General features: G+C 46.9%; 2 protein-coding genes and 1 long non-coding RNA gene across 4 annotated transcripts; 1 reads left to right on the top strand and 2 right to left on the bottom strand.

Moving 5' to 3' along the window:
- Positions 1-2,236: 2,236 nt before the first annotated feature.
- Positions 2,237-3,890, bottom strand: LOC4812166 (zinc carboxypeptidase). The gene is made up of 5 exons (XM_001352802.4): positions 3,701-3,890; positions 3,132-3,647; positions 2,902-2,995; positions 2,543-2,839; positions 2,237-2,483 (listed from the first exon to the last, which is right to left on the bottom strand). Exons 1-5 carry the CDS (start codon positions 3,848-3,850, stop codon positions 2,290-2,292), a joined length of 1,251 nt encoding a protein of 416 aa, XP_001352838.2. The 5' UTR covers positions 3,851-3,890; the 3' UTR covers positions 2,237-2,289.
- A 2,943-nt stretch (positions 3,891-6,833) lies between these two features.
- Positions 6,834-88,877, bottom strand: LOC26534105 (uncharacterized). 2 transcript variants are annotated; one of them, XR_004469995.1, is made up of 5 exons: positions 88,741-88,877; positions 37,200-37,322; positions 23,486-23,656; positions 23,204-23,398; positions 6,834-7,402 (listed from the first exon to the last, which is right to left on the bottom strand). It is a non-coding gene; the product is annotated as an uncharacterized lncRNA (long non-coding RNA). The 2 variants fall into 2 exon arrangements; XR_004469994.1 differs by having other exon boundaries at positions 23,204-23,656; positions 88,741-88,876.
- On the top strand, positions 23,705-26,348 carry Prat2 (Phosphoribosylamidotransferase 2). The gene is made up of 3 exons (XM_001352803.4): positions 23,705-23,897; positions 23,953-24,116; positions 24,851-26,348. Exons 1-3 carry the CDS (start codon positions 23,852-23,854, stop codon positions 26,276-26,278), a joined length of 1,638 nt encoding a protein of 545 aa, XP_001352839.3. The 5' UTR covers positions 23,705-23,851; the 3' UTR covers positions 26,279-26,348.
- Positions 88,878-121,896: the final 33,019 nt, after the last annotated feature.

Raw genomic sequence — 121,896 nt, 5'->3', positions numbered from 1 at the left:
TTGGAGTTTGGTTTTTCTCAATTAGCCAAAAGCTTCCGTCCAAATGATTTTGTGTAACAATCAGAATTTATCTTCTTACTTTTCTCTATTAAAAAATGTGTTTCGTCTGGCTATAATAATGATCCGATCTGATTCAGACTCTGCAGTCTGGAAGATATGGTTGTTCTCTATGGTTCTGCATTTTTGGTTTGGTTTGGACAGACGGACAGGGAGACATGGCTTTATCGACTCGGCTGTTGATATATGTACTTTTTGGGGTCCTTCTGGGCGTTACACACATCCATTTTTCGCACTAATCGAATATACCCCTATACTCTTTTTGAGTATCGTGTATACATCAGACGACCATTTGAAAAAGTTTCTCAATTTGTGTGTCATTTGATTCGCTCTTAAACACGAATACCGTCAGATCAGAGTGATGTACATATATGTTACGATGTTAAAAGCTTACCCTGAGCGATCGTGGCTGTATTTGATAACCGTGTCTCCGCATCAAGGACCAATCTTCAAATCACTTTTTCCACTCCTCTGAAACGAGTGTTTTTTTAAGTGAATGCAAAATTATGAATGTTGTATCTTACGACAAAAATTCTTCTTGATGTCTTCATGCTAGGTTGAATGTATCTTGGTCGCTCTTATCCCCAAAGATGCCTCTATTGCATGGTTTGTCATATGACAATATTATTATTTTCAATCCCGAACAGTATCCATTTTTTCTGACGATCCTAACGAAATTCGATAAAAACGATTCGATATCGATTCGAATAAAACGCGACCTTAGAAGAAAGAGTCCTAGGCATGATTTTTGGCCAATAAACTTTTAATGTGGTGGTTCGTACAAAAAATAGCCAAGGCCACGGACAAAAAAGGGAGCCCTGGCAGCTTAAGAGATCATAAGAAAGAAGATTTCCCAAAGTTTCTTTAAAGTCACAGAACTATGAGTCAAATTGATTCCATTGTAGGGTTATTTTAGGGACCAGAAAATAATCACAGAAGAATCTAGACATTGCAGATTTTACAGCATGAAAAAGTTCGTAAAAATTATATTACACAAATTAGAAATTTACACTTTGTGTCGCAAAGTCGGGGCTTATTGCAATTTGGCTAAGTAAGTTTTTATTGCCACCGTTTGGGCTTCAGTTTTGGGACTTCTCCTGCCACCCATTGCACCGTTCTGCCCTATAACTCAAAGGGAAAAATTCATCACCGCAATATGCGCAGCATACATATATCTAAAAAAAAAAAACGAAGCAAAGGAAGGAAAAAAGAAGTGGCACTGGCAGTGGCAGGAATATTGTCATAAAGGTGCAACTGACAGCCAGAGAGAAAGAGGAAGCGAGGATAGTAAATTTCAATTTATATGCAGAAAGAACAGTGAGTGAAGAGGCAGACACAGGACACAGGACACACACACACATACACACACATATTGCAGGGGGCAAGGAGCTCCAACGGAAAAAGTGTCAACGTTATATTTTCTCGAATTTCCCAAGATTTTTCGTGGCATTTTATTTCTCCTCATTCTCCTTCCCAGTTTTGTTGGATTGCTGCGACGCAAGTGGAAAACGCAATTTCATTAGACAAATTGAAAAAAATAAGTGCAAGCGTACACAACAATACCAACACTCCCCTCTATGTGCGAGGGGCTCCTATATAAGCACATAGACACCACATACTACATATGTATGTATACATAGATATATACGATGGTCCATGTATTCGAAAGGAGACTGACGCCATGTTGTGGCCAAAAGCAGAAGATTCGTTCGCTGGTCGCTCGCCATTCGTTGCGATTAGTGTTTGCCCACATTTTCCCTGACGCGCGCATACGTGTAGGAGCTGCTGCTGCTGCTGCCTCGTGGCAGGGATACACTTACATATGTATATGGAAGTGCCGTCCAACGGCGGAGCAGCCTTGTCCTTGTCCAACAGGATGCTGCGCGCGCGTTGAAAAGAGGCGGAGACTCTCTGCCCAACCAGCAGCACTTGAGGCAAGCGACGCAAGCGAAGCGCCAAGCGGCACGACAAAAAAAGCAAGGAAAGATGCAACCGTTAGCTGCCTCTTCCTTATCAAACGATTCGGGCCGGCACTCGCACATTCGCATTCCCGGCTTCGCTTTCCCCCAAAAACGATGCGTCGTTGCTGATTGGAAGCTTCGGCGCTTGCCTTTCGTTTTTGGGGCGGAGCAAAAGCTCTCGACTCGACTCGAATCGACTCGACGCAGTGGCGCCGTCAAACGGGGGAGCATTTTCCGCTGAATGGGTGGCGGGTTTGTTTTTATTTCACTCTTACAATACATCCACCTCCCGAGCGGCTGCTATCATGCCCACGAAACCCTCCGTCACCTCTCGGGCAACTGGAATAATGTCCTCGGGTGGCAGGACAAACCCGAGCTCTCCTTTGTCCCTCAGTTCTATGGTGTAGGGAATGGTGATGTTCTTCACAGCATAGGCCCATTCCTTGCCAGATCCAGAGACTTCATCTGAGAAAGAACATAAATATAATGGGGAAATACTAAAGGATTAACAAATGGTAACCCACATAAAGTTGTGGCACTAGAACCGTAGGTGAACACCGTGCCATATCTCCTGTAGAGTGCATCCGAGAAGCCCTTGGCTACATGCATCATCTGGGGATAGTGCTCGGGGAATTCCGCATCGGTGTGGCCCCAGGGGGAGAGCACATACTGTCCGTAGGAGTGCAGGGATATATAGATCTTGATGGTTCCCTCTGGTATTGAGTTATTGATATACGCCGTCAGTTGGCTGATCTCTGGATCGGATTCGGCGGAGGGTCCGGCATAGATCTCGGAGCAGGGATCAGCACTAGCGCCAGTCACTAGTGATTAACATAGAAGCTTTAGTTTCTGGTGGATCGGTAAATGTATAGATGGTACTGACACATCCAAAGAAAATCAAAGTTGCGATTCAGGTCGGTGCCAATACACTCCCCCGTTGGATCCGAGGGCATGCGAGACTTGCGCCACAGTCGTTCCTACCGGCAATCGATCAGAGAGTTATTAATCGCAATTGATTGCCACTTAGAGTAGTTGGCGATAAGATTAGTGGCATCGTAAATGAATCGGCACGTATTTGATCTAATCGCATCGCCGGATACGACTTCCACTCACCACTTCATGTGAGTAAACAAATCCATCCACATTCAGGACGGGTATGATGTACCAGTCCACATTGTAGGCCAAATCCCTGACCCCAGGGTTGCGGGGCACCAGCAGCTCATCGATAAAGTAGGTGATCGTCGCCGAGGTAATCCATTCGCGGGCATGAATATTTGATTCAATAAATACAGCTGGATTTCCCTCCTGATACGAGATCTTCACGCCACGAATGGGCCTTCCCTCGTAGGAGTCGCCAATTGTGAAAGGTTTGACTATATCCGGATAACGCGACTCGATCAGATCCAGCCACGCATAGATCTCGTCCAGGGTGTGGTACTGTGTCCATTCGTGGTAGCCAGTGCGCTGCAAGGACCTTTGGGCATCGATGTGCCGCTGAACATTGTCGATCTTGAGGCTGTAGCTAATGTTGTGCTTCAGCAGGAGACTCTCAAAGGTCTCCTCGTACTGGGGGGCCACCATAATGTCCGAGGATTCTCCCAAATGTCTCACCTCCCGCCAGCTGCTGAGCTAAATGATGGATTGTCAGAGAGATTCCTTATAGAATGCATGTTTTTCCCTACCCTCAAGACTTTCTCCTGGGCATTGAGCAAGTTGAACTGCTGCCGATCATCGATCCGCACATTGTAGACCTTGTAGTTGTCGTAGCGCACTTGCTCTACAGCCGAAGCGATGCCAAATAGGGCCAAAAACAGGAGTCTTTTAACCAACATACCTCTCTATCTGAGAGTCAACTGTGAACTGGGCCCAAAGCCGAGTAATTGCTGGCTGATTAGCCGCTTCTTATCGCTCTGGTGTGACTGCCCATGGAGCTCATTGAATAGCTTGCCTCTGGATTCCGTTTTTATTTGGCTTTTATCAGCCATAGTCGTAAAAACTATTCAAAAGTCTGGGGAACGGGAAGACGACTTCAAGCGGACAGCTTGAACATGTCTGGGCCGAGGGTAAACCACAGCCATAGCTGGAGCTGGAGCTGGAGCTGGAGTTGGTAGCGTAGTCCGTCCGTACTTGTACTTAGGCTGTCTCTCAACTTTGCACATAAATTTTGTGCAACGCCAGCGCCCATTTCATTGTAGGTCATTGCATAATGAAGTTACCGCCCCGAGGCACATAAATTTCCCTCGAACTCGAGGAGATTTCTGTGGCTGTCTGCTGCTCTGGTGCTCTGCTTCTCTGCTGTGTCTTCTGTGACTAGTGTCTTCTGTTTGACTTTTGGCGGTGCGGTGTGCTTAGTGTGAACATTTTGCTTAGGCCTGTTTTATGCCCCCCTCTCTGACAGTCCTGACAGCGTCCTGTGGCGAGCGCTTAAAGGAGCTTTGTGCCTGGGCTTTGGTCATATTTTGCGCGGGTATTAGAGGAACACGCCTTGGTCGTTGTCACCGCATGAGGTGCGTCAATGTGTGCCTTATGGCCAGGACTTCGTCTTCATTCTTTGGGGAGTGTGAGGTTTCTGTAAGTGTTCGGGGTTCTGGACATGAAAGGCGCATCAAAGTGGATTTCGCTCGCCATGAACACGGGCAATGACATGACTGTGGTGGTATTTCGCAAAAATGTTAATGTTCCGGTGAAATATTGGTGGAAAATGCAAAACTACCATACAAAAGCATTCCATCTCTTGGGGAAAAAGGTTTAACAGCCGCATTAAATCAGGGATTTACCACCACTTTACAAGCCACTGAGCTTTGGTTACTTTACAGGTTGTTTTTAGAAGGCTTCTTGGCTGTTTTATTGGTCAATAATTCTGCAAATTGACTGACTTTACTTTTAGTGTACGTTCACTAGAAATCACATAGCCTAGGAGGCTTTGGAGAAACTGAAAAGTAAAGTGGCTTACATCTTAGATCTTCAGAGTAAATTCTGTCATTGCAAACATTTGTTTACTTTCAAATTGTCGAGCAAAAAGCATAAAAATGTTGAAATATTTCTTGGAAATCGTGATCACGTTCTTGGTCCTGCTTGGATTGTGGTGCACACTGCTGTACCCCGCGGTGCATCCGGACACCCAGTGGGACTACCCGACTTTCGAAATTAAGATTGACAATGTGAGGGAGGCCTTCCAAGAGGCCTGCAAATATACGGCGATTTGTTCATTGGTTCTGCGCTACCTTCCCGCGACTGTGCACTTAGTGTTCGACAAGTACCCCTGGACCTACGCTCTGGCTTACATGTTGCACACTGCCTATTTCTATGGCAAAAGTTGCTACAGATTGATGACAATGTGGCCATTGTCAAGCCTGCTGGAATCGGAGTCCTTTAAAGAAGCTTACACATATATGGCACTGCTCTTCTTGCTGCAGCATCTCACCGCCGTCGGGCTGAACTCCATGCTGTGCTTCATCCTCCACTCGCAGCACCGGCCTGGGTTGCGCTGGCGACTTTTCTGCTGAGGACGACGTCGTGGGGAAGATTTTTAGTAGAATGGCTCCAGCAATTTTCAGCGGATTATTTGATTAGCCCGCTAATTGCCTGCTCGTCCTTCCGCACCATATAAATTTGTTCAACACTTATTTCTTATCAGCCGCAATAAAGGACCCAAGCACAGGATTAAAGCTCTCCCTTTCCACTCTCCCACTCCCAGTACATAATTCTCTCTCCACGGATTACACAGCCTGTGGCGAAAACTTCCGCGGAAACTTTCAACACCTTGTCGTGGGTCTCGGGGCGGGGAAATTGCGGTGAAAACTTTTTAACCAGCAAAGAAGGAACGAACCAGAAAGGAAACCACCAGAGCCAACACTTGTCCTGGCGCGTGCGATAAGCCAACGCCGCATTTTTAATTGCCAAAGTCCTTGAAAGCCTTGGAGCCGTGCGGAATCGAGGGAATCGCTTAAAGCAGCCCAGACTGGCCCAGCCCAGCACAGCCCAAGGATGGCTGTCAGCGGTCTTTAAAGTGTCATAAATATCACCAGGCAAACATTTCCGGCCTCACAACTTTTTGTTAGACACTTTTAATTGTGTAGTCGTATATGTAGCAGGTCCTGTGACAAAAAATAACGCTGCCATTACATAAATCTTGGCTCTTGAGGCCGGGAGCACATGTCGTATGCTTAATATTTTCCACTCAACTCAGCGGCTGGAAAAAATGTCAATGCCGGAAAGTGTTTAGCATTCGCTTTTTTCTTGCCCCGCCGTGGATTTAATTAGCCTCAAAATGTCTCGAGGAAAATGGCAACATGGCATGCCACATGGCCTCGCCACCGCTGCCCAGTCGAGAGGGTCAGGATAAGCCAAGGAAGTCACCAAGTCACCAAGTCAAGGAAGGAAGTTGCATGTTTGGCCTCAAGTTCAATTTGCTATTGCTTTCAGCAACATTTTTGGACAGGACAGCCAAAATGGAGAGGGAGCTGCCTATGGGAAGCGATACGAGTAGGCTGCAGAGAAGAGAGGTATTTGCAGAGGTTATTGTAATCTAAAACTTACCCAAGATGATGCATGTTCTTTGGCCATTCCATCCTCTCTGCTGAACCGCTGAATCGCTGATTGTTATCATCATAATTACGACTACGAGCAGTATCCCCTGCCTAGAGTGGGTCTATTGTTAATTTGACTTCATTTCCAGGTGGAACATTCCACGAACAATTGCAGCAAAGTGGTTCGCTCTTCCATGCGTTCGACACGCCCCACTGGATCGGCAATTACTCGTAGAGCAGCAGCAGCAGCAGCAGAAGCAGCAGGAGAAGCAGCAGGAGAAGGAGCAGGAGCAGGAGCAGGCAGGCATAATTAATGTGCCGGAGCAGAGGTGGAAGGCCTTTCAATCTAATTGCCGAACGGGCACACGCACGTGTGATCCGATCCACTCCATTCGATCTTCAACAAGTGCCACTTGTGCACCTTGGGCGTGGCACATGCCAAACATTATTCCGTGTTCAGTAAGCGATTATTTTTTCAGTTGAGCATTTCTTCCATCGATTGTTTTCTCATCGTGTGTTTGCTTTTTTGAAACGTCGTCGCTGGCAGCTATTTATTGTTAAATGAAGCGATTTGTTTGTTGTCGTTATGCGTCGGAGCGTTAAAACATTTTCGCTTTATTTTTTCTACTCTCGAAAAGTTGTTTTTGCACTGCCACAGAACGAACGTAGAACGGTGGCGATACGTACGGGGAGAGCACGGGCACGAGTACAGGTATAGCCTCAGGTTCAAGTGGTTGGGATTTTTTGGCACATCGTTTGGTGGATCAGGTGGCAGGGCGTGTGGGGTGAGGGGTGTGGTGTGGTTGCCTTCTAAACGCTGCCGTCGATGTGTGAATTGCAAACAAGCTGCGGCAGCTGTTGAACATCCAAGAAAGCAAGAGAAAGGGAACTGCGTTAGAGAAATGTACAAAAATGTGTTGGAATATTTTTTCTGAAATTCCTATAAGAACAGCTGGTGGGGAGACTGGTAAAGGAAATTCATGAATTTCCTTCTATAATTAAAGAGTATGCAAGGCGCAGATAAATGTACCAATAATCTCATGAATGTTTCCCAGAAAAGCATTAATCATACGGGCATAAGTCCGCTCCTGCCACAATCCCACATCATTGACTTGATTCCACCTTGACATTCCTTTACCTCGAAAGCATAGAACCCACATCAACGATCTCAGACATGCTAACTAAGCCCTTCACCACTCGCATACTCGCATACTCTCATACTCTTATGGGAGTACGTATGTATGTACGCAAATGCCACCGTGGGCGTTTGTCTCCGCCTAATCCGCTTTTAAAGTAAGTGAACAAAAGTGAAAAAAGTCCAAAAAAATACAACCGAAAACCGGAAATCACAAGTCAAGTTGATGAACTGTCGCTCTGGCTTCGTTGTCCTCGTCTGAAATCGGGCAGACACACATCGTGGAGAGAGGAACACACAAAACACATGGATGGCACCTGCAAAAAAATGCAAAAAAAAGGAGAAAAAAAAACTTTGCAGACACATTTACCAGGCAATCCCCAATCCATGGTCTGTCTCCACCTTTCGCTGTTAGAGATTTACGCATTTATTTTGCATTTTTTATACTATGCCCCACACAAAACATGCGCGCAGATTTAAGGAAATATCACATCACAGTAGAGAGACAGAAACCAAAAGGTTTCACAACGAGTTGAGTTGGTTAGAAACATTTTTCGGTTCGGTTGTCGATTTGCCTTGCGTTGACATGACAAAAGGCGCAGATCTGCATACATTTGCATGTCATTGGACGGCACGGGACGGAAGGGCAGGGCAGGGCGGGCGAGTGGAATGCATCATCAGGCAAGGACACCGAAATCCCCTTAAGACATTGGGGATTGGTCCAAAACATGCCGTTTGCCAAGTTAACAATATGTTAAGTTGCCTTAAGTCAGCCCCCAGCTTCAACTTCAGTTCCCAGTACTCAGTACCCAGTCCCAGTTCCAGCTCCAGCTCCAGCTCCTGCCTCGGACTCAACGAGTTAATCGCTTAATGTCTCCCCAGCCTGTGCCTTTCAGTCATTTGTCAGCTGTCTGTTCGGGTCTGCTGCTGGAGTGGGGTTCTGGGTTGGATGGGAGCCCGGCCATAATTGCAATTTGTTTGAATTAACTGGTGAGATCTACGAGTAACGCAATTGGCAGGCCAGTCCTCCAAAGAGCAATAGTCGCCACACCACTTGAAAATCCCAAATTTATTGCCGTGCTTATTGCTTTCGTTTGGTCAGCACTCGAGGCTAATGTCCTCTCACTATCGAGTGACCCCCGAAAAGGTACGAGTAATAAATATCAAAAGCACCCTAGAGGCAAATATTTACTTTAAAATTGAAACCCCCAACCCCACCACCCTTTCTCCCACTGTTTGTTCAAGCTGCGTAAGTGCGTGAAAGGGTTGCCACGAATGTGGGAAAAAAAGTATCCTTTAATGGCCTCGCTTTTTGATGTTTCCTGAGCCGAACCGAGCAGAGCAGAGCCGTGGGTGTTGGAGGGCTGAGGCACAAGCACCCAAGCAATTGGCCAACTCCCCTCTATCGACACACACACACACATGCACACTTCCGGCCATTCCTCTACGCGTTCGAGTATCTTAGCCTATGGCCTTATCGATAGATAAAAAACGAACGTAGCATGCTTTGCTGAAATTCAATTTGAAGCTATTTTCAGAATTTTTATTGCTTACTAAATTGTTTTTATAGGCTCTTCTAACAACCAGCAAAAGAGCAGACCTCTCCTCTCTACCCCGGGGGGCCCGGCACTTTAATTTCTTTATTTCCACTGTCTGTTATTTTCTTTTCTGTTTGGTTCGGTTCGGTTCGGTCTGTTGTATCTGCCTGCCACGGCTCTGCTCTTCTTGTTGTGGCAATTGCCAGACCATAAAAATTAACAATTAACAGACCGCTGGAAATGAACAATCGCAAATCGCGGCTTACAAAATAGCCGTGGAAATGCCATGATATAGAACTGGTAGAAAAACAAAAAAAAAATAGCGTGTCACAGTGGGGGAAAATGGAGCATAAATGGATAATATGAACTATGGAATACTCTGCCTGCAGAAGGAATTGTGAGTAGAGACTGATGAATGGAAATCGAAGGTTTGAGTGTATGGAAATTGGGGACTTGAAAGTCTAGAAAATACCTGCCTCTGAGGATCATCACCTCTAAGGCTGCTAGGATGTCCTTAGGTTGCTCTACTTTTCCAACCTCGTCATTGAGCTAGTCTACCCTTTCACAGGGCTCTATGTAGAGCATAATTATGAGACGGAAGACTGGCAGCGTTGCCCGACTGTCGACCAGCGGACAGCACACCGACAAAAAGGGTTATGAATGTGAAATTGTCATGCAAGAATTAGCCATGTTCTATGTTCTGCCCACGTTACGAGTATTTCGTTACATTTTATATTTATTTTTTTTTCCATTTTCCATTTTCCCTTTGTCTTTTTTTTGTTCTTATTTGCCTTTTCGTTGGTTTTGTGGCTAACCGTCACGTCAAGGGGTTTTTTATGGCTCCATTCGGAATGGAATGTCGGCAATTATTTCCGAAATGCTGGAAAAACATTGCTAAATGTTGTGCCTGACGCTCAGGAAACGTAAACATTTAGTGTAGTCGAGTCAGTGTAGGTGCTCCTGATTTTCCCTATCCACATCCCCATACCCATTCCCATCCCGATTCCCATCCCCATTCACTATTCCCTATTCTGGAGACCCTCTCCACTCGGGTCTCACTCCTTCGTCTCATATGCATTCATAACTAACACGACGGAAAATGCATTTTAATGTGCGCAAAAATCCAATTTAAATTCAGAGCATTTTCCCTTCTCGCTTGCAGCTTCGCAGACGCAGCATGCAATCACAAAATTAGTTGACGACGAGATAAGAATTTTAGTGCTCACAAATAAAGAGACACACACACATACACTCGCAGACTGGTATGCTGGTATGGCCCAAGTATAAGTATAATGCGTATAAATCAACGAAATATATAGAAGTCTAAGGATGAGAAAGCAGCAAAAGCAGCAAAAGCAGCACCAGCAGCTGCAAACAAATTCCAAATAATTCCTGTGAGCGACGTGGAAAATTCATTTGACAAAATGCACAAAAAAGCAATTTCAAGCTGCAGACAAATTGAAAATATATGTAAGGAGCAGGTGGGTGGGAATGAGCGGCTAGTTGGGCGGTGGTTTGGGGCTGTGGATGGTTCGTAGGGGCGTGGTACTGCAGTGACAGTTGAGTAAATAAATATACATAGCCCAGCACACACACACACACACACAAGCATACAGAGGAGACCGAATCCTCGTCTATATACGAAGATGCAGCCACCACCTAAAAGTATGCTACGAAAATAGTCGATGCTGCTGCTGCGCTGCTTCTTCCGCTGCTGCTCCCACTGCGGCTGCCTCCGTATGTGAGTGGCGCCTACGAATGTGTGTCTGTAGATGTGTGTGTGTGTGTATGATTGCGGGTGTGTGTGTTGCGCTTTGCCATTCGCGCGTTGAAAATAGGAGGAGCTGAGAAAAACTTTCCATGCGCAGTTCAAAGTGCAAAAAAAATAGATAAAAATTGGTGCAAAATATATGCGCAAAATTCCTTTAAATTAGTTTATAATTTAGCTTAAAATTTTTGAATTCTATGAATTAAATTCCTTAAAGAATAAATTATAACATTTTAAGGATATAAAATTTAAGAAAATTCTCATTTAAAATGATTTGCAGCAAAGAGAAGGAAGAATAAGTCGGAAACTCTAGGAACGCAAAACCTTCACCATCTAGCCAGAGGAAAATCCTTGTATCTATCCCTGTAACCACAAAAAGGAGGCTACTCTTCCTTTAATCTTTTAAATTTATTTTGAAATAAACTATCTTGTTTGCAAAAACTGTAAAAACCAATGTTCTTTTAGAGCATTTTGAACAGACCGCTTTCAATACGTGTCAACTTTTTTCCAATATCGAATTTAAAGCAGTTTCATCCAATGTGAAATTCGGCGAACCCTTTCTTTGTTTAGTCAACCTTTTTTCCATTTAATGCGCAAAAGGCGGATCTCTTTGCTTGTCATTTGGTTGGGCTTCCGCTTTCCTCCGCCTCCTCCTCTTTGGGGCACCCCAAGGCATCATAGTCCTCGTCCTCGTAGAACATGTAGCCAAGTTTGGCTGTCGTTTGGCTAGCACTTCCCGCTGTGATATATATCTCCGACTATTAGCACAGCAGTCAGGCGGCTGTGGGCCAGCGGCAGCATTCGAAGGCCCAACAGGCCGTTTAGCGCCATCAAACAATTCCCGCTGGCTCAGCGGCATTCACGCGTGCGCAAACGGGTTCCACAGGAATCGAATCAGAGATGCCAGAGGAGCCAGAGGAGCCTGAGGATCACGATCCGATGCCAGCTGAGAGGAGCGAGCACCCAACAACAATCAGTCGATTGTCACAGATATTTGTCATGTTTCTGCGGCTGAACTGAACTTTCCCTGCTGTTCTCGCTTGGCCCCGAACGAAGCGACGTTCCTTGGCTACAACGTTGTAAAAATGTCAATTGCGTTTTCTACCTTTTTCGTTTATTTTCTCGCATTTTTTTCCATTGGTTTTTCAGTGGGTTTCTGGTTTGTGCCAGTGGCCCCATGTTCATCGATCGGATTTCATGTAATTACATTGTTTTCTGATTCATAATTAATTTGATCTGTTCTCTGGGCTGCCCGGTTGCCCGGCTGCCCGGTTGTCCGGCGAGTATGCTGCTGGCCTCAACTTGCATTTTTCTGAGCACTCGAGCACTGATTTTTACATGAGCTGCGGGACGGAGGGCACCAGGCAGCAGGCAGCAGGCAGCAAAGCATCTGTGGCAGACCCAATCGAACATTGATAGTTACTGAGTGATGATTTAATGAGGCAAACGTGGCATGTTGTGAATGAAATCAATTTTGTGTATGTGCAGAATGGCAAAAACAATGCCACCACATGATGAAAACATCTCCAAGGAGCATGGGCCCAGGAAACGAAGGAGCAGAGTATCTACATTGCTACGAGTATCGTATCGGAGCTGTGCTGTGCTGTGCTGCTGGGTGTTGTAATGAGAGACTTATGAATCAATGCAATGTTGATTGAGGCCCAGACTTGACTCTGCGGCAAGTGCAGCTGCCGATGCGTTTCCCTTATTAGCAGATCTCAATGGATATTACTACAAGCCCCTGAAAGCGCTCCAGTTATGGTTTGAGAAAATATTTTCTACTAATTAAAAGTACACCATGGAGTGCAGTGCCTCCCCAAGATGAAATGGAGGACTCCATAATATATTCATAGTATTTTTGCAAATTTTTAGATTTCCATCTTAGATTCCAGAGCTAACGCACGACCTGTGATTGACAAATTAATGCGGATCACAAATCAACACCTCAACAAGTTTATCATATCAAAAAAAAGGCGCAAACGGAGGAAGACCCTCAAAAGTGAAACCCTCTTTTACAGAGGCAAAAGCCACAACCCCTGGAAAAACAAAAATTAATTAAAAACATCAACAGAACGCGTCGAGATTTACAAATGTCGTTCCTCCGGCGTTCCTCTGGCTCCTGTTGGAATTAGTTGGGATGATTTCCATGCCCATGGATGCGGCTGGGAGTGGGTTCTGGGAATGGGTTCTGGGTTCTGGGTGCGGGCTTAACTCTTGTCTCTCTTGTGGGTGTCACACCTTGCCGCTGATGGCTTGATAAACGATGGCCCACAGCCCACAGCGCACAGCCGCATCAACCGCAAAACGAAGCCATTCATTCATGGTTCACGAAACCGTGAACCAGGGCTCTAATCAGCAACCCTTTTGTGCAAGAGGGCGCCCTGAAATTGGGTTGGTTTGCCAGTTCTTTTTCTTTTTTTTGATATGCAGATTCGGGGCGAGCATCACGGCGATGATGATGTCATTCGGTGGCTGACAAAACGCTTGACTGATTACACTTGTATCTGTTTGTGTCCTGGGCTCAATATGCTGAAGGATTTTAAATTGTTGTGGACTCCCTTGATCCCTGACTGTCGACTGTCGACTGTCGGCAGTCGCCTGTCGCCTGCTCTCTGCCTGCCGCTTAGATTGTGTGATAAATTTGGTTTATTGAAAGGCGTCAGTGCGTGAAATGATGTGTGTCAATTGCATGAATGTGCCCTGCCCCTGCCCCTGCCTCTGCCTCTGCCCCTCAAACCACTGCTCCTCCATCACGTCTGGGTTTCCCCGGGCTTTGTGTTGTGCGGAGTTGACAGCGATTATGCAAATCGTTTGAGCCGGAGATAAAACTGCATTAATTTCTGTGTGGTTTGCCTTTGTCCAGGTCTTAAGCTCTACCTCTCTCATTCTCGTGGGATACTCGGGAACTTAAAGTTTTTCATTCTCGTTCTTGGCCAAAAAAAGACGGAAAACGAGGAAAACTATGTACATGAAAATTTGCATTGTTGCAAAATGCTTTCCTTTGGCTGCAAATTTTCAATTTATATGCTAAGCAAAACGTTCCCAAAAAACCGGCAAAGAACACTTTTTCTCTTTTGCAGTTTTAATAAGCAATGAAGTGCATCCTCCATCCTCCACCCGACATCAGACATCCTCCATCCCCTATCTTAATTGCTCTTTAAATCACCCACATATGGGCCATTCATTACTGCTGTTAACAGCAGTTAATTTATTGTTTTCATTTGTCGTGTGCCCCAGAAAATCAACCGCAAATTGCCCAACAAATTGTTCAAATTGTTTAAAACTGCATCGACTGTCGACTGTCGACGGTCGGCCTGTCGGCTTGTCGACTCTCATCACATCATATATCTAAAGCACCACCTCAACGCCTCATTGCACACCCCGATCGACTGACCCTCCCTCCACTGACCGCTGACTGCCCGAGGGGTGCATTCTAATGTGTGTCCACTGGCCAGTGACCATCGATTCTCGCACTCCCCCCGATACGCAGGTCAATGCGACTCATTAAAATAATTGATACGCTTGTTCGAACAACGCCTTTACACCAATTTAATTGATAGCTGTCCGATGTCCCCTGTCCACTGTCCCCTGTTCCCTGTCCGTTCATTGAGCGTGTGTATGTGCGTGATTTAATTTTATTGGTCCCCCGTTTTGTCCCTCTTAATTAGTTAATAGATTTCGCCTTTCTCTTTTCCATTATGATTTTTCTGACTGGGGTCTCTGTAAAATTCCTTCGAGGGTTGGTTGTGGTTTATGGACGCTCGTAAAATGCTTGCCAAATTTGTTGACAAGTCAGCAATTAATTGCCAGATAAATGGGATAACAGAGAGTTGTCTTGTGTCCGCGGATTGGCGCTAACAAGTGTCGACTTATGGATGCACTTGCAGAAGGGAGATTCAGTTCAGGCAAGTTACAATCTAACATACATGCTACCATCAAACAGGTATATCGTTTAGGTTTATTTCTCTAGATTTCTTGCACTAAAAACATGGTGTCGCACCCCTTCACATTTCCTTTAAACACAAAATGTAAGACTCATCCATAATACCCTTTCGACTTGGGACTGGCTGGATAAATCTTTGATAATTTTTGCTCTCCAGTAAGTAATTTCAGTTTTATGTCGGCTCCACTGAGGCGGAGCCATAAAACTTTTTCCAGCTCTGCTTTTTAATCTCTGGCTCCTGCCGAGAGGAGAGTGCTTTGCTCAGTGCCATTCCTTGCTTTTCCGCTTATCAGTTGCGTGTAATTGTCGTATAGAAATTAACAAGAGCTGAAACAAAATGGCGCTGGAAACGACAGCCAAGGAATCGCAGGGGGACGGCGGATTGGAGAGGCTGAGAAGCTGAGATGCTGAGATGCGCTCAAGTGGCGAGATAAAAGAGCACTCGACTTGAGTTAATGACTTCCATGCGCCGTTGGGGGCGACTTAGGACGCCATCTTTATAACAATTGTCCTTTGCTTTCTGAGCACTTCTTGGCCCTTATCCTGCTTTCCTTTTTGGGGTCCTGGTCCTGGTCCTGCTGTCCATGTTGCCAAGTGAGCGTGGCAAATGTTTTAATGGCGAACGTCGCGACACTCGAGTGCAGTCCTGCCTGCTGCTCGACAAACCAGGGCCTGAGAGCTGAGAGCTGACAGCCATAAGGATATGTATGGGCTGAGGATAACGCAAGGAGCAGACATCCTGCCGTGGAGCACCATTCGGGCTTTGATTTCGTTTGCTAATGAAATCACGTCCAGCTGCCATTCCGGCCACGCCCTGAATATATATTTGTGTTTGATATTACCCCAAATATATTTCAATTTGAATTTTAATTGCATACAAATATGCTTTTGCCCCGATGTCCTTTCATCTCTCGTGTGCGGTGCACGACCCGCACGACACCCATCAATCATGATCGATCAGCGGGGATTTGCCTGATGATGATTGTGCCCACAAATCCTCAGGCATGCGGCATGCCGCATGCTACAAGCCGCATCCTGCATGATAAATGCCTTTTTAAATGCATTCTAATGCGGGACGGGTCCCCAAAAAGCGAGCTATGGAAAGGAGTGAGTCCTGTCCCGTCTCGTCTCGTCTCGTCTCGTCTGAAAGGCATATCAAATGGTCTGCCATGTGTCATGTGTCCTGCATGTCCTGTAAGGGTCTCTGCGAGCACTCAACAGCAACTTGCAAAAATTATTTGCATTTCCAACTTTTGTTGATGACATTTTTCATGAAAATTTTAATGTGTTTTTGTACTTTTTTTCCGCCTGCCGGGCCACGGTTTCTGCTTAGGATTTTCCATACCATACCTGCCATTCCCATTCACATTCACATTCACACTTTGGAATATTAATATATGCAGGGCCTGGCTTTTAACACACTCATGCCCCATCTAAAGAGCGGGGGGAAAAGGTGGGAGGTGTCTGAATGGTGGGAGGCGCCTCAAAACTTTTTCCATATGAGGATGCGTTTTGTAATGAAAGTTGTGCTGCTGCTGGAAACATTTTCAATATTCATGTGCCGCTGTGTGTGTGTGTGTGTGTGTGTGTGTGTGTGGGCGGGAGATGTAAATGTGGCTGTGAAACTTTTAACATTTGTATGAATATAATTTAGAATAAATTTCATAAAAATATTTTCCAGAACTGCGTCCAGTTTGAAGCGAAAAGGCCAGGAAAAAGAACCAAACCAAATACATTAAAATTCCATTAAAAAGGCGACACTCCACTCTTCACATATGAGAGGCAGGATACGAGTGTGTGTGTGTGTTGTGGAAAGTCCTTGGCATTTACTCTTAAAATCCTAAGCAGTGCTTCGCTTTCCCCGTCCCGGTGTCAGTCGCATTTGTGGTCGCTTCTCTTTTTGGTCCTTGTCACGATTATTGTATAAATTAACGTCACAAACAAATGTTACGAAAAGTCGCCAATGAAGTGGAATGATGCGCGTCCAACCCTCCCCGCCATGGTCTATGGGGGTCCCTCACCCTCTTAGCCGCAAATGTGCCTAATTTTTCGTTGTTATCCTTTGTTAGTGCCATCCTTGGTCCTTAGTCCTGTCTCTCGGTCTGTCTGTCTGGCCGTTCGACTGACTGGATGTCTCCTAATAATGCGTAAAATTTAATGCACCATTCCGAAGGTTTTGCTCTCTCCTCAATCGCGACAAGTGATTCCCAGATTTACGACTTCTTTGGACTGTTTTTCGGGGATGGGATGCGATGCGATGCGATGGGATGGTGTCTTTTTTGTTGTGCTAATGTTTGGCGTTTTTATGGCTTGCAGCAAATTTGATTTATTGGCAGAACTTAAGCGTTGAGTTGTCCGCAAAGTTGTAAAAACTTTTGCCATAGGATAGGAGAGGAGTGGAGTAGAGTGGAGTGGAGTTCATCATATAATTGATGCGATTTGCGGTTCATAAAGTGCAATTGCCTGTAAAGTTGACAAAAGTAAAGAAAGACAAATGTTCTCACCCATATGGGTAGATATTTCTTTGCCCCTTCCTTGAGATTCCATCTATTTAACCAACCTCAAAGCTGGCCCCAAAAGATGATCTACTAACAGGAGTTCAATGTACATGTGCCTAAACTAGATCAGATCTCCCTTCTCCAAGTCGAAATGGAACAGTGCAAAATGCTGATACATTTCTGTTCTTTCAAGAGATACCTATTCTCATTTCCCATGCCAGACACAGCCAGAGCCAGAGTCAGAGCCAGAGACGACTCTGACGACGACGAGTCGCCCTCATTAGGTGACCCAAAGTGTCCGAAAACTATGCAATTTACATGCACAGAAGCCCCTCCGCGATAGAACCCACGAAACCCAATAGACCATGGAAGATAACAGCGGAACAGAGGCCGCCAGACAACAGACACCAGAGACACCAGAGACACCACTAGACACTGGCGACCGAAAACGAGTCCCAGGTAAGAAGAGGCAGGGCCAAATGGCGAGCGAATTATGTTGTACGAGTGTGGGGGGGTAAGGTCCGAGAGATCGTTGCGGGGCGATACATAAAATTTGAATGCGTTTTGCATACATTAACCCACTGTGGTGGCCATCGTCGTAGCCCCTAGGGGTGACCATTGGGCCCCCGCCCCCCTCCCCTTCCCGCGCCCCCGTCTCACCGCACGACTAGAGCGGTAACGGTCATCGTTGGACGGCGACCAGAAAATGTGTTTATTAAATTTTATGATTATTGGCCTGCAATTGAGCTGCTCGCCTTGGGAATGTGTCGCTGGTCGCTGGGTCTCAGTCCCAGTCCCATTCCCAGTCCCAGTCCCATTCTCCTGGTTCCGGACTGCGTTTCGATTGTGAAATTGAAATTTTATGCGCACAAGAGCCATTCCATCAAAGAATGGGATAGAAATGTCTAGAAATGGCCTGAAATTCTCACGCGTAACTGGAGCATTTGGTGGCTGTATCTGTATCTGTATCTGTATCTCGCTGTATCTGTATCCCATTGGAGTCTTGGAGTCGGTTACCTACCATTTGTGTTGCTAATTCAATTTACGTTTCTGAAATGTTAATTAACTCAAAAAGTTCTCGTCTCCACCGTGCTGGAGGGATTGGGGCTTCTCCTTTTGGCTGTTATTTTTGGGTGTTTTCTGTGGGGCTTACACATGTTCTGGTCTTGTTTTGTATCTGCCTAAAGTGCCACAAATTGAAAGTCATTAAGATTTTATGGGGGACATACACGGGGGGCACGTTCTCCCACAGAGACAGTGAGAGAGAGAGAGACTTTGACATACATCAATCAGTGGATGGATGGCTGGATGGTTGGAAATCTCTCATTACGAATGCACAAGTTGACTTTAAACAGATTGTGTTGGTCTAGTTCTTAAAGATCCAGCCGAAGAGACATCTGTGGCTCTGTGGGGCCTCGCCTCTCACCTACGTATTGGAAAACTAATTAGAGGCAAACTCAGTGACGGGGCGTGGTGCCGCTGGAGCCGCTGCTGGTGGTGGTGGCGGGTACACATCGGTGGACAATTTCAACGTTCTTCAAATTGGCAACTAAGTAAACTTGAAGGCTGACTGCGGAGCGGGTCCGGTACGGTCCGGGCCAGGTCTACACGCCCACTTTTCGAGGGGGGGAGGCAGGGGGGGCGACTTTGTTGTGGCTGCTTCGTTATGCAAATTTGTGTCAGGGAGAAAAAAAGTAACCGACGACAAAACAAAAGACAGAAATGAAAATTTTGAGCTATATAGTAAATATAGCATATAGAAAATGCAAATTGTATATAAAGAAATGCCCGAAAAAGACAAATAACAGAACAAATTTAAGCGAACGTCGCGGATTTCTTCGTCTTTGTTTTTTTCCCCGTCTTCTTCTCTCTTTTCGGAATGGAATAAATAATAAACGTAAACGAATTAAAAACGTTGCCCAAACGAACTGTGGTCCATCCTCCGATGCCCGTCCCCGATGCCGCATGGAACGGGGGATGGCAGGATGAAGGAGCTCAAGGAGATGTCCCTTCGATATCTCTTGGTAGTTCCTCCCGGATTGGGGCTGTGGCTGTTGCTGCTGCTGCTGCTGTGGTCCTCTCGTCCTCTGGTTTTTGTTTACTTAAACCAAGTTGATGCGGCTTTCAATTAGTTTTAATTGAAATTCCGATTTGCTCAACTAAAAGCAATTTGATTTTTGTCTTTAATTAAAGTTTTTCCAACCATTGAATGGAGGCAGATTGGGAAATTGTGATTAAGTTGATCGGAGAATAAAGTTTTGAGCGGATGAAGAAGTTAAGAAAAAAGCGATTCAGAAATCAGTCCCATTGACCCTATTCAAAGATGATTTTTGCAGAAATTATGAAGAGTTTTTGGGAAGATACATTCGCATTTAGGAGATGTGTGTCTATCTGTGGATGCCCTTCGAAAGGAAGTTTAGAGACAAAACTTTTAAGCGGTGTAAAAAATATCGTTATTTTTAATTCAACAAAAAATGTACACGCTAGGATTGAGCAATTCACTAAAGCTCGGTTCAAAGTAATGGAAAGAGTTGAAATATCCCACATATTAGGGCAGAATATGATCAGATCATAATCATAAGTTGTATGCGAAAAGCATGGTACATATTTTATGTTTTTGCAGCCATGGCCGCTATTTGGAAGACTTAATTATCATGTTTTTCACACTCATCTCCTTTCCGCTGGATGAACTGTCCTCTATCGGATCGGAATCCATTGAACTTCGGCATATGCTGGGAATAGTCAAGCCCCTAGAAAACCCGAGTGAACCGAGAATCGCAGAAAATTGGAGACGAAATTCACGATGAGGTCTACCGTGCCGCTTTCGTCTGTCTTCTAAAGCGCCCAAAGCTATTACAAAACGGGGAAAGATACTCTAAGAAATATATTAAATCTATGCCGATCCACCTTGTACAGTCAGAGATAGTTATAGGATTATATGGAGTTAGAGAAAGCCTGATCAATATGATCACTAAAGGAAGGTAACACTTTTTATAACATTTTGTATGCAGCAGATCATTTAGGGTTAGGACCAAGAGCTTCCTTGGGTCTAATGTTCTTTAGCTTCCAGTGGGAAATTGTGGCAGTCTGCAGTCCTTGTGTATTTTTTCTATAAAAATACCACTTTCTTTTCAGTTTGATTAAGTAATTTCCAAGTTATTGGGAACCCTGCCCGGCAAACCAGTTGCCTGCCATATCTATCAATAGATGGGGGATATTGGAGCCCATCCTTCAGCTGGCATTAAAAGAACATTTTATTCAATTGCGGCCAACCGAGGAAAACAAATAAAATGTATTTTTTCTGTATTTTTTGGACACTTTGCGGATAAAGCATAAAATAAAATGAAATGATGCGTTGAAAGCCGAGGCCCGCAGCTACTTTTCCCCAAAAAAAAGAACCAAAAAAAAGCAGAACGGGGCGGGGTTCGGGCCATGTGTGTGGTTGGCCAAAGGATGGACACTACAGTGGTGCTTCGAGGGTGGTGGTGGGTGCTGCATCAGTGGGTGGGGGATGGGATAACGTTTTTGGTTCAATAGACAACGCACACACACACACACACTCGCAGAGGTCCTGGGTCCAGGGTCCAGGGTCCAGGGCCATTTGATGATTTTTGCGTCACCGTTGGTCAAAATCATTTCGAGCGCAAGCAACTGGAAACTGTATAAAAATAATGAAATGAAGGAAGGAGAGATGTTGGAAAAAGGCAGAAAGAGAGAGGGAGAGAGAAAGGGAAAAAGACAGATAGGGATAGAGAAAGAGAGAGAGAGAGAGCGATACGAAACGAAACCAACTTGAAATAAATGGTCAAAAGAAATAAACAGTCCCATAAAGAATAATCATTCAGAATTCTGCTGAATTATGCATGAAGCAGACGGTCCGTGGTCCGTGGTCCATGGTCCATCGTCCAAGGTCCATGGTCCAGGAGCAGCAGCAGCAGCGGCACCGGCAGCGGCAGCATACTGGACGCCACTCCACAAGGAGGCAGCAGCCGCACCATCAGCGGGGGGTGTGGCACTCACATATGCGAAAAACCTCCTACCATTCCACATCTTCCTCTCAGAAGCATCATTTTCCTCTTTATTATCTGTTTGTTTAGTTGGGTGTACGGGCAGTATGGGTGTGTGCTGGATTTTTATCAGCCTTCTAAGCAGTTAGCAGTTAGAACAGAATTCCACTTTCTATACCCTGGTATTTGTAGGAAAAAACAGGGTTTATTGCTCCCGTGGCAACGTATGCGACGGGCCAAATGAAGCATCTTCTTTGCCTAGATCTGGCAGATATATTACGTGGCTTATACAATTTACGAGATATGAAACGAAGCTTAGCCTTCAACATATATGATGATCCTCTCACAATCATTTTGATCGCATGTTGATTAAGGAACAAATGAAGTAAAAAAGCTATAGAGTGCTGGCGTTCCTAAAAATTCCACAATTCCTTTTAAAATTATAAGGAATTTCTTTGGATACTCTCTCAGTAAAGGGCATCTTTTAGTCCAAGTCGCAACTGAAGCTCGATTGCTGGTTTTTTTTGGGAGGTGGATAAAAGGAGATCGGCGCTGGAGTTGGGGTATCTCTCCCGCGGAGCTGGACCTGGAGCCCCCTGACTGTTTGGTGGCGCTTGCCAAAAGTCAGCCAACATTCGCATAATTTTCGATAAAGCTTTTCGCCAAATGAAATTCAAGTGGTTACACATGTCCCAACCCAACCGCCGCCTCAGGCAGCGATTTTCTCTTTTCGGTTGGTCATTTTTCTTGGACAACCCCCTCGAAATACTCACTCTACTTCCAAGTCTACTCCTAGCCTCATGCCTCAGTCATTCTCATTTCCACATTACGAGTACGGGTGCGAGTGCGAGTATGAATGTGAGGAGTGTATGCCGCATCTGATTATCTCTGTTTTTCGGTTGTTTGTTTGCTTAGTTCCCTTGTTGTTGTTTTCCTGATAATAAAAGGTAATGAAGCCTATATAGAAACCTACATATGCACGTATGTGGGTTATCTACCCAGTCCCAATGAAAGCGAACCCATATTATAGCCCAAATACAAATAATTCCCTAGGAAACGGGAAAACTGGGATACATTTCGCCCTGTAATTGCAAATAATTCGCATGTCTAGTCGTCGGGGCAGTGAAAACTTTCCTAACCATAGGTCTGATCTTATACAATACCATCATACATAAATACGGCGGTGATTTGTCTGGATGCCTCAGTTCGGCTCAACACTTACTCGGGCGCTCTATATAGACTGAGAAATTATCAGATAGATGGACCAGACCGCAACAAACGCTTATGCCTGCGGTCGAGTAAATTGCATCAGATGGGAATCGAAATCTTAATCGAAAATCAGTTGATCCCCACAAAAGTTCTAAGTTATCAACTTTTCCAGGCCTTTAAGCATGTTGTTTATAAATAATGTATAGTCTAGAGTATAGAGCGTGGAACGACTATTATTAGAACATTGATAGAGGTTCAGGCAGGAGTCCAGTTGGTGACTGGAATCGTTCGATCGTGTGATCCAAGATCCATCGATCCATTGGATTGATCAACCCTCGGGCCACTCCATTGGGGGTAGCGATAGCGCAGTTCCATTTAAAATGCAAAAGAAAAACATACATTAATCTGTTATTGTTTACGTGAAATATACTCGTATTCGTATTCGTACTCGTATATGGAAAAACGTTTCTAAAATGCGTCAATGAACGCATTTTCTTCTTGGCCATTGCTGATAACAGCACTCTATATATTAAAGCATAGAAAGATAGATACACTTACATAAGATCTAGTGTGGCGTCGAAGATCCAGACAGAGCTCTGTCTCCAGGGGGGACTTCAACTTTGATCTTGAAATGCATGTACACCGTCCTGATAAGCGCCGCTAGTCGGTCCGATTAAGGCACATGACTCGTGATCAATCCCCGAATAGATGCTAGAAGCCGTACTACGCAAGTAATTTGAGATTCGCCAAAGGCTGGACACAGTCATCAAGCGGTCATTGAATCATCGGAGAAACGTGAGAATTATTTGTGTTTATTTGGCAAATTTCGAGTGTTCTCACAGCGTATCGAATGCGTATCTCCCGATTGCATTACCAGCAGTAGCAGCAGCAACAGCAGCGGCAGGTTTCCCTCTCCCTCCCAGCAATTTCCATCGTTGCGAGTTACGACTGATAAGTGTATCAGCTGACTGGTACACACATCTGTATCTGCATCTGTGTAGGTATATGTATCTGTAAATATGATGATCGGAGGTTTAATTAGGCGCGGCTGTAACATGAACATTCATAATTCCACTGGCAGTCAATCAATGCAGTCGTGAATAAACCCGAGTGATCCCCCATCGATCGATCAAGTGTCTCAATTCTCAGTACAAAAAATACACCCAACAAAAAGCCAAATAAATAATCAAAAGATCAAGTCCAAACATGGCGCAAAGTGATGATAGAAATTGCTGTGCCGATTTGAAGAAAGGTAAACATATGATTTATTTAATTTATCCAAAGGTTTAATATTTTGCGAATTCCAGACGAATTGGACGAAAGCTGCTGTCAACTGGCGAAGAAAATGCCTGCAAAGACGTTCCCCGACAAGATCTACAAGTCTGTGCAGCCGAAGGGTGTGGATGCCACGGGCATGACCTGCGAGTGTGGAGTGTTCGGTGCCATCGCCTGCGGGGATTATCCAACACAGGTGCGGACAAAACCATTCTCGATAGTGATCATTCGAAGATGTTTTTCATAATCTATTACTGCATCAAAGTGCTCTTGAATAGTCTACAGACTATCAGTGATTGCCCCGGTTAGTTATAGAATGATCGTAATACTCGTACTCGTAAGAGCTCAGATTATCAAAGAGATTACATTCAAGACAGTTCAAGATAATGAAAGCAAACGATCAACGATCCCCACCTTAGTTTTCGATTCCACACATGATCTATGGATCACTAAATATCGCCATCTCCGCTGTCATATGCAGATCTCATGTTACAGAAATCGCCAGACGTCTGTCTCTATGCAAATCGCCTGCAAGTAGGTCAATAGTGAACCTCCTCTTGCTCTCCTCCACCATTCACTCCCCATCCATTCTCTGATCTGCCCTGAAATCTGAGTTTCTAACGAGGCTATGGCCAACGCCTAGTGTCTGTAGATGACGTCAATGAAATCGCATCCACACGTTTTTGCGGTTTTAATCAGTTGTCGATGTCGATGTCATCGTTATTGCTGTTGTTGTTGTTGTTGTTGTTGTTGTTTCTGTTGATGGTAAACAAATGGAAAATAACAGGAAAATACTAGAACACTCCAAATCGGGAATCGGGATCACATTATCGGTTATTCTCCCTTCCGATCATCACCGATCATCCATCGATCATCGATCGCTCAAATGTTTGCCAAATTCTCAATTCCGTATTCTTGGTGTATTTTTAGCTGGACATTGCCCAGATGATTTGTTTGGGATTGGTGGCCCTGCAGCATCGTGGCCAGGAGTCGGCGGGCATCGTCACCAGCCAGGGCAAGCTGACGAAGAACTTCACGGTGCACAAGGGCATGGGCATGATCAATAATCTGTTCAACGACGAGGCGATCCGGAAGCTGAAGGGCAACCTGGGCATCGGCCACACCCGCTACTCCACCAGTGCCGCCTCGGAGGTGGTCAACTGTCAGCCCTTTGTGGTGCACACGGCCCACGGCGCCCTGGCCATTGCCCACAACGGGGAGCTTGTCAACTGCGAGTCGCTGCGCAGGGAGGTCCTTGAGCGGGGCGTTGGCCTGTCCACCCACAGCGACAGCGAGCTGATCGCCCAGTCCCTGTGCTGTGCCCCCGAGGATGTGTCCGAGCACGATGGCCCCAACTGGCCGGCGCGCATCCGCCACTTCATGACCCTGGCCCCGCTCTCCTACTCCCTGGTGGTGATGCACAAGGACAAGATCTACGCGGTGCGCGACTCGTACGGCAATCGGCCGCTTTGCCTGGGCAAGATCGTGCCCGTGGACGCGGGACATGCGAACATCGAGGACAAGCTGGCGGAGGGCTGGGTGGTGTCGAGCGAGAGCTGTGGCTTCCTCTCCATCGGAGCGCGCTATGTGCGCGAGGTGGAGCCCGGCGAGATCATCGAGCTCTCGCGGAACGGCTACCGCACTGTGGACATCGTGGAGCGGCCCGACTACAAGCGCATGGCCTTCTGCATCTTCGAGTACGTGTACTTTGCCCGCAGCGACTCCATGTTCGAGGGCCAGATGGTCTACTCCGCCCGCCTGCAGTGCGGCCGCCAGTTGGCGCGCGAGGCACCGGTGGACGCGGATCTGGTCAGCTCTGTGCCCGAGTCGGGCACCGCGGCGGCCCATGGCTATGCCCGGGAGTCGGGTCTGCCCTTTGGCGAGGTGCTCTGCAAGAATCGCTACGTGGGACGCACCTTCATCCAGCCATCGAATCGGTTGCGGCAGCTGGGAGTCGCCAAGAAGTTCGGAGCCCTCGCCCAGAATGTGGAGGGGAAGCGCATAACACTCGTGGATGACTCCATTGTGCGGGGCAACACCATCGGACCCATCATCAAGCTGCTGCGCGATGCGGGGGCCACGGAGGTGCACATTCGTATCGCCAGTCCCCCGCTGCAGTATCCCTGCTACATGGGCATCAACATACCCACAAGGGAGGAGCTCATTGCCAACAAACTGAACGCCGATCAGCTGGCGGATCATGTGGGGGCCGACAGTCTGGCGTACCTCAGCGTCGAGGGTCTCGTGCGGGCCGTTCAGATGAACAAGACCCATGTGAACCCCATCAAGGCGGGCTACTGCACGGCCTGTCTCACGGGCGAGTATCCCGGCGGACTGCCCGAGGAGCTTAGCTGGTAGATGCGACACATAGCCTTAATCGTAGTTCTTAGCTCAAGTGTACATATAATAAATATATATTTTTTTTTAATTTCGGGCCTTCCCTCCACCCACCAACCGCCACCCGCTACCAAAGGACACACACATTCTAAATGCTAATGGCGACCCCGTCATCAACGTCTGATTATTTCCAAAAACTGTCTAATGCCATAACTTCAATTCATTTCAATTTATATTTCCAAGCTCTCTGTTTGCCATTGGGGGAACGTCTCCCGGTCTCCCGGACTCCCGGTTCCGGCCATAGCCAGGCTCTCCACGGATATAGCCCTCATATCATACAATATGGTAATCGTGTTTGCTTTTTTCGCCATGTCTCTCTTTCCGGACTGGGGCTCTGGCACCGGCCCCCCGGCCACCCAGTCCTGTGTCTCTCTGGCTTCTCCATTGGGGCGTTGCAATGTCTAAAGCGGGGCGTTTAGGGCGTTTAATCCTGCGGAAGATGTCCTTGCGGTTATACGGGGGAGTTCCTCTTCCGCTCCTCCTCCTACCTCCCTCCCTCCCTGGTATATAAGACTTTTTCTTTCTGTGCTTTTTTTTATGACTCGCCGGGTACTGGAGTCAACAATGTCATCATTATTCTTGAATATTGTGTTGTATTTTCGCAAACAATTTCGCTAAGCTGCGCGGAAGTATGGCGAAAGTATGGAAAGGGGCCAGAGATGAGGGGTGGCAGCATTAGAGGATGGCACGGCTCGGAAGTGTGGCATGGGGCAGCGTCGAGGACACAAGAGAAGAAAATAATATGCGACGTCATTGTAACTCGCTTGATTAATTCTTTGTGTAGGGTATCCATCGAAGAGGAGTGGTTATATGAGACTTTTGGTATGCATTTCATCATGAAATGCTTATACGAAGAAATGCTTGAAGGGAGCTATTTATTTGGGAAGTAGAATATACAGGTATTCCTCTAGAGTACTCAACTTTCTTCGGTACAAAAGTGGGATCTTCCTAGGGATAGTTCTACCTTCTCCGGCAATCGTTTTCACTACTTTCCCTCCACCCAGCAGCGCATCATCGTTGTCCCCTCGGCCCCAACCGCATGGAAATCTCTCCCATGACAACAATCCCTCGTGGATCCCATTCCATGCCCCATCCCGAAGTGGCTACATAAAAGAAACGACTTCTGGCAACATTGAAAACAGACGCTGGCACTTCTCTAACACACCATCACCGCCTGTCGCCTTGCCGCCTGCCGCCTGCCTCTTGCCACAAGGATATGAAAGAAGGACCAAGAAGGGTCCACGTCCACCCACCTCCCCACCCACACACAACAGCTACAAAAAAAAACAAGAAATAATGCTTATATAAGGAACAGTTTGCTTATGTGCGCCGTCGATCACGAGCACAAACACACAGCCTGGGCACACTGCCACTGCCACTGCCACAGACAGTGACAACTAAGCAGCGCGCCCCTCCTCGTCCACCCCCCCATCCAGGGCTCCATTCCATTCGCTCGACTCTGCTCTCCTCTCCTTCGCTGCGCCGCAAAACATGCTTTAAATTTTTTAATAACGCCAGGCTACAAGAGCGCTGACGCCCACGTCCGGACCCCGGACTCCGGACTACGGACCGGGGATCCGGCTTTCGTGCCCTGGCCCCGCCCTTGCCTATTGCCTCCTGCCTGCCGCCTCCTGCTCTGTTCCGTCGTCATTTGCACAGAAGTTATGTAAATTAATGTTTACTTAAGTTCCCCATGTTATTCCTTCTTGGCATTTTTTTTTGTTGTTTTTCGCCTTGCACTTTCCGAATGTTTCCTACTTCAAAAACAAAAGCAGACAGCGGCGGGTCCATGATGGCGGGCTCTAGAGGTGGGTTCTATCTCTGGTTCTGGTTCTGGTGCTGTGTTGAAGGTTACCGCCCGACAGCGCCAGCCCCCAAATGAGAGTAGAAAAAAAATTGCAATAAATTTGCGAGCCGCTTCTGCAATTTAATAAAAAGCATTCTGCGGGAGGGAGGAGGACAGACGACAGACTAGAAGTAGAAATAGGAAGAAATACGAAAGAAGATGGAGGTATCATCACCATCCGGAGTATCAAGATTATTATTGAGTCAAATGGCTGGGTAAATATATGAGCCAAAATTATGGCAATGGCATGCAAATGAAATGGCCAATGACGATGGGAAGATGGAATGATTATGAAGCCATTATCCCGGGCACTTCATTGAAATTGTCGCCAAAGAAATTTAATTTAAACATCACACAGGAGAGACCCGGTGGCCTCCGTCGAAGACGACACCCTTGACACTTGACACATGCAACAAGTGCGTCGGTGGCAGCCACACGAACAGACAAGAGGCAAACAAAGGGCTCAGACACCTTACACTTTTGCCATCTCCATGTCCTGCCACGTCCTTCTGTTTGACAGGCACGCAAAACGTGCCTGGCATGCAAGACATGCGATGCCCTGGCCCAAAGCGACAACGAATCAGATGTAATTTTCTGGCCAATAGAACACTTTGTGTATGGCTCCCGTCCCACACCAGCCAGGACACAGGACCTGCTGCTGGCATTGGATGAATATCCTTCTTCAGTTCATTAGCAAATCAAACTTCCGTCTTGTACTTCAAGACATTCCCAGGCAGGCAGGCAGGCAGTCAGTCAGTCAGCAGCAAAAAGGGACATGGAATTTGCATTCCTTGGAGCCCTCCGGGCCGACATATTCGTACAAGAAAACTTCTTGTTTGCTGGTAATTTGATTTAAGGGCTTTGGCTTGACCGCAGAGAGCCCGCATAGAACACACCATTTAAGTGGTCAACAGGGACCCCAACATATTGGCTAATAATTCTCTAAAAGAACCCCAACTAAATCAGACCTTAAAGTGCGCTCTCAGCCAGCATTTTCACAGCTAATTTTCCATTCCCAGAAAAGAAATCTAATCAACTGGTGCGTCCGTCCAGTCCACCCATTTTTGGTTAGCTTTGAAACAGAATTTGCATAATATTTTTAGACAGCAGCGAATAAAGTTTGAGGACTAGACGCCACAACATTTCCACAACTTTGCGTTAATTTTCTAAATATTTTCTAAAATTTTCAAATTGCATTTGGAGCACTGAAACGAGGAGACGACGCTCTGACAATGATGCCGCAGGGCGATCCCAGGCAAAAGTTTCCGTGCTCCATGCCACTCAGAAATAATATCGGGAGAAAGGGAGAGAGAGAGAGACGGGACCTCAGCCCCCCCACCCACCTTCTCTTCGGTGAATTTTATAATTTAAAATTATGAACTAAAAATAATTTAATTTTAGTGGTTTGCACGCAGGTCCCGGTCCCGTCACCGTCGCCAAACGAACTAGTGTAGATGGTGGATGTCGGATGGGGTGGGTGTGGGTGTGGGGGTGTGGGGGGATTGCTGGCCAGGAAATTGAGTGTATTATATGTACACACATATATACTCGGATACGAGTAATGTTGGTTATTGTGCACTACAGCAAATACTACAACAACAACAACAACAAAAGCGCGTTGTGCTAATAAATATGCATGAAGTGTTGGAGTGTGTGTTTCGGTGTGTGTGTGTGTGTTAGTGTGTGTGCACAAAAGAATGCAATTTCCCTCGTAGAAAAAAGGCTGGGGGCTAGGGGCTGGCGACTGGGGACTGGGGGCGGGCTCTGGGGGCCGACTGCATTTGACATCGCGTGCTTTGGGGCGATTTTCCCGCTGCATTGGCCAATTCTGAAGAGGCAACAAAGATAATAACGATAATTAAAGCAAGCGGCAAACCAAATCTCTGATTTGAGTGACATGCAACAACCAAATCATTCACAGAGTGTGCGTCGTGCGGCGAGAGATACGAATGCGAGTGCGAGTGTGAGTGTGAGTACGGGTACTCGTAAAAGAATGAATCCGCCATTTTGGGGGCTGTAACACTTCCGGCCATCGTTGTCACAATGTGCGACAATGCATGATGAAAGCTGCACTCAGATTTGGCTGCACTTGAAGAAATTTTTGATCTATTCGGGAAGGTAGTCCGAAGGCACATGGAAATGAAACATGTATAAATAAGCAGAAAGGGAGAAAAGTCGGGCTATGCGTTGTGAAAGAACTCTAAAAGAATAACAGATTCCATCTAGTTGGACAAATAGTAGCAGAAGAAGAACGAAAGAAAGATCCTGGCCAATCCAGTTCGTAAATCTCTATCTCTGAATATTTGTTCACCGCCCTAAAGAAATATGGTAAAAAGATTGTGAGAAGTGCTCTAATCCATTTAGATTCCTTTCATATATGTGTATCTTTTATCGCTCAATGGCCTTTAAATGTTATGTTTTCCAAGCGATTTTCTTTAAGCAAATTGTCATAATTAATCCATTACAGCTAGTAGTTTTTGCCCTGTGCATGGGAGGGCCAATTGGTTGGATGGATGATGGGTTTTTGGCTGATTGTTCGCTTGGCATGTACATAAGTACTATTTTTTTTTTTTTTTTGTGTTCGTTGGGGCAGCACCTGGGCGGCGGCGACGGCGACGACTGCTGGCTGCATCTGTTGTGCTTCCCATTGCGTGTAAGTTCATTATGTTGCCAACATTTGTTGTTGCTGTTGTTCATTGTGTGCCCGATACAGCAACAACAGTAACAACAACTGCAACAACATCCGCAGTCGCAGTCGCAGTCCGCAGTCACCGTCGCCGTCGCAGTTGTCTGGCAACCATTGCAAATTTCTACATGGCCGCTCAACTGAAAATTGTTTGTGCAGCTCTGTGTTTTTTTGTGTTTTTTTTCTTCTTTTTCTTCTTTTTGTTTGTGTATATTTTTTACACATTTTTTATTCACATTGTTGTTGTTGTTGTTGCAAGGCAGCAACAATTTCCCGTTGCTTGAGTTCGTTTGGCTTGCAGGCAGAGCAGATTATTTATTATTTTAATTAACTTATTTTAATCCAGAGAAGAACTGTAATCAATGCAAAGCAGCCCGAGGGCTTATCAAATGATATGCTTAATTTAATTACATCTCATTAAAAACTGTTAACTAATTGCAGAGGCGTGTAATGAGATTAATGCATTCATATGCGGTTTACAGGTCATTCAAATAATGGTAAAAAAAATGTTTTTGAAATATTTTGTATATTTTCGATTGTTCAGTGAATCAAAAACAATTGAAATCGCATTCAGTAGCATCCCCCTCCAACCCCCTGTTTCCAAAGCATCTTCAGCGTCCGCCCCCGGACAGCCCTCGACGCAGACTAGTTTCCGCATTTGGCCAGAAGCTCCATGAAAGTGCTCCACAAGTGCAGCCGTCGATGCTTTTTTATCGGGGCCAACAGCCAGCCCCTTCACGCATGTCCTTGGAGCTCCGTTCATTGGGGGTTTGTGCACCCACTAAGTGCTTGTGGAGGGCGCCCTCTGGCGGCTCTTGTGATGTCGATTATAACCTCAAAAAACTCAAAGGTGAAATCCAAACAAGAACAAACATGCCAAAAAGTGCACAACACAGCGGAGCAGAGGATAGCCATAGCCATAGCCATACCCATAGCCGAGAGTCGCAGAGAAATCACGTAACTGTCAAATATCTCATCATATCTCATTCCGGGTTGATCGACTGTGGGAAAATTCAGGCGAGAGAGCTTTGAATTGTTTCTTTGGATTGTTGTTCGCGGCAAGAGATCTCAAATGTCTGATAGCGACGGCAGATTCACACATGTCGGGTAGATTATAATGGGAACTGTGGGGAACTGTGGGGTGCTGTGGGGACCTGTAAGGCCTTGTGGGTTTCGTTTCTCCGGTTGTGGGTGCGTTTTGGAGCAGGGTTTTCAGGTCTCTGTTTTTGGCAGTCGCTGTCACGTCGTGCAGTCGGGGGCTGCATTGCCGGAGTGACAGATTGTTGGATGGGAAATGAGATGAGTAATGGAATTGGGTGAATAATTCTTAGAAAATGAGACTTTTGCCTGGGAAGCGACCAAATCTACCCAGAAACGATTCTCCAAGTGGAGTTTGCATGTGTGTCTCTCGGGTTTTTGGCACAAATCCCCAGCATTTTAATTGGATTACTTTCCTTAGCTGCCGCCCCCGGCACTCTCCCAGCTCGCCTACAACTCTATCCATTAGCGCACCGACTCCGACCGACCAACCGACGGCTCGGCTTCATTCCTGGCCATTTCGAATGGAATCCATGGCACGCTGCGCTGAGCACTGGCACTGGCTCTGGCTCTGGATCTACTCCACTCGTAGATGGATATGCAGAGGAGCGTATCATAACCGGATCGCTGTTCGGTTCGGTTCGGAGCGGAGCGTGAACCCCAAAATGCAATGTGCAACAGCACCAGCAGCAGCGGCAGCGGCTAAGTTTACTGGAGCGTTCCACCAGGGGAGGGACAGGGCCCTGGGATCAGCAGGCCAGGCCAAGCCAGGCCAGGCCAGGCAGTATTATTAATGGACGAGTCCACGCTTAGAGGGACAGACAGACGGTCGTGGAGAGAGATCTCTTAGCGCTGATAGCCACGGTCAAGTTCACGGCAGCGACTGCAGCAGAGGCCTGTCTCTCGCGACGGTCTCGACGGGCGTTTCATTAGCGTGTAACGTCGGCGGAATTGAAAATGTAACGGATCCCCCTGCTACGTAGGACAGCGGCGATAAGGATCTCCTTCTTCCCCTCCATCCCTTGCACTAAGTAGTTTATTGATATGCCACTGCCAAAGGACACGGCCGCAGAGTGTCTGCACCTGCCTGGGACTCCTTTAGCGCTCTTCTTTGGGCTCTTTGTTCTGCTCCTGTGTCCCCCTTTCCTCTTCTGTGGCTCTGCTGTGGGTTCCGCTCCTGTTTCTGATCATAATTAAAAAACAAAAAAAAAAAAGAATTCATTGCCCTGGCTCCCATGACGCGGCAGTTCGCTGTGTGGCACAGACACAAGATCACCTTGAAAGTAAAAGTTGCTCAATGCATTTTTATGTTAATTCTTTTAATGTCTGCATTTCTTACTCTCTTTCTTTTCTTCCTGAACATGGCGCGCAAAAATGTATTAAATTAAAACAAACAAATAATGAATAATAAGCAGTGCCAGAGAGTGAAGTAATTTGCATAAGAAACGAGAGGCAGACCGAGAGAGAGAGAGAGAGAGGGAGAGCGTACGATCCACAGCAGAGAGAGAGAAAACAGCTGGTCGGGTCGGTAAGATCATGTGGGTCTCTGGAGCTATGCTTTGATAATTTTTCAATGGCATGCAAAGTGCCCATTAAACCAGACACATGCTAATTAGATAAAGATTGTTGCGGCCTTACATTAACCCAATTTGGCTAGAAATCGTAACAAATCCAGCAATTGAAAGAACTACGGCAATGGAAAAACATTTCTAAGAAGTTTTCCCAAATGTGTTTGCCTAATAGAACATTTTCTCTGGTTTTGACTCGATTTTCCAGCGTATTTGAACCATTTTTGATTGAAATATTGTAATTTCCCTCTTATAACACTTTTCAAAAATATCGTTTTGGCGCTTATTTCAAACGGAAAGCCCCAGCACAGCAACAAAACCGCAAAAGCTTTAAAAATGCTGAAAATTCAAACGGGAAACCCGAAACGCGAGAGAGAGCGATGGATAGAGCGAGCCAGCTGCTCATCGATCTTCCAGTCCCTGGAAGCATTCGCTCGCTCTATGGCCGTCTCTTTCGCGCACTTGTCCGTCCTGTGGGCGTTGCCGGTCGCTGAGCGCCGCCGCATACCAATGCGCAGACTCGACTCTCAGAGAGTGGGCGTTGCCAGTGGAGAGCGCAGACGCGCTGAGCAGGTGACTGGAAGGAAAGAGCTAGCGCTATGGCGGTGCCGTTCGCGAGAGTGGGATGGCAATAAACAAAATGGCTGCTATCATTAGCCGACGGCCGATAGATGGCGCCAGTTGACCGGTTGCCGGCTTTTGTCGGGCGCTCGCTGGCTCGCTGGCTCGCTCGCTCGCTCTCTCTCTCCGCTTCGCTCCGCTCCGGCATTCGTGAACCGTAAACTGTTTGGCGCGCTTCCTAAGCGATTTGGGTTAGCAGTGTCGGAAGCGTCCGCAGGACGACGCTTTCCCGCCGTCGGACTCCGGAGCTCCGTCTCCAAGAACCGCTCCTGCTCCCGCCTCCGCACCCACTCCGGCCTTGTAGGCGCATTTCCGTTTGGTAATTTTTCACTCTCGAAGCGCCACAACAATAGCAACAATAGCAACAAAAGCAACAACTAAACGGAACGATGGGCCGCCTTGACGATTTTCACGCTGACTGCGTTCCTTTTCGACCAATAAGTGCATTTATTTGGCAAAAGAAGGGTATCCCCCATGCTTCCCCCCCGTCCGCTTCAAGTCCCCTTTCGATGTTCCGTTTCTTGGTCTAGTTCTTCTTCGGCTGGGGCTTGCTTGTGCTCAATAATTTTAACATTGTTGCCCGTAATGAAAGCTTTGCTCTTCATTTAGGGCTTGGAGAAAAAAGCGGGCACAGGGTCTGAGCGGGGTCTGCCCTCCTCTTGGTCTTGGTCTTGGTCTTGGTCTTGCTACTGATGTCCTGTGTCCTGCGTGCGCCCTGCTGTACGAGCAGTGTCCTGCAATTGCTTATTGCATTTCTGACTCTGCGTGTAAGGTCCTTTTTTGTTCGCTGTCGGAGTTGGACTGTAAGACAGGCTTCCTGCAGGCTCGGATGAGGGGGAATGGACGCAGCAGTTTGCGTAATAAAATTTGCATAATTTTAAATGTGTGTGCGTGCGGGTGCGGGTGTGTGGGTGTCTGTCTCTCGGCTGTCTGTGCAAGTCTCGCATATCCTTTTCGGGCATCCTCCTTACGCATTGTCTACTGCTTTGTTGCACACACAAACACATAAACAGAGAGAGAGAGACACACACACACACACACTGCGAAACAAATGAGTATTTTCGGTGAAGTGCAGCAGCAGAGCCGTAAACCCCGTCGTCCCCCAAATCCCCTACTGCCTCCCAGCAGGAAACGGATGCTTTAAGGATGCTCCCTTAGCCCTTGTGGGCTCAATTGGTTAAATTAGCTTATTTCGGGGATTTCTTTCTCCGCAATTTACATGCCTGCCCCCCTTTGCTGCTCTGTGCTTTAAGGAAAAGGGATTGTTCGCCAGAACTCTTACTTTTTTTTTTTGGCAGTGTACACTGAACCGACATTCTCGGTTTACTGGGTTAAAGTGGGGCTCTTCATTAACCTTAGAAGCAGAAGTAGAGTTTTGTTTTACTTTTGTAAAGCCAAGCAACTATTTGCGTGTTTACGATAGAAACCAGAGCATTCGCAGCGAAACCTAAGCCACATACCAGCGGGGGGTGGGGTGGGGTGGGAGTTGAAGAAAACGTTGAATGTCAAACAATAAATAATAAAAATGTACAACTTGAGTTGGCCAACACGCACTCTACTAACACACACACACTCGAACCAATAGAAAAAAAAACGAAAAGAAAGAGTAAATGTCAATGGGTTTGTATGCATGTGTGTGTGTGTGTGTGTGTGTGTGTGTCCTGTGGTCCCTAATCCTGGCCGACGACTGCCGGCAAGCCACAAGCCACTTGTTATGCTCATTAAGCTTCGGTTATTAGGGCCATCAAAATGAATCAGGACAGAACTATAAAAGTCAACCCTTCCTTTCCCCCCCCGCCGCCGCCGCCGCCAATGAGCTGGAAAGAAAGTTTTCCCCATTCTTTTACCCTGCTTTCTTTTTCTTTTGCGATTTTTTTTCGTCGAGTTTTGGTTAAAGTTTTGGGTTATTTATACATGTATTTGTTTGCTGTTGCTGTTGTTGTTGCTGTTATTGTTATCAACATTAAATCAAATCACAAAGACAACAACAGAACAGAAAAAAAAAACAGGCTCTACCTCGGACGCAGGCAGGAACAAAAAAATAACGAAAAACCGAATAGGAATAACAGAATTTCTATAATGGCCATGGGAGACCAACAGCAACAGCAAGGGTAGGGAGAGGGGAAAATACAGGCTTGTCGCGTAGAATGCTTAGATACCCTTTCGGGTATATCTTTCCCATAATAGCCATATGATATAGTCATCCGATTTGGTTACAATTTCCCTCAAATTCAAAATTTGGTTTATTTATATTTTGAAACAGGAAAAGTTTCCTCTGCAACAACCTCATTTTCGTTATGATATAGTGATCCGAAACATATATATTTCGGATAGAAATATATAATAGAAATTTACAATGTTTGTTTTATTATTTTTGTAGGGGATCGTTATCATATAACAACCCATCGTGTTGCCTTATTACGGCACTACAAAACCCTTTCCAATTAGATAATACCCTCACCATTTAAGGGTATAGAAAAAAGAGTATGGAAGAGCCAGGAAAAAGGCAACAGAAAATTTACAATGTCGCCGGTTTCCGTTGCTTTTCCCATGGCTTGACGGCGAGGGGCGGTGTGGTTCTCTCGTTGAGTGGGGGGTTTGCGTTGCTTTGGTTTTGTTGTGGCAATAAAATACATCATAACGGTATCATAAGCGAAGCGAACAAAGCGATACACACACACTCACACACACACATTCACACAGATAAAGAACTCAGTGAGAAAGAGGCAGGGAGAGTGAAAGAGAAAAAAGGCATCGAAAATCTGTGGAAAAAAATCCATTTGCAGGGAACAAAAAAGAAGAAAAAAAATATTCAAATTTCGTTACGATGCGCAAAAACAACACAAAAAACTTGGGCAAAAACAAAGGCCAAAAAAGAAGCGAAACAACGGACGCAAGAGAGAGATAGCGAGAGATAGCGAGGGAGAGAGAGAGAGGAGAAACTGAAACGGAGGCCCGCTATTATGACAGCAACAGCAACAACAACAGCAGCAACAGAAACGACAATGGCGTCCACCGGAAATAGTCACACACACAAAATACACACACACACACACACACACAAACATGTATTCCGCACTCAAGTATAAATGAACATACGCATGCAAATACTTACACACATACACACACACGTGGAAAAGGGTTGCACATGCCGTTAGTTGGGTGTCCTTCCACTTTCCACCTCCCACATGTCCTGCTGCTGCCTCTGCCTCTTCGTCGGCCTCTTCTGTGTCCTGCGTGTGCGTGCTGCAACAAATAAAATATTAAAATTGGTTCAATGAATTTCAATAACAACAACAAACACGAAATCAAAACTAAATTTCGCTTTATTGATAACGAAATACAAGGTAGCAGGACGTAAGGGCGGACCATCCAGGGGAGAGTGGGAGTGGTAGTGGGGCTGTGGCTGGGCCGGGGGGATAGTCGGTTATGGATTGCGTGTGTGTGTGTCGTAAATGTGTATGTGGTTATGTATACGTATGCCCGGCACTTGAAATATGCGTTTCGAGTGGCAGACATGGACGGGGTAGCCATCCAATGGTAGGGGGCTAAAGCGAACGGAAACCAAATGATAATTTCTAAAGGTTTGAGATGTAAGGCCTAAATATATGAAGCCGTGTCATGCGGCAGTGCCCCTCGATTCACAATACAAGCATCTGAAATATATCTGAGTTTCCCCGAAAACACAACAGAATTGCCATCATTTTCAATACCTTTAAGGTGTCCTGTTATCATTTCTCGATTTGAGTTAATTTAAGACCCGCCTGCTCTCATATTTCATTCCCGTATCGGCAACACTTTTTCTAACGACTCCCCCGTTGGCTGGCTGCCTCTGTGCTGCCTCCCTCTCCCTCCCTCTCTCTCGCTCTCGTGTGTGGCATATGAATATACATATGCAGATAGAAATCTGCACACATTTCAGCCTATCTATCTGTGCGTGTCTGTCCGTCCCGCAGTCTGTCTGTGTTTGCATGTGTCTCTGTCTGTCGGTCTGTCTGCTGCTGCTGCTGTCTGAAAATGCCGTCAATCCTAACCCTTTTGCCATGTCGTGGTCCTGCTCCTGCTGCCCCATCCTCATCTCCCTGGTGGCCTATCTATCGACTGATTTGCATGTTTCGTGATTCATTTTTTGTTGCCCGCTATTCCAGTAAAATACTCGTACAAAATCGATAAAAATGCGTTTCGAAATGCGAACAAAAAAACGTGATTTACAATTGCCAGATTGATGGGACGACACGACACCAGAAATGGCAACAGAACCCGAAAGAAATCAAATACTCTAATCAATGTGCAGACAATTAATAGAAATTGCATACATGGAAATGGGAAATGGGAAATGGGAAGTGGGAAATGGGTGGAAATAAAGATATCTATCCTGCTAAAAAGCTGCACATACAGATTGTTTTCTACGTATTTGTATATCCTTCACACGTATAGGCTTTTTCTATTTGGCGACAATGTCCAAAGGATCCCCAACACACAAAATGGCAACATCCAGAGCCCAGACTCTGGAAGGTATTCCTGCCCGCTGTGTGGAAGGGAGGGGGGTGTGGGGTGTGGGCTCCCAGACGAACGTGCGTTGCCTCCTTGGGGGTTGAAAGGACATCCACACACACACACACACACACATACATATGTACCTATGTATGCACGCACACTGTGGCAGCGACAAATAACAAACAAATACAGTGGAGTCCTGGCGCAAAAAGGCAGCTCCCTGGCGCGTATTTGCATGGTGACTTTGCCCCATGCCCCCCCACACTTTCTATTTAGTTTATTGTATGCGTGAATATTCAAATATTGCGTTGCTCGTCTCTGTGTGTGTGTGAGCGTCTGTGTGTGTGTGCAAGTCCATGTGGGGGTTGCCACAGCAACAGGAAATCGAACGCATGCGTATAGCTCTCCCTCCTGGCCGCAGTTTTTCCTTTCTTTCTGGTTTGATACCCCCTCCCCTTCCCCTTCCGCCGCCACCGCCACTCCAATCTCTATGATGGGGCACGTTCTACGTGTACGTTCGGTCTACGGTGGAAACAAAAGCAACGCCGAAATAATAAATAATTGCTAGTTGGCATTGAGGTGCAAAGAGTGGGTGAGAGAGAGGGAGAGAAATAGCCATCCACCATCCATGCAGCTCTCCCTCTCTCTCTCTGTGCTCTCCGCTGAACCTGAACCACCTTCCTCCCAATTTACTTTCCTTTTGATAATTTGCCTCTTCTTCTATTAGTTAATTAAAGCTTGTGGGTGACTACGAGACTACGAGGCGTATGCTTGATGTGGCTGGCTGCAAAATTTAAATTTGAGACTCTTATCGATTTATGGGCTGGCTTTAAAGCCATCGAACGAAGGACTGACTGTCGCCAGCTCCACTCGTGTGTGTTTTGTCATTTTGGGCGAATGTTGAATGGCGTGCCTGTCTGTCAGGATGTCTCCCTCGGAGAGAGGACCCATAGCCAGGACCGGGGCTGGGGCTGGGGACCGATGTGAGGGCGTTGCAACCTGTCTACATAAATACTGTCTGCGATAAGGCCTTTGTTTTTGTCATAAATCTCATTTTATGATGAATTGATATGGCAGAGAGACACAGCAGGCAGAGGGAGAGGGAGAGGGATAGAGCAATGCAATAGGATAATAGGGAGAAAGGACATTCTGCTGATTTGTGGGCAACTCAGATTGAAATAGCTTCAAATAATTGGAAAGGGTTAATAAATTTCCTTAATATTCTCGTACATAATAATACTAGGGGGCAAGCCAAGTTTCCCTCGTGCGCCAACCCTGGGCTCACTCGCTTTGGTCGTCGACGACGACGAGGCAAAACAATTTCATGTAAAAGGGCGATGGTTGGAGATATCATTCTTGGCGAATTTTTACCATCGTAGTGAAGTGAATCCTTTGGATGATCATAGCGAAAATTCGTATAAAATTGAGAGGCGGAATGCGAATGAGGATACAATATCCAAGTAGATTCCAAGCAAAGGGTAACATATTTAACGATACATCTATGGGGAATGCTTTCTAAATAAGTATATCTTATCTAAAAGGAAGTTTTTACAAATCTTTAGGGCACATTTCGTACCCTATAAGACAAAGGAGAACTCTCCATCTATGGGAAATCCTTCGTATGCGTGTCCAAAACTGATCTATCCACTCCAAATGGTACAAATCACATGGCAAAGAGTTTGCGGGAGACCTTGTCTGCAGTGAAAGTAATGCCAGGCAGGGGCGGAGGCCCAGGATAATGTCTGCCTGTTTGTCTATCTGTCTATGCCGTCGCCACCGCCGCCACCGCCGACTGCCCAAAGGCGTCTATCTCTCTCGCTGTCTCTCCCCCCTCTCTCTTTCAGTCTCTCTGGATAGCTCTGTGCATGCGTTTGCACCTAATTTGCATAAACGTTAGTTCTGGCAGCGGCAAACTTTTGCCCACATTGCACAAAAAGAAGGCGGGCAAGCAGTCCTGCCACCTCCTTCTGTTTCCCCTCGCACTCGTTCCGTTCCCTTTCTCTAGCTTTCTCTGTCTGTGAGATGCGAGTCGAATCGCTGGAAGCTGTAGTTGAAGCGCGCCAGTGCTGCGGGAGTGGCACGGCGAAGCGAGTGAAAAATGCGCAAACTTGGTAACCAAGTTAGCGCGTTATTTTAACATTTTCCGCTTTGCTGCTGCCGCTGCTGCTGCTGCCGCTGCGGCGGCTGTCGCCTTTTTCACGCTTTCTTTTCTCTCTCTCTCTCTCTCTCGCTTACTCTCTGCTGCATCTTCGTTCAAGGACTTGTGGTACAAATCACAGTCAGTGGGAAATTATGATCGATGAGGTCCTTGTGAGCAGTAGTTCTGCCAAAGTTATGCGGCGGTTTGTCAGAAAATTTGTTAAGTTTTGCTGATTGCATTGGGGCTTGGCCTTTTTTTTTGGGAAGGATGAAGCGTGACGCAGGACATGGAGGAGAGTGTACATTACAGTGTTTCTTATGATGGTTTTTACAGTGGATTGGAAATGCTGGATTGTAAGAGACCTCTTAAGCATCTTTGCGATAGATATAGAAGATTTTCTATGGATTCATTACATAGGTAAGACCCTAAGATGAAAAAAGCACTCAAATTGTGTGCCAAGAGTGTAAATATAAAAATTAAAGTGCTTCCTTTACTTGAATGTGCAAATATTCGATCTAAATACATTTAATATTTATGAAGAATATTTGAATTTAATATAATTCCCACAAATTTAATATCAAGTCTTTATTTTCAAGTGCTTTATATTGAGATTAAATATTTTAATATATTTAATTAGAATATTTAATTAAAATAAAGGCATGATTCTATATACCATGCCATTTTATCCCCGTTGCAAGGATCTATCACCTAAGGTAAGTCTCCTTACTTTTCAACGCGCTTGTTATGGGTACTGAAACCTTATGAATCCCTGCTTAAGCAAAACCTTAAGCCTTTCCACCTCTCCGTGCGCTACTCATAAAATCCATATCCTTCGACTCCCGCACCGAGCATCAATTGCAAGACGAGCCCCTTTATACTCTATCGGCTTCTCATGCAAATGTCTAAGGTCAAGAGCAAGGCTGCACGGCCCCTCCTCTCATCCCCATCCGCATCTACCATTTCCATTCTCATTCAGTAAAATGCATAAAAACTTTCAGTATCACTGGGTCACATGCTCGTCTGCATCACTGATGAGCCACCGAGCCCCCAGTTCCAGTCCCGAGTGGGAGCTGGAAGATGGGCGCTGGCAGACGAGCCTCCGTCTCCGTCAATGTTCCAATACGATACGATACTTCCACTCGACGCCGCTCCACTCTCCGTCTCGTATTAACAACAAATTATGGCATCCCTCCCATAAACTTGCACAATAAAGAAAGCCCCAAGAAATCTGCGACTGTGTGCGTAAAGAAAAAGTAACAAATGAGTTCAAAAAAAAAAAACAGAAACAAAAATTGGCTGTAATAAAAACTTTTTCGTGATCTACCTCAACTCTCCTCTCGAGGCGGGAGGCGCGAGGCGCGAGGATGAAGTTCTTCTGGGGGGAGCTCCCCCCAAAGATGATGTGAAATGGAAAGTGGTGGCAACTCTTCTTCTTTTTCCCCCGTGTGTGTGTGTGTGTGTGCCGTACAATACGTTGAGGGGCATAAAAAATCAGCTCTTGTGTAATAATCATAAATTAGTTTATGAGTCCCGCCGCTGCCGCTGCCGCTGCTGTTGGAGCATCGTCATCGTTGTCGCGTGTCGCGTAACCTTGCCCTTCCTCACACACACACACACTAGCAGACACACAGAGGTTGTTGCAACACACACACATACACTGTGGCAAATATCCCATTCATATGTGTGTGTGTGTGTGTGTGCGGGAGGAGTTTGTCTCAGTGGAATTTTTCTTTTTACTTTTATTTTTATTTTTTGTGCACACTGTTGAATTTTTACGGCTGCTGCATAAAAATGGAAATCCAAGCCCGAAACAGATAAACATATCCAGAAAGAAAGAGAGGCAGGGGGCGCTACTGAGAGAGAGAGAGAGAGAGAGAGATGGCGAAATAAACAAATTTGAAATTCTGACAACGCGCCCCCGCCCCGCTCTCGGGAATCCCCCCCAAGCTCCTCTCTATGTCGAAGTGGAAAATCTATTCGAAAACAAATTTTGAATTACAAATCGACATTGACGCCGATGCCAATGCCGACGCCGGTATGACGTCATGTGCCGCAAGGATGCAGCCAAGGACAGTGCCCCCGCCGCAAGAGCGAGTGAGCGAGCGAGCGAGAGTTCGCACGAGTTTTGCATTTGAATGTGAGTTACGACCCGCTTCTTCACACACACATGCATATACATACAGATATATGTATATCGTGCATATATGTATCTGTGTTAATGTGTGTGTGTGTGTGTGTGTGTGTGTGTCCTTCCTGGAGTGCTCTGTGTGTGAGAATCAGCTGATTTTTGTTTTGGTCGGGGGTTTCTTCAGGAGATCTATTTCCAGATAAGGCTCATAAAAATCTCCCCCACAAAGGCACTGCGCAGACGCCGCATCGGAATGGCTTTAAACCAAGGCCCCCGTGCCCCCCCTCCCCCCTCCAAACGGAAGTAGAAATAGAAATAGAAGAAGAGGCCAAAAGAAGCTGAACAAAATGGCCGTCTTGGCCATAAAGTAGCAAAACAAAAGGAACAGAGTGGATAAGATAGAAGGACGAAGGGCGCAATGTCTTTTTGGCTGTCAAAAGCAGAGGCATGCAGAGGCAGCCGAGGAGGCGACTCTTTTGGTTTTTCAAAGAAATATGACGCACATAACTGTTTTCAATTAGCCAGAGGTCCTTTGGGGCACGCTCCTCTCAATCTCTAGCACTGCACCCCCCCCGGCCACCGCTCCCTCGCTTAAAGTTGTTTTCCAGCAGAGACTTTAATTTTTGTATACAAAAAAGCAAAACTTTTCCGAGCATCGTCCTTTATATCCGACCTACACACACAACAAAGCACACACACACACAGACACACACACACAGACACAGACAACGAGAAACAACACCCACTTTCATCATCCAGTATCCAGTGGGGGCTATGGCAGGGCTTCGTTAGCATTCCATGCAACGCTCGCATTGCAACACGCGTCTGGAATACAAATGAGGATCGCTTTCGTCCTCGTTCTCGTTCTCTCGTCCTCGTCCTCGTCATCATCAGCGTGGTGGCGGCAGCGGCAGAGGCAGCATTCGGCAGCCGGCAGTCGGCACTCGCCAGCATCCGCCATTGACAGCCACACAAACACAGAGATACACACATATGGCCGTGTGGCAGGACACAATGTGGGGCTTCGCTTGTTTTTTAGTATTTGTTTTTGCTCGTGGCTGCCTCGTGTTTCGGCTTCTTTTTTTTTTTGTGGGCAGAGGTTTTGCGGCATGACAGTGAGATTTCGATGTCCGGCTTTGCTGTGTGGGTGGCGGGGCTCGAATCGGAGGCAGGCTGGCAACTGGTTCGAGGAGCAGTGGTTCAGGCTTTCATGTGGGAATTGAATCTCTAAATATATAACTTATAGGCTACAAAAGTACTTGGTAACATGAGATTTGAGCTGGGTTTTATAGGGGCCTTCGTTGAAAACATTTGCGCGAGTCCTTCTCGGATATACTCTCCACAAACACATACCCTTGCTGTGTGCCATCTTCAATTGTAACTCTGAGATAAAGGCTACGTTCGCTGTGATCTATATAACACCCTATAGCACCCTGCTAATTCCCGCTCTATTTGTAGAGTGCCACATCCTCTGCCCAATGGTCACGCCAACTCAATGGACAGCTTGGTCAGAGCTTCCTGCTCTTCTTCCTGCTGGTCCCGGCTCCCTGCCCCCTGCTATACGTATAGTAGTGCTTCCCTTGATTTGCAGTTTGACAAGCCTCCAGCTTCTGTTTGTCTTTCTTTCCCGCATCCCCCAGAAGAGATGGACAAGGTGGTGGGCGGTTTTTGCATAGTTCCGAGTGGTCCTCTGTATTGGCCAGGTTTTCTGCTGTGGGCTAATGAGGCCTCATCGCTGACAGTTCTGCTTGATAAGCGTAAAACCGTAACGAATGCCTAACCGGCGGGAATGGCCTGGTGTGCGGACGGAAGGAGAGGGGTAATTAAACCGTCCTGGCGGCGGCGGCAACAGTCGAAGCGTATTAATCATTTAATTTACTCCTTTTTCCACGGCACAGGGAAATTCCACAGCTTCGGGGGCGGCGCGGGCGGGCGAGGGGGGCAGCACTTGTCGGCGAGAGCATTAACACCGTTGTCCGTATACTCCATTCACGGTTTTGCGTTCCGTTCCGGGCAGACAATCCTTTCCACGTGTCCTTGCAACCCTTTCGTGTCTTTGGCGCATTTAATTCGTTCGGGCATGAAATTTCCGCGTGCGTAGCCCCCAATCGCAGCCAAAAAAGGGGAGAAGAGAACTCCCCCCGCCCTCACAGCCCGCCCCCACAGCCCACTTTTGTCTGTTGTTGCTTCATTAAAATAAATTTAAATAAACTACGCTGATTATGGCACAGAAAACTTTTGTGCTGCCACAGCGGAACAGAATCGAGCACCGAGAGCCGAGTGGCGCTCCTTGGCGCACTCCTTGAAGCCCTTCAAGGTCGTGGTGCTGGTCGTCGAAAAAGTTGTTTAAATAATTTCAACATTTGTGCAGAATGATTTGACTTTCGAGTCAATTTATTAATTAGTATAATTTAAACATTTGCGCTCGTTCGCCCTGAACCCTGCCTACCTCCCCTTCCTCCCCCTCCACCCATCCGCGCGAAGAGCGAAAGGAAAACGCCTAGAATGCGGCAATACAAAATCGATGACAAATTGCGGACACGTTACGCGTAGTTGAGCCCAAGACGAGTTGAGCTGCGCGTTCCGGGCTCGGGTTTGGGTACGGGCACGGCTACGGGTACGGCTACGGGTCCGGGGTTTGTGTTGGGCTTTGGCGTGACTGCTAAATACGCTGACAATGCTCACCCTCATCCTCATCCACGGATACAACAAAAAGACAAAGGCAGCAACAACAACAGCAAACAGTGCCACCAGCCAAGCCACCACCCTGACACTGACACAAAGGCAAAGTCAGGCCGAGCAGAGCACCACAACACACCCAGCACCCAGCGCCCAGCGCCCAGGACCCAGCCCCCAGCACCCAGCGAGGATATATCAATGGGCAAATTAAAATAACAACCTAATCATCGTTTTAAGACCGCGAGAAAAAGGCGACACGAGTCTACAAGCACCGGGGGTTGCGTTGCTCGTCCCTTTGGGTGGGTGTGGGTCAGGGGGTGGGGGATGGCTTGCACTGCATTGCTGCTAAATGAAACGCAAAGGCCTTTTTGTCAACGCTACAGAGAGAGAAAAGGGATATATAGGGAGTTTCCTGTGGCATATCCTTTTGGAGAATATATCTTTTGTATCATCAATCCTGGCACATTCTTCAGCTATGAATTCTATCCATCCTTCTGAATCCAAAATCCCCTAGCATTCTTCAGCTGGATGGTGGTTCTTGTTCTTCCCTTCTGAATCCTCAAAGGTCCGATATTTTCTCTCTGTGTATCACTCTCCCACCCCTTCCAGGCATCGCCGTTTCGAGCATCCCTTTTCCTTTGCAGTCATTTTTATGTTCCGGCGTTTGTTCCGCCTTCTGTTCCTGTTTCAGTTCCTGTCCTCGTCGCTGGGCGAAACAATTGCCCAAAAGTGTTGGAAGTCAAACGCAACCGACCCGCCACTAATGCGTCCGCTCCAGCCTCATCACCAGAGCCTCAGAGCCTCAGTGCTCGGTCTTGGCCTGCAGTTCAGCCAGGAGCAGTGCGAGCAGCAGAAGGAGCAGCAGCAGCAGCATCAGCATCAGAGACGTCGAATTGCTCCCTTGTGACAGGCCAATATAATGCGCCACGGGGTGATGGGTGATGGGCGAGGGCTAGAGCGAGGGCGAGGGCGAGGGCCGGGGCACTCGCAGAGATGGGATGGATGGTACTGCTTGCTGGGGTGGAGTGGGAGGTGGTGTGGTGTGGCAGGCCAAGCGATTGCACAACAGATTGCCGCACTCATATCAAGTTGCAACCGTGCCACGGACTCGACTCGACTCGACTTGTCTCTCACTGATACGTATGATGGATCGCCTTAAATACCTTTAAATTAAAACGGCGCTCAAAGCGAAATGAGTTGTGGGAGTTGTGTGCTCGGGCCAATGCCCGCCGCAGGGGTGGCCCACACAGAGGGGGGCGCCCAGGGTTTGGGGTGTTAGTGTCTGAGTCTGGCTCTGGGTCTGGGTCGGGGTCTGTGGGTGTTTCTGTTGGTGGGTGGGTGTCAAAGGTAGAACTTATCCTCGTTTTAAATGCCATTTAATTGAACGCCGCATGAGGTCTTTTATCACTGCAAAAAAGTCTTCATTTTTGAGCGGGATCCACTCGTAAAGTTCCCAGAGAACTAGTTCCAGAAAATGAGGCAGTTTTAAGGAGAATCTTTGACGTACACTTGAGTGGAACATACATTGTAGCCATTAGGGTCACATAAACCCTCTAATAATACACATATTTATATTCAACGAGATCGAAAAACATTCCCCATTCTGTTATCAGGTAAGTCCACAATAATTTTTGCCACCAGTTGTTTGTGTTTTCAGAATGCGATTCGAACTAGTTCCAACAAATTTATGCACTTTTCCTGTGACAGACAGCTCGCAGCTCTCATGCGAGTATCGTAGACGAACTGCAACTCTATCGCTCATAAATATATCTGTGACGACTGGCCCTAAGCCTGTCAATGGTTCCGTCTGCAACATTTCCCTCTCTCTCTCTCTCTCTCTCGGGTCGATATTTTTTTGACACTAATCAGATTAGTATCGCCAACGCCAATGGCATTATGCATACGTATACGTATACGTATAATTCGTGTATTCCGCTCCGCTCCGCTTCTATTATATTCTTCTCTTGTTGCATCAAATTGCAAGCCACCCACACATGCCCATGCCCCTGGACGTGGCAGGGGCAGGGACAGGGACAGAGAGAGAAGCCACAACCCACAGCCAAACTTGACATGAATACTCTTTGTCGTAGTCGTAGTCGTCGTCGTACTCGTACGAGTACCTCGGGCATGTAACGGACCTTGTAGTTTGGGCTTTGAATTCAAGTTTGTCTCTGGTTGAGGGTTCACTGCGATTGGGATTGGGATTGGGTTTGGGTTTGGGTTTGGGATTGGGTATTGAATGACTGCTCTCTGACTGACTGTTTGACAGACACTGATGTTGATGAATATCAAGTGAATCCTTTTGTGACATCAGGCAAAAAGGCCTCCCGCTGGGTTTTGCTCTGGGGTCTGACTCTCTTCTTTCGTCTGTGTTCTGTTCTGTTCTGTTTTCTGTATTTCGTATTCTGTATTCTGTACTCTGTGCTTCCTTTAAAGCCCTGAAAGCCAGCGAAAGTGACAGCGACGCCGAAAAGACATCTAGCAGGGAGACCCATAGACCATCGACCATCAACCATCGACCATCGCGCTGGGACTTACTTAGCCCCAGTAAAAATGCTCAGATTGAAAAACGCAAAAGTTGAGATATGAACGGCCTGGGCCCAGATTGATTGCGACTGATAAAGTCCGAACCAGGCAGGCGCAAGTGTATGAAAAAAAAGGCAGGCGACACTCTGCCTCTGGTTCTGGTGCCAGCGAGGGGTGAGCGCCCAAAGGGGGCTTGAGGTTACCAACAGCGTAAAAAGATGCCAGATAAGACACAGAACAGGACAGGATGAGGATGAGGACCAGGATGAGAGTGCGGACCAAAAGCTAGTCCCGTTCCCGAGTAATAGACAGGAGAATTATGAAAAGTGTTGGCGTAGAACAAATCGAATTAGACATTGCATGAAAGTTGATGTCATGCCAAATAGAGATGGGTGTTGGTCGGCGCGAGAGTGTCAGGAGCTAAACGAAATCGGAAATGGAGGCAGGCTGTTCTCTCAGAGAGATAGAGAGAGAGAGAGGGAGAGATAGTTATCGCGTCACGGGCTTCATGTTGGAGAGAATTAATCTGTTGTTCTTCCTGCTTTCTCGTCTCACGCATCTCGTGTACTCTCTCTCGCGCCCATCTCTAAAAGTAACAACCGAAATATACATATATAAAAAAGCCCGCCATTAACGAGGCAAGATTGGATGGTGATGGGGATGGTGGAGGGGTATGGTGGAGGGGTGTGGAGTGTGGGGCGTGGAACCGCCCAAAACTCTTCCCCCTCCCTTGGGCCGAGCATCTCCGCCATTAGTGCGTGTGATTTCCATTTCATTTCGCTTCGTGACAGTTGGCAACTCCAACAGATTAAAGGCATTTCCCATCCAGCACGCAATTCGCTTGAATTATTGTTGTCAGCGCACCAGCACCAGAGCCAGCGCCAGCGCCACCAGCCAGGGGGCAGCATCATAGCCAGAGAGCCAGGACTGGGGACCGGGGACCGAGGACCAGGGATCAGGGACCAGCGGCAGCATCCAAAACGAGAGGCCAGGACCAAGCAAGGATGGCGTCGCGACATGCGTCGATGATACGCAAATGCAAACAAACAAGGAGGCAACAAGCAGACGGGGAACACAAAGCAGAGGACAACCCGACAACAGAGGCAACAGCGGCGGCAGGGGCAACAGAGGCGACAGACAATAATGCCATGCACATTGAGTGGCCACTCCGTGGAGTGCGGAGTGGGACGGGGTGCAGCGGCGGCAGCGGCAGTGGCAGCGGCAGCGGCAGCGGCATAAGGCATATGCAAAAGCGGGAAACAACCAGTCAGAATCCTCTTGCCATCACCCATACCCCATCCCCCCCATCCCCCATCCACCCATCATCATCCCATCATCCGAAAACCCTCTCTCGGGCTCTGGTGCTCTCGTGCTACCTATCTGTCACTACGCGAAATCAGCTGTGAAAATTTTGAAATTTTTCCACGAGGATTTTCGCGACTTTTTGCGTATTTTGCATCAATTTTTATCAGTTGTGAGGGCTAGGGGGAAGCGTGTGCCCTGTTGGGCGGCGGCAGAGATGAGGCATACGGAGGGGTGCCCCACTGAAGGTGGCCTTAATGGCAGGACAACAACGTAAGTGGCAAACGTCGCTGATGTTTGAAGCTTAACGAAGAAGATCTCTCTCTCTCTCTCTGGAAAGAATATAAATAAAATATATATTTTCTAAACAAATCCGCTACTTGCAGAGATTTCCGCTTGAGATCCATCAAAGACTCTTCCACTCGAACGATCCTACTGATTTTCCAAAAAAAACCTATCAGGAATGATCGAAATCCTACGTCCAACAGCTCTAAATTATCTTCCACCGTCACTCCGGCTGCCATCGCTCATAACATTGCCAATTGTTTCATTTTCAATTGCAGTAATACAATAAAACTAATATCAACACTTGATTAACCCAAATGAGGGCAATCATCGCGCTCTAATGAACCAAACCGGGCGAAACGCACGCACCAGACGACCGCCGACCGCCGACCAACCAGCCAACCACCATCGAAAAACTCTGAAGGGATCCCACCACCCATTCGGCAGCAACCACCCACTGGACCAGAAATATTTTGGGCAACGCCTTTCGACGGTGGCGAGCCCAAGTTAACCCCTTTCTGAAGGCCCAAAGTACATTTGCGTGTGAAAGTGCCGATATTTGTGCTGTGCTGTGTTGACTGCAATGAAAACTGAGGAATGGGAATGGAAATGGAACTGAAGCTGAAGCTGAAGCTAAGGCTCTGATGTCGCCACCAACCATCCGCGTCCTTTGGGCTCTGTGTGTGTGTATCCTTGTACCTCGTTTGCCTTTAATCACGTGGAAAGGCGCGAAAAGCGGCGCTTAGTGTTTGCCAAAAGCTTTAGCGCGTGCGGCCCAGTAGAAGGGTTGCTCTGCCTCCTCTCCTGTGGCTGTTGCTCTCTGTTCGGGCTCTGGGCTCTGGGCTCTGGGTTCTGGGCTCTGGATTCTGGGTGTGCTTATCATTAATCATTAATAATGAAAACGGCGGCGTTAAATCTTGTAGATGTTCCATACCAAATGCTGGTATTTGCCATTCATGGACAAAGCGGCAGCGGCAAAGGGTTTCCTGTGAATCGCCGCTCTGTTTTTTGTGCCGAGCCGAGGGGGTTGCATTATGGTAGGGCAAAGGCTCTCTGAAGTACCTGTTAATGGGCACTCGAGGCAAGTGCTAGTGTGTGTGTACGAGTGTACGAGTGAGTGTGTAATTTGACCCGGGGCTATAAGTTACGCAATTTTGTGTGTGCGGCGGCAGGCACTTCAAAAAAGCACAAATTGCACAACAGACTGTCGAATCGTCATTGTCAGCGGTATGTCAAAGTGAAGTGAAGGACCTCCCCTTCCACCCATACCACAAGCCATCGTTTCTTTTTTTTTTGCTGTGCATTTCCAAATTGAAAATCCTGCGGGATTCCCCCCAACCCCCCCAGCCACTGTACACATTTTGACGCACAAATGAGTCTTAATGTGTTTTTCACACCCAACCAAAAACAAAAAAAAACAAAAAAAGAGAGAAAAACGAACGTCCAATGTGAAAATTTTCACCAAATTTCATATCAAAAAGCTGGACGACAGAACCAAAACCAAAACCAGAATCCATGACCAGAAACAGGATAGGCAGAGGACGTGGACAAGGATGATGCCATGGAGGCCATGGAGGACATGGAGGCGTCGTAGCGGCAAATTCAATTTAGCATTTTTAAGTGCGTCCGCCTTTGATCAGCGACAATCGAATTTCGCTCAACACCCAAATAAAATGTGCGATGCGATGCGATGCGATGTGGTGTGAGGCTGAAGGAAGGCCTACCACTCGCTGCTGCTGCTGCTGGCGCTGACGGCGCTGCTGCTGGCCAATGGAAAAAGTGGAGCTGATTACACTTGCCGTTTGATCAGCAGGAATCGAGCAACAGCTGGAGCCCCGTCCTGGGTTTCTGTGTGTTTCTGTGTGTTCCTGGGTGTTCCTGTGGCCATTCATAAATATTCAATCGAAGGGTCCGCCTCTGCCATCATCATAATCAGAATTGGGATCCGGAATCAGAATCCGTATCCGAAACGCTACTCAAACTTCTGTGACTATGTCCATAATTACGTAGGGCACTCCATATGCCGCTCCACTCCCATCCACTCCACTCCACAGCTCTCTAGGATGCAGGCTATGGCCAGGGATATTGAATCCATCAAGGGCTTTTGTCAACATGAGCCGCACAGAGAGACACGGCTCATTGGCTGCCTTTAGCCGCGGGCCAAGAATCTCGCACAGATGCTGCCTCTCTCGACGAGGCATGAGGCATGGGGCCTCATCCACATTCACATAACCCAAAAGTGTTGGTAATTTTGTCAAACTACTGCGGCAATCGTCGCAAGATGCAGGCAATACTCGTACTCAATACAATTGCCACTCCACACTCCATACTCCAGTCCCATGCTCTGTGTGTGGCAATTACAAGAAGTGGCTCAGGCCTGGTCCTGGCTCTGATCCTGGAGACTCCCTGCCCTGCCCTGCCCTGCTCTGCCCTGCCCGGAGGCTATCAAATAAATTTGTGCAAGTTTCTGTGTCCTGTGTCCTGTGTACCGTGTGCTCGAGTGGAACCCAGGAGCAGGAGCAGCAGTAGCCGTAGAAGGCTCATTATGCTCTAACCAGAGGGTATGATAACTATGACAATGAAGTGCAGATATGCCACATGATAGACAGAATCGTAATTAGATGGCTTTTGGGGCCTCTCCTGTAGAGAGCACTCGTGTAATAGATACTGAAGGAAGCCAACTTCGAATAAAGAGAACTAGTCCTTTAAACGTTTCTCTATAATTGGGAGAATAATTTTAAGGTTTGCGTGGCAATAGATAGATACATTTTGAAGGATGCGGGACGTACAGAAGACCCTTTCTGGACTGGATATATCCATGATACTAGAGAAATTTGTGTAGTAGAATATGGAATCTAAAAGAGATCTTTAATTCCAAGCAGCTAAAGCAGAGCTCTATCAACATACTGGACTGTCCGAGGGGCAAATTCCAGCATAATTAACTGTATCTCACGACAAAAATTCTTCTTGATGGCCAACTCTGATGATGTTGAATGTACTTTGGTTCTTCTAATGCCCAAAGATGCCTCTATCTAATGGTTTTTCACATGACAATAACACAATATATCCACTCCCGAAAAGCTTCAATTTTTTCTGGATCCTCGCGGAATTCGATCTGCAGCGAGGGACTTCGTTTTACCAGTCTTTCGAAGTGCCAATGAATGGAGCTTCATCACCAAAAGTTGAACGAAGTTCATCAAAGCAGTCTTGTCTTGAAAATCCACGTCGAAAATCGTAGAAAATTGCGACACGGAAACGCGACCTTAGAAGAAAAACTCCTGAGCACGATTTGGTCAAGAAATGCCAAGACTTTTAAATGGAAGTGGCGACTTTGACCTGGTCATACTAAAAATAGCCAAGCCTCGTATTCCTTCAAGTTAATGGGGAAGGCAAAACCCTTTCCTTCCCTCCTTCCAAAGGGCATTTAGCCTTCGGTTAAGTCCCCAGACAAGCTCAAGTTTTCTTCTATTTTCCCAATAACTTTTTTGCGACAGATGTTCGCCTTGGACTATAATATTTTTTGGGCTATTTGCCTTCGTGGCCTTCGACGTGCATAATTATTTTGCAATTATTTATTAAGTACACGGAAATTGTGATCGATCACAGGCCAAAGAAAGGGAAAGTGTGTGCGGAGAAAGTTGCCGTTTTAGGGGGGTGGTGACTGCCACATGTCAACGGTGGCAGTGCCAGTGGCGGACAACTTATGAATTTCTCATTAGTTGAGCGATACATAGAGGGAGAAAGAGAGATTTTTCCGCATCCACCTACGCGGCGAGGAACGGACCACCAACGACCCCCAAAAAGTGTCGCTCCGGTCATGAGCTGATTTTAATGAAAATTCCAGCTGGAATAGTTTTCGATTGTGTGTGTGTGTGTGTGTGTGAGTGTGAGTCGGCACAAACAAATCTGAAATCTGGCAAGTCAGAGCGTATTAACTTCCGATTAACTCTGGCATCAGCTTCGACTTTGGCTGCGGCGTCGGGCAAGGGCACGGGTACGGGCACGGGTACGGGTACGGTCAAGGGGAATGGGAATAGGGAATGGGAAAACCCTTTTTGGGGGATATCCCGATATCCCTAACCCTGTGATGTGTTGGCAGCTTGTGAAATTGGCGAAATTCGATTGGGAAAATCGTTTAGTGGACTTTCTAATAACTGACACTGAGGGAAATCCTTTCGCTTAGCCACCCCTTTGGGCATGGCCTGGCATGGCATGTCCTCCTTTTGTCCTTCGTCTGTCACCGAACTATGCCGAGCATGCCTGTCACAATATCCTTTGGGCGACTGTCAGTTTTTTCTACTCTCTCTCCTTCTTGTTCGCCGAAATTGAGTAGCATTCGCTGCCCTCACGCATGACACCCAGAATCCAGACGCAGGACACAGGAGGACCCAGGCGTACACGCAGGACAAAACAACGAAAAAAAAAAAGGAAGAATGTGGCCGAAACGGAGTACAGTGGAGAGGAGTAGAAGTGGTGGGGGTGGAGGTGGAGGTGGAGTCGGAGGCAAAGGACATGGCAAACGGATTGCAGCCGCAGTCGTTAATCCTGCAAGTGGCACGCCTGAGCGCATTGCCAAAAGTGCACACAAGGCACTGCAGTGTCCTTTCTGGCTGGTCTCCTGGCTGCCTGAATGCCTGCCTGCCGCCTGCCTGCCTGCATGCCTTTCTGCCTGCGTAAGGACCAAAGGCAGATGTCACAATCGAAATTGAATTAAAGCGCAAAGTAAGATTGATTGTCTGCAGTTCGGCGGGGTTATTGCGTGCCCCATGGCTCTTCCCCCGTGACTCTTTCTCTGCCTCTGACTTTGCCTCTGATTCCGATTCCGATTCCGATTCCGTGTCCAAGTCCATCCATTCATTCCCCGGCAAAAGGCTTTAAGATCCTTCCGCACATCCTTTTGTCTGGCTTCTTTCTTCTGATTAACATGCGCCAATTTAGGCAAATTGAATGGCTTTGCCCCACCCCCACGCAAGTTTTCCATTTTCCGGGCTTTGTTTTCGAGCAAAACTTGTAAACTAAACAAAGTAAGTAGTGTGCCAGTACGAGTGCGAGTGCGAGTACGAGTACGAGTACGAGTACTTCTAGTGCGCGTATCGTAAATCGACAGGGAAATTTTCGGGCCTAATCAGCCGACTCTGGCTGGTCGGAGGCATAAATAGGCATTTGTAGGCCAGGAGAGAGGGAGAGAGATACAGAGAGAGCTGAGCAAATCCCCTGGAGAAATTGAAATGCTTAAAAACAAATGAATGGTGCTTAGGGGGATGCCGACTTTAGGGATACTCTTTGAGGGCCCTGAAAGTGTGGCTTAGAGGGGAGTAAGGAATGTCTTTAGGTAGGCCTTAAAGGCCACAGAATCTATATGCATTTCCGATTGTATAGAGATTCGACCTCTCTGTATTATAGATACTCTTGGTGCATCTAACACTGCATTCCCTGAGCTTTAGAGCCGGCGATATTGGTACTCTATGGACCCCGAATTTCTACCATTATCATCTTACTTTCCCATGCAAATATACCCCACTAATATCCTCTGAGATAGCCATACAGCCATGGCTGTGTGCCTTATCAGAAGGGCGCCTAAATTAAACGTTGTCTGTGCCCACTTCTATCTCTTTTTGTCTGTCTGTCCGCCTGTCGATGGGTGTGTGTGTGTGTGTGTTTTCCCGGCTCAGATGCTGCTGTAATTGCACTAATATATTTTTATTGCCTTCTACCCACGCACCCGACACGCCCCAGTCTCAGTTTCAGTCCCAATCCTTAGTCCCAGGTCCCTGGTTCCTGGTCCCTGGTCCCTGGTCCCTGGTCCAACGGAAGTAACTAAATCATCTTTGACGATTGCTACTCCTGCTACTGCTAGTGCCCTTGTCTCGTTCCCCGTTCCTCGTTCCTCGCTCCTTGCTATTCTCTTAATAAACATAATTGTGCAAACGGAAACGACCATGAGATATCCTGGTCCTGCTCCTGGTCCTGGTCCTGGGTGCCCTCCTGCTTTTTGCATATTCATTTGGGAATTGGCTCTGTTGGGGGGGTTGGGCAGGGAAGACCCATGTACACACACCCCTTAGCCAACTTATGACAGGCCATAACCATTTAGCAGCCAGAGCACAATGAGCATAATGGTGTACAACAATTTCGAAACAATTGATTGCGCTACAAATGCCCGTTTATTAGTAGGTCCTGCTGCCACTGCCACTGCCAGTGCCACTGCTGCCGGTTCACTCTCCTGATCCTTGGGCCCTGCCCTGCCCTGCCCTGCCCTGCCTGGTGTTTGCTGGGCAATGGCGATGAGCAGCACTTCCGCCAGGTCGTGTGTCCGGCCACGTGGTAATCGAAATTAATGGCCAACTGATACAACCGAGTAGTAGTTGGCTTTGGTTAGGCAAACACTAAGGTTAGATTGTGGCTTCTGTCTATCTGGGGGGAGGGTGTCTGGTGCAGGGTGCTGGTGGAAAGATTTCTTGTTGTTTATGTGACGCTCTTATCGAGGTGATTTCTCAAAGCAGGGGGCTGTGGGCTGGGGGCTGGGGGCTCTCTATCAAATTGAAAGAAATTGTTTCCTCCTCGAGGTGCAGATTGCTGTCCTTGGTTAACGAACTGCAACATCCTCCCGTTGCCGTTGCCGTTGCCGCTCCCCATTTCAGGTATCCTTCCTGCGGCCATCGATCGATCAATCAATGCGTACGTCAAGAAATGTCAAGAAGAAATGCTGCTGCTGTTGCCACAGAATGATGCTTTTGCTTCTGCAGCGCTGGCAGAAGTTTTGAAAAGTTTGCTGTAGATCTCTTTGAGGCGCTGTTGCATTCATTGTTCTTTCTGCTGGCCAAGATCATCATCGGGCAGAACAGCAGAACGGCAGACCCCAACAACCATTGATATAAGCTATTAAGATTGCACAGCTACAAGGGCTGCGCTGTGTAGAGGGACTCTCGGGCATATCCTGCTCATTATAAGCCAACGGCCAGGCCAACACTTAGCGCCGGCTTCGACCTGGTCGTTGGCTTCGATTGCATCTCCTTTTGGCCTTTTGGGATTCTTCTTCGTTTTTGTTTTTTTTGTGGTTTTTGTTTTGGTTTTTGGTTTTCCCTCGGCTTTGGTGGACTTCTTCTGGGCCTCTGTGCACGCTTTTGCATGCCGCCTGCTGCTGCAATCGCGATTGGAGCTTTGGGGGCTTTTGTGGGGACCCCGTCGGCTTTAATTATGCCCGCGTGGTGTTAATGAGATCTTGCATGGGGCTCCTTCGGCCCGGGCCTGGGCCAGGGCCAGAGCCAGGCATTGGGCCTGGGCCTCCTTCTTCCGACTCCTAACTCCTGACTCCTGACTAGTTGTTGTGGCTCAATCGCGGTGGTGTGCCTGTGTGCCTGCATTCTAAGTGGCGCAAAAGTTTGCGTGATTTAAAGGGCTTCATTAAGTTCGTGAATTCGACTAAATCACGCGCTCTACTCCCATGCGGCGGCGCATGTCTTGACACCCAGCGGTAGAGAGGGAGAGAGACAGAGCGAGAGTCACATAAAATCGAATTAGCGATGGTTTCGTGCCATAATAGATTCACGCAGATCACGATTGATCAGAAAAATATCTTGAGATTGGTAGAGTTTAAATCAGTTTAAGAGAGGGGAGGGATGCCCAAAGGGGTTCCTTTTATATCTATCTAAGAGATACTCAATATATATTTTGGTCTCCATTGGCTTGCAGAATAGTTACAGCCTTGTAATGCCCCTCCTCACGCTGCCATCCCCAGTATTGACACCAAAAGAGGCAAACCGAAGGGTAAGTGTAAGCATTATATGACCAAGATAAGTGTCTTGGCCTCCAGTTGCAGCTCCTGCAGTCCGTCCGCCACTGCCACTGGTATTGCCACAGGTACTGCCACCGCCACCGCCACTGCCACTGCCACCGCTCCACCTCCTACTGGCAGCCATGGTCGGAGATGTTACGCACTTCCGATCATGACCACAGCACGCAGCAGCATTCGAATTGCCTGATCAGACATTTTTCGCCATTTGACAGCTGACGATTTATGTGCCTGCCACAAAAAGGGAGCCCAGAGAGATCTGTCCCCTCCTCTCCTCACGCCCCACCGCCTCTTTTGCTGCTGCTGCTCCTCGTCGTGTGCTGACATCTTCTGTCGGAGCCAAAAGTTGAGGCCCTCTGAGGTTCTGAGGGTTCTGTCTGGACGAATATGACGACAGAGCGATAAGATCTACGACTGCTTGTTAAATGCAGCAGCAGCCTTAGTCTCTCCTTCCTTCAGTTTCAGTTGGACTTGTGTATTGTTTCATCAAAATCGTTTACCGTTATGCTCATTAAATTTGCAACACAGCCCCAAAAGCACAACCAAGACTCCAGAGCCAGCTCCAGCTCCAGCTTCCCCCATTGTTCTTGTGGCCAGGTCCTGTCCTCCGCAATCAGAGAACCGAAACAGAAAAAGATTTTCGGTTAGTAGAACCCAAAACAAAAAAAATAAACACACACAAAAATAAAGGAAAAAAGTCAAGAAGAATAAGGAATAAGAAGAAGGAACACAGAACCGACAGGAGGAAAAAAAAAAGAAACCTTAAACAACGCTTCCGGCGTTCGGCGAAAAAATGTGAAGACCGAAATGAAATGCCAGCGCACTGGAAGTTGTGTCAATCAATAAGTTGCTGCGTTCCCTCGGATGCGTCCTGCATGTTAATGGCCAAAACACACACACACACACAGAGAGAGAGAGAGAGAGAGATAGCGAGAAGAAAGAGCTCTTGGCCATGGGCATCCTCCTCATAGCCAATCGATATATTTGAGAGAAAAAAGGAAAGTCCTTAGACGAGCAGTGTGGTAGGGAGCGGGATGGGGGGCGGGGGGGATTCCCTCATGTGTAGGGGATATCCCTACCACTACATCAGAGGCATTCCTGAGTGTTGTCTGTTGATTTTATATGTGCATCGCCTGGAATTTGTAAATTTAAAATGCTTGAGATGCCAGCGAGAGGAAAACTATGCATGAAACGACGACTCAACTTTGACCTGTTTGCACATCCTGCAGGGAGACCAAGCGAGACCAGGAGCGACCAGGACCGACAGGGAGACAGAGAGAGAGCTTAGCATATATCTATCTATCGGATCTCGTGTCTGCGATTTGCTGTGTTATCCGCTCCTGGCGATTACTTGTTTACCAGCATCAAACAACTTAACTACTTGGCGGCTTTGGGGGTCGTCCTTAATGCCCCTCCTGCTCCGTGGCCCTGCTCCTTTGCCCTGCTCTAACTCTGGGGTTCTGCTCTATTGATTGCTATCGTTGCCTGGGCAAATCAACTGTTTATTTGTCAAATACGCATTACAGCTAAAAGCACCAGAGAACCAGCAGCAACAACAATACTCCTCCTCGTACCAAACAACTAATAAAACACGGCTGAGATTTCCTTTGAGTCAACACAAAACACACACACACACATACACGCTGGAAAAACGCTGACACTGCACATATGTACATACGAGTATGTGGGAAAAGTCGCCCTTTTCTTCCATTTCCCTCCCTCTGGCCTTTAAGGACAAACGCCCCCCACATAAAGACGTTGACACTCTTGATATTTTAGGCGTTAAGAATGGTATAAAAAAAAAAACACACCAACAACAGCAACAAGGAAGACAACAACTGACCCCAAGGCCCACACACATCTTGACCATTGTTCGGGTCTCGTGCCTCTGCCTCTTGCCACATTGCTCTATAAACAATTTACACTGTCCTATCGATGTTGTCTGGGCTTGGGAGTGGGAGCCAATTCCTTTGGGTAGCGCATTTGTGCTGCACTTATGTCGGCCTAATGAAGATAACAGCATAATTTGGCCCAAAAGTTTCCTTTTTTTTTCTTTTTTGTCTGTCGAAATCAAAGTTCGGGGACCGCCATCGCCATCGCCATCGCCATGGTTGACTTCTTCGCTTGTGCTTTGTCCTTGTGTGATTTGTCTTTTCGTAGGAATTGATAGCTGGAAGCTGTTAGGTGTTAAGTGGAGTGATATGGGGCAGTAACTGAGTAACGGGGAGGGTAATTTGTGGGGCTTGTTATCGGCGGAATGGGCAGGGGACATCGAAGGCAATTGAAATTGTTATAGATAGGGGCTAAAGGGCGATGACCAGAGGGTAAGATGGAGTACATAAAAGCGGGATCTGGGATCTGGGATATGCCTGGGACTCGTTCGATGCACAATCCCCACATTGCCCCTCCTTCTTGACTAAGAATTTGCCCAGGTCATAGACCGTCTTAGAGCTTTCAGATCAATCTCTAAGCATCTTCATAGTCCTCCACTGCCTTCTGAGGACTCCATCTCCCTAATCAATGTTTCACCTATGACTAGTGGCCATGTGGCTCCTCCTCGTGTTGTTCCCATTGTTCTACCTTTTGGCCAACAAACACACACACACACACACACACACTCACGCACACACACACACATATCTTGCTCTCCATCGCATAAGCAAATTTCTGCTGACAAAACACAAAACATTCCAGAAATCGAAGTAAAATGTTGCCACGAGAATTTCCCTTCTGTTCGTTCCACCTCCCCTACCCCTCCCCCTCCCCTTTGCTCCCCTCCTCTGTGTTATTGTTGCTATTGCTGATGGCATCTTTGTTGCTGTTGTTTGAGCCAATTTACTGACAATTTCCAAGCACTCTCCGCTTCTCTGGCATGGCTTCAATCTAAGCGAGAATTCCGACCGTATATACGTACGTACGTACGTACGTACGGTCTACGTGTAACAGCCTTGATGATGACGAGGACGAGCTTTGCCATACCATACCATACCATCCAGCAGTATCCCCACTCCTTTTTGGCCAACGCCTTTGTTAGCTGAAATTTAATGAAGTTGGTTTAATTGAAGTATGGTTTGGTTCGGTTCGGTTAGGTCTGTCTCCCCCCAGGTCCTGCCTCGCTCTCTTCTCTCTCCTCTGTCCTTTGTCCCACCTACCTCTTTGATTGTCTCTCTCTCTCTCGCTCTCTCTTACTCCCCCCATCTGCTGTTGACTGTTTAATTTTACAAATTTGCTACGCAGACAACACAGCCAACAGCCAACAGCCAACATCCAACAACAACAACCAGTGTCAAGCATTTTTCTCTCTCTATCTCTCGCTGTCTGTGTGTGTGTTTCTGTTGCTGTGTTGCATCCTCTTTTGCATCCATTTAGGGCATGTTGAATGGGTTGGGCTGGGCTGGGTTTTTGGGTTGGTTCTGGGCTCTGGGCTCTGGGCTCTGGGCTTACCTGATGGACTCTCCTCAGAGCTCAGACGAAGGAGCTGCTCCTCTCCAGACGGAGGGTTTGTGTGTACAAGTGTCACAGTAACCATACGACACACACGCAAATATTTTCACGATTTCATTCTCTGTCATTTGCTGCATGCCACAGTGTGCTTCAAAAAAATTATTTTCTGCTTTACCCAGAGCTGATGGGGCCTCTACCTGCAGCGAAGGCAGGCTCCAACTGCACTGAAAGAAAACACGAATTGCTCAGCAATCAATCATAGGCACAACAAAGCTGGAGGTCTAGAGAACTGAGGCGTTTTCTCTTAGTGTAGTAGGGAGGGCCGTAAAACCTTCAAGCATCCATCAGTTTCACTTAATATTGACGCCAAATATGCGCGCAATGCTGACAAAACGATACGAGAATGGTAGAAGGAGGAATCCTCAGGAAGCCCAGGCCCCATCATCATCATCATCATCAGCATCATCATCATCAGCAGCAAAAGCCAGCATCAGGCAGCAGGCAGCAGGCAGCAACCAGCAGCATCAGGCCTTTGCCTTTCATCGAGTCTCTTTTCGAAACATTTCGCTGTGACATTCATTAATTATTTTATATGGAATTCTACGCATTGCCACGTACACGCTGGCGACATGAAACATGTCTCTAGGTCTCCTCCCTCGTTCCTCCTCATCGCGAGGCTGCAACCTGCAACATAGACGGCCATTTAGCCATATCAATTAGAGGGGATGGGGGGGCTACCAGAAACAAGCTTCACAGAGAACCCCATCACCATCGCCATCATCAGCATCAGCATCCTCAACCTCAACAGCCCCACATCCTCATTGATAACCAAAGAGAACGAACTCGTCGTCGTCGTCGTCGTCGTCGTCGTCGAAATTAACTTGGTCATCTTGCTGCACTTGAGAGTCTTGGAGCCGGGAATTGTCTGCGCCACTTCATCGGCACAGTCGCAGTCGCAGTCCCAATCGTCCAGTCCAGTCCAGTCCCTGACTCTGGCTCCAGGTTTCGGTGCTCTGGTGCTCTGTTGCTCTGCTGCTCTGTTGCACTGGTGCTCTGGTGCTCCGGTGTAGTGGCTGGGCAAACAGCTCAAACAACGACCAAGAATAACACGCAGAAGAAGAGCAAACGGCAGCCAGAAGTGTCTCATGTCTCGAGTCGCGGGGCCCCTCGTACCGTCCAGTCATTAAATAAGCACTTTCCGATGATGCTGGGGCGCATCTACAGGGATCGGGATCTCTGCTACTCGAAAGGGAGATCGGGAGCCGTACATTGAGTCATCATCAGCAATCAAAGCGCTCGCTCTCTCAAGTGGCCGGGCCTGGGCCCCGAAGAAGCCCCCGAGACAAAAGGCGTGTAACAAATATTAACAATGAAAATAATAATACTCGAATGGATTGGTGAATGAACCCAAGGATGGTCCGAGTGCGAGTACGGCTATGGCTCCATGATCAGGCAGTTATCGTTGTTATTGGCGTCGATCGAAAGGACTGGCTAGGTAAACACGTGTTAATGAGTGGGCCACGGCGACTCTGAATGGTCTCTGGAATCACAGTTGGGGGTCGGAGGATATGACTTTGTGGGTGGGCTTCTCGCTCCCTCTCTCTCTCTCTCTCTCTCTTTCTCTCGCTCTCTCTCTGTGTTGGTCTCTTAGCGGAAGTCTGGAACTGGCAAATTGATAAACGCCATTGGCAACAGTGTGGTATCCCCCTCCGAGTCCTCTTCAATGCTTGGCCAACGAACCATGATGCTGTGTCCTCTCTCTCACAATGAGAGTGGCAGTGGAAGTGGGCTGTGGGTTCGGGTTTGGGTTAACCAGGGATGTAGGAAAGTAACCTTTTCAAGGTGTTGCAAATATATCATATTGCAGCCAGAGAAACTATTGATCTGGGAGCGTGGTTAGAGCATCAAAGGTATTATTTCTCGCTTTTAAATACCAGAGTATTCCGTTCGGTATAATTCCTTAAGAGGTTTATGGCAACTTCCCAGAAAGTTATCCATATTTCAGTCTCCTTCCTGATTGAATCACTGAATCCATCCCTGGGACTGTTTTGCTGAAGCACCCGCCCACCCAAAAATGAAAGTCTTTCTACGTTGCCACAGTTATGAAACATGTCGCAAAAGATTCCAGCGCTCGAACAGGTAATTGGATTGACACTTTTGGGTTTTCTGATGTGGATGTGAAGGATAAGGATTGGGGGCAGCAGCGAGAGAGAGAGATGCTGACGCAAAGCCATCGCCAGTGACACAGCCCCAGACCCCAGCCCCAGCCCCAGCCCCGGCCCCAGCAATGGCGTCGTCCTCCTCGTCGTTGTCGTTGTCGTCGTCGTTGTCTGGTGGAGAGTTGATGAGGCATTTGTCGCTTGTCGTTTGGTTGGTGGTTGCTTTTAGACTCTGCCAGCAGTCGATGATTGCGTTAGTTGTTGATGGAGCAGGAGGAGCGGGAGACTGACGAGGGGCTGCCTCAAAATTGAGCCTCGCGGGCATAGTCTACCCTCTCTCTATAAGAGCGCCCCCCATCCCCATCCCCATCCCCATCCGCATCCGCATCCACTTTCACCATAACTTTAGCTGATTGGCAGATAGAGTGGGCGGAGGATGACGGCATGGAGTCGTCCTGGAGTCGGGGGTAACTCTCTTAGTTTGCCTCGCGTTTTGAAGTTTGGAATGGAAATAATTGTTGCACTGTTTTCTAATTTACCCAACGTCGCAACGTCAAAAGTTCCTCCCATCCTCCTCCACGTCCCAAGGACTTTGTTTGCTTAGAACACGCGACAGGCCACAGGCCACAGGGCGGCCCGAAGGGTGGACCGGGAGCAGGCCTGAAGGACGGGGCCCCAGGGTTCGCGGGGATTGATATTTGATGCCTTACCAAATCAAAGTGTTTGCTGCTTTCAAATATTTGGTGATTTATTTTTAATATGCCTTAAAAATATTTACTTAGCTTAAGTTTCGGCCACTTCCCCATGGACGGGCGGCCGCGTTCTCTGGCAGTGTGGGTGGCGCGCGGACCGTGAATATATTTGCTGCGTGACAGCGCAAACATTGAAAGGATTTGCCAAGCAAAAAAAAAAGAAAAATCAAAAGAAAAAATTGCCAAAATAAATGGCAATGAAGAAAAGCAACAAAGTGAAACGAACACTAGAGATGGGTCAAGCCAGAGAGTCCTTCGGCAAAAAATGGTAGGAGATGTGGGAAAAAGTGATGGGAACTTCTTTTGCCATGGTCTGGGGAGTATTCTTTAAAGGTTCCAAAGAGTGTCTTGTTCACTAGAGCGCTAAGGCCTAGAAATTGTTTAAAAAACGTATTTAAAATTAATTAAAATAATCGATAGTTCCGCTTTTCGATAGCTAAAGGGGGCACATGAGTCAATACTCTTTGGTCATCCCTAAGGGTTCAAGGAAAACGACTGAGAGACTATATTAATAAAACAAATGCTCTCTCAATTAATGGCACTACACCCATGAATGTTCTCTTTACTTTCCCGATAGTTGCATGAATCACTCCATGAATCTTTGGCCATCTCCATTCGTGGGGGCAACCCCAAACAGGGAGGGGGGTTAAGCTCCACAGCTCCTTCAATAGACACGACAATTTGTCCATTTCGCTGACGCGTCCCCTGCTGACGACACTTTTTTGCATTTGCCAATGCGATGAGTGTCCAAATTTATGGCGATAACTGTCGATAGTTGGCACATACTTATATGTGTGTCTGTGAATGTTGCTCAACAGGCAGGCAGGCCAACAGCCAGGCAAACAGCCAGGCAGGCAGGCAGGCAGGCGTAGAAGTCTACAGAGGGGACAGCGGACAGTGGCCGGGGCTGTAGCGCCCTGCTGCCCGCCGACTTACGTAAGCAGACAGCTCCAGCTTTAGCTGCAGCTTCAGCTTCAGCTCCCCAGCAGCTCTCCAGCAGCAACAACTGCAATTCAATGTTGCTGTCAAGCCTTGTCTCCCCCCCTGCCTCAAGCGCCTCCTGGCCCTCTCCGCGGACCCACAGAGCTGGTCTCGCGGACAGCAGCCATTCAGATAAAACATCCAACCGAGCAGCCAGCCCGTGGGTTGGCTATACCCTTCAAGAGGGCATAACGATTACGATTAGCTGTTTGCAAGGCAGAGAATGAAGAATTTTCGACTCTAAAGTCTATAGCCTAGGAACCACAAGCTCTTTAGCTTCAACTTTGCAAAGAACACTATTTGTCTTGAGGTATCCTACCTAAGATACCATCGTTACCTAAGATAGATCTCTTAATAGAACAAATGTGTACGTTTTTGGGAATATGTGCGTGAAACCTTGTAGATTGTAGTTTTAATATGATCATCGATTACTCCACTGAAAATTCACCGAAATCGGAATGCTTCATCGTTCCAAAAACAAGAGTTTGAGCAGGAGAAAGCCCGACCAAACTTTACTCATAGCAGATCCATCCATATGTCTCTAGATAAATCTCTGAGGGTATCCGAAGCTTCGACTCTCAAAAGCCAGTTTTTGCTTCTTGTTGCAGTTGTTGCTCTTGTTGTTGTTGCTGTTGTTGTAAGTGCAGTTGCAGTTGCGAGAAATGAAGGTCAAATTGTTGTTGCTGCTGTGGCGGCTCCTACGGCAACGGGGGCTATGTCGCCGTTTGACATTTCATATTATAAACTTGTACAAAAAAAAAAACAAAAACAAAAAAAAAATATATATGAAAAAATAAACCGTCTGATACTCGTAGTTGTCTAATGAGAAAATATTTTAAACGCTTTACACGCTTCCTTTGCAAATTTATCCGAACGCTAAACATTTGACTTTGAACGTGACATTGTTGCTGTTGCTGTTTGCTGTTGTTGCTGTTGCTGTTTGCTTGAGGTTGTTGTGGCTTCCATCAAACAGTTGCTGTTTCTCTCAGCTGCAACAATTAAGCGATTTATATCGTTATGAACATTCCGCAAAGCGAACAGCCAGAATGGTTTGGTTTTAGCCGGTTTTCCCAGCCGAAGAAAGTGCCGCAAACTGTTGCATAGTGGAGGACTTCAAAGTCCTCGCTTAAAAATGCATTTCTTGGACCACAAATGTCTGGCTACTAAGGCCATAAAAGGATTGGCCATTAGCGGGAATGAGTTTTTGGTTGTTTTATGGCCGCTTTGGCCCTCAAACCACTTGTGGCTCTCACAGCTTCTCTCAAGCTGTGTGAATTAGACAAGACATTTGGCATCTGCCCCCCTGCCCCCCTGCCACTCTGCCTCGACTGCCACTCAATCACCTACCGAATGGCTAGCATTGAGAGGTCAAATCTCTGGCTAATCAGCCTGCTGACCATAAATAAATCAAGGCTAAACCTACCCCCGCCCACCCACAGAACACCCCACACCGAAATATATGCCCCCGTTTTCTTTTGGAAAGGGCAGGAAAAATTACGTCTTTCATTAAGTTTTGGCCAGGCAAAAGGTCATTAATTATTTTGAACTTTTGCCTCGGCGGTCAACGCCAGTCAAGTGGATGGGAGGAGGTTGCAGGAGAGCAGGGGAGAGGGCACAAGGCACAGGCACAGGCTGTGCCTAATGAGCATGAGATACGGGATGCGGATGCGGATACGGATACCCCTCTGATTATGGATTCGGCCTGAAACTAGGCCTTGGATTCGGCTTCGTACTAGATTAATGTTAGTTTTGTCGGCTGTTTGGGGGGTTTTTGGAAGGGGGCTGGAGGTCTTAATTACTGGACGCGCCCGTGCGATAAAACTTATCAATGCCCACGCCCACGCCCACGCCTCCCACCACACAGAACTCAGAACAGAACTCTCATTGATTTATAGCAGGTTATATATTATTTACATTATATATACGTACGAATATGTATCTCTCATGGGATAGGCACCAAAAACCTGTTACAAAGCCCCCCCCTCCATCCCGTACCGCTGTAGTAATTTCTCATGTTATTTATAGCTAATTAATATTACTTATAAATGCAATTCTATAATTTCGGATTTAGAATAAAAGCCGCAGCAAACAATTAACAGACGTTGGAGGGGCGAGGGGGGGATGGGGATCGTATATAAAACATGTTTCCAAGTCACGCTGCAAATATCGTAAAATATCTTCCTGTTTAATCACATAATAAATCATCTTTGCCTTGTTGCTGCTTTTTATTGTTTTCAACGGCTTTGGTGGGATCTGTGTGTGAAAACAAGTTCTACATTCAATGGAAATTTAAATGCAATGTTTAATATATAATCTACGGATTAGAGATCGCAGTGGAGTGCTACTTTGAGAGCTATATAAATTAAAGTATACTTGAAATAATGTTCTTCTAATATTGTTTTTAGTTTTATTTTATCTATTTTTTATATACAAACACCCACTGCGAAGTGATCGTAAAAGCCATTCCATAGCCATTCGACAGCCAACTAAATCGCAATATCTCGATGCCATAATTAATTGATTGCAGCTCTCTAGATAGTTTTTCCCGTCTCTCGGAATGCATTCAATGGCCAAGCAGTTGACCCTGGGAAACACCATCCCCAACCCCAACCCCAAGCCCATCCGACTAACCCACCAATCCAACGGCAGCCCACTCAATCAATCGAAAACCAAATCAAACACGCAGTTGGCTAATTAAACGAAAGCTTCCTCTGATCAAACATTGATTGTGCATTAAACTGCTGGCCAAACAGGCAAATATTCATTCATTCACTCACTCATTCATTCATTCCACAAAACAATTGTGGACAAATTGTGGGTGAATTAGCGTCTCGGGCCCTGGGCCCTGGGCACAAACAAGTGCAAATATTTGTGAGGGCCCAACAATGACGACAATGAGCTTTGAGAGAAGAGGCATGGAATCAAAAATGTAACAGATTGCACGGGGCAACACCTACGACAGAAATATAAAATTCAACAAAAAGGAGGAAGGCAGAGAGTCAACGTCAACCCTCTGGGCATAACTTGAAGCGATGTGGCAGTGCCAGTGGCAGGAAGTAACTAATTTGAGCAACCCTTGTGGCAGCAGCACTGCCAGCAAACACACACCTCAATGGACCAAAAACAGAATCCAAGTCGAAAGCGTAAAACTAAACAGAAATTGAAGTTGACATGTGTATCCTTTTCATTAACTCGCGACGCCATCGCCATCGCCGACAGCCGCAGTCGACAGGCTGTGTGGTCCATACTTGTGGCCTGTCCAAATCTTCTTTTACAAGACGAATTTTTCAAGCATATATGGAATTTTTGATGCCCTGTAGATGAAGAAAAGGCCTTGTTATGGGACTTTATGGTAGGATAAAGGACGATTGGAGGTACTTTGTATCAGGGAATATATGAAGATCATTTGTTGGTAAATAATCCCTTGGGAAGGGCCCCAACCAGTAGGGAAAATTACCTATTTTATTTGTAAAAAGTAAATAAGAAGATCGCTCATTGTTTAAGGAATAAAATTCAAAGAATTGTGCATCTCACATAAGTTTATTATCGTAGACTATCGGCTAGAGGAAGATCACTACTCTTTCAAGTACAGATGAAATCCCCTGCTAATCCGCATACATATATATATTTCGATCCTCCGGCTATACTTTACAGAAAGATCACTCGAATGTATTACCTTTTAGCTGCCACTTCCAGCATACCCTTCCTTCCTAGACAGCCCACCTCCTAGATGGGAAATCGCAAAAAACCGAACCGAACTGAAAATTCAAAATTGAGTTGTTCCGAGGGCGAGTTTTAGCCAGTTGTTGCTGAGGTCGAGAGCTGGGAGAACCGAACCGAACCGGGAGCTAGAGCTGGAGCTGGAGCTGGAGCTGTAGCTGTCATTGAACGTCAGTTTGCCAGCCCGAGCTGACAGGCAGCTTCCACCACTCCAGTCCACTTCCAACTCTACGCTTTCGTCCCTTCCACGCTTTAAAGTGTCCTGCGGGGGTGGCATGCCAGTGTGGGTGGGGGTATACGCAATATTTGCCATTTGACGACCGCAAATTTGATTGCATTTCATGGTTTAGTGGCGCGTAGGTACAACAAAACGTGAAGCAGCATCGGCAGCATCGGTCTGTGGCAAGGCAACAACCACCGGGCCGGGCAGCACATTTATTAAAACATAATTCAAAAATTTCGACAGCCCCGAGAGCAGCAACCACCGAAGGCGGCAGCAACCGGGAAGCAAAGGCAAAGGCAACCGCAACACCAACACCAATCAGGGAAAGAGCATTAGAGAGACAACAATAGTCGTACAATGCCACGTCGTTGTGATGTTTAAAAATTTGATTTAAACACTTTAAATTGGATTATCCTGTAGGCAAATTTACTTCTTCCGTTCTGTTCCGTTCCGTTCCGTTCAGTTCCTTTTCCCTTGCCACATTGACCGTCGTAATTGCAACATTTGTGTGTGTGGGCTTGTTGTGGGTGAGATGGGTGATGGGATGTCTGGTCGTTCGACGATTGGTGGTTTGGGGTGTCCTGGTCTCAATAATGACAGTCCTCTTGTCTGGGGGCCTTTTTTGTGCCACACAGCAGTGGCAGCAGCAGCAGCAGCAGCAGCAGCGGTATAGTGATGAAAAAAAGTAAGAGGAACGTGGGGCTAATAATGACACTTAGTATGCGGCATGCAACGTAACATCCGACCAGGCACGAGCCATCATCGTCCTCGCCATCGTCGCCATTCGCCGCATGCATTTAATTGCCAAAAAATAAAAACAACAACAAAAATCGTCAGCCATCCTCCATCCTCCATCCTCCACTCGACAAAACCACAGAAAAGCGTGTACAATGTGCACATATACTCGTGGGGCGTCATTTTCCGAACGACAGCCACAAGAAGCAGGCCCTCCAACCAGAAGGAGCACGAGCTCCCATGCCACCATGCCCCCTTATGCCCCCTTATGCCCCCTTATGCCCCTTATGCCCCTCATAAAGTAACGCTCAAGTCGACCCAAATGCATGTGACACGCCAAAACAAAACCTAAGCCGAAACTGAAACTGAAAATAAAACAGAAAAAAAGAAGGGGTAGCAAAGGGCAACGAATACATGGATACCCTTGGCGAAAGATATACAATATAGTGATTCAGTGATCATATGACGATCCTGCGGTTCCTCTTTGAAGAGTCCGAAGATATCTCTCAATCTGAAGGAATGGTTTTCCCAAAGAACAAAATGAAGGATCATCCAGGGGTTGGCCACTCTATAGTTCCTCCATCACCCAAATCCATATGCCCTCTCTGCAAAAAGGGTATTCCAATGGAAAATCTAAAGGAACAAGGACCCTGGCAACGCGAATCCTCCACACGAGTCAATGAGGCGTCAAAGTTGCTACGCGCTACGAAAGTTGTAAAATTTTACATGGACACAACCACAACCCCTCCTCCCCACCACCCCCTGCCCGCCGTCAAGGAACACAGGTGCCTGCCACATACCCTACATACCCCCCCACACACTCACACACACACACACATGTGCGCTTAATTGCATGCGCCTTGAGGGGGCAGTGAAGGAGGCGGTGGTGGAGTAGGATTGGGGTTAGGTTTGTGGGCTCTTGAGGAGGAGGCAGGCGGCGAAACGTAAACCAAACGAAACTCATAAAAGCCAGCCGCAGAAATCAATAAAACCAAGGTGGCACCTGGCTCTCAGAGCGAGAGACAGGCGGTGGCAGTGGCAGTTCCAGTGGCAGTGCCAGTGCCAGTGCCAGGGAAGGGGAAGGGGAAGCATCAGTTTCCCCTGCCACCACCGTTTAAACTTTAGAATGTTTTCCCAAACAAACACACGCATTATGGCCACATATCATCAAGATATCCGAGACGTGTGTGTGTGTGTGTGCTCTCTCTCTGTCTTTCTCTCTCTCTCTCTGTCTGTAGAAACCACAAATTGCAATTAACAATTGCCGCGATTTAATCGAGCAATCAAAAGCGTTTGTCATTTACCTGTCAATGGCAATTTTCAGTGATCCCAAAGTGAGTCTAATTATGCGAATAGATAGATGGATACCGAATCCCCAGCACAAAAATCACATAAATGATTGGCGGACCACTTGGCGGGGCATTTTTTTGACAGTTTCTTGTCAGCCGAGATGCGAAATGCGAGATGCAGCTGCAGAGATAGAGATTGTCCGATGGAGATAGTACCCGTACTCGTACTCGTACTCGTCCGGGCAGTCCGCAGAGAGAATGGTGAGAATGTGGTAGCCAAGAAGTCAGCCAAGTGCCAGTGGCAGCGGCAGCGGCAGTGGCAGTGGCAGTGCTTGGCCAAGATGATTGAACACGTGCGCATTTGTAATTAAAAGTTGTAGAATTTCTATACCCGATTACTGGGCTATACGACAGGGGGGGGGGACTGTTGGGGAGCAGCAAATGTGAGGAATGTGGATACTGCAATCGGTGGAAGGCGCATGCACTCGGCGGAAGAAAGTATCTGTCTTTCAGTCATGGGAATATTTCTTAGAACATCTTTTGCCAGTACACCCTTGACAATGGACTATAGGGTATTTAACCATCCCTTTCAGACGGGATTTTCTATCTAGGTTTATGCTGTACCCCTCACTGCAAGGACTGCACTAAAAATGGGCTTATTTCAGAAGTATTCCTAGAACCTGCCTTCAGAGAACACTCTATCTCGCGCTCCGAAGAGCAGCCCTCAATGGGTATCCCTTAGTTGATGACAACTTTTCCTCCTTCACTCCCACACGCTGGAGACGACACCACAGCGACAGACAGCACCTGAAACTCCTTTCTTAAGCACGGGGGTGGGGGCTTTACGAATTTCATTTGCCATTAAAAAATCTCAGATGCTGCTAAGACTCTCAAGGATTTTCACTTTCATTCCACACAGTACGAGGCGGAGACAAAAGAGTTTTCATTTCGCGACCATTTGGCAGCATCAATAAACGCGATTTTTATGACCGCTCTCCCTGCTGCCTGCCGCCTGCTGCCTGCTGCCGGCTGCCTGCCACAGAAAGGGAAAGCCGACGAGCATTGTTAATTTAACAGTTGCGTGACCAATGGCTGCCAGGACTCGCGAGGACATGCTCTCGTTTTCGTAATGAAGACATTTGTGGAGGGGCATGCACAACCCTTTTGCTTTCGTTGCCTTTTCTTTGGCCCGAGACTTGACTTTGGGGTTAAATGAAGTCGAACGCGGCTTTTGGGCAATGAATTGGCGGCGTTTGTTTTTTGGGGGGCTTAGTCGGCGGGAATGTCTTCGACGAGGCATAAATTGCCTGCCAGGCTAAGGCTAAGGCTCATTTGGCTGAGAGACCTTTCAAGTGCCATATTTCTTTTGGCAGTTAAACGGGGGGCTCCAAGGCTCCAGGGCTCCAGGGCTCCAATGCTCTGGGTCTCTTCGCTAGAGACTTCTGGCACACAATTGTTTTAATTTCGCTTATTGCGCTTTTCTGGCTTTAATATTTTAGGATTTGGTTACCAGTTTTCTGGCCGCCATTTCTTTTGCTGTGTGTGTGTGTGTGTGGGTGTGCTCGAGGATGTTTGCGCTCGACATTTATTACGCATATTGTGCGTCCTCCGATGCTGCTGCTGGGCGCTGCTCTATTAATGTTTAAGTGGCAGTGTGCGTCCCTTTAGGCTGGGCAAAAAAGAGCCCGCGTAGTGCTATGCCACACCATGAAGCACCATTGAAGTCGTCGTCCTTTGTTGCTGTTTTTGATTTGCCTGAAAGCCTCCTCTGCTCTGCTCTGCTCTGCTCTGCTCTGCTCTGCTCGACTCTTCTCGGCCAGAATCGGATTGGAGTCGTCGAGGCTCATATTTTGTACTGTGCTGCTGTGCGTCCCGGAATTCCCTTTGGCGTACGTGATCAAATCAACTTGAAAGGATAATATTTGTGCCGCCTTCTGTATTTCTGTGTGTGTTTGTGTGTGTGTGTGGCAGAGGGCTCTCTGATTGAGCATCCAGAACAGAGCAGAACAGAACGGAGAAAAAAAGGAAGCTTAAAGCTGCAATTTATTTACGAATTTATTCATATTCACACTTGCAAATGAGCGTGAAAGGGCTTCGGGGCACTTAAAGAACTTACTGGAAGGGGGTGGGGGGGACTCTGCTTGGTGCTGGCGGTACGGGAGGAACTTTAAATGTACGAGTATGTGTAGTTTCCAGTTTGTCAATGGGTATAGGCAAAAAGAGCCCTGCGCCCGCAACCTGCTTGCCCTGTGGCCTGTCTCCTTCCTGGGGCACACATGTCACACTAATCCGCAAGGACAATATTGAAAAGTAATAACCCACAGAAACAACACACAGCCAAGCCGAACCCCGAACCCCAAAGCGAAGTGATGTGATGAGGGTGTCGGTGTCGTCGCAAAGGGTAAACCGCAAGTTGGAAAAACATTCGACTATCTTTTAGGCCTGAGAGGCAGAAGTAAGGAGCCAGGAGAGAGCGCGCATAACGACTTGAAATCCTTTTAATTCACGACAGGCGTAAGGATAAAAGACAGAGAGACAGAACCCAATGAATGAATCGGGAGTGGAAAAAATTGGGCATGAAATGGTTAGTACGCAAAAGGGGAAAACGTAGCGCAAAATAAGATCACGTAGTCGTCTGTGCGCTGCCACAAGAGGCAGGCAGTAGGCAGGAGGCAGAGGCAGAGATGTAGGCCCTGTGAATGGAGCAAGTGAAGCATGGAGCAGACAACGTTTGTGGAGTTTGCACAGTGTGTCTGCCCCGAAGGCAGCTGTAACGAGGCAGGAGCCACAGCCAGTGAGCCAGTCAGCCAGTCAGCCAGAGATCTGGCTACGATGAGGACTACATCGGAGTCGGAGTGTAAGTCAATTTTGACCGCGGGCTATTGCTTTAGCTGATGAGCCCAGGCGTACGTCCCTCCCTCCGTCCGTCCGTCCGTCCTTCAGTCTGTCTATTCGTCAGGGGAGCACTGCAGTTGTATTGATTTCCTTCAGTTTTTTCCTCTCAGCTGAGAGAGATTCGGCGGGGAGGGGGCTCGCCATCGGGTGGTAGATTTAAACTTTAAGTTTTATGGGCATCCTTGGGAAAAAACGAACGGGGTTCGTTCTATGGGGCGCAGTTGATCATGATAAATCAATGCGTGCAAAACGCACACGTACGAGACCGAAGAGCGCATTGAGGATGGAGAAGGCTACACACACACACACACACTAACACACTAACACACCGCTACACTGCACTCACACACTCGCATAGTAGAGCGTGCCGAAACGTGACGCAATTTACTGCCAGAACTTGACTTAAGTTCGGGGTCTAGAACGCCGTCCCCCAAAACGGTGCGAGTATCTTTCACCCTCAACTCCGTAGAGCACAACCCCACGAAGGATACGAATCGCTAGGACTTTCCTTCGTTCCGTTCCTTTTTTAAGAATAACAGTAACAGTTATTTTTTTAAGGTTTAGCTTAAGCTTTTGTGTAAATAAACGACCACAGTCGTGCCACCACCGCCACAACCACCCGACAAAAATGAAAGAAACTCCAATGGGCAGAGCAGAGCAGAGCAGAGCAGGGCTGGGCAGGCCGGGCCAGGGCAGGGCAGAGGGTTCGTTTCTTAGTCGTTTCGGGCAATTCATTCATTCAATTTACGCGACACCCCTTATTGAGCAAGTGATGAGGAAAGTCCTCCTTCGCCTCCTCTGGGCTTGGGTAATTTATATTGGATACAGTGAGGCCTGCCCCGAGGAGAACGCATACCTCTGCCGCTCTGACTCTGACCCCTTAGAGGGTGCCCACTGTGCTGGGCATAGAAGTGTGCTATATGGGTCGCAATATTGTATTTGTACGTATTTTAAAGTCGACTCAAGTGCGCTTTTGACTTGCAACTTTGCCGAGTGGCATTTAAAGACAGAGTCCCTGCCCCGACTGCGGCTACTGTTGCACGTGTTACGCGCCACAATTGCGGCCACGTGTGTTTTGATTTGCAGCGAGCGGCTTCTCTCACTAATGCCGCCTGATGGCATGGTGGAGGTGCACCCTCCAGGGCACATGATGCAGCATTAAATTGCCGCATTGTGTCTGGCAGGCGGGAGATTCCCTTCGTTTTTTTTATTTTTTCCATTTTGAGTCGGGGTAAGCAGCACAGACTGCTGCTGTGTGGGGCAGCATTTTTATTTGATTAGCTTAGCGCGCAAAAAAGAGTCCTGCGGCGACGTGTGGCCGATGGATTTGATGAACGGCTGCTGCCCATGGCCATGGCCATGGCCCATTCGCCCATCCACTGGGCCGCCTTGTGGCACACACACACACACACACACACGCACACACTTGATTAGTTGCCTCGGCTTGGCGCTGCTGCTTTTTAAGCTTAGTGGCTGTCAAAATATTTCTCGTAATAAATTCTTCTGCTTTTTTGTTAGCCATTGAAGGGAAATTGAATTAAATTGCTGAAAGAGAAAATGCATATAAATTGTAGTTGGCCCTTGAGATTGTGATCGCTGAAGGAGAAGCTACAGGAGAATGGGGAAAAGCCAGGCGAGTGCTCAAGTATGGTATGCAAAGTACTCTTCCAACTGTGACTCTTATACGTATTAGTATACTCATATGCGTATAAGAACCGCCTTGCTATGCGCTTCCCATATTTTCCACCCAAACTCTTTCCTTTCCCTCTTTCAGCTAAGGGAAAAGGGAAAGGAAACCGTGTAAATGCTTCCTGAAATATGGTACTGTAAAGTACTCTTCTAATCCACTCTCTCCGTCTTATATTAGTATACTCTTAAACGTATACGTACCGCCTTTCTATGCGATTCTCATGGTTTCCACCAAAGCTCTTTCTTTGCAAGTTCCCTGTTCCGCACTTATCTTATCCCAACCCTTCAGCTGAAGAAAAAGGCAAAGGAAACCGAGGAAATGCTTCCTGAAATATAGTACTGCAAAGTACTGTTCTAACCCACTCCCTCCGTCTTATATTAGTATACTCTTATACGCCTTTCTATGCGCTTTCCATGCTTTCCACTTGGTCTCCTAGCAACGCGCCCGTCCATGCACCTAGCCTATTTCCCACCTGGCCCCCTCTCTTTCCACACTTCTTATTCTGGCTTCTCCCTGCTATTGTCTATTGCCACACTCACATCCAAAATCAATTGAAAGCAACTCAATCATCATGATCGTATTCAAATTATTTGCCCCCTGACTTCCATCAGCTCGAAATAATCATTTGCCCGAGAGATACAATTGCCCGTGTGGGTCAACGAACTGCAATGATTATTCAGAAACAGCAAGTCACACACTCAAACACTCGCACACCGACTGACTGACTGACTGAGAAAACACCCACAACATTCAGAGTATTCAAATTGACCCAAAGTAAAACGTTGATTTTAAGCGCCATTTAATCAACGCTTGCAGCTTTTAAGCTTTGTTTTATTTTATAATTTGTCTTGAACAAAATTAGAATTTTAAATGATATTTCAAGAGTAGTTTGTGTGCGAGTGTGTGTGTTTTGCATATTCAGTGTGTATGTGTGTGTGGATGTCAAGGCCCGAAGGCACGTCTGTGACGTCACTAGCATAATATCCAAAGCGGCAGAGGCAGAGGCAGAGGCAGAAGCACATGCACGTTAATTATACGCCATGTAGTACGTTGTACGTTGCCCGTCCTGTTCGCTCTCCCTCTATCGTATTGGAAATTATTAATTTTGTGTCTGCTCGCTGTCTGGGTCAGTAGCAGCACAAGTAGCTTCAGATACGGATACGTACTAGCAGTACTGCCAGTGCGGCTACCGCTCCGCTTCAGCATAATTTAACTACAACGCGGGAAATGAAATTGAAATTCAAATTTCAGTTGGGAGCGAAGCTCTACTCGTGCCGCGCGTTGTGTTGGAAAATGGATAAAAATTTAAATGCGCGCCACACAGACACACACACTGCCACACAGTGGGGCAGCAGAGAGCCCAAAGAGAGTGAGAGGCCGACTACTGGCCAGAGCCAGAGCCAGAGTCAGAGCCAGAGTCACTTAAACTATTCATTTATACAAATTAATTCAATTATGCGTATTACGTACGCGTTTGTAAAGCGCAGTCGCCAAAGCCCGGCACCCGCTCACCCGCCTCCCCCCCGCATTCTTCGACCGGGAGAGACAGCAGTGCCCCCGAGAGACAGTGCCAGTGCCAGTGGCAGTGGCAGTGGCAATGCCAGTAGTATTCCCTTTACAATTTCTGCTCGCGTACGAAATTTCACTTAAAGTTAATTGTTCAAGTTCAAGTTCAACGTAACATAATAATGCCACACGAGAGGCAGCAGCAGCAGCAGCAGCAGGCACACTGTTGCTGCAACTCGAGGAACGGACCAGCAGGCAGCTGGCAGCGGCAGCAAGCAGCGGCAGCGGAGCAAAATTATAATAAATTATTATTCCTTTTCGTTTGATTTTTATGCAGATTTTTTTAGGCTGTTTTACCCGGCACTTGTGGCGGCAGTTGCCGGCAGTCGTCGACAGTCGACTGTTGGCAGCAGTCTCTCCCGCGTTTGGCAGGAGACTTGCGGCATATGAATGGATATGTTCGGCCGTGAAGATGTCTTGTTTCGGCATTTGTCAATTGATTTTTAAGATGCCGATCGGTCGGTGTGTGTTTCCATAAGTATTCCGATTTAATTTCCACGCTCAGGAAGTTTTCTATGTGTGTTTTCTGCTAAATTTGCAACTTCCTGTCAAGAAAGACCACAGGAATAACCTGCCCAGGGAACTGAGGAGACACGATTGCTGCTGCTGCTGTTGCTGCTGCTGCAAGAAATTCCCGGAGGCAGGCTTTTGTCAGGCAATTTGAAAAGCGAAATGAAGTAGAGAGAAAGAACGACAGCGGACAGCGGACAGCGACAGGAGCTGGCCTGCAACAACGTTGTAGGCCATTTGATTAACAAATGGCCAAACGCAAACGAAATTGATCGAAATTCGCCAAAGGAATACTCATACTCTGGTAGTACAAGAAGACAAACGCCGGTGGAGGGGAGAAACAAGGCTGCTAGGAGGCCTAGAAAAAGCCAAAGTAAATTATGGCAAACAAGTTTTGGCCGGCGGGCAACAATTTTGTCGCTGTGGCAGCCGCTGCTGCTGCTGCTGCTGCTGCTGGAGCTGCTGCTGCTCCGGGGATGCGCTGCTGGAACAACACTAAACATCCAGATAGAATCACTAGAGAACCTTGTCGATGTCGTCCGTCGTCGTCGTCGTAGTTGCAGTCGCTGTGGCTCTCGTTGTTGTAGTTGTCGCTGTCGTTGTCGTAGTCGTAGTTGCAGTCGCCCAGACGATGGAGAAGAGATTGCAGCAATTAACGCTAATTAAATGCGCTTCAGTTTATGTTTCATGTGGCGATATTTCAGTTGTCTAGCGCGATAATTAAATCGCTTGGATCCATTTGCATAACAAATTTGCTCTCAGAGCAGTCTATGTCTCCTCTTTGGGGTGGCATGCCCATGGCCCCCGGCGGGGGGGCGGGGGAGGGCGTTCAGTGCCCGAATTCCATCCGAAAATGCAATTGCAACTAAAAATGAGTTCAAGTCCGCGTCTGTCTGCCGTTTGTTTGCCATTTGGTCACTGTTCCTGGTTACGGGATTTGGTTGTGCGGGTTTGCGGGGTGTTGAGGGGTGTTGAGGGGGTCGGGAGTGGGTGGGTACTGGGCGCCGGGCTCCGGGTTCGAGCGGGCCTGGTGTTGGCTCAACAAATTTTCACTTTCACTTGGGCCGTCAGAGTTTTCCAGGCTAAAGGCGAAACTTTGTTGGCTGTTGGCGCAACATCCTTTGCATACGGAAACAGCCGCACGACACATTGTCCTCCATTCAACTCTTTGGTGTGCTCTCTCTCTCTGGCAATCTCTCTCTTTCTCTCTCTCGCCTTCTCTTTCTCTCTTGATGGCTGGGGACTGCCAACCTGACCGAAATTCCAAATGGCGTGCACGAGCGAGACGGCAGCTGCTGCTGCTGTACGGTACGTTGTAGTACGACGATGATGACGTCGACGACGGGGTCCCGCTGAAACGTTGCTTGCATTTCAAAGATGGATTTTAATATTCTGCATGTGTGGAAAGGTCGCTGGCCGGTCTCGGGGCACGGACTCCTGCCACTGCCTCTCTCCTTCTGGCTTCTGGCTTCTGCCAGTTGGCATGGCTGTTATCCTTTTTCATCCCCCCAGTCCCCCCTCTCTGCTCTCCTTTTTGTACTCCCCTTTTTTTCTACGTCACCTTGATTTTGTCTGTGGCAGTGACCATGAATATATGTATAGATATATATGTATACACGATAGAGTCAGGCCATGTTTAGCCCACTTTGCATTGCCATCAAGTTGAATAAGACATGAATATCAAATTGTTTGAGCAGTCTACATACTTTCTTGGCCTGGCAACACATATTAAAGGTTTAGCCAACACTAGTGGGCGATGGTTGTCTGGCAAATGGTTAGGGAATTATATCAGATTACAGAGATCCACTTGGGATAAGCACAGGCCACTGGAAACATCATAAAATTACTTAAAATTTGTATTAATATACTTCAGGGTCATTTTGGAGGCGCTGAACCAGCACATATTCCATCATTAGCCAACACTTTTGAGTAATGTTGGTATAAGAAGCAGCTATAGACATGGTATTTGGAGAACTGCACTCGGTATGAGGATAAGCCACATAAAACCTTCTATAAAATCCATCTGGGTCCTTTTGCAGGCGCTTAACGAACATATATTTCATCTTTAGCCAACACTTCTGGGCAATGTTGGTATACGAAATAGCTCTACACATGATATTGTATAGAAATCCACTCGGAATGAGGATAGGCCACATAAATCCCTCTAACATTAATCGGAATTAATACATTTTAAGCTCTTATCACATCTTTGAAGTTACCAAGAAATAGTTAAAGAATAAATTGTGAGCTCACACAAGAACCATCGAACGATAATCATAAACCACCAGAAAGATCCTTAAATTACTTAAAATAACAATGGACACATTTTGCAGTTATTTTTCAGTTGCTTTACAACACTGACCCACCTCCCGGTGCTTCCAATTTGTGGCTGTAAGCATTTTGAATGCCTAAAAATATGAAGACAAAGCCACAAAACCGGACAAAACAGGACATGGCCACACAATAAGAATGAGACGAAGCGGAAAAAGCACAAAATTAAAGTTAAACGTTGTCCAGGATGCACGACTGGAGACACACTGGACAATAGGCGGGGAGGCCAGGGCCATTGCTGGAGACAATGGAAGTTAATATATGGGAAGATATAATAACTTCCGGTAATTTCAATTTTGCGAGAGCGAGAGCGAGCACGGATAGAGACGGAGACTAAGATGGAGATGTCATGTCAGGCTTTGTTTGAGCCTTCCACAGTCCATATATCATTGAGTTTTTGCGGAGGTGGAGGGTGCCGGGTGCAGGGTGGAGAATGATACTTAGCCAGCTACTTGCCTGACCATAAACTCCCAGATAAAGGAGACCCATCGAGCGACCCATCGGCCCGTAGGCAAATGAAATGTGTAACGTTTTCCAAGTTTGAAAAGCGTGAAAAATTCGTAGTGGGACAGGGAGAAAAATAATATAAGTAAACTGCACATGTCAGAAAGTCAGAAAGGCGTCGGCGTCGGCATCGGCGTCGGGGTATGGGTTTCAGTTTTTTTTTTTTCTTTTTTGGGCCATGAGCCATGGGGCATGGGTTGGTGGCATGACGAACCCAGGTCGATGATGATTCGAGTGGAGGGCCTGTCAGTGGCAAAGTCAAGACTTGGCCAAGTCATTTTTTTTTTTTTTTCTATTCGTGCGCGGCTCTGCGTTGTAGAGCTTCTCCTCCACGACACTAAGAAGCAATAAACCTAAAGGGAAATGTAATAAACGAGAAAATCTTGTACGTGACCAACCGCATCAGGCATCGCAGGGTTGCCAGCCTCGGCTCCGGCACAGGGCTGCCAAGGGTTGGCACAAATGGACTTTTGCGAATGGAAACCAAAACAAAAAAAAAAACAAAACCAAGTGGGAGAGAGATCCCCGAAAGCGGAAGCATTTTAAAGCGTAACGCAGAAGAGGGGCGGGGGGGTCGCAACACCCAAAAAACGAAATTCAAAATAATACAAAAAAAAAGAAGTATTCCTAATCGATAACGTGTGTGTTGGTGTGTGTGCGTGTGTGTGTGGCAGAGGAACGTGTGGCCCACACAGCAGCAGTGGCAGTGGCAGCAGCAGCGGAGCGAAGAAATCTCCACTACTTAGGCACAATTTGGATGGTTATGGCCCACCAGAGACCAGAATCGATTTCGGCGAAACGTTTGCCACTGCCACTGCCACTGCCACAGCCACACTGCCTCCTCAAATTCTACGAATGAATTTTGTTCGTTTGGGCGTTAAGCAAACTTTTTTTTTGTCGGTTTCCCTGCTGCCGCTGCTGCTGCTGCTGTCCTGCACAGCATCGCTGATAAGACGATGCCCAAAACCAAAACCCAAACCGAAGCCCAAGTCCATGTCCAAGTCCAAGTCCAACGCGAAGTCCAAGTGGAGGAAGTCTTACGTGGAAATCAAAGCACAGAAAAAGAGCACAGGAGTCCGTCCTCTGGCTTTGTTGACCAGGTTTTGAGCCTTAACTGTGATTTCTTCTTAATGGCGTGACACTAGACAACAGTAGCGGTGGCATCTCCAGCAGTGGTATCTGCAGCGGCCGCAGCTGTAGCTGTAGCTGTAGCTGCAACAACTCGTTGCAACAAGGCTTAATTACTCACTGGGAAATCGTTCATCGCTGGAACACCCAGGCAGGCAGCAGGAGGATCACCCTCTCCCTCTCCCGCTCCCTCTACCACTCTGATGCTTCCACTGAGATTTGCATGTGGACGGTGCCCCCCCATGGGGCACTGCCATATCGTAACAGTAAAAGAAATCCATTCCACAGACATTATACAGCCATAAAAATTGTAGCCCTGGCTCTGTCCAAATTGTCATAAGGCGATTTGTACAATGGCTTTCATTAAATTGAAGCGCATTTTTAATAAAGCGTAAAAAAAACCCCTCGCCCCACCCCCCACCCCATCCCGGGGAAAAACAAGAAAGAACTTTGCATAGGAAAATGGGGGGGGGGAGAAAAGCCAGCGAGAGGACTATCCCCCGTCCTGCGGAACATTGTGTTTAGCTCCCGCGACAATTTTAATTTAATGATGCGGACTTAGTCCTTGTAATGGCCATCGCCGGGCAGACGGCAGTCCTTCGATCCGCGTGTCCTTTGCGCTACGTTTGTTAAATTAACAGCCGCGTTTGTCATTTGCTGGGGAGGACACAAAAAAAAAACACCATCCAGCTGAAAAGCGGGGCACAGGAATCGACGAGGCAAAATAAAAATAAAAAATAAAAAAGAAAGAAAGAAAAAAACGAAGCAAATAAAAGCATATGGAACCCACAGTCGGGAACAACCGGGAAATTAATTTAAATGATTTTTATGATGTCATTGCGCAACTGAGACGACGATTCGCTGGCGCCCTCCGCCCTGCCTTCCCCCTTCCCCTGGTCAGTAGTCCCTCGCCGGAAAAGACCAAAAAACTGAAACAATTTTTATACAATTATTTTTCACATTCTTTTTTTTGTTTTTGTTTTTGTTTTGTGTTTAGTATAAAATCTACACAAAACAAACTCTTAACTGCCGGAGTTTGTTTGCCCTTTAGCTACTGATGTTTTTTTGATGCTGCTGCGGCTGCTGCAGTAGCTACGAGCGGTAACGAAATTCACGGTAGGAGATAAAAATGTTGCAAATCGAAGCAACGATCAACAACCGGAGGTGATGAGCCGGCCAGGGGTACGGCCGGGCCGAAACGGTGCACCGCAACGAAGAACCGAAACCGAAGATCAAGAGGCAAAGGCAGAGGCAGTGGCATCCACAAGTCTGCAGTTGGATCGCAAAGCAATTGGATGTGCTGCCTCCTGGAGGCACTGCAGGCACAAATCGAATCGAATCGAATGAAATTTGTATGCTCTTCTGGGTGGGGTTGGAGTTTTTTCCGATGGCTTTTAATGGCTTTGAATTGAATTTAATGCGATTTATTACCATCAAAAAGTGTGTCTAAATTTGGCCCAAAAACAAAACAACAAATAATTTAGCTATTTTTTGGTAAAGTATAAATCAGTATCCAACAGATAATCCTACAATCCCACATACAAATCGATGAAAGGTTCTTCAGAAAGAACAGAACATACCCCGAAATATCTCTTAAAATTAGGGCATTAGATATTTTCATTTCTAGAGCTCTTACCGTATAATATTTACTGGGGATTCTACCTTTCAGAAAAAACTTCTGAATTTATCTTTTAAATGTATGAAATATTTCAAAAAAAATCTAGATCCTACATCGAATCCCTGCACTCCGTTAATGCCTATTCGTATTCCCATTTCGGTGACATTTCCCTGGCAGACTTTTGACCTTTACGTAACCCCAACAAAACGCCGGATAGCCCCGCTGGAGAGGGTATTGCTCTTGAGAGGTCCGCCCGGCAAAGGCGAATGAAACTGAGACAAATGTGATAACCACGCAGCGATACGAGTACGAGGCATACTCATCGCACACCGCAGACAGCCTTCTGCCTCCAAAGACACGACGCCAACATTGATGACGACAACAGCCCCAGAAGGAGGAGGGGCAAAAGGATGGCCAGCCATGGGGATGGGGAGGGGATGGAGGCCCGTTTGGTTGAGAAACTTCATGCACGGCACACAGAGAATTTATTGTCGATTTGGCGAGGTGTATCGACAACGCAACTGCTACTGGGCACACGGAGTGCACACAGAGAGCAATGCAGGCGCTGCCGCTACAGGCCTATCGGCCAGTGCAAATCTGCATCCGAAGCGAAACGGAAAGAGACAGAAGACAGGAGAGAGGAGAGAGGAGAGACGGTGGAGCCCCACCGAAGAGAGCGGCAAGAAGAAGTCTCAGTCTCTTCTGCTGAGGTTTTAATTTGTACGCTGGTCCATGGGTACATGGCTTCTGCGGCTGCTTCTGCGCACCGAAAGGATGTGGGGAGGTGATGAGATGAAGTGCAGCTCCAGTTGGGGCCTCGGCCTCTGCCTCTGCATCGCGCGGGTTTCGGCCCCGGCACCGGCAATGGCCTGGCCTGGCCTGGCCTTCCATGCGCACAAGTTTCCTGATTTGCGCACTGATAAGCCAGCCGCATGCCGCATGCCGAATGCCGCATGAGCGCGGTGGCAAGTGACTCCACAGTTGCGGGGCTCCCGGCATGATAAAGCCTCCCGAAAAGTGTGGATTATTTCATTTTGCTACGTTTTGTAGCCGCCCGCTGATGGCTGGGGCATGCTGCAGCCTGCTGTAGCCTGCTGTAGCCCGGTGCAGCCTGCTGTTGCCTCTGAAGCCTCGCGCTTCTGCTGTTGTTTTGCGGGTAATGAATAAATTTGCGCAATTTGTTAAGTGAATTCCTTTGTAGCGCGATTTTTTACGAGTCCGTTCGGTCTCTCTGTGTGTCTGTGGCGCTTTGGATCTGCGGCAAGGAGGTACGGTGCAAAGTGTGGAGAATTCTGCATAGAATGCAGCATAGCTAATGGCAGAGCAATTCTCAGGTGTCTTTTCAGACAGATTTTTGAGGGTCTAATCGAATCTGTTAAATAATTTCCATTTTTCTTGAGTATTCCAAAACATGAATTTCAAGCATATTTTAAGCTATTATAAATAATCTTCTCCTCTTTGAAAATCGTATTTATTTTCGATATTTACATCCTTTTATCAGATGCTCGTATGGCAAGACATTTATGGCACCTTCCTGGCTTCCTTGCCCTATAAATCCCCCACTCCCCTCTCTCTCTCTCTGCCCACAGCGCACTCTGTGCACAAGACATAACAAGGCATTTAAATGCATTTCCTAATCACCGAACCTCACCTCACCGCAACACACCAGGCAGCAGACTTCACCTCGAGACTTACTCAAGACCTAACCCTTTTGCTGGCATTTCCCATAAAATCTCGGCACTTCCGCTACCAACAAGAATACTACATACGAGCACAAGCAGAATATTCATGCAACAGCAGGGCAGGGCCAGGCAGGGTACGGGCAACGGGTGCGGGTTGCATCGAATGCTCTTCCTGCAACAATTTCCGCTTTGCTCTGGGTGCCGGCTGGCGCTCTCTCTCTCCGTTCCGTCGGTCTCTAAGTCTAACAAATTCAAATTAGAAAATCCCAACATAAATATCTATGCATTCAGTCCGTTCTCCGTTCTCCGTTCTCGAATCTCTCCCTTCCTTCCTTCCGCATCGTATGGGTACGGGTATGGGTACGGGTACGGGTGGCTTGTAGTGCCCCGTGTTCAACAATAGATGTCGCTGGGCTGTGATTGCAGCAGGCCCCTGCCCTGTGTTGCATGTGGCAGGCATGTGTGAGTGTGTGAAGAAGGGTTGCAAAATGCACCCTCGTGCATGGCTCTGTATCTGTGTCTGATTTTTGCTGGAATTCAAAAGATTTACAAATACTTGTGCACTCCTTTGGCAGTTGCACTTAAGCAGGGATCCTTACTCATCTCAGGCAGCGGCAGCCTCCTTAAGTGCAACCCCCGGGGCGGTGTGGCACCACTCTCGGTTCTCTCCCTCTCTCTCTCTGTCCCTCTCTCTCTCTCTCTGTCTCTTTATCTGAACCGCTGAACCAATAAAAATGTACATCCAAAGTTGGGTGGGGGGTTCTTTAAAGCAAAGATACTTGTCGTCAGCAGAAAATTGTTCACCTCTTCACTGCCTTCGAACAGACACTCCACAATCGCTCGCTCACTCACTCGCTCGCTCCTTGGGTTATCCTTTTCGGTGCGGAGCGGAGCGGGGCTCTGGTTTTCGCTTGATTTTCTTTTTTTTCTCCTTTTTTTTACAGCACCCCAGCGTCTTGTCAGACCGAAATGTTTGTTCTGTTGTGTTCTCCACTGTATTTGTCTTTGCGTTGCGTTGCGTTGGGTTTTTTTTTTTTTTTTGTGTTTTATATATTTTTCTTTTGGTTTTTTACATTGCTCGATTTTTGTTTATTTCGCTGACGAGGCAAAAGCGGAGAAACGCCACGAAATTGTCAATACAGGGGCCACATGACAGGGAAAGAGGTAGAGCCGTATACTACGAACAAATCTGCAAAGGAAGGATACTTTCAAGTCGAATCTTTGGATACTCTGGCAAAAGTAGGACCTTTGTACGGGAGCTATATGATATTTCATTCGATTTTGATCATGGGATGATGGGTGAAGCTTCTTGGGAATATCTTGAGACAGGCCTAATGAAAAACCTTTTCTAGGGAACATATATCCAGTACATACAACACACAAAAGAGAATCTCCAGGAGTCTTGTTTTAGCAGGATCTTTCCTTATCTCAAAAGAGTCTGAACAGAAGGGTTTTTCACAGAAACGTATATCAACCTTTAGGCATTCCAAATCCTTCTCCTTATTCTTCTCAGCATTCCATAAATCAGATCAAAATCGTAATATCCCCCATCGTAGAGTATAAAAACGGGCGGGCAAAGGACGCGCGCACCCACATTACGAGGCACTGTGGATATTTTATGAGTGGAGCTGCTGCTGCTGCTGCTGCTGCTCCTGGAAACCTTCTCCTCATCGACTCGAAGGGTTAACAATGGCGCTGGTACGTCCAGCATCGCATCCTCCACCTCAGTGGCTGCTGCCGCTTCTGCTGTCATATGCAAAAAGCAAGAGAGAAGCGCAGAGAAAGCAGAGGGGGGGAGGGTGGAGGTGGGAGCGACAACAAGGACAGCCGGGAGCAACACTTTTGATAACATTTTATTACAACGTACTCGTAGGTGTGATTTTTATGGTTTTTGCTATGCTCAACGGATTTTTCTTCTTTTCCTCTTTCCTTATTTTTTTTTTGTTTTTTTTTTTGTCCTTTTACAGCTTCTGGTTATTGTTGCTGTTGTCTATGGCTGATTGCATTGGGGGTGTGGTGTGGTTTGGGGTGGGGGGTTTAGGGTTAAGGGATAGCCGCTGGGTGGGTGGGGAGCGTGTTCGGGTTAAAGGACAATCGCTGTGATAAGAATCAGTTCTGTGGTTGAGTGAAATTTAAGGGACTTTCCGATGGGAAATCAAAAGGGGCTTGCGTTTCCCAGAAACACTCGAAGATTTCCGCAAAAAGATTTCCCCCCCCTCACCACCGCTCCCTCCCCGCCCAACAATTATCCAACATTTCCCATTGCATTATTTAATCGCTGACTCGTAAAACCGTTAGTTTCTTTTGGCTAATTGGACAAACAATCGGATAATAAATCAATGGACTCAACCAACTCCCATGTCAACGGAGTTGATTTTCCCGTGCCCACCTCCCATGTAATTGGCCAATGTTTTATACTGTTTGCCGTTAAACAATCGCCTGTTTTTTTCGCTTGCATTTTATGATTAATATTTATATCATTATATCAATATGAAATATTTTACGGCTTTCCACCCGACAACGAAACAAAGGCACCACTGAGACTGCGACTGAAACAGAAACAGAAACTGAAATTGAAATTGAAACTGAATTATTCATGTGCCTAACGAGTAGCGAATAAAAACCGAATCAAATTATAAGAAACACAGGCTCGAACAACAACTAATTATTCATTATTTTGTACGAGATTTGCACATTAAAAAGAAAAAAAATATTGTCCGCTTGACCAAATGTGGGCCCCAGCATCGGCAGAGGCAGAGACAGCGGCATCGGTGGTCTGCCTGCCTGTCGCGTCTGGTCTCTGGTTTAGTGGGTCAAGAAATCCAGTTTATTAACATTCAAATTAATACATACAAATGACGTCTCCGCCGCCGCCGCCGATGGTGCATAATAATTAGCCGACACTGGCGCTAATGCTGCCCCAGCCCTACAGCCAATGCGTTTGGACCAAGGACCAAAATGAAAACAAAATATATACTATATTAAAAAAAAAGAGAAAAAAACACACACAGAAGAGAAGAGAACCAAGCGAGTATGAGAACAGGAGCATTAGCATAAAATTAGAATTTGTAATTGCGGCGGCGCAACAGGCGGCTGCCGCCCTGCCCTGCCCTGCCCTGCCCAGCCGTGCCCCTTGTGGCATGCGCCGTGCGCTCCTTGCCGCTTAATTAAAATGCAACCTCTGCTAGACGAGCGGCCGACCGACCAGCAAACAAGGAAGCGCCTGCGCAAAAGGACAACGCGCGCCCCAGCTTTTGAATTATTCAAATGGCAATGCGCATTGCCTTTTTGGCGTGTCGACTCTTTGATTATGCGCATAATTTTTGGTGAGAGTCGCCTCGTTCTTCTCCGTCTGATGATGCTCTGTTATGACAACGTGAGCCGCGAGGCGTGAGCCAGAGCCAGCGCCAGAGCCAGAGCCTGGGCCACAGGGACAATAATTAAGTCATGCCAATTTGTGGCAGACTACAATTTTATGCCAATTTGGCGGCAGGTTGTTGTACACATCAAAATACCAGTAACATCATATATTTCGAGCACCACTTAAGGGATCATAAAGGACTTAGTCTCGTTAATCTGTTGATAGGGTATCAAACGCTTTAAATTTCTTTAAAAATATACCAAATTCCATATAATTAAAACCTTTCAAGCCATAAATACCACAAATACACAACCAATCTTAGTACAAACCATTCCAAGACACTTCCCCTTTGGGTGGAGACCAACAAATCGAATAATCTCCCAATGCTGGTGGGTTCTGTTGGGTCTTCTGTGGCTGCCACTGATTCGATTTCCATGCAATTTTTGAATGAAAGTGCGGGAAATGTCATCCATAAACTATGCCGCCAGGTAAAAGGGTAACCGCCAATACCCAATACCGAACCCCCAAGCCCCAAGCCCCAATCCACTCTCCTGAAATGGAACTAAGCTCGAGCGCTTGTCGCACACGGCAGCGGCATCGGCAGCGGCGGTACATTTGCATGTGTAAAGTCATAAATAACGAGACAACATAACACTTAAAGCACAAACACCCAGACAAACATATAGTATAGTACATATATAGAGACACTTTGGGCTGTAGTACATACCGCTTTCGGCTGGGATGGCAGAGAGCACTCCAGTATTCTCGCTATCGAGATGCGATATATGACAGCGGTCTCCCCGAAAATGCATGAGCTACGACGAGGACGAGGACGAGGACAAGGACCAGGAGACTTTGTTTGGGGAAACGGGCTTCTCCGGGTGTTCCTGGCCCGAGCTTATCAACTGCAAAATAAAAAGAATTTATTTCTGTTAGGAACTTTGCTCGCGGGTTATGCAAAAATTTGCAAAAGGGTGAATAGATAGGAAACTGGAAAGCAAAGAACAGAGGGGCAGGGCAGGGCAGCACAATGGGGGTTTTGTGGGGGCCGGGCAGGGCAGGGCAGCAGCATAAATAAAAATAAGTAACGAGCTCCACACAAATTGATAAAACAGTGAAAGAAAATTGCCGCACAGCCACAGCACAGAATCATAAAAGGGAATGAGCCTGCGATGGTATGGGGATGGGGATTGGATGGCGAGAGTCCATATAGAAAAAGGAACAAAATATTGAACAAAAGCGTACGGGCACAAAAATGTTTGAAATTGAATTTGATAAGAATAGGGAAAACAAAAACAGGTTATGGCTCAAAACGGAATGGAATTGTTGAAAAACCACGATGAATAAATGGCAGGAGGACATGTCCAGGGAAATAAATGGGAATATACTCGTATATTTATACATATGTGTATATATGTGTGTGTGTGTGTGTGTGTATGTACAGGAGAGCGAACAGATAATGAATGTGAATGGGAAATAACGAAAGTGTATAGATAAAAGTCTAGGACAGTTTCAAGTTGTGATTGAAGCTCTAAAGATAATTCATTTGGGTATTTTGTATATTATTTATCACATTTATCAATCCTTAGATAATAGGTAACAGATATGATACCAAGAAACCCATCTATATACCACAGAATATCTACAGATAACAATCCCATTATCGTGGAATTATAGCTGGTTGGAAACTGAATTCCCTTAATTCTTTTGCCCGAACCTCGTTAAAGAACAGATCCTACTTGGATAGAGTATTATCTACTACCATAACTTTAACCGAATTCATTTCGTAATAGTCACAGATCTATTGTAAAGGCATGGTACTCTCCGAAACCTCAGAAATCTCCTTCTCCGACAAGTACAGTATGTAACAAAACACCAAAATTACAACTTTCATTCAAAATACTCGCCCTGAAAAACCCCTACCATATGTTTAGAGAGAGGAGGTCCATAGGTTAAGCCTTTTTTGCATACGGCGACGGCGACACAGTAGCAAAACCCACAGTGAAAATTTTGCAACCGAAGGCCCCTCCAGGCGAAATAATGAAATAGAATTTGGGAAAAATTCTACAATGAAAATTCGCTACAATGGCTCCTTCCAGTGGAACCACTGTGCCACTGTTCGATTGGGTTCGACCGAGGAGGGAAATAAATTAAATTTTCTAAACGACTGTGCAACAGCACCCAAAGGCGGGAACCCCGAAAGAACGGAGGAAGGCTTGAAGGAAGGACGGACGGACCGTCACAGGTTCACAATGGGATTTGCATACGCGAAAAATACGCTACGAGGAAAATTTCTTTTCACTTTTCTTTGCTTATTTTTTAGCATCCTAAGATCCTTCGTTTGTTTGTTCGTTTGCGCTGCACTGTGTCTCGAATTACGCAATAATAGCGGAGAAAGGATTACACGAGGACGGGAACAGGGACAGGACCAGGAACAGGGACAGGAACAGGAACGGCAACTAGGCAAGCAAATGCGTTTTGCATAAATTAAAAATTAGCAAGGAACAGCAGCACCCCAAAGTGCACCCTCGGTACGGGACGGGTCATAGACGTACCTCTCGTACCTCTGGTACCTCTCCTACCTCTCTATCCCTCAACACCAGTCAAAGGTGACGCATTTATGCATAAATTAGGGATCAATACCGCGAACTCCCTCCCTTTCTACCCACCCTCTTTCTTGGAGAAAAATTTGCATTACAAAAGCCACCGAGAGAGCCGGTAGACCTTTGCCAAAAGTAGGAAAAATAGAAAAAAGGTTTGCGAAAAAGACGCGAGTTTTCTTCGACATAGTAATAATAGGTCATCCATTAGAGAGGGGCCCTGCCCTGCCACCGGGGAAAGGAGCAAATTTTCGCCCGGCTGTTGACGTTCGGTGGCTAAACACAGGAGCAACCCCTAAGACGTTGGCTCTGCTCTGTCCACAGATTAGCGCTGAACCCGGGCGCGACCCCGAGGCGACCCCGAGATACAACGACAACGACGACGACGACGAAGATCTTCTTCCGATCTCAATCTCGATTCTGGCTTCAGGCTTCAGGGCGGCTCTGGTTCTCGTTGGGTTGTCTTTGATGTCACTTTTTTGTTATTTATTTGAGGCGGCATTTGATTTGCATGAGAATGAAGAAAATTGATATTTGGTCTCCGGTGCCTGTGTGTCTTCTTCGGGGCAGGACGCACGTGTTGCCGCTGCCTCACCAAAGGGGTGCCTCACACGGATAAGGGTTGCGTTGCTCTTCGCGATCACCACACATTGTGAAAATTATGCAGATGAAGGAACCTTTTTTTTTTTTTGCGCAACGCCAGGCGGAAGAAGATGAGTATTCAAATGGGTTGAGGCATCTTCTTGCCCCGACGCATCGGCCGAAGAAGTGGTAGGGTTGGTTCCTCCTCGAGCGAAGGTAATTTGCCTATGTGAGGCACACAGAAGATAGGGCAAGACGGCATCTAATGGGATGACATCTGTGTGTGCGCCACAGCCAGCCAGCCAGCGAAAGGGTGTGCCTTGCTTTTTGCATACTATTTAATTTTCCCAGGCCATCATTCCTGCCAAGGAATAAAGAAAGGGGTTGGGGTTACGTCCGAGCTGAAGAAGAGATTTTTCTTTCCCATGGAAATTCTACTGCTGCCGATGCTCGCATCCTAAGCACAAAAGACAATATTGATCGTCTATTGAAGATGCAATCAACTATGTAAAATGCCTAAACCCTTTTTGCATGCCAAAAAATCCTAAATTCAAATTAATGTGAAATTTGAATGTGCGAAATCCAAACGCTGGAGAGAGAGGATCTTCCCATCGGGAAGGGGTATCTCAAATTGACAGATACTTTCGCAAAGATGAGATCGCTTTGTTGGTGATCATTGCTGAGCACAGCAGATTTTTGTAACAGCTTTTTGGGTTTAGGGTTCCTTTTCGTATAGGGGGATGCCATTAAATTGAAGGATAGTTCCGCCAAGATGATCATAATTTTGATTACTTTTGGCAGGATGGATTTCTGTAACGTACTTTTGCAGGGCTTCGGTCTTCCATCGATGGATAGTTTTGCGAGAGGTCATAGAAAGGTTTTTTGAGTAGAAATCTTTCCTATAGAGGAGTAGCCTGGCTGCTTTTGGTGGCTGAAATCGTCCATTGAAAGGCGCAGGTGCAAGATCATATTGCTGATGATCTTTGCAAGAGTTTATCCCATCCTGATTTCGGTTGTGGGAGAGCTTTGGCAAAGTGGATTGTTATCCAGCTTTTTCTGGGTTTTCTCACGCTCAAAATCAAAGTCCGGGAATCCGTAGAAGGGTTGGGAGCAGCAGGCAACCAAGCAAGCAGCAACCCCTTGCAGCAGTCGGAGACGCCCCCGCCTGCCAAGTTAAACAACGGAACACAAAGGCAAATAATAATTTAAAAGGTTCTGTTGACGTTTCGAACTGTTGTTGACTTTTCGCCGCGCGCGAACAAAACAGCAACAACAGACACAACACCACACACACAGAGAGACAGAGACACAGAGAGAGAAATCAAACAGAGCAACGAGGAATCCACAATCCAAAACTCAAACTGCAAGTGGTTCTGGCTCTGAGGATGAACCACCAAAAAAAGGGCAAACAATGGCAGCAACAGCAGCAGCAGCAGCAGCAGCAGCAACAGCAAGTGGCAGGCATTGATGCTGCTCCTCCCCCACCTCCCACTTCCACAACAAAATCTGATTTCAACCTACCCACCCCCACCCCCTTCATTATGATTATTTGCGGTTGAGTTTTGTGGGCGCTCTTAGACGTACATGACGTACTCCTAATGATTTGATACGGGAAAAAGGATTAAAATTAAGCGCAAACTTTGGCAAGTTCTCTGGCCCTTTCGTTGATTAACTTTTCATTTGATTTATTAAGGCAAATAAACAGGCACACAGCGGTGAGGCGGTGGTAATGCCTTCGTGTATTGCTGCTAGGGTCATGAACCCTACCACCAGACAGCAGAGAGCTGCTCACAGCTGACTCACGAGATCCGATCCCCCTCCATGCCACCCCCTCCATCCTCAAAGACACAGAGCCACAGAGCTATAGAGCCACAGAGAGTCACATAGTCGGGCCGCCTGATCCAAGTGCTTAGCGCGTTAAAAGTCGCGTAGTAATTTAACGACGACGACGTGTTGTTGGCACACGCAGATGGCTATCTTCCAGATACAGATACGGCGGAGCGCGGCACAGAGAACAGCCACAGATCCGCTCTTCTCGCTCTCCAGCGATGTGCGGGTGTTGCTTTGATGGCCCCTTACAACAATTAGTAGTAGGCCCATTGAGATGTGACTACACTGGAGAGAAAAGTCGACCAACTTGGACAAGTTTGGAGAGCTTTAAGGGATACACATGGTAGAGAAATGGATGCTTTAGTCAAGATTCTTTGGCAGGATCTTTGTATGATCTTTGAAGGCTCTAGAAGCAAAGGAAACCCCGGTTTCGTAAAATTTGAAAGATTATCTATTACTGATATATATATCAACATTGATCTGGATCAGAACAGCCTGGCAGACGGCGAATATAATGTCCTGGTCACCAACTTCTTTTTAGCCCTATTTCTCTATATTTTTCGCATCTTTCGATTGTTCCAGAGGTATAAAGGGTATCCAATAGTTGCACCTTCTTTTGAGTGTACTGTTTGCTAAATTGAGGGCATTGCCTTTATGTCGGGAACCAAACGCATGATCGTTCCCTGTCTTTCAGTCTGTCTGCCTCTGCCTGTGCCTTTTTGGTGGGTGTCTCTCTTGTACGCACCCAGAAAGGTGTAAATCATGATCATGTCAATCAGTGGATCGACCAATCCTTATAGTGCACACCTCTATGGCGAACAAAAAAATTCACTTTTCATTCATTAAAAAAAGAGCAGAAAAAGAATGAAAAACTGTTGCAATTGTCGCGCCTACTTAAAGGCGCTGCCAGACGGAGATGAGACGGAGACCGAGTCGGAGTCGCAGACGGAGACGGAGACAGAGATTGTTTTGGAGCAAAACAAAGCCAAGCCAAAGGCTTAATGATATCCGCTGGCAAAAGGCTCGTCGGAGCCTCGCGGCTCCGTCATCGTCATCGTCATCGTCGTGGGCTGCCAGCCAAAGATAGACGACTCCTCTCCTGCTGCTGATGCCTTAAATCTCTTCTTGGGTTTCTGTTCTGTTGTTTTTGCTGTTGCTGTTGCTGTTGTTTTTTGTGAATGAATGCCGCAGACACAGAAGAAGTTGTAATGATCATGATGATGCTGGTGGTGCTGCGATCCATTCATGAAGCTCGCCCTGGATTCGAATTCGGGCTTTGGATTTCTGGGTGTCTTGTGTGGGGCTCTGGCTCAGGCTCTGGCTCTGGCTCTGACTCTGACGCTGGCTGTAATCAGTCCACGCAATAAAAAATGTTTGCAAGCCCCTGGCTTTTGATTCTTTTTATTGGCTGGTGGGTCTATGCTTTGTACTCGCATTGTGTTGGCTGTGGCTCTGGCTCTGTGCTTTGAAGTTTCTCGCTTTTGACAGCTTTCGAGGTGTGTTTTGCCAAGATCTCGTCGATGTTGTGGCTGGCTTTTCCTGCGTGGCGGCTGACTGGCTTGGCAGTCAGTCGTCAGTCCGTCACTCAGAGGCTGTCGATGTCTGCGTCTGCGGCGGAGCCCAGCCCCGAAAGCTGTCAATTAAATTAATTATTATTTCTGCGTTTAATGCAAAACTGTTGCATGCCAAATGCTGCTTGCTGCTTGCAGCTTGCTGCCTGCTGCAGCCAGCCCAAAGGTCGCTGTCGACGTCGCTATTTCTAAGCCAACACCTAGGCCCAGTTTTTTCTCATTTTTCTTTCTGGCTGTTTTTTTTTATATAGACTTTATTTCGGCTGGGTATGTCAAAAGTATGTCAAGCATTTCTGGCCCGCTTAATTCCCACTTTTTTCGTTTTTTTTCTTCTTTTTTTTGGTTTTAATTAATTGCCAAACCGCTGACATGTGGATGGTTCCACTAGAGCAAAGGCAAAGCCAAAGCCATCGAGGGGTTGCCTGATAACGAGACAGCAGGGAAAAACTTTATTCAGAGATTAGACGAATGGGAAATGCTCTAAAAGAAAGGCAAGGAATAGAATGAAGATTGATACGGTGGAAGGTAAGGTAAGGCATTTTCAAGGGCTAAAATTGCTAGCAAAAAGAGACTGAGATAATATTAATAAAAAATATAATAAAAGAGACAGAAATTTATAAGAAAATTCAAGCAAAGTGCAAGCCTTAAAACCTATAAAAATATGTATTTTAAGATATATATTATACCGGAACTGTTATCCGAAGAAGAAATGCAAATAAAAGTTGAAAATTATAGAAGAACATTGATAAGAAAAGGCAGAAAACACCAAAGATATTTCGAAACATTTACTTAAAATATAGTTTGGAGCCTTGATCAAACGTGCTGCCAAAGTTGGCATGCCCCAAGCCGTTGCACTTCCCCTTTTGGTACGCGTAACAAGGCAGAAGAGCTACAGCTACAGTCGTACCTATTTAAGTCGTACGTACGAGTATTTCTACACCCAGGCATATAGTGACACATTTTCCGCCCCTGTAGGCGCGATATGCGCATAATTAATGAGCCTTTTATGGTTTATTGAACCGCAAAAGGCACCAGAACAGGCGGTGGCACAGGCACACCACACACAACGTGCAACACACGGAACTGTCAGGGGGCTAGGAAGTTGAAAGTTACCTCCGTTTTGATAAGACGAAGCCACCATACCATCAGCCATCCAGCCATCAGGCCATCAGTCGTCGCCGCATCAGTGGCGGGTTGCGCTTGGCTAACTCCGTATCTGACAAGCGACTCCTCGACTCCCCGACTCACCGACTCCCGGACTACCCGACTGGCACTTGACTTGTAAATTTATGTGGCCGTCTTTATTGTTATTACATTTTGTGGTTTTGTGGGACAAAGCAAACATCGGAACAGCCAAAGGTGAACCCATGGCGAGCGGCTTGTGGAGTTCTGGACAGTTAGGAGCTATCATTTGCCATTAGTTCGGGCCAAGCGACGATAGACAAAGCCACGCTAATTGCTGTAATGATACGAGATTTAGCCATCGGGGGAGAGAGCCCACTTCTCCCATCAGGATTGAGTTTCCAATGGGGGGAACTCTTTCATTCTGTCCTTCCTTCCCTCTCCGACCCTTTTTGAAGCCATTAAAATTAATAATTTGCCACAGTCACAGAGTGGAAATTATGTTATCGGAATACTTTTTATCATCCATCTGAATTGAGCTTAATGACTGAGCGAGAGACGTGCAGGGCGGGGGTGCTGGGGTGCTGGTCTCTGCTCAGTGAATTTTGAATTTTAATTTCAAGTGTTGCCAGAAATTAATTTTCAACACAGCCACAACCCTTAATCCTTGACTCCCCTTCCTAGATGGGAGCGTAGTCGATTGCTCCTGTTGTTGCTCATCATCGTGTCATTTTATTTCATTTTATTTTTCCATAAATAAACTGCGTTGATTGTCGTCTGGGTTCCGTACCGCTCCGCTTAGCTCCTCCTCTGTGGGTGTGCCGCCCTTTCTGTGACTACCCTTAACCCTTTGCTGCCCCCAGAGTGCTTTTAAGTTGATGTCGTTGCGTTGATAAAACTGCAGACGCAACTCAAACATGAGCCAAGGGCTGGGGGTTCCTGGGGTTCCTGGGGTTCTGGGCCTCTGGAGTTCTGGAGTTTGGGTTCTGGTTTCTGGTTCCTGGTTTTCCTGCAGGATCCCCTCCTGTCCTCCCCCACCCCCCTGTTTTTGGTGCGGTTACGCTTCGTATCTTTCAAATTGTTGCCAGTTGCTGTTGTTGGCGGCTGCTGCTGCTGCTGCTGCCGCTGCTGATTGTTGACTGTGTGTGGCTGTAGAGAGCGGGGTGGGGGTGGGGGTGGGGGGTGTTCTGTTGAAGGCGTGGCATTCCACATGTGTGCTTAACAGACCGTTTGCCATTTTTGCATACATCCATACCGCACACAGGCCATATAGCAACGCACTGATTATATGGCATCCCCACATGGACACACACTTATATAAATTTAATTGACTGTGGACATGTGGTGCGGTGTGATGCGGTGTGGTACGGTGCGGTGCGGTGTGGTGCGGCGGGTTGGGGGTTACACTCTCCATCTCTTTATTGGGGGCTGGTGCTTTCAGGGGCTGTGATTCTTGAGGTTTCTGTGTGGTTAAGTTTAAATACTCGACAGCCATCAACAGCGCATAAAACATTTAACAAATGTCTGCCGGCATGTCAGTGTGTGTGTGTGTGGGTGTGTGTGTGTGTGGGAGGCATTCGACTGGGCACAAATTATCATTGCATACCCCCAGGCGCCATCTTGGAAGGGGTACGGAATATGGAAATATCTTTAAGATGCATCATTTCAGCCCATGAAACTATTCAGAATTTCCTTGCACTGAAGTATAATCCATTTAAATACAATATTTCCATCGGTTTTAGATAAGACACGACACAAAAACGAGTGAATAAACTGTGAGCCACTGCAAATACGGCGAAACAAGTCGCTCCATGAATTTCTCAGACATATATCTGTGGTAATTTTCATACTTATTCAATTTATAAATGTAATGGAGCATTAGGTATATCCCGGCAGCCACATCAAAGCCCACGACCCGACCCAAAGGGGGTGTGCCTCCCCGCCCTCTGTCCAAGATTGGGTTTGGAGTCCAAGACTCCAGCTCTCTGACTTACGCACGTACGCAGTGCTCACTCATCTTTACAAGTTCTCGACTATCTTTTTTTTTTTGTACCCCTCTGCTTTTTTTTCGGCCTTTCAGCGACAGGAAAAGGCACATGGACATGGACTGTTGACGTCAGTTGGCGGGCAGAAAAATCTTCTTCTCGGGCAACACGTAAAAATTAAAACACCAACGCGTATTCCTCCGTATTATCTTCTCTTCTGTGTCTTTTTTTTTGTGTTTTATGAATCCCTAGCCATACCCATCCATCTGTGGCATTCAACAATTTCACATTGTGCATTGCATTTTGCTTATAATCTTTTGCTGCCGCTGCCGCTGCCACTGCCGCTGCTCATGCCTCTTTCTCTGAGACGAATTGTATTGAGTGGCACTAAATATGTTGAGAAATGAGATAGAGAGAGAGAATAATGCCATGGCCATATAGCCTCCACCCCCGCCTCCACCTCCACCTCCGCCTCCTCCGCCAATGATGGGCTGGGTTGTACCTTCAACGCCAACGTAGCGTCGCGTCGCGTAGCGTCGCTTGGTTCCAAAGTCAACGTTCCTTCTGTGGCAGCACGCACGTTTTTCATTCAAACGTATGACATGGACGGGACTCTGTGGCTGCCGCTTCTCTTTTTTTCTTTCTTTTTTGTTAAACGTATCAGTGCTCATCGTTGACAACGCACGAATGAATGGAGGCAGAGGCAGAGGCAGAGGCTGCTGCTGCTGCTGCTGCTGTACAGCCGCAAAGCGAACCGTTGATCACGTTTGGCGCAGGCTTCCGGTTAAGCCCAAGCACCGGGCACCGGGCACCAGTCACCAGGCAACAGTAACCAGTCATAGGAGTCATGGAGGAGCTATGTATATAGCTGTTCTGTCTCTCAGTTACGGAGCGCGGACCTTATCACTATGGTCATACGACGACGACGCCCGCGCACGTTGATGGATCGCAACGCACGCGCGTCGTCGTCTCTTCCCCAAGTGTAAGAAATTAAAACGTTCCCAACTTGGACTTTGTTTGGCTGCGACACTGGCAATGGGCACTGGGCCCTGGGCTCTGGGCACTGCCAGTGGGATTGGGAACGGGAATGGGAATGGGAATGGGACTGGGTTTCGGTTTGGGATTGCGACGGAGAGTACGTGTTTGGCAACCCGGCGATCCTCAATTTATTTATTGTATTTTTTTTTCCTACCTATTTCTTAGCTGTTGCTGTTGCTGTTGCTGGTGTTGCTGTTGCTGGGGGGAAGTGAGCGGACGCAGTACTCGCGGGGGGAAGTCATAAATTATGTAAGTCTTCAATTGTTGCTCAGAGATTGTTTTTGGTTTTTTGTCTTCGTTTATGGCCGTGCAGTTGCTGCACGCCTCTGGCCATAAGATAGAGTTGTCAACTGTTCTTAATAGATATGGCAGAACGACAGGGTTGTCTGATTGAACCGAATGCCACAGGGATGGGTCGGCCAGGGCTGTGCCACTCTCCACAGATAGCCCACCAGCAGATAGATTACCAGCCAAGAAAGGTCTTCTATCCCTCAGGGTCGTAAGCACCAGGGATTAGGCACAAAGCTCCAGGGTTGTCAACTCCAAGCAGGGTTACCAACTGCACAACAATCAACTTTTGAAAGAAGGACAAGCCTTATCAGCGAATGCCTCAAACGAAACACAACCCACAAAACTCTCCGCACAACACTCCGACTCCGATAAGACCCCGAAAGCGAAAAAAGCCGCGCAAACAACATTTAACAACTTAGACAAAAGAAATCAGAGCGGAGCGCTACAACTGATGGCTGGTTGGGCGGAGGGTGGCGGAGGGGGTGCGGAGGGGGGCTACTGTCAAACAACTTAAAGTCTCATTTATCATGTTCCCTGTATGTGTGTGTGTGTGTGAAAACTTTAAGGGGGAAAATTTATGCACAAGCGAAAAAATAAATAAAAAAAAAACACTTGGGTGAAAATAATTTTTGCATAATTTTTCTCTTTTTTTTTGTGTGTGGGGTGGGGCGGGGCTGGGGCGACCGCACATACATGACCTACAGCAAGTTTTTGGCTACCAAAAAATGCGTGCAACAAGTGGCAGAAGCACACAGACACAGAGAGTCATAAAAATGAACAGCAGACAGCAACAACAACAGCAACAGCAACAGCAAGAACAACGACACAACGAGAAAAGCGATGAGGAATCCATAAGTCAATTTCCAAAAATTATGCAAAATTATTTAAATTGCACTGAAGGCTGAAGGCTGAAGGCCAAAGCCAAGAAATCAACAGGAGGGAGAAGTGTTTTCCCAGAGAGAAAAAGAGAGAAAAGACAGAGAGACAGAGAGAGAGGGAGAGAGTGAGAGAGTGCGAGTGTGCTCTCATTTTTGGCAAGCAAAGCGCATGCAAATGCCAAACGGAAATGGCAAACAAACCATAATGTGACGACAGCAGCAGTCGACGGCGTTGGGAGAGAGACGTCAGCCCATCCAGCCACTTCCGCTGTCGCCGTCGCCGCCGTCGACGTCATTTTCCTACCAAAAACACGAACGAAACGGCTGTCTTTTGGTAAACGAAGGATTAGATACCCTGGGATGAAGGCCACTGGAGTGTTATAGATTGAAACACTCCCAAAAACAATAAAGTTGTTCTTGCAGTCTTGAGTTTTCCACAAATTATTCCCCTAATAGCCCAATGGTAATCGGTATACAATGTTTAACGACTCCAAAATATTGAAATGTATGCTGTCTATAGAAAAAGAAACATCTGAAGAAAATGTTAACCTAATAGCCTCATTTCCATAGAACTCTACGTCTCTAGTCTCTACCGATACGTCTACTCTTCACAGACTCAGAATCTTCCCATTTTTCTTGTAGCCCATCCCTTCCTAAGTGAATAATACCCTCTTCCAGGGTACTCACAAGTTCTGTCTATCCTCAGAGTTCCTGTTGCTGCCGATTGCCGGCTGCTGGCTGCCGGCTGCCGTTACTGAATGAGCAGACAAAATCGTATGCAAATCAGTAAGCGGAGAGGCAAAAGTTCAGCGTACGCTTAACTTTTCACCAGCCACGCCCCTCCCCCCCTCCCCGGCCAGTCAGCCATCAGCCCCATGGCCACCGCCTGCCCCTGCCCCTGCCCCGTGGTCTAAACGCCCGCGCAGCAGCGCGCATGAGCGCCGACATTGTCTGGCTCATTTGCGCCAATTTTTTAACATAAAATACTCGTACAACAAAAACAGCAACAGCAGCAGCAAAAATGCGAGTGCAAAAGAGAGAAAAAAGTCAGTTAATGCCCCCGTGTCCCCCCGTGCCCCACCGTCCCACCCCTTGGCCCCATCGACTCGTGCCACATTTACATTTTCTTCTTTTTTTTCTGAACTTATTTTCGCATTTTGTTGGTTTGCTGTCGTTTTTCTGTGAGTTTTTTCTTTTTTTTTCTTTACATCGATTTTGCATAATTTTTCAAGGTCGTCAGTTGACGGCAGCGGCGGCAGCGGCAGCAGCAGCGGGTGTTGCATACATTAGCATTTGGCCAACTGGCGACTGCTGCAAGGCGCCCACCCAGCGGAAAAGAGATAGATGCGAGTCCCACAGAGGGAGACAGAGAAAGAGAGACATTTGTGCAAGCAACTCCAGGGACGGGGACGGGAACGGGGAGGGGGACGGGGACGGGGACGTGGGGACTCTGCTTTCGGTTGAAGGAAAAGTTGCTGCCACAGTTTTGCATAGCTGGGTGGCACATTCGAAGAGTCACATTCGATATGGTTGTTGGCCTTTGTGGGGGTTTTCGGGCGAGCGGCGATGCTCCATTTTGGTGGCAAGTTTTTTGGGAAATTGAAACCATTTTTGAGCGGGAAATAGTTGCCACAGAAGTCGCTCGGATACGGTAAGAGTATCATAATCAAATGAGACTTGCACTCAAGTTTTTGAATCCGGTTCAAGAGATTTCTTACGAATTTTAATCTCCAAGAAGAGTTTCAGCCAAGAACTTCTCGAAAATATAAACGATTGAAACTAATCTATTTACTCTGTCAATGCAGAGGTCCACCAGGAAAACATTTCGCTTTACTTTGATGCAAATAGGATCAACACTAGAAGTCTTTAAAACCTTTTGGAAGATCTGTAAAAATATTGTTATGACTTCTAGATTTGTAGAATGCAGTCAAAGCCCTAGAACGTACCTTATGAAGGGTTCTTAAGTCCTATTTCCTTGGAAGAAAATTTCTACCCAATTTGTAGGGCACATCGGGGACTTTCAAGCCCTCCATCTACTTCAATTTTCCCTTTAGACACACTCAACATTTACTTTTAGTTAGTGCGAGTCCGAGGCCGAGTCCGAGTCCCATTCTCCTTCGCGGTCCTGGCTATGTCTTCTAGATCAGCCTTGAACCTGCGGTGTGTGGCACTTAGCGGTGCCACCACCTTTTACCTTTTACCGCGCGCTTGTAACCGACGACTTTAGCTGGCAGCTGCTCTCCCGCTGCCTCTCTGATAAGAAAGGGAGTAGGAGCAGGAGCAGGAGCAGGAGCAGGAGCAGGAGTAGGTGCAGGAGCACCACTGCCCTGCAGTGGGAGATGGGGGAAAAAGTCGCATACTTTCTCGCTCGACGATCCAGCGAAGCGTTAATGAATTATAGCCGCGAATGCGAGCTGTTGACTACCATGACATGGCGCAAAAGGCACTGGCACAGGCAAAAGATACATGTATTCAAAAAGGTAGAAAGAGGCCCAAAACAAGAAGCGGCCCAAGGGCTGCAGTAAAACACCTTGCCCGAGCGACCGGTGGAACGATACGATACGATACGATGCACCGGGGTCCTGGCCACCTGATCGTTGTCGATCGTTTTCTGCCCAGGACAACAACTAATTACCGTGCCATGGAACAATTTTTATGGCATTTATGCGCTCAGTTGAACGCTGGCTCGATCGTTGAACGCTGCTCCTTTCGGTCGGTTTTTCCTTCCAGACACAGACAGACACCTTTTGTGTCCCATGGCTCTGTGGCTCTGTGGCTCTCTGGCTTTGTGGCACCACAGGTACACAAATTATTGTGTTAGGGGCCCACTACCAGCACTGCCACTGCCACTGCCAGCAGCAGTCTGCAGTCCACAAGGTGCGTCTCAAGAGGATCCCCCCCTCTGCCACCTTCTTGACCACCGCTCGCTCTCTCTCTTTCTCTGAGGCACTCGTTTAGGCCCCTTTCGGCTATCAGTTTCAGTTGTACATTTTCTTTCTTTTTTTGGGCTCTGTGTTGCCTCTTGCTGATAATCATCTTTTGGTAGTCCATTGTCTCTGCGGTTTTTGGCCAATTATTAGCACTTGAGGTACGAGAAATCTCGCCAAATTGAGTGGCGCATTGTCTTCGGTTTCTCCTACAATTAATAACATTTTGTCAAATCAGTAGAGAGAATTGAGCGCTTCACTGATTTATGGATATATGTACTCGTATACATATGTACAAAATATAATATATAAATCTGATTAAAAATGAGAACCAGTTCGATACGCTCCAGTTTTCTTTTGGCCGCTTGGCGCTGCAATTCAAGGCCTGCCACAAACTTTGGCGAAAGATATCGCGCGCCGCCACAGAAAACAGAAAACAGAAAACAGCAACAGAAATTAGCCAACACGCACTTGGGCGATTTATCAATTTCAGGTCGCATACCATGGAAAATGGTGACATTTAACAAGGTTCTAAACATATTTCGCTTTTGGCCTAATCGTAAACACCAATAGCACACAACAACAGCAACAACAACAGCATCTATCGACAGCAAGGAGAACCAGAACAACTTCAATGCGCACCTGGCGATCAAAGTGGTTTTGCGAAATGCAGGCAGCAGCCGCCACACACAACACAAGACCCACAAATCATAACACACAGAGACAACACAGAACAGAGAGCACAGAACACACAAATTATTCGAAAGATATTTAGATACAATAAATGTATTTCAATTGTGTGGGAATATCCCCCACAGAATCCCACAGACGGGGGCTGCCAACGAGTACACATAAGGAAAGATGAGTGTCGACTGCTCGGGGCATTCTACTACGACAGAATATTCAGCATCGATTGCAGTTCCCGAAAACCAAAGCTACTGAAGCCAGCGAGGCGAGTGAGCCGAGGGTTGGCGCACGAGCGCAACGAGTGCTCGGGGGGCTTGTCCCCTAGTGTATTATAATACAGATTCTGTTTGTTAAATGATCAATGAAATCATTGATATTGATATTCCCTTTCCAATGATCGATGGACTTTATTTTCTATAGCAACTACAGCCATCACAGAATCTATAGATCTATGCGTATTCGTTAAAGAGCTTGTAGTACCCAAAGGTAAATGTTTCCAAAACAGGAAGTATAACTATTGCTAATAATCATCAATTGGTTGTTGATATATCATGGATCCCAGAGACATTTCGAAGTTATCAGAGAGTAAGACCATCACAACCATAAATCTTCACCATGGGATAATTTTCAAGGCCAAAATATTGTTAACCAGAGTCTACATATTTATATTACTACGAAAAATCTCAGCCATAGGATGCTCCCTCGCTCCAAATTAGCTTTCAGAAATTAGTCTATAACCTTCGTAATTCCTCTAGATCGTATCCGTAGATCCATTTACCCTATCGACAAAAAAACTTAGAAATCTCAAGTGAAGCATTGCGAGTAATATCCCCCCTCTCTCTTTCTCTGGGGGTCGCCACAGAAATTCCAATGAAAATTGAAAGGAGGTTCGGTTACGGGAGACTGGAAATTGTCGTGTTAGACTTTCAGGCATTTCGACGAGCAGCGCCAAAGATTTCATGCTATTTATGAAGAGCAAATAAGAGAGAGAGACGACACCGAGCAGAGACCAGAGACCAGAGACGAGAGACCACAACAGACCATCAACCATCCAGCAGAACCAAAGAGGAGGCTGTCGGAGGGAGGCATGCCTCAGGCCAGGGCGTGCAAACAGTAATAAAAACATGACGACAGCAGCAACAGCAGCCAACAATTTAAACAGAGGTCCAAGAGAGAGAGAGATGCAGAGTGTAGAGAGTGTAAGCCAGAGTCGAACGTGGCCAAGAGCTGCGACGACGACGACGACGACAACGACGTAAAAGGTCAACAATTACTTGGTATGTCCGTCTGGCTTTCGGTCTCTGGCCGTCCCTCTCTGCGTTCGTTGACGAATTGTTTGGTCTGTCTAAACTTTGGCTACCAAAGAGTCTAGTCCTAACCAGACTCGAAGATGCAGCCAACAGCCAACAGCCAGCAACGGCAAGCAACAACAAGCAGCAACAACGATGAGGAGGATGACAAACATGGCCCAAACAATTGTCAATGCTCTCGACTCGACTCGACGAGCGTTTAGAGCAAATTGTGGGCCATGTTGTAAGTCGGTAGATGTCGGGTCCAAGAGAGTTGCAGCGTACGGCATGAGGCATACGGCACGCACATGTAAACATCAATAAATCAATTAGGCAAGCATTGGCAATACATATACGAGTACGAGTACGAGTACGAGTTCGAGTACCAGATAGATGGAAGCCTCCGAGTGAATGGACCAGAGACGACTCGAGGAATTCAACGCCAACAAAAGTGTGACAATATTTCCATGAAATTGTTCATTAACCGCTTGGCACACATTGCACTTGCCACATGACACATGCGGGGCACAGGCATTCTCCCCCCTTTCTGTAATTCTGGCAACTCGAATGCAACGCACTAATTGTCTTGGCCAATACCATGGCCTTCCTTTCCAGCGCCATCCCATCCTATCCCATTCCCCATTCCCCATCCTCTCTCTCTCTCCCTCTCTCTCTCTCTCTCTCTGTCTCCCTGCATTTCTTCGGAAGCTGCTGGGCTCACGTTTGCCCGAGAATTCAGCGGAAGTTCTTTCCTCTCGATCGGGTCTTGGGTCTTGTATGGCAGAAGGTGTGAAGATTAGTACGCCCCAAATGACAGAAAGCAAACCACCTCTGGCTGCAGATGGATGGATGGATGGATGGATGGATGGGCCTGCTAATGGATAAGAATTCAGGGAATTCGGTGCCACTTGCGAGCGGAGAATGTTGGGGTTTGAGAAGGGCTTTGGAGCAGAATCAAAATGTCACAAGCCTATGGTTGGACTTCTAGACAAACTGGCGGTGGAGCGGGTATCTAATAGGAGTTAAAGGCAACTTTTTATTCACTCAAAATTCACCACCCCCCGCACCGCCAGCGAAAACCCCCGCACCTCCGCACAAATCAAAGCCCTGTGTAATGTCAGAAGCCAAAACTTTTGTTAGACATACAGAAAACTCGCAACATTTTCAACCAATCAAGCGGTGCAAAATCAGACAGCAACACCGCCAACACCAACACAGAAACCAACACCAACAACATGTGTTGCACATTCTGTGTAGTGTACTGTGGAGTGTACTCCAATACGTAGTATTCCCAGATGCCCCAAGCCGGGTCCGGGGCCGGGTCTGGGGCCGGGGCAACGCGCTGACATGGTGGTAACGCGGTTTTGGTTTTGCTTTTGCGGTCCGCGGTCTTGTAATGCGTATTCAATGTTCCCCCAGACAGGAAGACAGACTGACGGACAGACAGAATGACAGACAAAGAGACAGACAGACAGACAGGCAGGCAGGCCTGCTGACGGCAGTGGCCCTGTAGTCGAGTCCTCCATTCTGACCCCCAGACGATGTGGCAGGACACACGCGTTGCTGCCTCCGTTGCTGCCTCCGCTGCTGCCGTTGTAACCGTAGAATTTTCCACATTATGCGACGTGTGGCCCATGGCCCATGGCCCATGTTGCCTTTTGATTGAGTTTTGCCAGCGAGGCCGGGCCATGGCTTTTCCATGCCACTTTTACGCTTTTCTCTTTCTTTTTTGCGTCAACTTTGAAGCGTGTTAAAATGTTTGATTTTGTCCGAATGTCATTTACAGATGTTTCTCGGGGAAAGTATTCCTCGTGCAACATGGAATCCGACATGATGGATGCTTGTTGCGGGAAAGAATACGAGCCCCGTCGAGAGAGGTGAAAGAGAGGTTTCCCCCCCTCCGTCGAACCCATGGCCCTCTCATGGCTAATTATGGCCCCAAAGCCTTGCCCCATCCCTTGCCACACACACATTTCCCGATAGAAGTGGCTCTAATCCACAGACCATAAACTGCAGAAACCTTTGTGTTTTGGCAGGGTTCTGTTACTGGTTCTGGTTCTGTTTTGCATGTTGCATTTGAAGTATCTGCTGGTGGCTGGCTGAATGCTGCGCTAATGTTGCGGCCACGACGAGGCAGGGCGCTCCTCCTCTCGATGTTGGTTCCATCGTTTCGTTAATTTACGACAATCCCCTGTCCCATGGATTACGGGCCCCTGGAAAATGCATCCATGAGGATGGCTGGCTGGCTGGCTGGCTGGCGGGTTTTCCATGTGCCGGTCGTGTGAAATGAGAGTGCCACCTGATGTTCGGTGGTCGATAACGATTTATGACACCCGAAACAAAACTGACAGACGACAGGCTGCTGTTCCTTTTGCCTCCTTCTGTCAGAGTGTCATTCCATTCGAATCGGTTTTGGCTTTGACATTTTCCAGCCACACAAGAGGGGCACCGGCACCGGCAGTGGCAGTGGCAGTGTCAGTGGCAGTGGCAGTGGCAGAGCCTTGGCTTAGATGTTTATCGTCGTGCAACAACATGTCCAGGGGTTACCACGAGAACGGAAGTCTCGGACGGCTTAGAAGGGGATGTACATCGTAGTATCCTTTCTCTTTCTCTCCCTCCCTCCGGTTTCCCCTCTAAGCAGGGCAGGGCAGGGCAGGTGTCTCTCTCCTCCTGTCAGCGACGTCTGTGAAGTCAACTTATAAATTAATCTAATTTACGCCTTAGGCAAGTTTTCTCCCTCTTTCTCTCTCTCGGAGTGGCTGTTGCCCTGCCCGGCCCGGCGGGGCATTCCTCAACTAAATCTTGGACGCAAATGGAAAATTCTGGTGTCTCTCGGTTTTCGAAAACGAGTTCCAGAACCCGTTCCACGAGTGCTTTTTCAGTATTCCACACAATTTGTGATTTGTGCGCAAAAAACCTGAACACACAAATAGAAAAATAGAAAAACTGAAACTGAAACTGAAACTCAAAAGCGGGCTATTTCCAAGGGAAAATACTTAACCATTGTGGAAAAGCTTAATTAAAACACATAAATTATGAAGAGAACATGTTAGGCTGACATTTTCTTTTTTTTTTTTTTTTGGGTATACTCGTATATAGTATTATTTTTTCTCTTCATATTTTTTCACATTTTTTTCCTTTACAACATTTTTCTGCAATTTTCTTTTATGTCTCAATTTCTCTAACAGCAGGTGCAAAAAATCTAGCTTCGAAAAAGAAACCCTTGCCCCCGACAACCCTTTCGGCCCGCCGCCCACCGCCCACCCCCTCCCTTTTGGAAGTACTATAATTAACAGCTGTTGGGCAGCTCAGAAGGGGCTGGGGCGGCGGGAAGGGGGGTTGGGTCAAAGGGTAAGGGAATGGGAATGGTAGACGGACTGCAGCGTAAAATTATGCAAATTTCTTTGTTGTTTTTCGGGGCTCGCCGTTTGCGTGTCAATAAACAATTTTTGACCTACATAATTATTCCAAAAATGCCGTGCCACGTACAAAAAAGAAACAACAACAACAACAACAAGAAAATCTCTAAGCAGAAAGGAAGCCACAGCAAGTGGCACAATTATTTAAATTATGAAGGTCCCCGGTCCCTCTAGTCCTCGTCTTCGTCCTCGTCTTCGTCCTGCCGCAGACGTTCGCTCGACGCGTGTTGCCTCCCCCAAAAGAATATGCAAATCGAGTTAGTTCCGGCCACAGCTTCTAATGCAACCGATCGAGACGGGGATAATCCTACTGGAAATTTGCATAATTATTGGCCTTCTTCGATCGATTCTCTGTGGTTCTGTGTCTGTGTCTGGCACCCAAGGGCATTGCATCCCATCCATCGAGCCATCGAACCACCGGTGACTCCGACTCCGACGGCGGCGGCGTCTAATGATCCGTTTGATCGGCAGCACAAATCCTGGTGCTGTTGCTCCAAGGGCTACGGCTAAAGAAATTTATGGTCTGCCCTTTTTTTTTTGTCTCCTGCATTTCTTCGGTTCTTTTCACGGCCTGCACTTGCTGGCCGACTTTCTTTCTACCTTTCTCCCCCCCAGCTGGACACTTTTTCGTTGGGTCCAAATTGTCAATAAATTTTAGTTTCGGTGTTGTATTCTTTTCTAGTTCTTCTCTGTTTGGGGTCACAGCTTCCCAAGAGCGAGCGGCCTTTGCCTTCGTTTTATTGTAATCACAGAAGAGATCCCCGATCCCCGATCCCCCCAAGATTTGTTGTAATGAGTCGCTGTCGCTGTCGCAGTTAGAGTTTTTTCTCAAACCCAAAAACCCAAATCGAAAACCCAAAACCCCGATTCCCATTTCCAATTTCCATTCCCATTTCGGTTGTCCCTTCGATAAAGTCTTCATTGATTTGTGACCTTTAATAATAGCGTTTAGGCCGAGATACCAATGACCTTTTTCCAGGCTCTGGCACTCGGCACTCCGCTCTCCACTCTCCGCTCTCCTCCCTCTGCTTGCATCGAACGAACATCTAAGGGATGCTGCCGCCTGCCGTCTTGGAGTCCCGGTATTTTAATTATGTATTTGGAACATTTTTAAAAGTTGATTTTAGATTTTAAACACCACTTGGCTGAGAGAATTCTTCGCTCTCGACTGTGGACTGTGTGCGGGGGAGGGGGGGACAGGGGACACAGGTGAGGGGATCGATTCGTTCGTTGTAACTCGGAAATGAGTCGCATTTTGCAATTAGTTGAGTCACCTGTGAATCATCCATTCAACATTCACCTCCACCACCACCACCACCACCGACCGGCACAGTGAGTGCAAAAATTTCAGCTATCAATCGACATTTTGATAAATGAGCTTTCTGCCGCTGCCGCTACCGCTACCGCTGCCCCAGTGATGCGTTGTCTAAGAAGCAAATAACAAAAGTTCCCCCCGAGTGTCGGTCGACGTCGAATTGGCCGCCAGCTATGGGCCAAGCAAATACAAGATATTTGCGGCTTAAACACACTGAAAAGTGGAAGATGGAATGCTCTATCTGCTAGCTTTGGGAAGCGTGGGGAGATGGAAATTAGAACTAGAAACGTCCCCCACATAAATGGTAATCTTAAAGCAGCAAATATTACTTATTGAAATCCTATAGGAATCCTCTCAAAATGGATGCAAATATTTTCAGCAACATTCTAAAGAAATACCAAAAGGATACCTATTGTAATCTATTGTAATATTTTCCCGAAAATTTCTAGCGATTGAGTATAAATTTCAATTAAAAATGTAAGAAATATTTTCACAAATTCTCCCTTGAACAGGCTCTTTAAACGGCATTTTTTTTAAGATGCAAAATAGATAGAAATATTTCAAAAACTTGTATTACAAAAATGCAGATAATGTTCAAAAATACTCGAATAATAAGGGCTGCCTATTTAATTATTCAAAAATGTTCCAAAATGTTGCAAATGCATGATTAGAATTTGTGGAGAGCTCTAATGAAATTGATAATATTTGGTAAAAGGTAGAAATATTCACGCAAGATCCCATATAAAAGTATAGATCATTTGGCCAGAATCATTAGAAACGATTGTCAGATGCCATACTCGTATGTATAAATATGTCGAAAAGTTTTGGATAAAGGAAAAGATTAAGGAAGATATATCGATGAGATATATATGACATATTTACTATCTATCGAGGAAAGTATTGAATATCCAAGGCTCACTACTCCAGCATCTTTAATTCTGCAAACTCTTCAACTTAGTCCCTCCCAAAAATTCTCATAGACTCCCTCCCTTAGAGTATCCATCATCATACAAGCATTTTGTTAGATCGAAAGTGCGCTGTCTGTTTTATTTATTCTTTTTTTTTTGTTTTTTTTTCGGATCTTGTAGTTAATGATAGACCGCACTACAAAGAGGATGGGGTGTCTGCCTGCCTCTGCTTGTTTGCTAATCAGAGATCACATAGCTCTTGGTCTAAACAGTTAGCAGTTGGCCGCGTAGTGGGGTTCGCTTTAACGCTTTGAGTACCGTAAAGTATTTGTCCAAGTTTTTTCGTAAACTACAAGACTCTTTTCACTCGGCGTTTTGACGTCATCCTCTGGGTATCGGGTATCGTGTGCGAAATCGAATGCCGGACCCGACTACGACTATGACTACGACTACGACTACGGTCGTAGTCTTTTAGTCCGTTGTCAAGCACAAAAAACAAAAACTTTCGATCGAATTTTATGTATTTATTTCAACAATACCTATACGACGACGCAGAAATACAAAAACAAAAGCCAGAGCTTAAACGGCGGCAGTGGCGGCGGCCCAGACGATGGCCAGAGGCGCAACGCATCTGAAAACTGGAAACCTGAAATGTCTCAACACTTGGACCCCCACCGAACATCTCGATCCACCGACCGACCGATCCGATCCCACCGATCGCCCCAACCACCACCACCAACGATCGAAGCGTGCAGTCCACACACACACACACACACAGAGAGAGAGAGAGAGGGAGAGAGAAATACTAAACAACAGATACAGATACAGAGACAGAGACGTATGTATCTCGGGGCGCGTTTCTAGCCGCACAGCAAAGTAAAGGTCTACCGGTGGACATAAATTTAGCTGTAATGCGACAGGTGTATTTTTTATCTATGGACCGGGCATAAAACGATCCGATCCACACAACTGGAGAAACAGCCCGATCCAGCGATCGACTGCTGGCTGCCGCTGCCGCTGCCGCTGCGCATGTGCAACGCATTTGAAACTTTTGTTTTGAAATGAAATAAAAGTTTCGTGCGGCTCCGACTGCCGTTTGTTGTCTAAACAATTTCAATGCTATGTCTGAAATAAATTCTTGATAGGAAAAACGGCAAATGACAAGTTTTTGACAGGCGCCGCCGCCACTGACTCCGACTCCGACTCCGACAGACGGCAGTCGACAGCCGAGTGGTTCAGACTGTGGTTCGGTTCGTGTTGTGGATATTGGGGGTACTGGGGCTACTGGGGGTACTGGGGGTCGAGTGGATGAGTGAATGAGTGGATGATTGGTGGTGCCGATTGCTTTGGCCACCACTCCACGCGCTCATCGGAAACCACTTTAAGCTGCAGTTTTGTATATTTTTAATCATTCTTTATTTACAATAGATGCTGATTAAAGTCACTTTAAATTGGCTTCCGTGATGGCTCACACAGATATTAGCCAAGTTACTGGTTTTTGGCCTAGAGTGCGGCGGGGCAGTCGCCAGTCCGGCAGTCGATCATTGATCGATCGTTGATCGTTGGCCAAGGATGAAAAAATGACTGATAAATGCAACAAAATGATGAATGAGTTGGGAAAAAAGGCAGAGAGACATTGCCCTAGGGGGGAGTTTTCAGAGATCTATGTAGGAAATACTGAAAGAATTTCCAGGTGGGAATTGACTCCTTAAATTTTAAAATTTAATTAAAATTCAAGTAAAATTTATTGTAAACTATCACGTTTTCAGATGTTCAACAATGTTCTTGTCTCCCATAAAACATATAAAAATCCTAGAAATTCCCTGATGCTATATTTCGCCTGGTAAAAACCCCAGAAAGGTCTTTAAACGTTTCAAAAAAGTGCTAAATGATTGGGCTTAGCACCAGCCATGTTTATTCTGCTCTCAAACTCAACTACTCCTTAAATTTATGTAGACTTTCAATCCATTAAACTCTTTTACAGATCGTAATCGAGCGGGTCGCAAAACTACACCCACAGCCGCCCCCTTAGGGCACACATATGTACATCTATGTATGTGTGTTCCTTTCCACTCCTATTGGGAGTCCCAATACATATCTGAACATATGCGTTCGCCGCACAGACAATAATTAGCCATGGCAACAACAAAAAATTGAAAGAATTATGAACAGAAAAAAGAAAAAAAAATAGAGGAGAGTAACGCCCTGGCGGCTCTACTTAGCCCTTAAATCGCACTCTCTGTCGCCCACAGTAGCAGCGGCGACAGCGGCCACTGAGTAACAGTCACGTCAGGCGACATATGTCCAATCTGTGGCAACCACCACCACATCCTCGGACCACATATGGGTTCCTTATTTCGGGCAAAAAACCGAAAGCCGAATACCGAAAACCGAAAAGTAAACATACTACCACTTCCTCGCCTTTCCAATCCTCGTGTGTGAGTGGGTCTCATATTTGCGATTTTTATTTGCAATCAATCATAAAATAAACTGCCTGTCTCTGTGTTCCATGTCCTGTGTGTGTGTGTTGTGTCCTGTATTTTGGGGGAACAAAAGGGGCGCGTTGGAAAATGCGACTAAGGCGTGGAAGTGCGGATTACCGCAGCCTCGCAGCATGTGATCGATCGTCCGTCCATGGAAGGAGCGGGGACGGGGGAAGGGGCAGTGGCAGGGGCAGGGGCAGGGGAATGTGAATGCTGGAGTGGGATTTGAAACTTCGGACGTCGGACGTCGGGACGGGGGAATCACACACAGCTCCAGACGCCGCCTGCGACACGTTTTCCTGCCTTCTGCCTTGCCACAGGAAGTGTGGGTTGTCAGCATCATTGTGCTACACTCGGATCCCCCCTCCCCGCTCCCCGCTCTCCGCTCTTCATCGCTCACTCTCTTTGACAATATCATGCAAATGCGGCTTAATTAACTTGTTGCACGTCGCCTCAGTGGCAACAGTAGCCGCGCCAGGAGAGGGAGAACAACGACAACACGCATGCGCACTCAGCTGTGCCCCTGTGCTCCCCTGTGCCACCGAAAATTCACAGAGCTGCTGTCTCCTGCCACCTCCAATTCCAATTCCGAGCGAAGTGCCACCGCCGCTGCTGCTGCTGCTGCCCCTTTGCCACCTCCGAGAGAGCGCAGCGAACACGACCGCCAAATCAGCGCCAAATTGAAGCGGGCCTCACAAGGTGCCACTGGGGCCAACAATCCAATCGCCCCCTGCCCCCTGCCCCCCGCCCATGCCACCACAGCATCCTTCGCGAGAGATCCCAGAGTCTAATTTCCGAAACTGTTGCCTCATTTACATTTGGCGCCAGAGTCGCCTCCACTCCACTCCACTCCAGTCCACTGGAATCCACCATTCCCAATCCCTTTTGCCCCGCCTGGACATCAGGGCTCGTTCCTTCGTTCATTCGTTCGCCTCTTTTTTAATTAATTCGATATCACAACAATTTTTTGTGTGTCGGCTACCGGTCTTTACTTCTTTTTGTGGCATGCCATTTGCATTTGGACAGCCGGACAGTCAGACAGTCGGGCATCGATACGAATTTCGGGACATACGAAAAATTTCATTCAGAAATAATTTTTATGTCCAAATGTTGTGCCTTCGTTCCGTTTCATTCCGAGCCGAGCCCGACTGCTTCTGCTGTTTTGGCCTTATCCTTTTGAACTTCATTTGCATAAACGGCATGAAATAAAATCAACAGTTGCAGAAGCAAACAGACAGCGACAGGCGGACAGACAGACGGAGAGACGGGGACATTCAGACAGGTAGCCAAAATAAATAAAATAAAATACAATAAAATAAAATTCGGGTATCGCTGTGGCAAAGATAAAACGATTGAAAGGCAAATAACAGGCTCAGATTGGAGGCCAGGAGTTTGAGCAGTGGGCGGAGGAGCAGGAAGGAGCTATAGGAGGGATATATGTACGAGTATATCTTGAGAAGTAGAGGAACTAGACCAACCTCTCACCTCAATTCTAACTTTCGAGGAAAGTAGAAAGATCTACTCATCTTACCCTTCCCAGACTTGCATCCTTCCACCAACTGTTCAGCTTAAACCCTCTCCTGAGCCACTATAAACCCTCTCCCAGCCTCTCCCAGCTTAGCAATTAAGAGATCTTTCAGCCACTCTCCGTCCAGCTTCCCTTTCCCAGCATGTGGTTGGCTAATTTTGCAGTCTTAACACTTTTTGTTGTGGTGGTACTGCCCAGCCATAATCCCGACAATTTTGCTACCAAAACAACAGGAATTAACATTAACACTTGGACACCTCAAACGGCCGAACCGACGGCTAGGTAGAGGAGCAGAGCCCACGATGGCAGGGCTCTCTATGGGACTCAATGATCAATCAGCCGGTTGTCAGGCGACAGGGCACGGGATAGGACATGGCCATGGACAGTCACCGCAGGAGGGCGTGCAAAAGACAAGATCACGCCTCTTTAAACGCATTACCTCGCGCAAGAAAACGGCGACGGAATCCTCGTAAGAAGGCAATGGAACGGACCCTGTGTGAGACACACAGAGAGACTCAGGGCCAATGCCAATTAAGCGGGCATGACCGAAGACCTGAAGACCTGAAGACCCGAAGACCCGAAGACCACAAACGGAACGAGCTAATGTGTCAATTATGTGGTTTACAGTGCGATGGGGAGGGAGGGAGTATGGGAGGGAGGTAGAGCAGTAGCCCAAAGAACCCCGTGGAACCCCGAAGAATCATTCACTCATTCAATGAGTGAATAAGACAAATGAGTTCATAATATGGGAAACAATATTTGAAAACACACACACACACACACACAAAAGAAAAACTATAAATTTACAAAGATTTCTCGCTGTGTAGCCTCATATCAAGCTCTTAAATCTGAGAGTTTTCTGTCTGTCTGGGGGAAACAGGTTCTCTTCAGGTGGTTCCAAAAAATCATCAACGATTTCCAAGAATACAATTTTCTCATGATTCACTTTTAAATTTAGAGATCTCTCTTGTGGCGGGTATTTTCTGTCTCTTAATTGAAATAGATTGGAACTGAAAAACAACAACAACCACAAAAAAGCAGAGTTTCAGACAGACATTTCTTCTATGACCCGTGCCAAAGGGAAGTTCCTATTAAATCACCCAAAAAAAGAAAGAAAGAAAGAAATTAAACAAAAAAAAAAATAAGAAACAGTGTGCAGCAAAATCAGCGCAAGTGTACGAATGTATCTGTAAGATACGAGTACATCGTGGCAGCAGCAAAGGCGGCACGCTAATTTTGCTCGCGTGTTTCCTCAAGTGGCAGCCACTATGCCACTTGCCGGGCAGCAATCGCATAAATACATTCAGCAGGGAGTGAGACAGAGAGGGACAGAGAGCGAGTGAGAGAGAGAGGGAGAAACCCTTTCCCTCCCCCCCCTCTCTGCACAGCCCATTTCCTCTGCCAATTCTCTAAACTTTTCCTTAGACTTTTCAAGCAATTTCCCGCTGAGCTTTGTTTGCTCATTGGGCGCATCCGTTTGCCGGTAGTTTGTCCCACTCGGGAATCGGGGGCTGACTGCAGCAGGCCCCCACCATCTCATTGTTGTGTCAATTGTCGTGGTTGTTGCTGCTGCCGCTGCTATTTGTCATTTGGCGTGCAAATCTCAGACATTGCACTTTATCAAGTCATAGTCAAAGATCGCGAAGACCCACAGAGAAACACAGAGAGAGAAGAGAGAAGAGCGAAGAGAGCAGAGAGCAGAGGAGATTCTCCTCCCCGCCCCCCCTACCTGAAAACTGGGTCACTCTGCACTTAAGCGAATCGTGCGTTCTTCATTCTATCTGTGGCATTGGCGGGCCCTCCTCCCTCCCCCCTCGCTTCAAAAGATCTAGGAGAAGGCCCCCCTCCCATCCAAGTCCATTCCCTGGCTAATAATAGAGCCACAGCCACAGCCACAGCTCTGCAGAGCCATCGCACAGCACAGTAGCCGCAACAACAAATCACAAAATCGTTTAACAATAATTTTCCATAAGACCAAGGACCGATACGATCCGATACGATCCGATCCGATCCGACTATGCTGGCTCCTGCTCAACCGATACGATGGGCCAAAGAGGGAAAATTATAGCGCGATCACTTAACTCACGATCGCCGATCGTCGGACGATCTGTGGCTGTGTCTGTGTCTGTGGCTGTGGCTATGCCCCCGAAGATTAACCAGCTACTGGCAACGGAAGTGGACCCCAGACGCACGAATCCAGAAGCTCTCTTTCTATCTATATATCTTTGGGTCTCTTTCTGGCTGGCGAAATAATTTTTATTGAATAATTTTTCATTATTTTTCGTTTGAATTGAGAGGCGCGCAGACACAGGGCCCACAATCGAGTGCACATCCAGAGACCAGTGTTGGGCCTCGTTTTGGCCATCTCCTGCTGCTGCTGCTGCCTGTTACTGCTGCTGCTGCTGCTGCTGCTGCTGCTTCTGCTTCTGTTGCTGCCCCGTCAAAAACAATAAAGTCCAAAACGAGCGAACAATGTAAATGGCAAGTCATGATTTTGCTGTTATGCGCTGTTAAAAGGGGGCGCTCGCCGTTCGACACGATCAAGAACCCAAAGAACCAAAAGAAAACCCAAAAAAAGTGTAGGAAGGATTGAGGATTGAGGATGGAGGCTGTTGCTATTGCTGTTGTTGTTGCTGTTGCTTTCGCTGTGGATGCTACCGAACGCCAACGCCAATGCAAACGATGGCCAAGACGACGACATGACCCAAAACAATGCACAAAAAACCCAAAAAACAAAACAACAACAAAAAAAAAGACAACCAACAAAACAAAATACTTTACTCATACTTTATGCCCAAAATGCTCTCCAGATCTCCTGGTCTTCTTCCATGGTCGTCTTCCATGATCTTCTTCCATGGGTCTTCCATGGTTTTTTTTTTTTCTTTGACCAGAGATCAATGCAATTGTTTGCCCCTTTTTAGTCAAGTTGTGCGCGCACTTCATAAGCAAATACAACAAATCCAAACACAACATTCAGAGAGCCACAGCCACAGCCACATCCCAGAAGAAGGCCAAGACCAAGACCAAGAAGAAGAAAAAGGGCCAAAAGAGCAAACAATGGAAATAACCATGGCTGAGTGCGGTTCTTGGCTCTTGGTTCTGGGGTTCTCTGTGAGGGTCAAGGGAAAGGAGTCAGGCCAGGAAGGTAGTTTGGCACTTTGATTGGAACTACCGAAAAAATGAAACAGCGAAGGAGTTAATTTTGTGCTAACCGAAGTCGACAGTACCCTAGAATTATATTGAAACTGGGTTACGAGATCCAGTGAAAGGAGAGCAGGTTTCCCGCGTGGAAAAGGGAAACAGTTCTCATGATTTCCAGGTATTTTCTAATTCGAAACCTTTGTTGTAACTGCAAGTAGTACACATTTTCCAGCTGTTTAAAGTCTAGCCCAATCGAAACTCAATCTCTGACTATTGAGAGTGAGCGAGCAAAAAATACCGAAATTTGTGGATCCAACAGAGGGAAAATAGCGATGTTTCACTCCGAATACCAAAGGGCTCTAAATATAGATATAATAAATGATATATAAATATAATATAGTGCTACAGGCTATGATATATCAAATAATACTCAGAAAATACTCCTTTGAAATATTTTCAATCTTCACAGCTTCATCGAAACTCAATTTATTTGAATGGGAAATAGTGATGATGATCGTCAGAAATTAGTTAAAATAGGACTTACCGTATTCAAATATTCCAAATAGATGGCAGAAGACAAGACAGATTTCGGTCTTGCAAAAGGTTAAAATAAACCTACAAATAAAAAGAAAGAAGCAATCAATTACAAAAGGAAATCAAAAGGTACCTCAAAAGTTTCATTAATGGAAAAGAAACCCCAGACTGCAGCCAAAAATCATTCCCAACCACAAAATCCTTCGCCGAGACATTTCCCTCGTTTTGGCCAAAAGCCGTTTAAGCCTGTTAAACGTAACTCACTCGCAATTTGACATACTGACGTGTTTATAAAGTAAGCAGAAAGAAAAAAAGCCAAGAAAAAAGAAAGAAAGCAGAGGAAGACGCAGAAACCAGACGCAAAGACAAAACTCTTTCTGACCTTGAAGCCGAAACTGAAGCTGAAGCTCTTTCTGAAACTAAAAACTGAAGCTGAAGCTGATGCTGATGCTGGGGATGTGTCTTGAGGCATTTTATCATCATTTCGAGACGAAGATTCATTCTTAAACGTGCACACAGCGACAACAGCAAGACAACAGCAACTGCAACAATGAAATGCGGCGACAAAAAGCATCCAGCATCCCCCAACCCGAACCCCAACCCGCACCCGAACCCCAACATGCTCCATCCCTATATCTGTTGTATATCCCTATCCCTATATCATCATACCCGCTAGCGGTACCGTTTTGTGCGCATGCGTTGCGAATGGCGGACGCGGCTCAAAGCGAATGCCGCCACAGGCCACAGCACAGGGCAGGGCAGGACAGGACAGGAGGAAGGCAGAAGGCTACTAAAATTTACGCGTGTGCTAAACACGAGACTTCCACGAACCCGAAAAACAAAAAAAAACACACACAGAAAAGCAGAAAAACAGAAAAACAGAAGAGAGCCCTTTTTGTCTGGGGCTTTTATGTGGCAGTGGCATGGCGTGGCCAAAGGCAAAGTTGTCGTCTGCCTTTCTTATTGTTTCTAAAATCAAAAAACAAAAAAAACGTAAAACGAAATTCCTTAAAAAATAACATTTCATTGCTTGAAGGATTTCTATTGTTCGACTCGTCAAAAGTTGCGCTGCGTTTCAACGAAAACGAAAACGAAACCAAAACGAAATTCTTTTCACTCTCAAGAGTCGAAACTCAAATTGATCTTGCAGCTATTTTCCAAAACAAACAAAAGCTGCAGCCTCTAGAGAGTCTACAGATTGGTGGTGGCTCATTAAAATCTGACCAAAACGACCTCAGGTCCAAAGAGACTCCTCAGGTTCACGGCTTGGCCGCTTCGTGGTGGGTTTATGGCCTGCGATCGATTACAACCAAACGAACGAAGGTCGATCTCCCAGTCGCGTCGCTCATTAGATGCCCCGCAAATAAAATGCGGTATAAAAACATCAACCAAATTGGCTTTCGAGACAGTTGCGTGTGAAGAAAACACACGAGAAAACCAGAGCCAAGAGCTTTTCTATCGGAGAGCGGCGGAGTGTTGGCACGTTCTATGGCCCACAGCAGCTTGACCCAAACAACTGGCGCCGCTAACTGGAAAAAACACGAGCTTTTACAGTCCGAAAAAGAAAAACTACTGATGGCTCCAAAACACTATAAATCATGGCCTGAACCGAACACGGAAAAAAAAGCCCCGAATCCAAAGCCCCAAATCGAAGTGCGCTGTGGATTTCACGAATACAAAAGGCATTCAGCAGCATTCAGCAGCAGCGGCGGCAGAAGAAGATGAAACCCCGATCGGTATTAACGCCCCAAGCGTAAGGTACTAAAACCTAACAGAAATGTATACAAACGAGTACAGTGAGCTATGGATAAGGCGTCCCCACTGTTAGAGGGGAAAGAAATGATTGTATTATTATTATCCTTCACTGTTTTCATTGAGCGAACGAAATGCTGCCTTGTCCGTGGTCTAGGGTCGAAGAAAGGAATATTTTTCATGATCGATTGGTTGAGTCCTCGTTAAAATGCAACCTTTTTTTCCTGGTGTAAGACGTTGGCTCTTCATATCTCCTATTATTCCCCTGTTTCTCAAGTCCAGCAAAGATCTCCATGCCTCTCCTTGGTAATCCTCCGCTGTTCCATCAATATCCCCAATATTTCCATTCCTCTGAAGGTAAACTCTTACTTACTTCCTCTCTATCAGATCCCCACTGTACCCTGCCTCCACGTCTCATGTCTGTCTGGCCGTGTGTGTGTGTGCGTTTATAAATCTTCTTTTAATTTGTGACAAGATCAACAAGTTCAAAGTTGTTTCAATCAATTGACCTCGCGGCTCCCAGGGGCTACAAAAATATTGTAACAGATCAGCCAAAAACAAACGCAAGAAATAGAGGGAAGACTCTCGACTCGACTCGATGCGAAGCGAAGCGACGCGACTCGAGGCATCGCGAGTATCAAATTCCAGCGAAATTTACGCAATGCCTGAAATCGGCGAATGTTGCACGTGCAGCCAGCCAGTCGGCTGGTCAGTCACATGCCACAGAGATCTCGTTGCAGCAGAAGCAGGCTTGACCTGCATTTTACGAGTATGTTGTGGTGGAGATTTGTTGTGGGCTTATTATTCAATTAAATGCGATACACACGGAGAATGCGCGCAGCAGTGCGATTGCAGTGAAAGGCCATTGCGTATACGCCGCGTGTGTCGTGTGTCGTGCGCCGAGTCGTGTGTGCGTCATGTGTGTGTGTGTCGACCTGTCCTCAGATCCAAAAACAGACCCATTAACCCAGTTTTTTTTTTTCCCCCCCCTCTTTTTTTCTGCGATGCTGCTGCTGCTGCCCCGCTGCTGCCTTTGTGTTTGTCTCAATTTAAAGTTCAATTTCATTGGCCCTGGCTCTTGCGGCTCGCGAAATTGATGTGACAACTTGTGTAGAAGAAACGTGTGGGTCAATGAGCTCAATAATAAGTGTGCGTGTGTGTGTGTGTGCAGCTACAGATACAGATATCAGATGGTATGAGCAGATATTGCATTTACTATATAATACGTACTTCGACAGAGCGAAAACTGCACGTGTGTTGCCTTCAGGACTCGTGTGATTTATGGGCTAGCCTTCGCTGTGGCCTCATTAATCACTCAACTTTTACTGCAAGAACTCTGCGGCCACACGCTATAGGGGGTGTTGTTGCAACACCACCCCGAGCCCCAAACCCCAAACCCCAAGCCCCTATTCCTGTTTGCAGCTTCAAAATGGCGCCCAAAAGCATACAACAGGAAATGTTTTTTGGGGGGCTCTCCCCAGCCCCCATAAAGTTTAATGCATAAAATATTGAATTTTTGCAGACGGATTAACCTTGACTTTCACTTTCGCTTCGCTTCTGTGTGGCAGCCGCTGCCACTGCTGCCTGCCACTGTTGCTGCACTGCGTCCTGTCAAAGGATATAACTTTGAGTGGCGCGACAGCCCTTGCAATACAAATGTAGCCACTGTCTCCGGGAGTGGAGCAGCCAGCCAACCGCCAGACCAGAACCAGACCGAGACTCAGACTTCCAGGACATTTGTATGCGACACACAGAGAGCGGGAGAAAGAGACCCAAAGAGACACTACGAAGGAGCGAGAGAGACAGAGAGTGTGTGAGAGAGTGGTAGACATTCACACAACCACATGTGGCAGTGTGCCTCTGTGGCTGTGTGGCTCTAACTGGCTCTCCTTTTTTGCTCCTTTTTGGCTCCTTTTTTGTATGCCGCGCAACGCTTCAAATATTCGTCCTTGGCGGCGAAATTGTTTCTCCCCCTGCCGCCCCCCCTGGCCCCACGCTCTCGC

The sequence above is a fragment of the Drosophila pseudoobscura genome, chromosome X (assembly GCF_009870125.1).
Source record: "Drosophila pseudoobscura strain MV-25-SWS-2005 chromosome X, UCI_Dpse_MV25, whole genome shotgun sequence".
Lineage (NCBI taxonomy): Eukaryota > Metazoa > Arthropoda > Insecta > Diptera > Drosophilidae > Drosophila > Drosophila pseudoobscura.
The sequence above is the reverse complement of the archived record's forward strand: the minus strand, read 5'-3'. Positions and strand labels throughout refer to the sequence as shown.

What these genes read in the sequence shown, in the direction of transcription:
- Prat2 (XM_001352803.4), top strand. Translation starts at nt 23,852, where the DNA reads ATGGCGCAAAGTGATGATAGAAATTGCTGTGCCGATTTGAAGAAAG. An exon ending in CTGTGCCGATTTGAAGAAAG is followed by an intron (nt 23,898 to 23,952) that starts GTAAACATATGA and finishes TGCGAATTCCAG; the next exon opens with ACGAATTGGACGAAAGCTGC. An exon ending in GCGGGGATTATCCAACACAG is followed by an intron (nt 24,117 to 24,850) that starts GTGCGGACAAAA and finishes GTGTATTTTTAG; the next exon opens with CTGGACATTGCCCAGATGAT.
- LOC4812166 (XM_001352802.4), bottom strand. Translation starts at nt 3,850, where the DNA reads ATGTTGGTTAAAAGACTCCTGTTTTTGGCCCTATTTGGCATCGCTTCG. An exon ending in CTTTGATTTTCTTTGGATGT is followed by an intron (nt 2,840 to 2,901) that starts GTCAGTACCATC and finishes GTTAATCACTAG; the next exon opens with TGACTGGCGCTAGTGCTGAT. An exon ending in TTCTAGTGCCACAACTTTAT is followed by an intron (nt 2,484 to 2,542) that starts GTGGGTTACCAT and finishes GTTCTTTCTCAG; the next exon opens with ATGAAGTCTCTGGATCTGGC.